A 144,179-nucleotide genomic window follows, 5' to 3' on the forward strand; every position below is an offset into this window, starting at 1 on the left:
GGTGAAGTTCTTGGACCATAGTCACAGTTGTAGTAAGTGATGAATTGAGGTCTTTTCTCATTGTAGTGCCAAGTTCTTTTTCAGTTATATTATGATACCTTTCCTACCATATGGATATTTTCTATAATCCTAGCTAATAAAGAGTTAACATGCAAGTTGACCATCACTCCAACACACAAGATGGCCACCCCCATGTGGACACATGATGGCTGCCACAAGATGGCCGGCAGGGGAGGGCAGTTGAAGAGAATGAGGCCTTCAGGGGAGGGCAGTTGGGGGGAACCAGGTCTGCAGGGAGGGCAGTTGAAGGAGTCCAGGCCTGCAGGGGAGGGTAGTTGGGGGCGACCAGGCCTGCAGGGGAAGGCAGTTGGGGGCAGCCAGGCCTGTAGGGGAGGGCAGTTAGGGGCAACCAGGCCAGCAGGGGACCAGTTAGGCATTGATCAGGCTGGAAGGGGAGTGGTTAGGGAGTGATTAGTCTGGCAGGCAGAAGTGGTTAGGGGCAATCAGGCAGGCAGGCAAGAGGTTGGGTGCCAGCAGTCCTGGATTGTGAGAGGGATCCCAGATTGGAGAGGGTGCAGGCTGGGCTGAGGGACACCCCCCCCCCACCCCGACCCCCCCGCACAAATTTCATGCATCGGGCCTCTAGTGTAAAGTAAATGTTTATAAGCTAGGGAAGCACTTTGTACACCCCACTTCAAATGCAAGTGAACAAATATGTCTACACAAAAATATATTCATACCTATTAAGTTATTCTTCTATGAATAATACATAAAGGAATGCTTGTTAATTATATTTGGAGGTGTATTTTTTCTACTTTAGTAAAATTACATTAAAACCCAATTAATTTGGGGTACAATTTAAGAGGGAAAAGTAAAAATAATCAATTTAATAAATTTAAATTGGTCTGTAATTTTTCTAATAATTCTATAGAAATTTCTTTTTCCAAATAAATACCCTAATTTTATAGGTTTTTAAAAATTATTACTGAAATATAGTACAAAGTTTAAGGCATATATGAGTTAAGTATGATAGAGTTTTCCTAAATGTTACATTTTATGGAATCTTGACAGTGTATACTGCCTGAAGCAAGTATTACATGCTGAGACCAAATCTTTTATTTACTTTTGGAAGAAAAGGCATGACAGGCTGGGGTTACTATAATGTTTTTGTCTTCCATCAGACTTTTCCATCTTACTTCTTTTAGTCAAAGTACCCTCTTTAGGAATCTTTTCCCACATTACATGTAGCCTAGTGGGATTCTCAATCATTCCCTCTAGGTCCTAGCACAAGGATGTCATGTCTTTTAGGAGGGACCAAACATAATACCCCATCCTGACACAATAATTGGTTCAAGGGGTAGGCTTGCAACCTAAGCAAGTCAATTCTTTTGTAGGATTGTTAAATGACTGTGAGGATAATTTTCCTTTTGCTAATATTGCTAGCTTGCAGGTTGTGAAGTTGGGCACTGGTTACCATTCTCAATGATATTCAAATAAAACCAAGCAGAGGCAATCAGAGAGTTTAGATAAATCAGTGGTTCTCAACCTGTGGGTTGTAACCCCTTTGGCAGTCGAACCACCCTTTCACAGGGGTCGCTTAAGACCATCCTCCATATCAGATATTTACATTACGATTCATAACAGTAGCAACATTACAGTTATGAAGTAGCAATGAAAATAATTTTATGGTTGGGTCACAACATGAGGAACTGTATTTAAAGGGCCAGAAGGTTGAGAACCACTGAAAATGGAATGAGAGCGAGACAGCCCTGATGAGCTAGCCAAATCTCTTAAAATCATATCCCGTTCATTGTATCTCTTTGATTCTCTGTGCTACTCTAGTATTCTATATGAACCCGTAAACCATGTTGTTAAATTTGAACTTGTTTGAATTGCATCTCTGACAATTAAATATTAGTATCTTACACATGAGATGAAATTATTGTAAGAGGTGTGTTGGTAGTGGTAAGGCTCTCTTTCAGTAAACTCAATCTAAGGCAGGGGTTTTCAGTATTTTCTGTTGAGATACAAATAACAGATGGTGTCCTTCGGAAAGACACAGTTTGCTGTGCAGGTTCAAAGTTAACTAGTAGCTGCCCATCCATACTATTTTTCTCCCATTGTTGAAAGCATATTAAAATGATAGTGTTCTGGGTATCTGATGTTAGATAACAAACCACACCAAAGCCAAGTACCATAAAACAACATTCTATTAGTGCATGATCTCACATGAGCACACATGGGCTTGTGTGTGCTCCATAATGTCTAGGGCCTCAGATTTAAGGACTCAAATGGTTGGGAGTGACTTGAATGGCTGAAGCCTGATATCATATGCTGACTTTTGCACTAATTTTCTTAACAGGTATGACAGAATGGTAAAATGTTTTAATTTAACTATGCTTCTGTAATGGACTCAGCTCAAACTTTTGAATGAAATGTATACACATAGTTTCTTCATCATGGGGGCTTCAAGGTAGTCAACCCTCTTACATGACAGTCAGGGCTCCCACAGAAAGTGTTCCAGTGAGGAAGGAGGAAGTTGCATGATCTTTTAAGACCTAGCATCGGAAGGCACATAACATTTCTGCCATATTCTGTTGTTGGAGGTAGTCACAAGCCCACCCAGATGCAAGGAGAAGAGACATAAACTTTGCTTCTCTCTCTCTCTCTCTCTCTCTCGACTTTACTTTGCAATAGGAGAATTTCAAAGATTTGCAGTCATTTAAAAACTAATATAACAGTGGAAATTATATTATTATACCCATGGCTTTGAAGCCGTCCAATACACTCACACACACACACACGCACACACATATACACTAGAGGCCCAAGGCTTGCCTCAGCCCTTGTAAGCCCTGGCTTCCTCTGGAAGGTCATCTGGAAGGATGTCTGGAAGGTCATTTGGCTGTCTGGTCTAATTAGCATATTACACTTTTATTATATATATATAATATATATATCATATATATGTAAAATCACAAGATAGCATTATTAGCAAGGTAAACATTTTATTTTTTTTAACATATTACAACACTTGGATTGCAGAACTCTTGGACAACAGGTAGAATTCAAGCTACTATCTATACAGATAGAATATGAATGAAAGCAAAAGGCTGAAGTAGAAAAAATTAAAAGAGATTAGTTGAATGAGAGGTTAGCAGATGTAGAGCCAAAGCTAGCAGACATTCTACTTTTTTCAGCTGGAAGGCCCCAATCAGCCCTGATTGCAGGCCAGGCCTAGGGACCCTACCTGTGCACAAATTATGTGCACCAGGTCTCAAGTATACTAAATAACAACCCCAGCTTCCTATAGACTATTTGGAGAAGAGAGTTTCTGAGTCAGATTCATGCTATAACCAGCTTCTTTACTCTTACCTGGTTGCTACTTATCACTAACCACTCAATCTCAGGCATTGGTATACATTGTGGAAAAATCTACTTGTTCTTTGATATGCTACTTTACCAATATGGTGTCCTATGACAAGGGCAAGTGTGAGGATGGCTGTATCACCACCATCATTGAAAGTGGTTGGGGAAAATGCCTATTGACCTCATTAGGTAGAGAAGGTAGTCATGCCTCCCAACTCCATATTAGGTTTCCTTAACCCAAAGGCTCACTGATGCATTTTCCCACAAGTTTACTACCTGCCGTTAATGCTGTCGCTACCCTTCATCATAGAAACAATGGCAGTTTTTAAAAAAATAACTCTCTTTGATCTTTTAGCTCCATAGAAATTGGAAAACATAAGAAAGAGGAAAAAAGAAGTCATTTATTATTAAAATCATCCTTCAAAAGCATAGAGAAGAAACTACTCTCATCTTTGTGGCCATGAAAGATGATCATAAACTGAAGTTTTAAGAGGCCAGGCAGAATTTGAATAACTGACTCAGTTATTTATGAGTCATGAGTTTTGGGGCAAATCCTTTCCTCTTGCCTTGCCTCAGTTTCCACTTTTGGGGATAATAATTCTGACTTCAATGGTTTGGTTTGATAATTAAACAATATAATATGCATATGTAACTGAAACATAGTAGACACTCATGTTAGTCTTCCTTTCCCCCTTAAAGCAGAGAATTGGCTTTATTTTCTGCCCCTTAAATCCACATGTTAGTGGCATCATATGTGGACGTGTCTCACATTTAAATTACAGTTAGACTTTATGGGATAGTGACTAATTGACAAACTGATTGTTCATTCTATTAAGGACATAGTAAGAAGAAAAACACTTTAGAGGATCGGAACTAAGCTGCATTCAAATAAGACTTCTGAATATTTGATATGGGTTTCAAGATTAAAATATTAATGATATTCAAGAATATTCTTACACTATTCAAAAAAAACTCTTTAGGGATGGGTTGCTATTCTTTGACCTTAATAAAGTTTAAAATAAATGTCTCTTATTGCCCTGGCCGGTTTGGCTCAGTGGATAGAGCATCGGTCTGTGGACTGAAGGGTTCCAGGTTCGATTGTGATCAAGAGCATGTATCTTGGTTGCGGGCACATCCCCAGTGGGGGGTGTGCAGGAGGCAGCTGATCGATGTTTCTCTCTCATCGATGTTTCTAGCTCTCTATCTCTCTCCCTTCCTCTCTGTAAAAAATCAATAAAATATATTAAAAAAAATAAATGTCTCTTATTGTAGATAATGATCATTAAATGGAGTATTCAGCAGAAATTTCATCTGTATGCCTTTAATTTACCTCTCTCAGTGTCTAACAGTATGTTTTCATTCTAGTTATGTGGAATTTAGCAAAAGTCCTGGAGATAAAAAATAGTTATTGAATGAGTTCATTTTATTTGTTTAGACACTTCCACATAGCCCCTTCAGTATTAGTATATAGAGAATGGAGCTCTTGGAACAAAGAGAATTGAGTTGGCATCCCACCTCTACTCACTGTCCATATGACAATGAGCTATTTATGTAGCCTTTCCAAGCTTTAGTTTTTGTGTCTGTCGGCTGGAAAGAGTATTGGTGCCTGTGTTTGGGTTATTAAGATTATGTGAGATCATGCACTAAGCACAGTGTTTGGGGATAGTAAGTGCATCTCCTTCTCCTTCTTCTCTTCCTTCTTCTTCAATCATTCTCCCAAATGGCAAGGACCTCATTATTTATGTTGACCTCATACAATGGGCTCTTTATGTTTTTGTTCATTTAATTTCTGGTTATTTTTTTCTTAAGGAAGTAGATCTGGCCTACATGTGGTAATACAGGAAGGATGAATAGAGTGGCAGAATATTCTATTAAGAGTAGATAATTTCTTATGCTCTATTATGGTCAGTTTCTCTGTTAAAATGTATAATTCTGCCATTGCTTTAAGGAGGGTGATAATGTCATGTTGCTTTGATTTTAATGAGATCTGTCCTGAAGGTAGAACCCTTTGAGGGCTCCTTTATGAAACACCAACCCCAGCTGTTTTATGTTCTGCAGGTGCTATGTAAATGTCAAATATTAATGTTTTACTATCTAGTAAAAGAGATGAAATAAGATTTTTGTTGCTGCGTGTTTCATAGGCTGCATATAAGATTGGGTCATTGTCCTTTTGATTATTCAGCTGCAAAGTTTCTTTGCTTTTTAAAAAAAAGCACAGTGAAAATAACTGCCAGGAATGCTGTCATATTAATAATGAGTTAGCATAGTTAATATTTAGAAAGTGCTTATTAGATACCAGGAGCTGTACTAAGCCCTCTTCATGTATTGTCCCCTGTAATCCTCAAAAAACCCTATGAAATAAGTTAAAAGGCTTAGCCTCACATTGCAGTTAAAGATATTTTAAAACATGAAAGGACTTACTTGGTAGAGCCAGTGAGTGGCTCCGTAGAGAACTGAATCCAAGTTGGGTTGATACCAAAGTCTTAGCTCTTAGTCTTCGGTACAACTCAAGAAGGATTTTTTTTTTTAAATTGTCTAATTAACCGTATTTCAAGATAGGCCAAAAGAATTCCATAAACTATATTATAAGATATTATGAAGATGGAAAAAAGGGATAAGGCATGTCTGGTAGATTGCATAAGAAAGTAAAAATAAAGGCCCTTGCTGTTGATGGAAGATAGGACATGGCAGGGAATTTAGAAGGGATAATTCAAACAATTGAGTGGGGCCAAGAGAGTTAGAGTAACAGAAAATCACCCGCATGGATAGAGTGAGGGCCTCAAATGCACATGTCTGAGGTGGTCTGACAGGGTATGAAAATGAAGAAGGCCAGAGCATGTATGTGTGAGTCCTAAGGAATGATGGAGTCTGCCAAGAACTGGACTATCCAAAGGGGACAGCTGATACTTAGCGATACTTATGAATATTATCCCATAAGAATGAAGACCCAGTGTTGCCAGAGATTCTGAATTTTTTTTAAGAAGAATAGAAATCCAGATTTTCATGTGATCTGATGTTTTAATGCTGACAACTCATACATTTTCAACCGTATTAACAAAATAAAAATATTTTAGAAACAACCCAATCTAGGGACTGTCATTTTGCTTTTCTGAACTTGAGTATGAGAAATTAAAAAATCTTTAGGTCCAGAAAGTAGAAGGCAATGAATGCTAAGCTAAAGACTGTCATTAAACTATTAGCAAAGAGAGGCAGCAATTGAAGGCTTTTCAAGGAGAAGAGTGGTGTGGGGGGTACCGTGCTAGAGAATGATTCACTTGGCAATCATCCACACATGGCCCTGGGTGAGAGGAAGGACAGGCAAGATGGCCAAATTGGCGGCAATTACATTCATTAGGTAGCTGAATGGGATTGAATCATAAGTAACAAATAAGTGCTACCTATCACTATTATTGACTGTTTAATTATACTTTTCATAATACATTAACAACAACACTGCCCCCCCCCCCCCGAAAAAAAAAAAAAACCCAAACTCAAAAAACTTAGATCAGGGGCATCCATTTGGAGGGAATCCTTCCTAAACTTAATCAAACAATGGCATATCAAAGAATATTGGTGACCTTGATCTACAAAGGTCCTGTGATGCTTTCCCTGCCTCCTCATCTCCCCTGTGCTTATGTACCTTCACAGCTAGACCCTGCCCTCAAACCATATCTTGCCATTGTTAACCCTGCCTTTCTCTCTACTTAGAACTCTCTATGAAAATCTGAGATACAAGAAGGAACAAAAAATTTGCCTGCACCAAAATATCCCATCCTCAGGGGATGGGATGAGATTTTAAGGCCAGACACAGAAAATTTAAACATTTTTTTAAATCTTCAACCACGGATATTTTTTATTGATTTTTTTAGAGAGAGGGGAAGGAATAGAGAGAGATATAAAGGACAAAAACATTGATGTGAGAGAGAAATATTGATAGGTTTCTTCCCGTACATGCCTCGACCAGGGATCGAACCTCGGTATGTGCCCTGACTGGGGATCGAACCCACAACCTTTTGGTGCATAGGATGACACTCCAACCAACTGAGCCATCTGTCCAGAGCTAAGCATTTCTTTAAAATGGAACATGTCAGATTTATTTATACAATTATATATTCCACCAAGTGTCTATAATATGCCAGGCACTATGAAAATATGAATAATACAAAATCCATGCCTCAACAGACAAGAAGTGTATGGTTTAATTCAGGGGTCCTCAAACTACGGCCCACGGGCCACATGCAAATAAAAATATTGTATTTGTTCCTGTTTTGTTTTTTTACTTCAAAATAAGATATGTGCAGTGTGCATAGGAATTTGTTCATAGTTTTTTTTAAACTATAGTCTGGCCCTCCAATGGTCTGAGGGACAGTGAACTGGCCCCCTGTTTAAAAAGTTTGAGGACCCCTGGTTTAATTATTTGATGTTTATTGATGATGTTATGATATGAGACTAAGGCAGAACAATGCAATGTAAGAAGTGATACATTTTAAAATGGAAACTAGATAATATTCTGGTCCTGTGTCTTTTACTGGAAGGACAGATTAAATCTATTTAGAATTGGGTAAAGTTTTATCTAAGTATATTTAAGGTAAGCTTTGAAAGATAAGTAGTATTTAAACATTATGAGTAGGTGAGGAAGACAGCATTCCCCATAGAAGGAGTAGCATAAGTATGAGGTCAGAGGAGGGAATGTTTAAGGAATGTTCAGTATTTAAGGACATAGGGTAAGTGATGAATGATATCCTATATAATAAAAGGCTAATATACAAATTGACCAGTGGAACAACCAGTTGCTATGACGTTCACTGACCACCAGGGGGCAGATGCTCAATGCAGGAGCTGCCCCCTGGTGGTCAGTGAGCTCCCACAGGGGGAGCACTGCTAGCTAGAAGCCCTGAGCTGGGCTCACGATTGGCCAATGCAGCGGCAGCGGCAGGAGCCTCTCCTGCCTTCGGGGCAGTTGGACATCCCCCAAGGGCTCCTGGACTGCGAGAGGGCACAGCCAGGCTGAGAAACCCCCACCCCCACCCCGAGTGCACGAATTTCATGCACCCGGCCTCTAGTTGTGAAATAAGATTGGAAAGATGGGTTGGGGCCTACAGTATGTCTAGTCAAGTTTTGTTTTGTTTTGTTTTTATTTTGTTGGCATGGAGGAATGTTTAAATTACTCTGTTTAGAAAGGTGATATGATAGAATCTGGGCTTTGGGAATTTTAACTCCATGTTACTCTAGCATAGTTTCCCAAAGTGTGGTGTAAATTTTGGTGGTACACAAGATCATCTCAGGTAGTTAATGAATGAAAATTTACTCAATAGATTCATATCTATTTGAATGTGTTAAATTCAAAGAGTTACAAGTGTATTTATAATTAAAAATAAGAATTGAGACAGAAAGAAACCCCAACAATTGGGATGGCTAGATCATTGAGGTTTGGGAATGTGGAGAACCCTGAAATTCAAACTCCCCACCCCAGAATCACTCCTTATTTGTGTCCCTTACCTGAAGAAATATATTCTTGGAGGGGAAAAACTGCCTATCTCTTTCTAGAAGAATATAAGACTTGCCCTCATGTCCCACTTATTGTTGCTTGGTCTGTGATTAGAAATCTCTACTATTTTTTAGGTATCAAGCGAGATGCTGGGGTGAATGAAACCTGGCATGCTTTTATGGGTCTTCCAATCTATCAGGGAAGACACGCATTCAACAAAGAAGTGCAAAATTACCACTGAGTGAGGCCTATAAAGGAATGATACACAGTGATTTCAGGTACAGGAGACATTGTCTTAGTCACAGAGCTAGGGAAATGATTATTATATGAGATACTGGGCTTTGGGAAGACAATAATAATCCAATTATAAACAGCTTGTGTGTGTCATAGCTGAAAATCAAATACTTGCTCTCTGATTTCAGGATTTTTTGGACTTAATTACTATATTGTATCTTTCCCCCAAGTCTGTGGGCTGTACCTTCCTAAGAAATAAACCCAGAGCTAAAGAACGGAGGCATCAAATTCTGTGTAGTGGGTTAAATTTTCCACTTATATGTGGAATCTAAAGAACAAAATACACAATATCAAAATATTTATAGATACAGAGAACAGACTGGTGGTTGCAGAGAGAAGGGGGTTAGGAGGTTAGGTGAAAGAGGAGACAAGATTAAGAAGTACAAATTGGTAGTTACAAAATAGTCATGGAGATGTAAAGTACAGCATAGGAAATATGAGATAACTGTATGGTGTCAGGTGGCTATGGAAATATCAGGGGGAGCACTTGGTAAAGTATGTAATTGTCTAATCACTATGCTGTGCATATTAAAACAAAACTAAATAATATTGAAAGTAAACTGTAATTTAAAAATGTAAAAATAGCAGATGAATTTTTAGTAGCAATAATTTTTTATGGAATGGTTTATTTCTACATATGGTTTTCTCTATGATAGTGAAAATGTTTTTTAAAGTAAATTAATGTCATTAAAATGATGAATCTATTTAAATAAAAATGTGGCTTTAGGAAATTTCTGTGGGTGGCATATGAATGACTGGTTTTTAGGAAACATGAGGCTGTGACTTAACGACTTGTCAAATAGTGACACATCACAACTGTAGTATCTGAAGTCTGGAGAATATATCTCTCAGGCCAGTCCTAATATTGGAGACTGTTTATTCTTAGCCAAACTCTGTTACAGTCCCTTTCAAACAATGTTATCTGCCTTTTGACAAATTGTTCCAAGTACAATGGTCCATCTTATTTTGTTTCAAACACAATGGCCAAACTTCACCATGGGTGGTCGTCAATATCTCAGCTTTTCCGAAGAATGAACTTCAGCCATTGCTGCACATGGAGCAAAATACAAGATCAGGCACCAGAACAACAGCGATCCAGACATTATCATAATGGTAGCAATTATACCCCATTCTAAGGAAGTCTAATGTTTACATTGGAACCCCAGGAACTTCCTCTGAAGACATGACTTTACCATGAGGAAGAATTCTGTAAAAACTATTTCTCTTTGGTGTATGGAGTATTAGAGCCTGAGAAAAGTGAGGTTTCTCAAAGCTCAGCTCATCCTGTTTTACAAATGAAACACCTGAGACTCAGGGAAATGACTTTAGCAAGTGGCTTACCCAAAGTCACATAGATGCTGCATGTTGTGAATCAGCCTTCCATTTCACACCATGTCAGGCAAGAAGAGGTCTAACAGAACCTAGAAAGGAAGGTTAGGACGTGTATTATGGTAAGATTTGTATGAAACCATCATCATCAGCGTTTCCCTGCTCACTGGATTCTGCACTCCATTGTACTTCTACAACCAATGTGTTTGGTCCATGCCTGGTACTGTTAAAACACTGGGACAACTTCCGGGCTCCAAAAGAAGTGAACAAAAACAAAAGCTCAGAAGCGAAAGGTTTACTTCTCTTCTGTTCTTGAACCACATGCATGTTTGACCATCTCCACCATCCACCTGCTGCCATTCAAGCCAAATTTCATCTTGAAAAAAAAAAGTGGCCTATAGAAAAGACATCTGGCTCTGCTCCTTAACTATGGAGCAGTCCTTTCAAAAATCATATTCAGCTTTGGGGAAAAACTTCATTTGCTTCCCAATATGCAAATGATGTGGTCATTTAGACTAAAAAGCAAACTGTTTCCTTTTTTAAAAAGCAGAGCAGAAGAGAAGGTCCTTTGAGACTTTCTTCTCTCTGAAGAATTTAGACTACTTATCACTGGAATTATGATGCAGACACAACCAGACTCCTGCAGCAGGAAGGGACTAGCAATTGTTTTTTCCTAGGAGCAGTCTTTTGTCTTGGAGCAGAGAAAGGGAGCTAGCTTTATCACACTGTCAATTATTTAATTCTCCTATTTTAGGCTCCTTTTTCTTAATTAGGAAATTTCTAGGTCATAAATGCATTCCAATATAGTATGTAACCAGGAAAAGTCACACTAGTAATGTGTGATCATAGAAAACAAACATTTCTTTGTAACAACTTGAAATATGAATAAAAAAGCAGATGACGAGTCATATTAAAGGATTCTTTGTCTAACTGAAGAAATCACTGCATTTCCCTTTAATTCATAAGCTCTCCTAGTGCATTAAAAAGAGACTCTAATATTCTGAGTCTCTGTTTACAGACAATCATGCAGTGAATAAGTCATGCATCTGAAGAATGGGGAGATGCCTATGTTTTTCCTTTTGGATAAAAGCATGCTCTATTTTCTCCAGGCCCCTTTGCTTCGCCATGTCTGAGGGCCAGGCTGTAAAAATCCTCTGACTGTTGGGCAGACTCAACCAAGGAGGAGACTGGCTACCCTACCTGCTGCACCCTCCTCTTCTTCCTGACTCCCCTTGCAGGAGTCAATACACATTTCATTGTATCATTTTGTCTGTGTTCTGACAGCTGCTCAAAGACAGAAGGCATTAAGGTAAGATGGGCAGCTGACATTTTGGAAGATCATTTCCTTGAGATGTTCTAAATCCAGAATAAGGTTAGTGCCATTTTCAAGGGTTATGGCGATAAACATGGATTTTGGCACCAGGCACCCCAGGATCAGTAGATCCAAATCCTACTTTTCCTACATATTAGCTGTGTGAGCCTGGGTGACATACTTAACATCCGTGAGCCTCTATGTTTTTCATTCATAAAAATAGAGATAATTGCTCCCTTACAACTTTTTCCCCCCTGAAATTTAAATGGAACCAAACAATGAATGCAACTAGTAAAATTTTGGAACATAATAGTTGTGGAACAATGAGTAATTACTGTTTCAATTTTAAAATGTTTCCTAAATTCCAAGTTTTTTTTTATTATTGCTGATAACAATATTTAGCTCTATAATCTCAATAGCACCTAACAAAGTGCTTTTGCACAAAATTGTGGCTCAATAAGCATTTGTTGCCTTCAATTCAATTCCCAAGTCTGAATGAGCAATAAAACTGACACATGCTGTGTCTGCCAGGAAATACACTGGCAAGCCTCAGATTGTTCACATGTGTTAGCTGAAAATGGTCTAAGAGGAGAGAGAAGCCAGGCCTTTAAAAACAGCACTTTGGAAGCTATCCAGGTCTCAGCTTCACTTATCTTGCAGAAAAGCACAGGCAGGGCAGGAGACTCTGTTTCTGAGCCATTCAGTAGCCTTCATTAAAACCAACGTCCAGAGAGGCTGGTCAAGGGTCTGTTCTGTAGAGTGACTGGATCTTGTAAGTTTATTTCATTTCTTATTAGGAATAAAAAAGGCAGAGTCAAAAAAAGCTACTCTCTTTCAGTGAAATAATAATTGATACAAAGTGTTATTATAAATAACTGAAAAGTGATTTTTACACATTAAAAAATGAACAGAACATACATATCTACACGTGCAGGTAAGACTGGCCTGCTACAGAGGAGGTACTTGAATCCTTCAGAGGCTGGTAGGACACAAAACATGTTCTCAAAATGGATTATTTGAAAAAGGTTGAGCAGAATACAGGGAACCCAAGCTGATAGTATAATGACTCCAGGATAGTGACATCAAAGTGCTATTATCACCTTAAACCAGCGGGGAATGGGAACCTGGAATGAGCCATATGGAGGGACAACCTTGGCTGGAGCTGTGACTTTGACTTGACAAATACAGTCAACCCCTCAGTAACCATTTAAGAAAATTGTTCATTCAGTGGGGGAAATACCTTGACCTCCCTTCCTTCCTTCATTCTCTTCCACTGTTTCCATCAGGAGCCAGATGTCAAAGACATCCAATGATGTAATTTGTGCAAGGGCACAGAGTAAGAAGGAGAAAATGGGGTATAGGTTTGGAAGGATAAATATATTGCTCCTACTATAATTAAATAGGGAGTGGAGTGAAGGTGGAGTGGCTTGAGGAGATGCTATAGACTGAATGTATGTGTCTCCCCCAAATTACGTTGAAACCTAATCCCCAATGTGATGGTGTTCAGAGGTGGGGACTTTGGGAGGCAATTAGTTCACGAGGGTGGAACCATCACAACAGGGATTGGTGCCCTTAAAAAAGAGACCCCTGAGATCTCCTCTGCCCTTTTTACCATGTTACATTACAATGAAAAGATGACTATCAACCAGGATGTGGATTCTCACCAACACTGAATCTGATGGAACCTTGATCTTGGACTTCCCAGCCTCCAGAACTGTGAGAAATAAATAAATGTTCATTGTTTATAAGCCATTCATTCTATGGTATTCTATTTTGTAATAGCAGTGCAAATGGACTAAGACGTGGGAGTTAACAGCTCCCTTTTAAAGTGGCAATGCACTTATTAGGAGATCTAGTGTATTTTCTTTTTTCTGCCTTCTAGTACAGAGATTCAGATATTGACACGTTTCTTTTTCTACTACCCCAACTAACTCCTCTCCATCATCGATACTGTGCGTACCACCTACACTGCTAAGTGTGCATTTCCAGTAATTACTACCTATGCTTAGTGGTCCAAGTTGGAATTTCTCCCTGGTATAAGTTAGCATCATATTCATATTTGTGAGTCTAGGGTAGATACCACCTGCCCTCCCTTCTTTTGTACATAGGTGTGAGTTGAGGTCAAGGGAAATTATCATTAAATAAAAAATTACTTTGGTAAATAGATAAAATGTGACTTTGACTTGACAAATACAGTCAACCCCTCAGTAACCATTTAAGAAAATTGTTCATTCAGTGGGGGAAATACCTTGACCTCCCTTCCTTCCTTCATTCTCTTCCACTGTTTCCATCAGGAAGAGAGGGTACTTCTTATAGAGTACCCTTCAGCATTTCATATAATCCTGATTTGGTGGTGATGAACTCCTTTATTCACCAGCTCTATTATATTCACCAGTTTATTCTGTTCATCAGATTTTTTATTATTAATAAAATGTGGTCAGTATTTATGAATGAGAATATATTATGGTAACAATAATACTATTTTATAGCTTTGTAGAGTTTGCAAAATGCTTTTCATATTGTCTTGCTCCATTCCTAAAACACGAGGACCCAAAGTCAAAAAGGTTAGGTGTTAGCCCCAAGGTTACAGAACTACTGTGTAGAAGAGTAAGGACTTGAAGCTATATCAGCTATATGCAAATCTAGAACTGTGTCAACTACATCGGTGTACATCATATGGACTGAGGATGGCTGAGCATCTTCTTACATTCTTCAAAATCTCTCACTTTCATGTTTTCACTTCCATATGTCTTTGAGAAAAGGCCTTGCAGACTCCTGTTAAATTGACAATCAGACCAGAGAATGAATATCTTGTCTAGATTATTATTAGTTTATCAGCTTTGTTTTTTAGTAAGCTTTTACAGGAGGAAGTGAGACCCAGGAATGTTGAATAGGCATGGGAGCAGATGAAGAAAAGGGATTATGCAGGAGATACTGAGCAACCATGGGCAAATCTTGTACTCGGGCACCTAAGGGAGCTTTATCAATAAAAATAAAGTGACCAACTCATCCTGGTTTGTCTGGGACTTTCTTGGTTTTAGCCTTAAGAGTCAGTCCCACATCCCAAGAAAATAATCAGACCTGGGTAAACAGGGATGGTTGGTCACCTTATAGGTTAGTCCTACATTAATCACTTTTTGGAGAGCATTACTTTCTTTTTTTATTATTAATAAATCTTTATTGTTCAGATTATTACAGTTGTTCCTCTTTTTTCCCCCCATATCTCCCTTGCACCTGGTTCCCATCCCACCCCATGCCCATATCCCCCAACTATCCTCATCCACAGGTGTATGATTTTTGTCCAGTCTCTTCCCTCACCCCCCATACTCCCTTCCCCCTGAGAATTGTCAGTCTACTCCCTTTCTATGCCCGTGATTCTATTATATACACCAGTTTATTCTGTTCATCAGATTTTTTATTCACTTGATTTTTAGATTCACTTGTTGATAGATATGTATTTATTGTCACTTTGTTGTTCATAATTTTTATCTTTACCTTTTTCTTCTTCTTCTTCCTCTTCTTATAGAGTACCCTTCAGCATTTCATATAATCCTGGTTTGGTGGTGATGAACTCCTTTAGCTTTTTCTTATCTGTAAAGCTCTTTATCTGACCTTCAATTGTACATGATAGCTTTGCTGGGTAGCGTAATCTTGGTTGTAGGTTCTTGCTATTCATCACTTTGAATATTTCTTGCCACTCCCTTCTGGCCTGCATGGTTTCTGTTGAGAAATCAGCTGACAGTTGTATGGGTACTCCGTTGTAGGTAACTAACTGTTTTTCTCTTGCTGCTTTTAATAGTCTCTCTTTGTCTTTTGCCCTTGGCATTTTAATTATGATGTGTCTTGGTGTAGTCCTTTTTGGATTCCTCTTGTTTGGGATTCTCTGCACTTCCTGGACTTGTACGTCTATTTCTTTCACCAGGTAGGGGAAGTTTTCTGCCATTATTTCTTCAAATAGGTTTTCAATATCTTGCTCTCTCTCTTCTTCTGGCACCCCGCATAATCCGGATGTTGGTATGCTTGAAGTTGTCCCAGAGGCTCCTTACACTATTTTCATATTTTTGTATTATTTTTTCCTTTTGCTTTTCCAGTTGGATATTTTTTGCTTCTTCGTATTTCAAATCTTTGACTTGATTTTTGGGGTCTTCTACTATGCTGTTGGATCTCTGTATATTCTTTATTTCAGTCAGTGTATGCTTAATTTATAATTGGTCCTTTTTCATATCCTTGAGGGTCTCCCTAAATTTCTAGAAGATTCTTGAGTAACCTTATAACTGTGGTTTTGAACTCTATATCCAGTAGTTTGCTTTCCTCCATTTCTTTCGTTTGTGACATATTTCTTTGTCTCCACATTTTGGCTGCTTTCTTGTGTTAATAGAGTGGCTTTGTGTGCTAGGTGTCCTATAAGGCCCAGTGGCTCAGCCTCCCTAATTACCTGAGGTTGACACTCTTGGTGCATCTCTTTGTGGGCTGTGTGCACAGTCTTGTTGTAGTTAAGTCTTGATTGCTGTTGGTATCGCTGGGAGGAATTGTCCACCAGGCCAATTGGCTGTTAGGACCAGCTGTGTCTTCAGTGGGAGAACTGCTGTGCTGGAGACACCCTTATGCAGCAGGACTTATTTCAGTGGGGCTTTGGTACTCACTGAGTCTGCCCCTTGAGTGTGTCACTTATGGATGTGAAGAGTTGTACTCTGGTATGGTCTCACTCTGACCACTGGGTACACTGGCTTTTGGGTCTCCAAGGAGGTGGAAAGTCAGCCATTGCCTGAGGCTACCCAGCAGGAGATACAGAGAGACCTGCAGATTCCTCCTCTTTGGGGTTTGGAAGTGCCCAGATGAGGCCCAGCTGTGAAGCAATGCAGACTGCTGTCTAGGCCAGTGATGGCGAACCTATGACACGCGTGTCAGAGGTGACACATAAACTCATTTTTTTTGGTTGATTTTTCTTTGTTAAATGGCATTTAAATATATAAAATAAATATCAAAAATGTAAATATTTGTTTTACTATGGTTACAAATATCAAAAAATTTCTATATGTGCCACGGCACCAGAGTTAAGTTAGGGTTTTTCAAAATGCTGACACACTGAGCTCAAAAGGTTTGCCATCCCTGGTCTAGGCCTTCTTTTGGAAGATTTGGTGCTCTTTGACCTAGCTGCAGTTTGTTAGGTTTTAGATTGCAAAAGAACAAGCCATTCATACACAAAAGCCTCTGCTCACAGCTTGGGTGGGGTTGTAAATTGGGTGCTCTGCCTTGGAGAAGTCCCAGGGTCTCTGTGTCCCACAGCCCCATGCAGAAACAATGATCACTGCAAGCACCTCTGGGAGAAAGCCGCCCTTGCATTCTGGCCTGATACCATACAGTCCAGTTTCTCCCCGTATGAGTCTGGGTCCCTAGAGTCTCTCCCGGAACTAGAGTGCAGAGCAATTGGGAGCTTGTATCTCCCTCCTGATTGAAAAAGACAACAGCATACTCAGTTGCCAGCCTGTTTCCACGCACGTCTCCGTACCTCCACACTTCCAAACCTCTGCACCTCCTTCCAGTTTCGATGTGCTTTTCTCTTTCCTTCTAGTTGTAGAATTTCCACTCAGCCAGCCTTCCTGTGGTTCTGGATGATATCTGTTTTGTCTTTTAGTTGTAGTTTTGATGTGGTTGTGTGAGACAGCAAGTACAAGTGTGTACCTATGCCGCCATCTTGGTTCCCCCTGGAGAACATTACTTTCATGAAGGAATTATAGCCATTTCCACCTACGTTTATGTACATCACATGGACACTTCTGGGTTTAATTAGGTAGAGAGAACATAAACATTCTACTGGGAGCAGCCAAACTGGAACATTCAGCCAAGGATAATACAATACATGATGATTGATAATTGCTACAACTAATTACCCAACCTAGTGGGAGTGTGGAGGAAGCATGGGAAAGCCTTCAGATTTCTACCTTCTGCTTATCATGGAGGCCTGGGTTATTAGTCACTTGCATTTTTTTTTTTTATCACCTGCATCTTTTAACTTTTCACCAGAATTTAGACTTAGATTTTAGAATTGAAAGGGATCTCAGAAAACATCTGGTTCAGCCCTCTAGTTTTAGACTGGTATGATGTGATGACCATCATTCTCTTAAAAAGTGAGCCATCTGATGTCCAGGTAGATAGATCTCTAACTTGTCCCAGATAGGAAGTGGTAGAAGAAAGGCTATGGCCAAATCCTTCTGTTTTAGAGTCCTTCTTCTTACTTCTGTCTTTACTGCACCATGAATTGGACTTTGGCTGAAGGTCCTTTTATTACATTTCCAACTGTTATTTAATAGTCTTCACTTTTAAAATAAGGCCAGTAACATCAAATCTCATAAAAGTAAATACCCTAAATTATAGCATTCCAAGCAAAGTTCTGTTTTCTTGGCTTCTCTTAATTATCCTAGTAATTTTACATGTGCAAACATGATTATATCATTGGGTTCATTACCCAGTTAGTGTAGAAAATAGATCGGGCATAAAATTGATGATTGGATATTGCATACATATTTTGTTTAGGTGTCTCCACCTTCTCCTTAAAAAAATATCTAGTCTTGAACTAGATCCAGAGGAGTAGTGAGAAACTCACAGGTGGCCAGGCCATATGGTACAGAAAGCTGTTGTGAGTTCTTGAATTTAAGAGTTGAGGCCAAGGAAGAAAGGCCACTCTTCCATTTTCTTGGCAAGGTCTTCAAGCCAAGTAACATGACATGATTACATATTTGATCTTTGGTGTCATCCAAAGAAATTTTCAAAGAGAATAGTTAAGGACCCTGCCATCCTTTTTTTTTTTTTTTAAATCAATTTGGAAGCCAGAGTGAGTTGGTAGGAATAAATGGCAAGCCACGTACTAATAACACCCTCCAAACTCTTCTGCCTGCTTATGTATTACTAATTCCTATACCCTTCTACGTGCTCTAATTCCAGTTCAATCTTTATATTGATCTTCATAAAAAGCATTCTCTTGCCAAATCAATCAATCAATCAATCAATCAATAAATAAATAGCTCTCTATTTCATGGAACAATAAAAATATCTAATTCTGTGTGGGTTTTGAAATTCTCATAGCCTTATCCCACTCTTCCTATTTATCCTTTCTCTTGTTGTAGGTGTGTGCGTGTGTGTGTGTGCACGCATGCCCGCATGTGCATGGGTGTACACTTATTCACATGGTTCTTATGTTTCGATAGATAGGGATCTATTAGAGAATTAATGCTCCAGTTATTCTGTGTACCACACCCCTTCCCATATTTGCCACTCATCCACATTGAATAGTTCATGAAATGATGTAGGATCTGTCACTTATTGAACACTTGTTCCAGGAGCTGGATCATTGAACTGAAACATAATAGTGTAAGTCTTCCTTTTCTTTTATTACCTTCTCCTTCTCAAGCATACTGCCCTACTCTATTCCATTTCTATCCTGTTGAGTTAGTCCAGTGGGTTAGGGAATTACGTTTTTTAGAGAAGTTTTATCATTTTAAAGTGACTACATGTGTAAATTTAACTTGATGTGGGATGCAGGAGACTTACACATGTTCTCAAATCTAGCCATTGCCAGAGACCCTATACAATGATGATTCTATGGATAACATTTGGGATAGTTCTGGAGAAATAAAGGAGGGACCTAAAATCCAAAGTTACAACTTATTCTTGGAAATAGGAGGCATGGCTTAGGCCAAGCAATCTTTTATCAGTTTGAGAAATATCACTAAAACATTGTAAATGAAGAAAGAAAAGTCAGAGCCAGTGTTGGATTTTGTGCAGTTCTTGGGACACATGGAGAACCATGAGTTGTTTGTGCTGTTGGAGGGCTTTGCACATATGATTCTGACAAATTGCTCTCCTGCGGGTATATTGGTCAATGGTGAAAAACCAGCATATTATCTGTACATTTTTTTTCTTCCGTAATAACTGACAGAGCTAGGAAAAACATCTAAGATGAAAAACAAAAGAAATAAAATACCAGTTGAGTGTTTGTCTGCATGACCTTCAAGCATTCCATTATTTTCTCTCATTTTCCTTTTTTTAAACATATAAAGTGAAATCAGTGGGTTTTAAATTGTACTCAAATGAGTTTAGAGGTTCTATTATACTCCTCAGGGTTAACAGTGGGATATGATAGACAGGGGTGTAGAGTGGATTTGTATATAGACTTATGCCTTCCAAGCAGAACAAAATTAAAATTTGAAAACAAATAAATCAGATAATTTTTAAGTCTCCTCTACCTTTATAATTATGTAACTGCATCACATTATCATTATCTTTTAATTTTATAACCTGTCATAGAAAGATGTTTTGAACTATATATCAGACCTAGTTTTCCCCAATCATCAGAAATAAGCAAAACACTCTATACCCCTAGATGAGATTATACTAACTAGCTGGGTGATTTTGTCTTACTCATTAAATATATGTCTTAGATTTTATTTCTATGCATAATTGAAATGCAAATATTAGTCAGATTGATGGTGTTACCGTGTCTACCCACCCACTCTTCTACCTCAAGCCTATTATTTCATAGGCTTCAAGTAAGCAACCATTAATTTAAAAGAGATGATCTGTTGAGTGAGGAAGTTAAAAAAAGGAGTCTCAGGGCATATCTTTAAAAAATCCCAGGACATGGTCACTGGCCTTTGGAACTGACCAAAACATAGGCCTGGCCTCAAAAAACCTCTGATTATAATAATAGTATATATTTTTAAAAGCCTTGAGCCTCTAAGTAAGCCTACAGAAGTCAAAGCATGCTATAAAAGTTGTGTATTTCCCAAGGCTTGCTTACATTCAGCATTTCCTTCAAATGTGGCCCCATCAGTTAACCTCCTGTTGAGTGGAACCAAGACCATGGAGAGCAGTGGTCCCGAGATGTCCCAACAAAGAAGAGAATCTGGGTCTAATCAAAGCACTTTTCTTACTCTTGGAATAGGCTGCTTCGTAATGCCTGCCCAGCAGGATTGCATCATTGGATATCTGAGTATCTCTCATATGTTCATTTTCTAAAAAGACATTTTTATTATAGTTATCTTGTCTTGATTTTACCATTGTTTATTGGATGTGTGTGTTTGTGATGGTGCAGATAACATTTGTCTTTTTAGTTCGTAGTTTACTGGGCCACGATAAAGCACATCCATTCCTGATAGAAAGGCTTTTTCACTGCTCAGACATCCCAGCCTTTGAGATGGATATACCAGTTTGTTGGGATGTTGAATCATGTTCTTGGCATGGAAGGGGTGGGTGCATTCTGTGTGAATGAAATAGGATACTCATGGACAAATGATACTGGAGGTGCACCATGCAGAGGTGACTCTAAGCTTATCATAGAAATGCATGTTTTCCTCTTTTTCCTGGGCGCTCGGTTAGACTTCATTTTTCACAATCTTTGTGGCTCCAGGTGACCCTGAGGCTGAGTTCCAGCCAATGAAATGAGTAGAAGTGCAAAGTGTCCTTTCTGAGCCTGTATCTCAGCAGTACATTCCTCCATGATCTCCTTCCCTTCTGGTTGGCTAGAATGGATAAAACCTTCAAGGTGACCTCGGAAGGCATTTGTTGAAGATGTCAGATCACATCAGCCTGTATCACAGTGTAGAGAAGAGAAATGCTTCTGATCTTGCCACCAGCCTAGAATAGTTTCATGAGCAACACACATACACACACACACACACAACCTTTATTGTTTTTTGAGCCATTATATATTTTGTTAGCCCACTTAAACTAATGCACTTGGCACTATTGCGTGCTTAGCATCTACACAGATGCTCTGTCCTTCATCCTGGGGGCCAATCTAAAACTGCCTGGATTTGTGAAAAGTATACATAAGCAATGCTTTCTGATGCTAGAACCCTGCTCATGTTACAGCACCCATGGAAGGCATGATTTGATTTTATTTCACAGCCAAATCTATGGAACAATGAAAGGCTCTACAACATATTTTTGTTGCATTTTCCCCATAATATGCCCCCTGATATTTGAATCAAGTAAAATACAATACGCCAGAGCATTGAATCAGATTTGTGTTCTATTTTTCTTATAACTTTAATTCTGATAGCTTAATACTTCCTGAATGTCTAAAGAAGTAGAAATTCCCCTTTCTAAAAATAAAGAATTTAAAAATACACCAGCTCAAGCCTATCATTAATATGCTTCACATCCTACTGGATGTATAGAGAAATCAACTCTGAACATACAAACACGTTGCTTTCATTTGTGATTACACACACTTCATTACCCCCAAAGATATGGAAAATAGTTTAGGAATTTTTTTTCACAAAAAAATAAATTTTCTTAGTAGTTTAGTTGCCATCTGTAGTCACACATGGATAAGCAAATCTTTTACAAGTCATGGTGGTGAGTTATATGTGGTTCTTGGCCTTACCCTGTCAGTAATCACAGACATCTATAAATAACCTCACCAATTTTGCATGCCCTATGTAAATGTTTGCAGTATTTATTTTGTCTGTGTTACTCTTCAGATGGATAATTTATTTTCACTCATTCTTTTATTTGCTTAGTTATTTAACCACTCTGAGTTGTAACCACTCTTACTCTGTTGGTAAAATGGAGATATTAAACGTATCTCTACAATTGAGAACTGATGTGCATAACATTTCCAATCCTGTTTCCTGCCTAGTAATATGTGCTCAGGAAATAGTAGGTAGTACATTTATTTCAAAGACTCAATACATGACATGTAGGACCATTCAAGAGCAGAAATGATGGAAGCTAAAAGACTTGTTTCAAATTTTGGCTTTGCCACTTATTAGCCAAAGGTCTTACACAAATTACTTATTTTCCTATGACTCAGTTTTCTTGTCTATAAATGGGGCACAATAAAGAGACCCACATATGGGTTGTCTTGAAACTAAATAATATTTTCTTAAGAAAATCAAGTGCTTTAACACAGTGTCTGACACACAGTGTCTGTTTCAATTTGTGGTAGGAGAACACAGGGGTAGGCAAAAGTAGGTTTATAGTTGTCGGTATAGAAAATAACACAATAATTAATACATAATAATACAAGAATAAACTTGTTTTGTGTACTCATAACTGTAAGCCTACTTTTGCCCACCCCTGTATCTGTATATTCTACAAACATACATTCACACACATATAATCGATAGATCTCTACACATAATCACTCAACTTTCCACAGTTTTATGCTTACTTATTTTGTCAATAACTCTTTCTGGATACAATGCCTTCTTCTACTAATGCCTGCTAGCATGTTAATTTTTCTTTATTCATATAATTGAACCACATCTACCTGATTAATGTTCGCATTTTGACTAGGTCATTTAGTGAGATATTGTTTATATATTTATATGCTGAATAACATTTGTGGAACCTTCATTAAAAATATAATTTGCTTTCTTCATATGTATGTCAAATTATTTAGTGCTGGTCTCTTTTAAAAATATGTATTTATATTGATTTCCGAGAGGAAAGGAGAGGGAGAGAGAGATATGATGTTTCTGAGAGAGAAACATGCCCTCTGTTGGGGATCCACCTGCAATCTGGGCATGTGCCATTGACCAGAATTGAACCCAGGACCTTTCAGTCCACAGGCTGATGCTCTATCCGCTGAGCCAAACTGGGTAGGGCATTGCAGAGTTCTTTTATTCTCTCTCTTGTGTGTGTGGTGATATCCAATTGATCCACAAATGGCCATCTCTTCAAGGAGAGAGGCTTTCATGATCGAAGGTAATATGACCAAAACCCACTTATTCAACCAGCCAGAAAATAGTTTCTGATTCAGAAAATAGAAAATTAGTCATAATTGTGAGAAAATAGTCAAATGGTGGCTTAACAGTAACATCAGGAATCAAGCCACATCCTCAGTGGAGTATTGCCAGTAGCAGCATCATACCGGTAAGAATGCTTCTAAACCTCTGCATTTTGTGCCTGATGCTACACAAAATGTGTTGTTCATTTGCAACAGGCACCTGCTCCACTTCCAATCCTTCCAGCTTCACTGACCTGCAGGGCCTTTGGCCACTTGTTCCAACCTCAGCTACCTCTGGAACAACTAACCTGGTATTGACATGGGACAAACTCTGTGGCCACAACTCAATAGTACATTGGCTCTGGTCTATAATGCATACCTCAGCTTTCTTTCCTGTGGTGTGAGATGCTGTTAGGCCTGCTTGTGCTCAGACAGGCAACCTGGACATGCAGGGGAATTCGCTCCCTGATTAGTAATGAGGAGGAAAGGGGCTTTCTGTCAGTTCTGTAACCCTGGGATCATAAACAAAGCAACAGAAGCAGTAGTGATGATAGGATTGTCAACTCGCATCTAAGTGAATACTTTGTGTCAGGTTGCATGCCACGCACTCCTCATATGCAATTGCTTATATCCTCTCAGACTCAGCTTCCTCATCCATAAAATGGGGATGTTAGAATTACTTATCTCAAACGGTGAATGAGGCATACAGTCCAATACCTGGCACATAATAAGCACTCAAGTAATATTGCTTTTATTATTACTGTTATAACTCTTTCCAATTTCTGAAGAGGTGCTACATGGAAGAGGAAAATCCTTATTCTAAGGTTTTTTTTAAAAGAGATTAAAGATTGCAACTCTATAGATATCAAAATCCTTTCAACAAAAAGAGCTGTTTTATGGAATAGGCTGTCCACATAATTACTGAGCTACTCACTAACAGAAGTTAAGGATAAATGAATTTCTTCCTGAGGTAATCTAAAAAAAGCACTGTCTATTACACATGTATGAGCCAATATAAAATGTTAAATCTAGTAGCTGCATTTTAAAAAAGTAAAAAGAAACAGGTGAAATTAATTTTAATATATTATTTAACCAAATATCTCAATATCAATATTTTAATAATATTTATTTTTTCCTTTTTTGTAGTACATCTTAAAAATCTAATATGTAGTTTTTTACATAAGGCACTCAATTAGAAAGCTAAATTTTCATTTTAAATACTTGATCTATATTTAGGTGTTATAACATTCATAGTTGAAAAAATACATTCTCATACTCATGTTATTCCAAACATGCTTAACCTTTGGCAATAATAGAAGCATTAGCTCTTGCATTTAAATGAAAAGTAATTAAAATTTAATAACATTTAATCTTATTTCTTAAATCCCGTTAGCCACGTTTTAAGTGCTCTGTAGCTACATGTAGCCACTGGCTTTCATATTGGATGATAGCACTCTAAAACCATGAGGTGTAGGTCAAAGATGTATAATTCTCAGGCCTAAAAATTTGATGCAAACAAAATTAAGTTGATTTAGAATTTTTCATCCCATACTTCATTTTTCCCCTCTCCCATAAACTTGAACAGTGAGTCAGCTGCTCTCAAAGGAGAAGACTTGCTCATATAAGGAAAGGGACTAACATTGTCTTTTAAGAGCTTTAAGTACATTGGCCCTTTGCATGTGATTTGCCAGTTAACCTTCATAGCAACATTCTGAAAATGTCATTCATTCCCCCTATAGAATGTAGACATTAAGTAATTTGCTCATTTAAAAGTGGCATAGCTGGCTTGAATACCAAACCTGGAATTCTAGATTTCATGCTCATCCCATTACATTCTCCGTCTAATATCATGAAGTTCTTTAACGATAATTAGGCTGGGTGGTACATATGCTCCTTTTCAGGGTGATGGAATCACCAAACAATTGCTGTAATGTCCATTTCATACATCCTACCATGTTTCCATTGGCTTAGAAATGTTCTAAGGAAGTTTTCAGGGGTCATAATGAAGTTCTCATGTAGTCTAATTAGTGTTACTTAGTTTTAGGTTCACTTATTGTGTGCTTCAGCCCAGCTAAACATGTGTCCCTGGTCACTGGAGAGAGTGGTTTAGAAAGTGCGGATAAATTACTGAATTCTTTCTCATTAGTGGGTCAGGATCATTAATCTTTGTAGGACATTGCACAGGTTAAAGATTTTGCCACTGGTTTGACTTATTTAAACAGTTTTTTCAAAATAAATTGGCAAGGGCATGGTTTTCAATTCTAGATATGAGGAAAACAGAGACACAGAGAAGCAAAGTGACTCGTTCAGATCCCCTGTCCTAGGACTAGAGCCAGATATTTCACTTTAATTCGGATCTATTTTCACACCAGCATGCCGCCTCTTAAAAAACCAAAATAAAGGTACAAGGGAGTCAGGATTATTTTGTACATAAAACTAAATGATTTGTAGGTCTAGAGGAAAAGCTTTATCAACTGGACCAGCTGATTTAATATAACATACAATGAACTTACTCTATGCCAGGCATTGGGCTGAATGCTTACATCATCTTTTATAGCTGAGGCCTAGAGAATTTAGCTGTTTTTCTCCAGGTAACTCAGCTGATAAGGCTGGCCCTAAGAATTCATGTTCTGTGCATGGGTAGGAAATGCTTGGATCTTGTTGGATGGACCTGCGTTTTAGAAATTCACCACCAGATTCGGCCTGAAGGTATTAGGAAATGCTGCAATAAGGAGGCAATGAGTCCAAGCCACAGGAATTTCTCTCTTCGTTCAATTCAATTCAACTATTTGTCATAGCCCAAACAGAGGGTACATTGTTGAAAAACTCTTAAAAAGATAAAATGATGGGCAAGTATATTCAAACAATCTGAAAGAAAATCTGTAAGGGCTATCAGGGCTTAATTTCATGACCATTGAACCAGTTGCCTCTTTTGTATTTTTTGGTGAAAGCACAATTCTATATATAATACTCTACACCCATTTCATGAAAACAGCTGCAATGCGTGTTCAGTTTATTCTCCAAGGCATAGACAGGGCCTGACATTGTAATTTGTGTCCTTCCATGGATAGACATTGTCATTTTAATAGATTGAGACTTAGTCTATATAACAGTGGCCCTGATCCAATCTCTGGCTCTAGGTACATTTCCTTAGCAGAGGATTCTGTTAATTTTTCTTCTATACTTTCACTTTCCAAGAATATTCTATAGAAAGCAGTTCCATCTTGGCCAAGTATAAGGTGACCTAACCAAACTAGTCTTTTTCTCCTATCCTTGATACTCTGGAATAAGTTAGAGACTTTGTAAATAGAACAGGAACACTGTCACTTCTGTGCAGCCAGAGTCTGTTATTATTATTGTCATTCTTACTACTTATGGACAGGTAAACCCTGCATTTTTTTGAGATATGTTAATTCTTTTGAAGGAGTACCAGACTTATTGGGGGACTAAGTTTGAAGGCTGACTCTTCCTTGCCTTTAAGATGATCTATTGCAATAGAGTGATCCTAAAGTTTCCTACAGAAGTCAATTCTTATTTTTATGAAAAAGTTTATATTGACTATAATATCCACTTAGAAGGGATATTAATGAAAATTGCTGCATAGGTAAGCTCACTCAGAGATGTGGCATTCTTTCTGTTCCCTTATCTATAATTATCTTAAAGTTATAGGTGGTATATCTTACTGGTTAAGGCAGCTGCCCTGGAGCCAAAATGCCTAATCCAAATTTTGGCTCCATCATTTATGAAATATAATAAAGAGGCCAATAACATAACCTTCCTGGACCATACACTTTCCTGCATAAACAGATAATATTACAATCACAAGTTGTTGTACAGATTAAATGCATTAACATAAATGTGGTACCTAATAAATTAGGAAATAATTTTTGATATCACTCATTATTGTCATCTATTTGAAATAAAAGCTTTCTGGCTTGATAAATTTCTTTAAACCCAAGTCAAATGTATCTGAGAATATATCTTTTGTGTTTGATTGGGCTGATTCTGTTCAGGAGTCATTTATTTGAATATTTATTCACAAAACAGATGGCGAATTATGCTCGTGTCCACTTCTTGTTTCTCCTATTCTCAGCATTCTCTCAATGTCTCTCCATTGGGAAATGAGAGCTTGAGTTTTTTTCTACTAAATAGTAATTCTTCCAGGAATAACAATGTATGAGTTGGAGAGAAAGGAAGGTTAGTCTGTTTCTTGGATGAGGAACTACCCCATCACCTGGTTGATCCAAATAAGAGCCAAATGTGTTCTCTAAGTAGGTTTTGCTGAGTAAATGAGAATTTCATTGTAAAGTCACATCTCATTAATAAATCCCTAATAATGCTACATATGATTTATTGAGAGTTTATTCTGTGCAAGAAACAGAACACTGCAATTAATTTATATCATCTCATACCACCCTCTCAACAAACTTATAAAGATAGAATTATTAATCCAATTTTGCAGATTTTATAAACAGAAAACAAGATAATTACCCAACATAACAGTGTGAGGTGATGGAAAAACTTAACTGAGAACTCTGGTTCTCAGTCCCTCCCTCCCTCCCCCTCTCTCTGCCTGCCTTCCTTCCTTCCTTCCTTCCTTCCTTCCTTCCTTCCTTCCCTTCCTTCCTTCCTTCTTTCATCTTTAAATCATATCACATATTGGATAAGTCACTGAAAGAGGAGCTGATATATTTTGGGGGGTCAGAAAACATTTCCAGCTTGGTGCCCAGTTTTTTAAGGAAATCTCTCACTTCCAAGTGTTAGCAGGGCTTTCCTGAAGGAACGCAATTTGGGGAGACAGAGGATACATAACACAGATCTGGGAAGTCCTCTCAAAAGCAAGAACAGGAAATACATTTAAAATGACTTTCATCTACCTACCTACTCAGGCTCACTGAAGTCAATTGAAGGGACAATTTGCTTGTAAACCAAATGGTCAGAGAACACAGAAAGGGAGGAAAATTGCCATTGCAAAAATTGGCTCAAAAACTAGCTATTAAACTCCCCCTTGCAGTTAATGCTTAGAGCATGTGTACCATGATCCTTTGTCATCCTACTTTTATTCTTCTAAGGAAGAAAGAAGTATTAGTCCCCGAGTAATACCATCCTGGCTACACTGGAGTTTTAATTCTACTGGAGTTTCTGACTTTGTTGTGACCCTTTCCCTTTAAGACTTGAATTCTCAAGGCAAGATAGGGCAAAAAATACTGAATTGAGATGATTGCATGCAAGACACTTACCAATCTTGATCTTTTTTTAAAGCAATAAGATTAGGAGGAAAGGGGGCAGGCTCTAAAGCCAGCAGACCTATGCTACTGCTGGCCTCAAGACCTGCTCTTCATAGCTGGGATAGGTCATAACTTTGGTGGCATCCACCTTTTTCATCCTTATATGAGAATGAGAGGCTGTTGAAAACAATTCTCCTGTATTCTGCTCCTCTGGAACTCTGCTCTCAGCTCTGCATTCTCAAATTGCCTTTTCATTAAGCATCCCAGAGGATTTTACATCCCTGGGCAGAGCCCCCGAGAAAGACTTCAAATAGAGGGGAGATATTTTGTAAACGAGGCAAAGGCTGATTGTGAAAGAGAAGTGAAAAGGTGAACTCCCAGACCTTCATGTCTCCTTGGGAAAGGCAGGTAAACATTAGGAAACAGTCCAAAGTGATCAACAAATTGGAATGCGGATTCCATTAAAACTAGCCTTTCTGTCGTCTGCCTAGGAAGTCTTTGTGAACCCCCCAGTGAACTCCTCAGTGGCTCCAGGTAGGAGACACTGCCCGGGATGCTCTCTAAGGTGTCTCAGAGCGATGACATTATTTCCTCATAAAAATGGACTTGAAGATAAAGTGCACTGATAAAAAGGGATGAAACACTCTCTCTAGGCTTCTGAGTTTCCCTGGGTGGAAGGAAGGAAGGGAAGAAGAGAGGAAGGGAGGAAGGGAGGGAGGGCGGGAGGGCGGGAGGGCGGGAGGGCTTAGGCTCCAGAGATCCGTGCACTATCACCAAGTACTCTAAGGCTTGCCAATGTAAGTCAGCCCCTTTCTCAGCAAGGCCCAGAAGAGAAGGCAGGCAGGCATCCTAAAATGCTAGAGCGTGAGCAAGAAGCAGAGCAGTGATTCCTTTGCTGCTGCTTCGGGAGCAGGAAACAAATGCCATTTCTCTTGTGGTTTCTACGGATCTAACTAATCATCCCATGGTTACAGCTGCTTGAACGGGATTCAAGGACCTTTGCTTTAGTTACCTCTAAGCAAGGCCAACTTTACCTTTTTTTAAATTTTTTTAAATCTCTGGATAAAGAAAAGCAACATTTGGGAGTTAACCCTGTTAACTATCCAGGTGGTGTATCTGTGGGGTATAGGGTCCTGACTCCTAGAATGTGGATTTCAAAATGCTCAAAAGCATAACATAGATTTGATTTGTTTTAACTGTATTCCAAGATATTTGGAGTGGACTAGGCTTTTAAGGTTTGGATCTTCCAGGGACCTTGGAGTACAAGCTCAAGATTGTCATTTGGTTTCTGTAATTCTCAGTTTCCTCCACAAGGAATTGGAGACAATGATAGCAGCACAGCTTCCATGGGGTTGTTGTGGCTTTTTAAAAAAGATAATGCAAATAAGGGATTAAGTATACCTCCTGACACGTAGCAACAGATCCATACATTGTTGATTTTATCCTAACTCTGAAAGAAGGGAATTAGGCTAACACCCCAGAGTTCCAGGAAAAACATAAAAGAACATTTTGTGAATCAACCTAAAAATTTCTTTGAGGTCCTTCCCCTCCCTCTCCAATCCAATCTCTCCAACACCTATTCCTTTTCAGGTAGCAGCAGTCTAATAGGCAATACATGGCTAACTCTAACCTAATTGAGGCCATTAGGCACACATTAAATATTCTAGGCCTACTGTAAAGTAATTTGCTCCTGAGAATGATCATTAATTCTGGATTGAAAGGATGATATTCACTCCTGGTCCTGCCTAAATCAATGTGCTCATTAAAAATTCTCAAATAAAGAATGTGTGTTTTGGCAGATTTCATGGATTGGAAGAAAATGTTTGTGATTGCAGTGAAATAACCCAAATATCGGGGCCATTGTTTTTAGCTTCATAACTTTATATTTTCAAAACAAAGTGTGTATACACACATATATATATACATATATATATAATATATATGTAACCTTTATATGTTATATAACAATATATAATATTTATATATCTTTTATATATATAAATATGTAATATATATATATATTCAACAACAGAATTCCTCTTACTGTGTACATGCCCTTTTCTTAATCTTGAACTTGGCTGATAAATCTACTCCTTTGGATGAAGCCTATGATGAGACTGTCAAAATATTAGCACCAGTTCAAAATAATTATTCATTAAATAATGATAATAAATATAAATAAATAGCTTAAATGTGATAAAATAATCAAAACAGCACTAACTGCCTTCCTGTACTTTAGCAAAATGGCTCTATAGCAAAGTGTAATTTTAAGGTTGGACACTCAACCTAAATTATACATTAAAAATTCATCAGAACTTGAAAACTTTTACAGTTTGATCCAATCGTTTCCTTGGAATGTGTGAAGTGTTACAAATGCCGCCTAATTCTTTTTGAAGCTCAAGGCAAAGGCACAAAACCTTGTAACATGCTGGAATGATTTGAATGATTGTACCATAAAATGGCTTGGATTTGCTCATCTGGCTTCAAGTTCAGAGGAATGACCAACAAACTAACTTATGTTCTCAGCAGTGTAGACTCTGAAGGGCCTGAGCAGATGTTGAAGGCTTACTCCAGGCCAATGCACGAGTTTTTTTGTGGTTTCTCTTAAGTGTTTGCTAATATCTACCACATTGCAAACTCAATGTCCCTTTTCAACTGGCCTAACTGCTCATAATATAATACAGATGATTTCATCTTTTTCAGAGCCTTTTCGCTACAGTGAAGTAAAGTCTGCAGGGCTCAGACATCTCTAATAACATACATGTTTCTTTAAGAACAGGAAAATCCCTTCCCCTTAAAAGTGTTGTTCCTCCGTCTTGGGCTCTATAATACAATATCACATGTAATTCCTGTTTACATAATGCCCCACTTTTCCTCCAAGTATTCATTTAGGCTTCTGCTACTCTATGTTATTTTAGATAGGCTGTACCTTTGGTAAACACAAAATGCCTTTTAGAAGACAATACCATCACTCTGATGGGTTAGAAATGCTTCATTTCCACGTAAACCAAATAGAAAGGTTCTCCTTCCTTTGTGTTAAATACAAAACAAACAGCCCTTAACACAGGCAATGAAGAAATTGTATGCTTTCGACCCTTAGAGAGAAGAAAGAAAATTCATGGATAATATATGCCTCAGTTCTGAGTTTGCTCTGATCTTCATTGTCTTTCAACTTTTCTCATGTTGGATAGCATCACTTGATTGATTTGTGTGTTTGTACCTGCTCCAAGTTTAAAGACTTAATTACCTTTAATTTTAGGATAGGAAAGAATTTGAGAGAGCGCTGATAATGCTTTGTAAATATTTTCTTTATTCAGAATGATTAGAAGAAAATGGCTTTGATGTGTGTTAATTACACTGAGTATCCTTAAGCTTTATCCTTCCACCTTAATGAGGTCAAGAATATATGTGTAACAAGATGTTAAATTTGTCTTTTTTGTTTTGTTTAGGAGTGCTTATAGAAGCCTTACGGGCTGAAATATACTCTAGATGCCAGATTACCTTTCATCCTAAAGTAAAATACTAGTGTTGTGTAGTAAGACCATGCCATCTATATCAAAGAGTTATTATTGCCTTTCTTTAAAACAAAATCTTCCCATTGTGCTATTGGGCCTTGGTAAACAGGTGATGCTTGACCACGGGACATACCACCAGAAGTGTAGCATCATGGCAAATATTCCACATCAATGTTGGCTAGGGCCAGCAGTGATCCATTATAGGAAGGAAGAGGTACAGCTGGGATCAGACAAGAATAAAGCCGGAAGACACAAGTGGGGTTTACTAGCAGGTGGCCCAGACTTAGACTGTCACATTATCCACCACTATAGTACCAGCCCTTTCCCTCAGCTCACACCTAGGACCTATGGAGAACTCCTTTATGGCCAGCTAACAGAGAAGGGAAACAACTAAACTTAGGCATGAATAGGTCAGCTCAGTATGTATGTACAAACTGACACTGGACTGAGATGCACTGTAGCCCACTCATGATTAGCTCTGAAAGACATTGTAATGGAAAATCATCCCAATGGCCAGAAATTTGGGCTGTATGCCTGGTCATCTAATTTGTATGGAAAGAGAAGTGGCCTGAGGTAATAATGATAATTATACAGAGAGATAGGCAGTGGAAAATGGCTTGGTGGTTTAATCGAGAGCCAGGAAGAAGAACGAGTAGAAGGTTGGGGGACAAGACATTCTGGGGAAGAAGCATTGGAGTAATTTTGGGAGTGGGCATGAAGTGTGATAGATTTTTCTACGGCTAACTGATGCCCAGGAGAGAACATCCACCAAATAAGAGACACTAAAAACCAAGTAGACCAAGTGACTCAGTCAGCTGACGTCAACCACTCTAATACTGGCACGTTTGGGCATATGAACAGGATAAGCTTGGTGTCAGGGATGGAGGCTGTACATCAGCCTAACTGCATGGGTTCCCATTTATGCAGGCTAAGTTAGCTACTACTGCCTTTACCAACTTCCAGCCTGCTAACAACAGAGACCAACTCTGAGATCCTGAATATGTTGTCACCTTATGAGAGAATACCAGCCCATAGTGGCAAAATGACTATAGAGGCCCCGTCCAACCTGGGAAAGGCTATCTTTCATATTAACTGGAATCTACATTCATTGGGGGTATGAGTTTGCCTTTTATACCAATAGGGTTCATGACTGGAGAACTTAGAGTATTCAGTCCATTGATATGTGAGTCCATATAAGGCAACCTCAGACTTTCTTCACAGCTGAGTAGGTCTGGTATTAGCCTATTCTCATGGAGCCCATTGGTCCTATCACATATCACACCTTCTAGGAGCTGTCACTCATTTTAGCTGTGGTACAGCTTGTTGAACAAACATCTGAGGCATCAGCCTAGAGAGAACACTTTAAGAAATGCTGTATATATCCTAAATCAAGAAGCATATGGACGGTGATATGTCCCCAAAAGGTAAAACATGTAGGTCCTAGAACTAAGCAGTGAAAGTAGGCATAACTTTAAAAATTATCACTCTCAATGATGTACTTAGAGAATTTGTGTTTCTTATTCTGACAAGTCTGCGTCTTGGTTCCAAGAATGAGAAAGCTTCTACTAGGAAACACAGCAAGAATCCCACTAAAGCTCAAGCTTCGACAACTCTTCAGTCACTTTCAGCTTCTCATGCTATAAGAATAGCATGCAAGGGTAGGAATTGCCAATGGGTTTGCACTTGTATGGTCAGTAAATAATATAGTTGGCACTCAGGTGATCCATTTAGGTACCTCATGGTATTCCCTTGCCCAATTTTGATAGTAAGTGGACAAGTTCAGCAGCTAAAGCTGGGGAAGTGCATGGTAGTCCTAGGAATAAAAGTCTGGGTCCCTCTACCAGGTAAGCCATCGAGGCTAACAAAGGTGTCAATTGCAGGTGAGCAGAATTTTGATTGGGTGATGAAGAAGCAATATAATGAACATCAGGTTTCAACACTAGCTTCACTTATGGATCTTGTAGTTCATCCCAGGAAACATGTAGGTCCTAGAACTAAGGAACTTACAAGAAGAAAACTTCTTCTTGTAAGTTTCCTTCAAGAACAATGGGTCCGTTCCCAGAACTGATCATAGGTATGCTAAATATGCCTCTGAAAGGCACAAGGCATGGACTGTAGTAGACTCGGTGGTATTCACTCAGATCATACCCAGATCACTGAAGAACTAAATTCTCTAGTTCCTGGGAGTGTTTGCAACTGGTATCTATAAGCTGAGTCCCTCTCTGGGACTTGTTCCCACCTAAAAGAAAGACACCTTGCTCAAGCTTAGTCCCCTTCCCTGGAACAGCCTGGGACAGTTTATACTGAGATACAAAAGGCCTGCTCTCTCAGCCTAATGGGAGACAACTCTGAAGGGCCATGCCAACTCCAGAGCTCCCCATCAGAGCAGCTGAGGCTTTTGCTACAAGTTCATCACAGTTCAACTCCTTCCTCTGCTCAACCCTGATTCCTTCACTTTTCTACATGGCAAGTGAATCTGCCCTTAAGAGTCTACTCCCTTGGGTTCCCAACCTTGCAACAACCTTTTTGTAAGGTTCGGATATCAACTATTTATATTAATGTTTTATTTTTATATATTTAAGTGTCACTGTGTGTGTATTTGCTTGCACACATGTATGTGTGTCTTTAAGTCCAAGGGCATTTCCCCCTTAGTGTCTTTAATTTTGCTTCAGTGTCACTTGGCAAACAAGGTCAATTAAGTAAAAATGAAATTTCCAGCAAAACATCCTTGAAAGCGTGTTGGAACAGGATACCTGGAGTGCCATGATCAGCATTGAATCCAATGGTAACTTTGAAGTCAGGAGTCTATGAAATATGAGCCTTTTTGACAAGGGTAGAAGACTCAGATTTACCTTCCAGCTTCAAAATTTCCAGAACAAACACTTGAATTACTGCAAAGTTATCCTTAAAAGTTGACTGTAGCTCTCTATTAACAGTCACATTTTATAGCAGTGTGGATAGCAAGAAGGGCCCCTTACCTCTCTGATGTGCTTTGTGTCTTATATATAAGATCTCACAACAACCCTGGGACTTGGGTAAGGCAGGCATGATTATTTTCTGTTCCTTATGATAAAACTGGGCTGCAAAGGAGCGAACTATATTTCCGAGGTTTGCACAGCTAATGAAGGGCAGCAAGAGGTCTCAGAAATCTGAAATGATTTGACCTTCTTTTGATGCTTTCCGACACCACCTCATTAAAAAAAAAAAAAGAAAAGAAAAAGCCAAATTAGTGTTAGAAAATTGTGCTACATGTTGAATATTTATACTTAATCAATAAGGCATTTCCCATGCTAAAACAAAAAAAAGAAATGACACCAAATAATATGCAAATTAATTTGGAGATAATAGTCATAACATAACTTTATTTTCAGGTAACATACAAATTATATATTTGCACCACCTTTTACCAAGAGCGGTCTGGTCAAACAGCCTTGCTATGCATCACCTCCTGCCACCATCCCATTAAATTCTCAGCTTTGACCCAAGCCCAGAGCTCTCTCTCTAACATTCCATGGCACTCTTTTCTGAATTAAACTTGGGTTTTCGTTTTGACCTCTAGTTTCCCTTTTTACTTAAGCTTATATTCTTAAAAGAGGATTTATTTATTATTAGGGTCGTGTTTTCTTTCATCCAATGAAATATCTTTTTTTTTTCTCTACCTTGAAAGAAAATGAGTCCTTCACCTTTTTATCTCTCTCACCTCCCCCACTATTTCTACACAAGTACATGCACACACTTTCCTATTTTGGGTAGATTTATTCCTTTGAATGGCTTTGGCTATGATGAACTTAAGATATTAATAATACTTGACAAGGACTTCTTTTGTGTTTTAGCTTTGAAAGGAAAACTTACTATGCATAATTGCCCTATTCTTAACTGTGCTATAGATTGAAAGCAGCAGAAGCTGATAACAAACAGCTTTACTCCAAATATACAAACTTTAGCTCTGTCTGTTCTCCCTGCAGATTTTAGATTTTACCTATACAAGAAGAAATTTTCAGTAAAATTAGGCTTAGGGATGAATAAAAAAAAAAGGGAACAGTGACAATTTGGAGTTGGATTCGAATTCTCAGGAATCAAATACAGCACTCCTTATACTTTAAGAATAAATAAAAATAAAAATATTATATTTTAATACAAAGTAAATTATCAAAAAGAGCAACTTTTTCATCTTGCATTTGTGGGCACAGTAAGAGAGTCAGATGAAGTGAGAGTGAAAATGATTGGCTAATATCTAGCACAAAATTCCTTTCAGGAAGATTTGTTGTCTGTGGTGAGTTAGTTTTCTCTTTTTGCTTTCAAAATTCTCTGTTTGGATTTGCCTTTTACACTGATTACGATGTGTCTAGATTTGGAACTCTTTGAGTTTGTCCTATTTGAAGTTCATTGAGCTCCTGGATGTATAGAGGTTACTTGGATGTATAGAAGTTACTTTTTCCCTCAAGTTTGGGAAGTTTTGACCATTATTTCTCCAAATGTTCTTTCTGCCCATTTTTCTTATCTCCTTTGGGGACTCATATGTAGGTATGCTTGGTGGTGATTCGTAGGTCTGAGGTTCTGTTAACTTCTCTTTATTCTTTTTTCTTTCTGTAACTCAGACTGGATGCTATGAATGGACTAATCTTTCACTTATCTGATTCTTTTTTTTTAATAAAGCTTTCTTGGGAATGAAGTTCTTTTAAAAAAATATATTTCATTGATTCTTTACAGAGAGGAAGGGAGAGGGATAGAGAGTTAGAAACATTGATGAGAGAGAAACATCGACCAGCTGCCTCCTGCACACTCCCTACTGGGGATGTGCCCCCAACCAAGGTACATGCCCTTGACCAGAATCGAACCTGGGACCTTTCAGTCCGCAGGCCGATGCTCTATCCACTGAGCCAAACTGGTCAGGGCAGCTTATCTGATTCTTTATGATGCCAACTCAAATCTGTTGAGCTCCCCTTTTAGTGAATTTTCATTACACTTATTGCAGCTTTCAACTTCATAATTTGTATTTGGTTCTATTCTACAATTATCATTTCCTTATTGATATTATTTATTTGGTGAGACATAATGCTCATTCATTCCTTTATTTCTTTAGACACGCTTTTCTTTAGTTGTTTGAATATATTTGGAATAGCTGATTTTAAAATCTTTGCCTAGGAAGTCCAATGTCTGGGCTTCTTCAGGGACAGTTTGTATATAACCCATACTTTTGGGGGTGGGGGGGTCCTTTTGTATGTCTTATGATTTTTGTTGTTGAAAACTGGACATTTTAAATAATCTAATGTGGCAATTCTGGAAATAAACCCACTCCTCCCCAAAGCTTGTTGGCCGTTGTTGTTGTTGTATTTGTTTAGTGACTTTCCTGAACTAATATTACAAGGTCTTTATTCTTTATCATATGTGGCAAATGAAGTCTCTGCTTTATTAACTTAGTGGTTAGCTAATGACTGGCCAGAGATTTTCTTAAATGCCTAAAATCAATAGGCCTCCTCGCCTTCGCCCAGGCTCTGTATGTGTGTTGGAGCATGTCTTCAATGCTCAGGCAGGAAGTTTATAATTCTTGCTTAGCCTGTAGCTCCTGTGTTCATAAAACTTATCAGACATGAGAGCCATAGCCTTATGTCTACTCTAGACATGAACACAGGGCATGCACACTGCAGTGTTAAATAATTTGACAACTACCTCCAAGGAAACTGCTGCTCACACTGAGTAAGCTCTGAGTGAAGAAGATTAAAGACAAGTTCTGTGTGTGTTGGGATTGTTGGGCGTGGTTCCAGGGAACTGCTAGACAGGTGAAATAATGAATGTTCTCTGAGAATGGTGCTCCTGGGAAGGTTCAAAGCTGTTCCACCCATTCTGATTGGTAAACTGCTGGTGTTCACAGTGACGGTAAGACTGGCTACTGCTTGTTTATTTTTCTTTAATCTTATGGAATTGTGGAATGAGTATTGAAGTAGAACAAGTTGAAATGCCACAGGGCTTGCTATTCTTTCCAAGACTCAGCCATTTTTCTTTTTCTTTTTTTTATTTTATTTTTTTATTTTATTTTTTTTTAATTTATTGCTTAAAGTATTACAAAGGGTATTACATATGTGTCCATTTTATCCCCCCGCCCTAGACAGTCCCCTAGCCTCCCCTATCCCCCAATGTCTTATGTCCACTGGTTATGCTTATATGCATGCATACAAGTCCTTTAGTTGATCTCTTACCCCCCTACCTCCTGCCCCCCAACCCTCCCCGGCCTTCCTGCTGCAGTTTGACAATCTGTTTGACGCAGCTCTGCCCCTGTATCTATTATTGTTCAAAAGTTTATAATGGTCTCTATTATCCATGAATGAGTGAGATCATGTGGTATTTTTCCTTCATTGACTGGCTTATTTCACTTAGCATAATGCTCTCCAGTTCCATCCATGACGTTGCAAATGGTAAGAGTTCCTTCCTTTTTAGAGCAGCATAGTATTCCATCGTGTAGATGTACCACAGTTTTCTAATCCATTCATCTACTGATGGGCACTTAGGCTGTTTCCAGATCTTAGCTATGGTGAATTGTGCTGCTATGAACATAGGGGTGCATATATCCTTTCTGATTGGTGTTTCTGGTTTCCTGGGATATATTCCTAGAAGTGGGATCACAGGGTCAAATGGGAGTTCCATTTTCAGTTTTTTAAGGAAACTCCATACTGTCTTCCATAGTGGCTGCACCAGTCTGCATTCCCACCAGCAGTGCACAAGTGTTCCTTTTTCTCCACATCCTCTCCAGCACTTGTCGTTTGTTTATTTGTTGTTGATAGCCAGTCTGACAGGTGTGAGATGGTACCTCATTGTTGTTTTGATTTGCATCTCTCGGATGATTAGTGACTTTGAGCATGTTTTCATATGTCTCTTGGCTTTCTGAATGTCCTCTTTTGAAAGGTGTCTATTTAGGTCCTTTGCCCATTTTTTGATTGGATTGTTTACCTTCCTTTTGTTAAGTTGTATGAGTTCCCTATAAATTTTGGAGATTAGGCCCTTATCAGAAATGACATTGGCAAATATGTTTTCCCACACAGTGGGTTTTCTCGTTGTTTTGTTGATGGTTTCTTTTGCTGTGCAGAAGCTTTTTATTTTGATGTAGTCCCATTTGTTCAATTTCTCTTTAGTTTCAAGTGCCCTAGGAGCTGTATCAGTGAAGAAATTGCTTCGGCATATGTCTGAGATTTTGTTGCCTTTGGATTCTTCTAGAATTTTTATGGTTTCCTGTCGTACATTTAAGTCCTTTATCCATTTTGAGTTTATTTTTGTGTATGGTGTAAGTTGGTGGTCTAGTTTCATTTTCTTGCATATATCTGTCCAATTTTCCCAACACCATTTATTGAAGAGACTATCTTGGCTCCATTGTATGTTCTTGCCTCCTTTGTCAAATATTAATTGAGCATATTGGTTCGGGCCGATTTCTGGGCTCTCTATTCTATTCCATTGATCTATATACCTATTCTTGTGCCAGTACCAGGCAGTTTTGAGAACAGTGGCTTTGTAATACAACTTGATATCTGGTATTGAGATCCCACCTACTTTGTTCTTTTTCAGGATTGCTGCAGCTATTCGGGGTCTTTTTTTATTCCAGATGAATTTTTGGAGAGTTCGTTCTAGATCTCTGAAGTATGCCGTTGGTATTTTAATGGGAAGTGCGTTGAATTTATAGATTGCTTTGGGTAGTATGGACATTTTAATGATGTTGATTCTACCAATCCATGAACACGGTATGTTCTTCCATCTGTTTATGTCTTCCTCTATATCTTTTTTCAACGTCCTGTAGTTTTCTGAGTACAGGTCTTTTACCTCTTTAGTTAAGTTTATTCCTAGGTAGCTTAATTTTTTTGGTGCGATGGTAAACGGGATTGTTTTTATAATCTCTCTTTCTGAAAGTTCACTATTGGTGTATAGAAATGCCTCGGATTTCTTGGGGTTAATTTTGTATCCTGCTACATTGCCAAATTCATGTATTAAGTCCAGTAGCTTTTTGATGGAGTCTCTAGGGTTTTGTATGTATAATATCATGTCGTCTGCAAATAAGGACAGTTTTACTTCCTCTTTTCCAATTTGGATGCCTTTTATTTCTTCTTCTTGCCGAATTGCAATGGCTAACACTTCCAGTACTATGTTGAACAGGAGTGGTGAGAGGGGGCATCCCTGTCTTGTTCCTGTTCTTAGGGGAAATGGTGTTAGTTTTTTTCCATTGAGTATGATGTTGCCAGCCATTTTTCTTGACTAAATGCTTCTCAAATTGTTGTAAGATTTCGGTTAATTTCCAGAGTTCTGAAAAAATTGATTTTGACAATTTTTACCTGTGTTATTGCTTTTACAAAAGAGTAGATTCTCAGATATCTTTACCCTGCCATTCCTGCTGATGTTCTTTTCATGGTGTCTTGAACAAACTATTTTAATTTTAATGTGTCCCACTTTGTAAGTTTTTCTTTTATGATATTTAGAAATTCTTTTCTACCATGAAATCATATTTTAGAACCTCCTTTTCTTCATACTCTTGGGTTGAAACTCATACTTGTTAAGTTGACATGTAACTGATGAGGTTGTTATAAAATTATCAAATTGTTTCATAATAGGTAGCAAATCATATTACTGTAATTTATATACCAAATCAATCTTTCAAAATGATATATTTTTCTCCTCTTCCAGTTCTAAATTTTGGATTTTTAAAAAAGAGCATTCTTAAAAACTATCTAATAAATAAGTCTCAGTCAGTCAGGGACCTTTGGAATATCTGGCCGGTTGGCCCAGTCCTTTGGTCATTTGTCACAAAACAATCTTTTAAAATTTGTCACTAGAGTCTGGCCAGTGTGGCTCAGTGGTTCCTATGAACCAGGAGGTCACAGTTCGATTCCTGGTCAGGACACATGCCCGAGTTGCTGGTTCCAATTCCATTAAGGGGGCATGCAGGAGACAACCAATCAATGATTCTCATCATTGATGTTTCTATCTGTCTCTATCCTTCTCCTTTCTTCTCTGAAATTAATAAAAATATATCCAAAAAATTGTTGCTAGAGAGCATGGTACATCAAAAATTTGAAACTTTTCCCCAAGATAATTTATATGAAATATAAAAAGAGGAAGGGGAAGAAAAAGGAATGCAATATTCCACAATCTTTATATGTACTGTATGTAATGAGAATTCTGTTGAAACATTTGTGTTTAGAGAGTAGAAGAAGCCAGCCTGTGAAATAAAAATTGTATATTGTATTATCAATAATTTTGGAGTATAAAGAAGAGTACAATCAAATTCCCTATCCCATCTCCCCAGAGAAGAAATGATCATGTTATGTCGACCAAGCTTCACTATGAATGAAACTTTTTTGTTAACCTTCAAAAAAACAAAACAAAACAATACCAAAATAAAAAACCTGGGAATCTTTTTTGGCCTCATCTTAAGAATAATCTAAAATAATAAATCATAACTGTAGAGGGGTGATACCAATGTAGAGTTATTTTTAATATTTTTCAGTAGAAAATAAAGGACAACAGCATAAGTATTTAATTCATTCTCTCTTGGTAGATTGAAAATTGAATCTCATGGTGCTTATTTTCAAAGAGCTAAGTTAGATGGAAGCTTGAGAAAGGTGTCCTCCCTGATTTTGTCAAGCACCTATTTTTTCTAAACCCAACCCCTTTATTTTGCTGATGAGGCAACTGAAGCCCAAGAGTACACCTCTAGGCTTCAGTTGCGAACAGCCCAGAATTCAAACTTATTTCTGACTTCTGATATGGAGTTATTTTTACCTCTTATCTTCATTCTTGACTATATCTTAAATAATCACTTGACAGCTAATGGGAAGCCATTCTTGCTATTGCTGGATTTTAGAGATGACCCCTCAAAGGATTTTACATAATGATTAACTGGAGCATGTATGTGTGGGTTCTTATTCTTACTTCTTTGCTTAAACTTAACGCTTTCTTTTTATTTGTGCATAAACAGTGTTCCCAAATGGTGGGAAATTTGCGTACCATGTTGCACAGTGAAATCCAGACACACTTATCAAAATGGCCATAGCACTCATTAAAAGAGTAAAAGTCTAAGATCTGTAGAGATAGGTTAAATCTGAGTAACTAACCTGTTGTTAATGTTAAGGAACATATAACTAGACATTGTCTTTCTCATCAGGTAGACTGATGATATAATTTTTTTCTGTAAAAGGAGATTATGTGAGTTGACCTATGACTTCTCAATATTATCTTCACATTTCCATAGCAATTGAGGCACTGCACAACACATTTCTGAAAGTTTTACCACATTTAAACTTTACTAAAAAATTTAAGGTAATAAGAGAAAATATTTTAAGGGAGACTCTTCTCTCAACCACATGGGTAAGGAGATATTACATTAGCAGAAAGCTCCTGTGTAAAATTTTACCAGCCACGTATCACAAAAAAACAGACAGTAGTCAAATCCCAGTGGGAATGTGTAAATCCCAGTGGGAATGCCCACCATCCAGTTGACAAAGGCATAAAACCAATCTTTTATTTTAATTTTATTTGAAGAAAAAAAACAAAAAACCTCTCAGCAGTTTGATGGGTTTTCATGAACACAAACCAGCAACACTTCCTGATGGGGCCATTTGTTTGCCCTTCCCAAGAAGGTTTCCTAGGAGGTTCCCCATGTCCATTCTGTTGTTCATTATATGACCTGTGTACTTGGGAATGACAATGGGGATCTTCCGCAGCTGGTACTTTCTCTTTTAACTGTCTGGGTCTTTTCCTTTGCTAGTTTGGAAGAGTTTTATAAGCCTCTCCCAGGGCAGTCAAATGGGCCCTCCCTGACTGGTGCCTATTGCTAACACTGAATAAGAAAAGCATCCATCAGACAGTCAAACCTCAGAGGGAAGTCAGGGGAGGGTGGGGGGAAGGCGGAGAGATAAACCAAAGGACTTGTATGCATGCATATAAGCATAACCAATGGACACAGATATTAGGGGGCTGAGGGCAGGAGCAGGGGAGTAAGGAGGGCAATGGGGGGATAAGGACACATATGTAATACCTTAATCAATAAAAAAAAAATTTAGTATGGGAAAAAGAAAGAACTCTCAAATACGCCATGTATTGATTCTTTTCTTACTTCATACTCCTTGGCTGGAAATACTTTACAATTTCTGTGTCTTGCTCACTCCCTGTTTTTTGTTTTTTAATTTACATTTTACTAACCTAGGAGTTTTTCTTGGTACATTATCAGTGGCTAACTTTTAAAATGTACACTATTCCTAAGGCCCAAATCCAGTATAAGACATAAAAATCTCATGTGATTTCTAAATGATAGCCTGAGCAAAGTGCAATTATTAAGATAAAAACTCATTTGTTGCCTTTTGTCCTGAGAAAACTATATAATAAATCATACTTCTTCTTTTGCTATAATTTCTAAGACGTTTAAGGTTTTTACCCCCCTTCAAATGTCTAATTTCAGGATTGTGGTACAATAATCATTTGGTTTATCTTTTAGTCATGATTCTTAGCATTTTCTGGAGCACATAAATGTTTGAGAATTTAAAGAAAGCTGTGTACTTCCACAAGCATTTACACTTTGCATGTAATTCAGGGACTTCTGACATTCTTCCATGGAACCGTGGAGTTTATGTTTTCTGATTTTTCTGTCTAATTATAATTGTAATTTTTCTATTATATAGGACAATGTTATTATCATTCTGAATTTACTGAAGACAGTATTATAAACTGCTTCATATTTCTTTGTAACATAGCTAGACATTTTGAATAAATAGGAAAATGTGTTTGTTTGAAAGTAAAACAGTCAACGTTTTGAAGAATGCATTTCACACTTAAAGCTGCATACATTTCTATTGGCCTATATACTGATATAACTACTTTAAAAACAAATTTGACATTCTCTTATAAATTATGACATTATCTTTCACATATCTTATGCCTCAACAATTCTACTTTAGGATATAAAACCCAAGAGAAAGAAACTCCTCACATTTGTATATCTGTGTGTATATAAGGGTAATATGCAGGCTGTCCCCTCAGGAGTTTGGCTGGGAGAGAGGGAGCTCTATCACTCACTATGATGTGTGCTGACCACCAGGGGGTGGCACGGAATGAAAGAATGCCCTGATTGGCCCCAATTGCTGACCAGGCCTAGGGAACCTACCTGTGCATGAATTTTGTGCACCGGGCGCCTAGTATATTATAATTAGGTATGTGTTGAGCCTTTAATTACAATATTTTCATCAAACGATTGGTAAATAATCTTGTTTTAAGTGACAAATATTCTTCTGTACCATTTTTTTTAATCAGGTGTGAATTCAGAAATTTGACAGTGGCTAAAGGGGACCATGTTTAGAGAATGGATATGAAACAAAGTTGGACACATCCAGACCCATCTCATCCACCTATTGTTATTCCTTTCAATACAAAGTCTCTAAAATGCCTCTAGTAAGTATGTCTAGAACAGCACCATCCAATTAAAATATACTGTGATCCTATAAACACAATTCATATAAGTAATTTCAGTTTTTCTAGTAACCACAATAAAAATCAAAAGAAACAGGTGAAATTAATTTTAATAATATATTTTATTTAGCCTAATATATCTAAAATCATTTTGGCTTGTATTCTATATGAAAATTTTTAATGATTATTTACATTTTAATCACACTAAGTCTATAGTATCTGGTTTGTATTTTATACTTTGGCACATCTTAATTTGGACTACACATTTTAAGGGCTCAATTGCCATGTGTAGCTAGTGGCTACCATTTGGACAGCATAGGTTTCTAGGCTGATTTCTACAGCTGGTATTTCGTGTGTGTGTGTGTGTGTGTGTGTGTGTTTCTGACATATGTTTTCACATCAGCTTCCCTCTAGGCCTTCATTCTGATTGATGTTAAACTTCCAGAATAGGGACATGGTCTTGGCTACAATATGCATGAATATTCTAATGGCATCACATACAATTTTCTGCCACGAGTAGATTCTCAATAACTGGTACGTTACGGATAATTGGCTGCATGTGACCCTGAAGAAATGAATGGAGTCTTCTGCATTCAAAATCAACTAAAAAATCAACATCTATTTTTTTTTAAAATATATTTTATTGATTTTTTACAGAGAGGAAGGGAGAGAGATAGAGAGTTAGAAACATCGATGAGAGAGAAACATCGATCAGCCGCCTTCTGCACATCTCCTACTGGGGATGTGCCCGCAACCAAGGTACATGCCCTTGACCGGAATCGAACCTGGGACCTTTCAGTCCGCAGGCCGACGCTCTATCCACTGAGCCAAACCGGTTTCGGCCAACATCTATTTTTTAAATACAGGATGATCTTAAAGAAATGGGAATTTTTAAGCCTTCTGGGAAGTTAAATTTTTGTAAAAGTATGTCTTATTCTTTTTGTTGGTTTATTCCAAGTTTTTCCTTGTAAAACCTTTAGAAAAATGATGAGTGCTCAAAGACTTCTTGTTTCTTCCTTAATTTCAGGGCCTAGACTGAGCATGTGAGTTGATGTGGATGGACATTTCTTCCCCTTTTACGATATTGTGGAGTTGTTGTGTACTGGATAAGACAAGGAAACAGATAGGCTAGAGACTCAATCCTGTATCTTCCCCTTACTAGCTGTTTAACTTCTGGCATTTTCTTTTATCTCAGTAAACCTCAGTTACCTCATTTGTAAGGCTGAGTTGATATTCCTCTTGGTTTTTACTCATAAAAGTGTCTTGAACCCCATTTTTCAGACTCTACCACCACCACCTTAGTTAAGTGATGGCCAATTCTTTTGTGAATTATCTAAAACTATAATATTTCCTGTATATACTTATCTCCCACCTACAATATAGTCTTCCACAATAGCCCAAGGTTATTTTTTAACACACATCTGGTTTTCACATCGCTTACTAATGACATTTTGTGGAGATGGTCCACTTGTTTCTGCTGATGGTGGATTTTCATTTTGGCCACCAGGAGGTGCCAGTGATCTACACATCAGTTAAACTCCAATTGGATTCTCTTTATTGACCTTTTTCTTTCTTCTTGATTACCATTATCAGTCTCAAGAGGAACAGGATTGTTTAACTCTCTAAATTTGATTAAAATATATTTTAAAAGAATTTTTTAAATTAGCTAATTTACTTAAATAATCACAGTGTACCTGGCACTATACTATTCCTTCATCAGATATTAGAAAGACTCAAATTAGTACCAAAAAAAGCCATATAAGTTCACTTGTCTGCTGAGAATGCACAATGGTCACTCATACTTGACAAGTTTACCTTATTTGGTCTCATTCGTTGCCTATTCAGTTCATCACCTCCTCTACTGAATTCACATTCTATATCCCTCCAAGCTCATCTCTTGCTCTTCCCCAACCAAGTTTAAATGTTTACCAATGTTTACATTGTGTGCTTTTACTCTGTTTTCTTGTCCTATATAATAAAGAGGTAATATGCAAATTGACCCTTACTCTATCACATGTCACAAGATGGCTGCACCCACAGTGGAAGCAGGGTTCCCGTAACACAAGATGGCTGCACCCACATTAGAGGCGGGGTTCCCATAACGAGCCATAATAAGTGATCAGCAGGGACTTGAGGCTGCGTGGCGCCGGGCCGGGCTGGGGGACCTGAGGCTGCGCCCCACTCCCCCCCATCCAGTGGGGCTTGACAGGGGACCTCAGGCCATGCCCCCCTCCCTGAAGCCAGGCTGGGGGACCTCAGGCCACATCCCCTTCCCTGGTGCCAGGCCAGGGGACCTGAGGGTGCGCCAGGAGCCCTGAGGCTGCACCCTTGCACTTGGCACCGGGCCGGGGGACCTGAGGCTGCACCCCCCCCCCCCACCCAGCAGGGCTTGATGGGACCTGAGGCTACGCCCCCTGCCTGGTGCCAGGCCAGGGGACCTGAGGCTGCATCCCTCACCTGGCAGGGCTTGATGCGGGTGGGACCAGCCAGGTCTGGGTCTTGCACAATTTCAAGGTGCACACGGGTGGGCGGGGGCTTGACTCTGGGTCCCGCGGCGTGCCCCAGACTCTGACAGGAGGCAGATTTTCATATACATTTTACTAATTTTCTTTCGTCTCTGACACTTCTATTATAGAGAAAGGGCAATAGCAATATTAAAATATTTCCTCTAATCAATTCCCTTTTAATGTGCATGAATTTTGTGCACTGGGCCACTAGTATTCAATAATCTTTGTAACTTATTTCATGCTCATTTGCCTCATATAAAACCTAATTTAAATCTTCCATTCAGGCAACTATCACTGAATTAAAGCCCTTAATCTTACTCTACTACCAAGTTCTTGTCACCCATATCCAAATACTCATTTTTAACTATTTTGATACACTGATAATATGTGTTAAACACTTCATATATATAATATAAATTAAATAGATATTTTAAATATACAAATTAAATACATATTTGCTTAATCTTATAATAAACCTACAAGACTTTTAAAGATAAGGATGTTTCTCAGGAGAAAACAACCAACTTCAACTATACCTACCTCGCAGCTGGTTAAGGAGTGCAGCTGGAAGCTAAATCCAGATTTGAATGACAGCATAGCCCATCCACTTTGGGTCTTTCTTTAAGAATTTCAGATTGCTTTTAATGTGGGTTTATCTATCAAATAATGAATAGGATCTTTTTACAGTAGAACAAAGTGTGAAGAACCTAGATCAGTGGTTCTCAACCTGTGGGTCGCGACCCCTTTGGGGGTCAAACGACCCTTTCATAGGGGTCGCCTAAGACCATCGGAAAACACATATATAATTACATATTGTTTTTGTGATTAATCACTATGCTTTAATTATGTTCAATTTGTAACAATGAAATTGGGAGTCACCGCAACATGAGGAACTGTATTAAAGGGTCGCGGCATTAGGAAGGTTGAGAACCACTGGCCTAGATGATGGGGTCAGATATATGTTTGACCCTGGGAGTGTGCATGAATGTACATGTGCATTTATATTTCTGAGCCTTGCATGAGAGTTTTGTAATTGCTTATAACTAAGTTCCCATTGACCTATAATTCCATACAATTACCTTTTCTTTTGCTCATTCCTTTCTTCTTTCTCCCTCATTGCCCCCCTCCTTTCCTCAGCATATGTTCATTGTTGTGACCAACCATATTTTCTTGGTAATAAAAATCATATTGAGAAACATATATAGCTCCTAATTTCTCCTTCTAATTTTCCATTAGCCATATAATCCCTCAGAGGATTAATGACCAATAAGGATGTATAAGGATGTATTGTATTGTATTCTGGATTACTTTGTTAGATAATGCCTTGGAAATATCTGCAAAACTGCAATCTCTAAAGAATAAATGTAATAAGCACCACATAGTACAAAGTAGAATAAAGCCAATGTACTAGTATATGAAGAAAGCTAAGCTGATTTATTCTGGATTAAATGTTCTCCTATATTTCCACTTTTTCAACAGATCTCAGATGTTTTACTTTTGCCTTGCACCATGGGATAGAATGGATCCATTCAAAATATATCTTATTGTATAATCTTGTCTGCTGAAAGTTTACTGATTCTCAGCCCAGCAATCACATGTATCCTTGTGAAATACCAAGGTGCTCAGCTGATTAGATAAATGTGTCTCCTTACAGGCCCATTCTCTCAAACAATATCCTCAACCAGACAACTCACTCTGTCATTTTTCTTTGTGTTGTTATTGCAAATACAAGGATTCTGGACTTATCCTGCCTCTGCCACTCATTGGATGATTACTGACCATTTATTCAACCTCACTAAGCCTCACTTTCCACTCAAGTAACCCAGGAACATTAGCCTTGCTTCTATCAGGCACCCTAAACTTTCAGCAATTAGGAGAAGAATGGAGGAGATGTTTCTGTGTTTGTTAAGTTGTTCTTAGCCATATCTTGTGCAAAACAGGTCACTGAATCATTATCAATGGATATGGCCAGATAAATACTATCCTGCTGCTTTGCCATTTTCAGCCAAACTCTTCTCATGGCTGTGTGTACCTTGATACTTTCTTCTTTCCCTTCCTCCTACTCCGATCTCATAAAAAGGTATGTAAAGACTATAATATAGAGAAAGCACCCTTTTAGCTTATCATCTATGACATTGATGTTTTCATTGCCAGCTATTATTAAATCCACCTTCTCTGTTGTATGACTGCCTTCCATAAAAAGCCAGCTTGGATACTTTTAGGAATCACCATTTGGGACAAACTATATTGTAATTGCACTTGGCCTGCCACACACATTCTTTCACATTTTGGATTTTACATCTCTACCTCTTGGATGTAGCACCTTTCTCTTAAGATGCAAACCCTTGAATAAAAAATGAAACTAATGATGCATGAACAATTGCCCCCCACCCCAAGTCTTGTATTTGATTTGTGGACATCTATATGAATATGTCAATAATTAAAAGCCTCACTTCTTATTAATCATTTCATAGATGTGGGCAGAGGGAACCTTTGAAGGTAATGCAACAGCATACGGAAAACAGATGCTGAATAGTCAGGATTCCTGGGTCCTGATAAAAGCTTGTGAATTACTCACTTCAGTGACCTGTTTGTGAACCTAGCAGGAAGGTAATTAGAGTAACAATAGTTATTGTGAGTTTAGTATGTGCCAGATACTGGGCCACACAACTTAAATGTATTTGATTCCACAGAGTGATTCTGGAAGGTAGGCACACTCATCGTTATATGCCCACTTTGTGGATAGGAAAATTGAGACTCTGTATAGTTGCAAAGGTGGTGTCACTGGGATTCAAATGCTGAAACACTTGAGGATTTTAGCATTTATAAAAGAGAAATAATTTAAAAGGAGAAAGAAAAACAATGAAAGCTAGGAAGTTGAGAGAGTCAGAGAGGATAGAAACCTACAACAGCAACCTTTTAATGTTTCTTCAAAACAGTACCCAGTTTGAGGTGACTGTTTTCTATGACCAACCGAAGTGAAATTATAAGAACAAAGGCAATGTGAAATTAAGAAGAATGATTTAATAGAGGAACTAAGATTTAGCAACATCAAGAAACTGGCCACATCTTATAAGTAACAGTATTTACTAAAACCCTGTGGTCAAACAATAGAAATGACAATAGGAAACTGTGAGCTAGGAATTCGGAAACACCAAGCAGAGCCGGCTCTTAATGGGGCAGGTGACAGTGTGTCTTTGGTGGCTCACCCAGGCCCTATTGTGCTTCCTCTCTTGTATCACTTATTTTCTTTGCTCTTCCTCTAACAAAGGATCTGACCAAAAGAGGAAAAGGCAAGTTGTAAGATAATAGCTGTTTAGAAAGCACATAGAATTGTTAAGTGAACCCAGAACCGATTGCCCATGTACCGATTATGAGTAGGAGATGGGGATGTGAGGTAGAAGACGGAAAAGTAAACACTTAATCCAACTCAGATTTGCAGAATTAATAATATTAATCACAAGACGATGGAGAAAAAGAGAAAGGAAAAAGTCACTTTACACTTCTTTATATTAAAAATAAACTCCTTCCACCTCCCTTTAAAACTTCATTTTAAAACTATTAACAAACTTTAACATACCAGTTCAAAGTAATGATTTCTTCCACTTTCTAACACTTTTATTTTACATAAATATTCTTCCAACTTAAAGTTTAAGTTCCCCAGCAGAGCTGATTTCCCCCCAAAAGTGTCTGTCTACTTCTCCTTTAGATATTGTCTTGTTGCAGTGGATAAATTAATCTTTTTATGCCTCAATGTCTTCATCTGTAAAAGGGAGAAATAGATTACTTACCTCATAGGGTCTCGCAAGATAGTTTCACTTAAATATGCATGAGCGTTTTCAGGAATCAGAAAACTTGTCTGTTTAGTATGTATTTTCCATACATTTTAGAATTTAAGAAAAATTGACAAAAGTATAGTGTAAAACCAACTCAATAGATGCTATTTCCTGTATCTGGAAATAAATCTTTCACCTCTCACCTTGTTTTTGAAGAAGTTGAGGGTGGGGTGAGGTGGTGGTAAATAAGGTAATGTGGACTCAGGTTGAAAATTAAAAATGTAGGATTAAACCCTCCAATGCAACAAACTGGGAATACTTCCACATTGCCAGTCGACCAGTCAGAGCTTCTGAAAGTAAAGTTTTCCAAAAGCTGTGGTTGATGTTTTACTTAGGAATGCCTATTTGAAAGGAGGCGTGTGTAGCTCTCAAGCTTATATCTACAACCGATGGGGCATCTCAGAACTTGGAAATATAATCTGATGATCAGACTGAGCAATTTCAGGCAATGAGGCATATGGAAGTGACGAAGGTCATCAATATTTAGAGAAGAGCCCAGAAGCGCGTTTGTCAAAGTTCTCATTTCAGCAGGAGGAGTACCAAAGAGCTAGCTCTTGTTTAGCCGGGGGCAGTGGTTCTCCCAGGGCTGGGAGACATTTCCGTTTCCTCCGGCTGCTGGGACACTGACAACTCTTCCATGAATCAGCTAGTTAATGCTGCGTAGTAACACGCCACTTCCAAACTTCATGGCTTAAAATGATAATCATTTATTTGGTTTATGATTTGCTTCAGTCATCTGAGCTATGTTCATTGGACTTGGCTGGCTCACTTCTGTGCCTGAAGTCAGTATCTAGGTCATCGGGGAACTGGTTGGTCTAGAAGGACCCCAGCTACGGTGACTTACTTGGTTTCTCAAGGTCTCTCACCTCCAGCAAACTGGCCTGGACATAGTCACATGGTGACAGAAGGGAAAAATTTTTCCCTGGCCAGTGTGGCTCAGTTGGTTGGGCTTCATCCTGTGCAGGGAAAGGTTGCCTGTTGTATTCCCTGTCAGGGTACAAGCCCTGATTGTGGGCTCCATCCACGGTCTGGGCGTGCAGGAGGCAGTCGATCAATGTTCTACTCTCACATAGATGTTTCTCTCTCCCTCTTCCTTCATCTCTCTCTCTCTAAAAAATAATTTTAAAAATATTTTTTAAAAAAGAAAAGCCTTTAGAAGGGTCAGGGACTCTCTTTAAAGAACACAAGAATATCTCATAATCAAATGTCGCTTCTTATCTATTTTGCTTCTGTAAAAATGAAATATTTTCTCTCTGCTCCTAAATTTACAGTTGTTCAGCTATCATAGGTTTGAAAGGTATATGTTACTTAATTCAGTCCCAGGTTTACTCAAATAAAACAATCAAACAAAACCTGTGCGTGGAGCACAGACCCCAGAAGGGTATCCACCTCCTTAGTGCGCCTGGCTAACCACTGTTTGCTCAGAAAATTCTTCTTTATTTCACGGATAAAAGAGCAAGTTTATACTAATTCAGGAGTGTGAGCTACTTAAAAGGTTAAACTCCTTCCTCCGACCCCCAGCAGGGAAAATGTATTATTATTTTATTTCTTTATTTTTTAATTTTTAAAATTTGTAAAAATCTTTATTGTTGAAAGTATTACAGATGCCCTCTTTTTCCCCCATTATCCCCTTCTAGCCCACACCTGCCCCCCCACTCCAGGCCTTCACCACTACTGTTTGTGTTAATGGGCTATGCATATATGCATTCAAGTTCTTTTGATTAATCTCCCCCACCCACCCATCCCCACCTTCCCTCTGAGATTCCATAGTCTGTTTCATGTTTCCATGTCTTGGGTCTATTTAGTTCATCAGTTTATTTTTTTCATTAGATTCCACATATGAGTGAGATTATGCAATACTTTTCTTTCTCTGACTGGCTTATTTCACTTAGCATAATACCCAGCAGGGAAAATTTAAACTTCTTGGAGGAAAGATAACTGTGGTACTGCTTTTACGACAGCCAGGGATGCTAAAAGCTGCCTTGATTGTGGAAGGGCCTGTTCATGGCATAGTAAGGTTTGGGTCATTGGGGTTATAAACTGTAAGGCATAAATTCAAGAAATCCCAGAAGCAGGGGAAGGAGCAAAGAAGATGAAAAATGAGAGGGGGTAAAGTAGTAGAAAGGACAGGGGGACAAAAGATGGTGAGAGAGGGAAACAATAAAAGAAGAGGGAGGGGAAGTGAAGGGGAGAAGAGAAGGGAGGCCCAGCACAGCTGCTGTTATAGAGTAGGAAAAATAATTTAAGCAACACCTGCGCTTTGTCCTCAAATTTTCTTGCACCTACAATGTTTGGAAAGAGGCAAGACAAGATGAGCAGAGTCAGGACTAGGGAGTGATGAGTGTGGCATTCACTTCAGTAAGTTTAAGGGGACATGAAAACATCTCAGTAATTGAGATAAATATTTTAATGATAGATTTTAAAATATTGAACTTTATGCCAAAATATCCATGATAAACAAAATTAAAAAAATCAAAATTTTAGATAAAGAAAGGATCAGTATTACTAGTTTTTTCTTTTACCTCAGATTTCCAGTATGGCTCAGCTCAGAACTATTTTAATATTTATTCATCATAAATGTATTAATTTTTATTTTTAAAAACATCATATTGAAATGTTATTTATCTTGATCACTGAATTTCTTTGCCTCCTTAAATTTTGCTTCTAAGGTAAATGCCTCCCTCACCTCACCGTAGGCCTGGCCCTGGATGTGGGATGAAGTCACCTAATCTAGTGGTGATTACCTATGAGGGCTTTGGATCCAGAATGCCTAGGTTGCATCTCATTTCTCTATGCTGTAGCTCTCTCTGTTCATGCTGTTGAGCTTTGGGCAAATACTTAACCCGAGACTCTCAGTATTCACTTCTGTAAAATGGGGGTAAAAATAGTACTTCCTCAGGGGATTATGGGGATTAAATAGGTGAGTACATGAATATATGTTAAATGAATAAACAGTCCCCAGGACACAGAAGTACTTAAAAAGTGTTAGTGTTGAGGACTAAAAGTATGTCTGCTCTGACTCTGTCTTTGAAATGAATATTGACAAATAAGCAAAAGGACTGATTCCACTTAGGGATCAATGAATAAAACAACAAAATAGAATGATAATCCTTTTCTACTGTTTGAGAAATAGAAGAAAACACTCATTCAATATAGAAAGCAATAAGGTGAAAGCATGGCTCTGTTATTTATTTCTACTAGCCAATTGTGATGTGATGAAAATTACACACTGTGTTACTCTGATGAGAATTACCAGTGAGACTCTGAACACATAGTTAAATTTAACTATAAAATTGAATAAGGCAAATTAATCATAAAGAAGTGGCTATAAAATAAAAAGTAGAGTTTAGAAAATGCTAAGACATCAAATGCCACCATAAATATTCCTACTAAACACAATAGGTAGTTGCCTGTATTTGCCCAAAGAGAATTTTTAAAAATCCTTTCATATATTCTGTTTTTATTTGGAAAAAAAATTGTCATAATTTTTATATTTTAGATGTGGAAGAAGGGGTTATATGAAGAAGCAACATTCTCTGTGGACACAGTTGATAGTAATAACAATAGTTAACATTCATTATATGTTTACTATGTTTAACATACAATGCCAAACACACTTCCATAAATTATGTTATATAATTGGTTTAAAAAGCCAATGAAGTGATAGGTTTTTTACTTAATAGTAAAAATGGAATGAAGAAAATATCTATAATAATAAAAATGTAATATGCTAATTAGACCTGACGTCCTTCCAGATGACCTTCCGGACGAAGCCAGGGCTGCGAGGAAAGCCTGGGTCCTGAGTGCCTGCCGGCAGCCAGAGGGAAGCCCATGTGCCAGGTGCCAGTGGGAAGCCAGTGCCGGAAGCTGGGGGAAGGAAGGCCTACTCTTGCACACATTTTGTGCATCGGGCCTCTAGTATTATATTATTACTAGAGGCCCAGTGCACAAACTTCATGCACTGGGGGGTGGGGGTTCCCTCAGCCCAGCCTGCCCCTCTCACAGTCCGGGAGCCCTCAGTGGATGTCCTACTGATGGCCACAGTCTTGCAGCAGAGGCTCGGAGCAGACGTCCTGTGTGTGTGTGTGTGTGTCTGTGTCTACTGGAGCCTGCCCCCAGCAGCGCCACGTAGGCTCGAAGCAGTTGCCGTGTGTGTGTGTGTGTGTGTGTGTGTGTGTGTGTGTGTGTCTGCGTCTGCTGGGGGCCTGCCCCCAGCCACACCATGGAGGCTTGGAGCAGGAGCTCCTCTGTGTTGATCTCTCAGGCTCCTGGCCTCCACTGCATGTTGTACTCTCCCTTGAGCTATGGCCAGGATGGTGGTGCTGCTTGCAAGCTGGGCTTTCCTGCTCCAGGATCGCCATGGCGATGGGGGAGCAGGCCCAGCTGGGGGCTGCCCACAGGCCGGGCTTTCCCGCTTCCAGGTCTCCATGGCAACCGGGGAGCAGGCCCAGCTTGGAGCTGCCTGCAGGCCGGGCTTGCTCTCCTGCTCCCAGATCCCCATGGCGACCAGGGAGCAGGCCCAGCTGGGGGCTGCCCGCAGGCCGGGCTTTCCTGCTCCCTGATCAGGCACAGCTGGGGGCTGCCTATAGGCCGCACTTTTCTACTTACCGATGGCTGGCTGGATCACCACAGCGACCCAGGGCCCAGCGGCACTTTCCTGCTCTCCAATAGTCATAGGTTCCCGGCTGGGGGCAGGGCTTAGTAGTGTGGGGCTTAGGCGGCACGGGGGTCCCGACTGAGGGCACAGGTGTCACATAGGGGTCCCGGCTGGGGGTGGGGCTTATGCCCCGCTGCCCAGGGCTGCACATGGGGCCCGGATGGCAGCTCGTGCTGTCCCGCCCTGCCTGTAGTATAGGATAGAGGCCTGGTACACGGGTGGGGGCCGACTGGTTTGCCCTGAAGGGTGTCCCTGATCAGGGTGGGGGTCCCGCTTGGGTGCTTGGCCAGCCTGGATGACGGGATGATGGCTGTTTTTAGGCTGCCCACACCCCCTTTAGGGTGGGACTCCTCACTGGGGTGCCTGGTCAGTCTGGATGAAGGGCTGAGGGCCGTTTTCAGGCTGGCATGTGACTGAAGCTCCCAACTCTCCCTTTTTTCTTTTTTTCTTTTTTATTCTGGGATTTATTTACTTTCTGTGGCTGTCACTGGAGCTGAGAGCTGGCTTTAGCTCTGAGGCCAGCTCCAGCTTGAGGCCTCGGCTGCTGAAAGCAGATATCTGGGCTTTGTTTAGCTTCTATAATTGAAACTCTGTTGCCATCACTGCCGCTCTAAGCTCTGGGCCCGCTGCCGGCTGAAAGCAGCTATCTGGAGCTTGTTTAGCTTCTATAATTGCAACATTGTTGCATCGGAGCTTAGAGCTGGGCTGCCGCAGGCCGGGAACCTTGGCTTCCTCCATCACTGGAGCAAGCAAGCCTCCTGTTCTCTTCAGCTGCCTGGCTGCCGGCTGCCATCTTGGTTGGCAGTTAATTTGCATATCCTGCTGATTAGCCAATGGGAAGCGTTCAGGGGTATGGTCAATTTGCATGTTTCTCTTTTATTAGATAGGAAACTATTATACTAATATTTTCTTCATTTTCAGATGTGAGGTAGGCAAGGGGAAATAATATGCATTGACCAAGATCACACAGTAAGTGACTGAGGTGGAATTCCACGCCATGCAGTCTAAATTCAGAGACTGATCCCTAATTCCTATGTCTAAAAGCTGAATTATATAATTTCCTAGAGTCTTGCTATTCTGAGGATGGCCCAGTGTCATCACCATCAATTGAGAGCTTGATAAAATGCAGAATGTTGGGTCCCAACTTAGACCTAGTGTATTGGAATCTACATTTTAATGACATCTCATAGTGATTCATGAACACAATCAAGTTTGAGAAGCCTCTCTATCAGTTTTTTTCTTCACCAGATCGTGAAATGTCTCTACTGAGAGATAATCTTTCTTGAAAAAGCTTTAAAGATGTTTTCAAATCTAATTCTCTCCTCCCAAATTTATTTTGAATGTTGATCATGCCAAGGTGTTATTAAATCCTTTAGAGAACATTAATTCTTCGCTCAGTTTTTAAGTGTTGTTTGAAGGTGGTCCTGTCTCTATTCCTAAATGGGTTCCAGGTAAAGAACCATTCTGGTACATTCTATAAAGCTCAGAGTCCCAGAGAATGAATAGACCCAAAGCAACAAAGCAGAAGTCATGTGGCCAACTTCACTAGCAGTGTGATCCTTTCCTCCTTAAACAACTATACTAATGTTTGCACAGTACTTTACAGTTTATGGTAATTTTACACACAGACTAGACAAATATATATTTGATTAACTTGAAGATGAAATGCTTCAAATTGGAATACTTGCTGAGATTACAGTCTTTTAGGTAGTATTTGTAAAGCCTTAGGTTTGCTCATGAATCATTTCACTGCCCTTACATAAACTGGCTGACAATGAACTCATTGAAGGGAACTTATGTGTCTGTGGTCTTCAGGGGAGTATTTCACCAGGCAAGGGAAAGCATTTTAAAATCAAAGAAAAGAAAGTTGTGTCTGCCAGATAGGGATCTCAAGTGTTATAGTCATTGTTTATTTCTAGCTTTCAGAGTTTAGAATCTTAGGTCAAAATTTAGACAAACTATAGGGCATACAGTGAATGAGCATGTTGCATTAAATAGCATATATTGGTGCACCCCAAAAATAAGTATGTATTTTGGGCTATCTCTGGAGGGGAATTCAGGGAATATGTATTAGACAAAGAAGGCCAGAGGAAATTTTTGTCAGTTAGTGAGGTGAGTTCTTATAGATATTAGTTAGGGACTTCCTTCTGTGGTATAAAGTGAAAAGCTTCTTTTCCAAAGTGAAAGCCACATTTACCAAGCCTATCCTGACCAGAGGTTAATAGAGTGAGACAAGCCTATCCTTGAACCCTCTTATTCACTTCACGGCCTTAGTAGGCTGCTTAATGTTCCTAAGCTTCCATTTCATTCTGTAAAAACAGGGATCCTAAGAGCAAAAAGTCTAGGTTTATTGTGGGCATCCAATGGAATTTAATGCACCCTGCCTGGCATAGAGTAAGGCCCCATTAAATCCATTCAGTATCTATTCTTGAGCGTCTACATGGTGACAGACACTACGTTACAGTAATAAGACAATTCACTAGCAGAGACCTTGGGCATTATGGACATAATCGCACAAGCAAATGTAAGACTGCTCTGAGAGCTTATACCAGGATTTGACCTACTCAAAAAGACTTTGTTGGATTTAGCTAGACAATCTCAGATACTGCAGAATATGCTGCAGATGGAGAAGCTATATAGGTGAAAGGTAGAAAGAGGTATCTGGAACCCAATAGTCACATGTGAGCTCTAGCAATTTCTTTTGTGAAAACTCCTTGTTCGTGAGCTAGGCATCTGAGCTATGATCACATAATAAAGGAAGCCTAGGTTTTTGCCAGAACATTTGTGCAATTTAAAGATGGGGTGTGTCTACTGATGACTGCATGTCAGATGTGTGGGAAGGGGAGAATGACTGAGCTCTTACTGTTCCCTGCCCCACTCAAAGAACAGGATATATTTATTATGTCTGATTTTCTAGGATATAATGTGGTGGCTACCCTTATTTTGTGTGTGTGTGTGCGTGTGAGTGTGATTTTTTTCTAATAGAAATGAGGACAGGAAGACTGCCCTTCTGAACCTCCTCTCTGTCAAAGGACTTCTAGGGATTTTCAGCATGTGGAGGAAGATCAGAAAGTCTCTGTGGAACTTCTGCCAAGCTGCTGAAGTCAGCGACTCTTCCCACACTCCCCTGGGTCTCGTCAATTCTTATCAAAGATTCAGGGGTGGCAGCAGCGGCCTTTCCATTTCACAAAAGGAAGTGACTAGAGCCCAGGAAAAGAAAACTAACATCGGGAAGCACAAGGCTTCTATCAAATGTCAGGGTTTCTGTCTCTGACCATCAAAGGGGCTTAGGCTTGTGTGGAAGTGGCTGTGAAAGCCCGCATCAGTCTGCTCAGTGGGTGCCAGGGACAGGAGCGTTTATTTTTGTGTACACTTTGCAGAAGTTGGTGGTTGGGACCCAGAAGTTAAGGGGAATATGTTGGGTCAAATTTGGAAACCACTTGACCTTCCTCAGTTCTGTCTTTAAAACCTCGTCCCATTCATTCAGCTTGTTAGGTGTCTGCCTGGCTAACAAAGCCCAGCCTCCTATCTCTACACACTGAAGGCTTCTTGGAGGGCTTACAAAGCATTTTGAAGAGTTAAATGTAAATGAATCAGGAACACATGGATTCAATTTCCCTGGAAATTCACATGTGCTTGGAAATGAAGGGGGGCAGTGTCTGGCCAAATGTGCTTTGATTTATCTGACCCCAAAATATACCCCTCCTCTCTGCTTTCTTCCTCTCAAAATCATTCAAAACTTTGCTTAATGTCAAACCATGGCTGGGTTCTTGAGACCCTTGAAACCTAGAGTGGTTTGATTCCTGGAATGCTCCACTGAGTTAAAAAGGGCATTCAAGGGAGCCTTATTCCACCACCACCACCCACACCCCCCCCCACACACACACACCAACCATGGTTTTCTTCACATGGTTTTCTTCTATTTAATGGAGTTAAATTAAGGCTAGGTTGTGATGATGTTAGTGCAATCACAAAGCTAACCACCTACTGCAATCCGTGGGAACGCTTGCTTCCTGCAGTGAACGTTCTCATTCACAGGACGTGGCCCTGCAAATCATTTCTGCCAGTAAAAATCAGGTTTGCTTTTTCTAGGAAACCACCACCACTTGGATGAAGGGGTAGAATTACACAACCATCACCATCCTCATCATCTCCATCATCCTCATCATTATCATCATATGCCCTTCAAAAACTTTCAGTGTTTGGAAGTTTCAGAACACCTTTTAAAATAAGTATCGCATGTAATAGCCAGAAGTGCCCCTTGCATGAGCATTAAGATGGGATGGTTTGGAACCTCTTGAAGGCTGCCAGGAAGAGAGAGCCTGCCATGGAGGAGCTGGGCTGGACAGTAGAAAGAAGCCTTTTGAGTCTCATAAGTTTGACTAAGGATGCTTTAGACTCAACTGTTTGGTTCCCTTCTCTTTTTGGAATTTCGATATGTAAGAGAAAGGGAAGGTCAACTTTTAACATTAAAGTCTCATCACAGACAGGGATCGGACTGTTGTTAGTCAGAGGTTAGTACTGACTGCAGTAATTATTAGGAAAATCAAGAAGCAACTAGGTAAAACATCCATGTTCGGTCCCTTGTCAACATTAATTGGTTTTGCCCTGTCCTTTTGCTTCTCTTAGGCCAATCAGAGACCATTACCTATTTATGCTCATAGTCTTCCTTCCTGGCTCGCTATCTCCCTACTCACCCAGCTAATATTGTTTTCTTGGTATCACTCATAAATATTTCTTCTATCGGTTGCGTTTTTTTCCTATGGGAATGTTTGAAGTGTAGCGACTACCAGAGGGAGCCATTTAATGGCCTTAATGACTAAGGGAGGGTAGAGCAGGAAGGAGGTTTGGGCTACTTCTGGCTAATTCTGCAAGGGTATCATGGACTATCCTGGCTATGCCTCAGCCATGCTCTCTCCTTTCTTTTCCTAACCTTTTTCTCTTCTAAAATTTCTGCTCCCGGCATGTTTAACGACTGGCTTCTCCTAGGCTCCTTAAAGTTCTGGCTTACATGGAATGAAACTCCCGTAACTCCCCTAACTGTTGCCTGTAATATATAATCCTGTTTTCTTCCTTTATAACATATCATGATCTACAGTGGTCTTGTTTGTTTACCTGCTTACAGTCTTTTGCTCCTTAGGACTGAAATCTCTTTTGGTTAGGGATAGCTTCCAACTTGTGCATTACTGGTTTCCCAGTGCTTAGAAAAACCAGGCATATACTAACTGATCAATAAAAAAAAAAATCACTGATCAATGGGTTATTCTAGCTTGCAATGCAAATGTTGAAGGTAGTATCCTTTAAAGGACTATGGGGCCAGAAACTAATAGCCATAGTGAGCAGTGGAGATCATACATTTGATTTTAAAGACAAAGTACTTTAGCAACCATTTTTATGCATATAAAGTGAGTAGGTTTCCATTCTACAAAGGCAGGCAATATTACATGCTGATCGCGCTCTCTTTTTATTTTAATCCTCACCTGAAGATAAGGTTTTATTGTAAAGAGAGAGAGAGAGAGAGAGAGAGAGAGAGAGAGAGAGAGAGAGAGAGAGGGAGAGAGAGAAAGAAACATCGATGTGAGAGAAACATTGGTTGGTTGCCTCCCTTACATGCCTGACCTGGGATCAAACCTGAAAACGAAGTATGTGCCCTGACTGGGAATCGAACCCAAAACCTTTTGGTGTATGGGACAATGTTCCAACCAATTGAGCCACCCAGCCAGGGCACATCAATAACTCTTAATCATGTTTTCTGTGAGATGGTGGGATAAAGCATGGGACATGACAGAGTCCATTCATAGCATCCTCATTGAACATTCTAGACAGTGAAGAAGTTAGATTTCTCACAAGTCTGATGAGTGTGAAAAGATAGAATGTACTTACACAGTACCAACTGCAATGGTGGCAAATTCCTACATGAAGTAAATAACTACAAGTCATATCAAGCAAGCTTTTCTTGAGTTTTATAGGAGTGTGGTACATACAGAATTCCCTTGTTATTTAATTAGTGACTTTCTATCTTAGATAAGTACATAAAAAAGGATTAAAGTTCTCAAAGATAATTAAAAATGAGTTTTTTCTTCTTTGGGTACATAAAAAGGTAAAGGGAAATACTAGTAAAGTCAAGAAAGATAAGAAAAAAGATGGGTGGAAGGTTATTTCTCTACTCAACGTATAAGCCATAAATTATTTGATATCATGCTAAAGTTGGTTGAAGTTTTGTTATGATTTTCCTAGCAGCAGCATAATGAGTAAAATATGATTTAGTATGTGATTTATAGGCAGGGCCAGCTACATAATTTGCTGGCCCCTCTGCAAAATGAAAATGTGGGGGCCCTAATTGAAAAAGCAGGGAAAATGCCATTAAATGTAATAAAACATGAAACTTTTTCCTTTTTTTCACGCTCTCACTCTAGACCTGTTATGGTGGTTTTATTTGTTATTTAATGGCTCTCTCCCTCGGGCCTGGGGACACTGGCTGACAGAGCAGGCTCTCAGCAGGCACCTGGAGCTTGTCTCCTGACTTGGCTCAGGAGACCCACCTGCTGCTGGGCTCTCCTTCCTGCAGCCACCAGACCTACATAATGTGTGCTCTCTGAGAGCCAGGAAGTCAGTCTGCCCTTCCCACGACCCGTTACTCCAACCCAACAAGAACAGGCAACCCCTAAAAGATTGAAAATCCTTTGCCTGGGTGTGATCAGTACATGGATCTGGGGATGGTCAAGACGCTTTCCCCATCAATGACATGGTGCTGCCAGCCCAGGGCTGAGACCCCCATTGCTATGCCCTGTCCTGAAACACCACAGGGTCTGCACCACCTGACCTTGACCCTCCCCACGGCCCAGGCCGGTGCACAAACTCTACTTGGGTGTAGAGTGGTCGCTATCCTGAGACAGAAAAGCCAGGCAGTGCCTGAGGTGCCAAGAGGAATGGGGCATCAGTAGCACCTGAGTGAGGCTGGAGAGGGGGAGGTCAGAGATGGCCCTTAGAAAGCCAAGATCTCATCATCCCAGGGAGGCAGGTAGGTGGTGGGAGGTGGGGCTGCAGGTGAGCTGAAGCTAGAAGCCTAGCACGTGCTCCATTGTCCCAAGGTCCAAAATACAAATTTAAACAAAAGAGTATTAAGAATTTCAGCTACCCAAGAACATTAAACCTCAACAAGGGGCCTTTTTGAATGGAGCCTTGTGGAACTGCGCAAGTCACATGAAGTCAACCCAGCTTTCAGGGTCTGTAAGTTAAAAACAAAACAAAGCGCTTTGGTTGCCAAAGAGAAACACATCTGACCTTGATAGAGAGAACTGAAAACTCAGAGAAATTTTTCCTAGAGGTCTACATAAATAAGACACTGTAATATGTAATTAGTAATGTTCTTAGAATCTTTCATTAAGGCAATCAAATTACCATTTTAAACTACTTGTTATGGATCATTATGGAACTTACTTTCTAGTAGCAAGAGTAGGAAATAAACACATAAATAAACTAAAAATCACCAGATAGTGATTCCACAAGCTGTAGGAAATACGGGACTCCTGGTTTGGACTATGGTCACACCTTTTCTTACCCACACCTATGTAGCCATCATTCACGCAACATCTTCCCATTTTTCATATTTGGGCTCAAAGTCTCCTCGTTTAAGAATGGCTTCCATAATCTCAAGATTAGATGAGGTATCTTTTGCACTTCTTACATTCCTTCCTGCTTTAACTTCATAGAACTCTTCACAGGGTTTGTCATTATGAACTTGTTTATATTTTCATTTAATTATTGTCGGCTCACCCTTGGCTAGACCATAGGCTCCAAGAACAGTGTGCTTTGTCCTGCCTCCCTTATATGTCCCTAGTGGCTAGCATGGTGAGCCTAGCAGACATGGAAGCTGCATCTCCCTGCAGGGGGCAAATGCAATAAAAATGTATTAAATATACACGTACTCTAAGCCAGACAAATTGCTGAATCCTGGGAATAGCACAATGAGCAACACTCACGATCCTTGTCCTCAGAGAGGGTTCTATTTCTTTCCAAACTTGCGTGTCATGAGCCCTGTAATCACAATGAACTGAATTCTACCAAGAACTTAAATTTGCTTGGAAGTGCATTCTCTTCTGAAGCCTCTAGATCAGCGGTTCTCAACCTGTGGGTCGCGACTCCTTTGGCAGTCGAACGACCCTTTCACAGGGGTCGCCTAAGACCATCCTGCATATCAGATATTTACGATTCATAACAGTAGCAACATTATAGTCATGAAGTAGCAACAAAAATAATTTTATGGTTGGATCACAACATGAGGAACTGTATTTAAAGGGCCAGAAGGTTGAGAACCACTGCTCTAGAAAGAAGCACAGGCCTGCCAACACCTCAATTTCAGCCTTGTGAGATTTAGAGCAGAGAAAATAGCTGAGCCTACCTGAACTGATGAGAGGTTTCTAACCTACAGAACTGTGCCATGATACGTTGCTTTTCTTTACACTGCTAATTGTGAGGTCATTTGTTATGATGCTGTATGAGTTTCTTCAGGCTACCTTAAGAAATGACTTGGTGGCTTAAAACAACAGAAATTTAAATTGCCTTTAGGGTCCACCCAAGTAATCCAGGTTAAACTCTTGTTCTCAAAATCCTTAACTTAATCCTTTGCCATATAAACTACTATTCATAGGTTCTGGATATTAGGAAGTGAATATATGTTTGTAGACCAATATTTTTCAGCTTGCCACCAGTAGCAAGGAAAACTAATACACTGATCATTTTACAGACTAAGAAAAAAATGACCAAAAACGTTATATGGCTTATACACTATCACATGGTCTGTTAGGGAAAGAGAAAAACATAAGATGAGTTGGAATACTGGTTTAATCACCTACTCTGTGCAAATATTTAGCCATTTCCTCATCTGTAAAATAGAGGTAATATCTACATTTCAAGAATGTGGGAAGTTAAATGCAATATGATAAAGTGCCTTGGCATGTACTTAGCATAAAATAAAGGCTCAATAGCTGGCTGCTATAATCATAGTGCTAATTTGATATGAAGTGAGATGACAGGCTTTTTTTGGTGTATGTATTTTTTTTTTTTTGAAACTTCTTTTGCTCCAATCATTTGTAGAATTTATTGGCCCTACTCATTAGAACTTACTATTTACTGCCTATAGCATATGTATTAATTTGTTTATATAGCTTTAGATGTAGGCAGAATGTAGGACCCTTAAGCCAGGAACTGGGCCTTATTTTGGTTACAGCTTTCTCTACTTGATAAACATTCAAGCAATGTTTGTGGATCATTTTTATTTAAGACAAATAAATTTAGATTGCATTGAGGGACAATTTCAACATATAACATTCAATAGAAACATATCCAATTGCAAACACATTGAAGGAAAGGGTAGATTTAGAAACAAAACTGGGATGTACAGTAAGACTTCCTCCCAAACATCTTTGCTACATATCTCCTGGAAGTCCTGGTCCTGTTTTTTTCTTTCTCTCTTTTCCAAACTTTAGCCTATCCCATCCTAATCCCTTCTTCTCTGTCTTCTCTTTGACTGACCTCTTCTTCTCTAGAAGCTCCATAGCCTTTATAGCCTGTGGGTCAATTTAGAACCTCCTTGATTTTCCAAATACATATCTCCACCACCGACGATGATCAGCACATCAGTGGGCTGAGCAAAGCAAATGAATAATTCTTTAGAAGAAAGATGAGCCAAAATTACTACTTTTGTTTTATTGTGTTAGTCCCATTATAGTCTCCTGTCTTACAGTAGAAGGTGAGGTGGCTTATGGATACTGCAAACACAGTCTCAATAGACGTACTGGCAAGATGTGGCATTCTGAGGGAAAGCACACTATTTTTTTTTTGTTACTCCTGAAATCCCAGAATGTATGGGATGCCTGATAAATGGAATCATATAGAGCTTGAAGATTGGAATAACCATTTGTAAAATATCCTTCATATCTTGAAAAAAAAATCACATACGCACTCAGAAAGTTAAATAATAATACTTCTCAGGTAACTGTAGGATCTCATGTGTGATTTTATGAACTGTGTGGAAGAAGTGAGGGTATGGTAGACAGAATAACGACTTCTGAAAGGTGGCTGCATCTGAGACCCTGGAACCTGCGAATTAAGGTTGCTTATTGAAGTAAGGCTGCTAATCAGCAGAGAGGGAGATCACCCTGTTAACGTGTGGGCCCAATGTAACAAGAAGGGTCTTTAAAGATAGAAGAAAGAATCAGAAGAGGATCTGAGGGAGATGAGAGCACAAAAGGATGGTCAGAGAGATTCAGTATGTTTGGCTTTAAAGACAGCGGAAAGGGCTTCAAGACAAAGAACGTGGGTGGCCTCTAAAAGCCAGGAAAGTTAAGGAAATAAGTTCACCCCTAGAGCTTCTAGGAAGAAATGCATCCCTGCTAGCACTTTGATTGTAGAGTAGTGAGACCTATGTTCAACTTCTAATACAGAACTCTTAGGATAACAAGCTTACATTGTTTTGCCAACAGTATGTGGTAATTTTTATGATAATCATAGAAACCTAATACAGAGGACTTAGTCTAAATCGTATTATTTAACTTGAGTTTCCTAATGTACTGTTTTATTTATGGAAATCCTATCTTTATGTAATCTTCTCTCTCTCTTGCTAACCGCTCTCCCTAAATTATCCATTTTTCTATGTATGACACATTACACTGTCAGAATATTAATTTTTAATTTTTTGAGAATGGATGATAATTAATCAACTTACAGTTGCAATAAAAATAGGAGCAGTTGAAATTAACCTGGTCATACTGTTTTTCCTCTTTTTTTCCAACTGGAAATGGTACTAAGGAATCAGACACATATCTGAGATATCTCAGGGGAACTTGACCAGTAATGCATGCACCTACTATACCACCCTGAAACAGTATCTTTCATCATTATCGCCTCTCTGAGGATTAGACAGAAAGCTTTATTGGTAAAATGAGGAGCCTTAGGGGCTCTTTTCTCCTCCCAGCCTCCAAAGAAAGATCTGAGTAACTCTGAACACCAGCACAAGCTTTTCTTCCTGTTTCTTCTTCCATTCTTTTTTTTTTTTTTTCGTTTTCAGGACAATAGTTTATTTACAAAACCTCAACTCAGTCTGTTTTGGTATCATTATTGACAAAACACCTACAGTTGAGATACTAGTTGAGGCTATACATTGATTTTTGAGATAGTAATTTCAAATCCTTCACTTTTAGACTTGAATTTCACTTTTTTTCAAAGTAGTAAAATGACGGAGAAAGAGAGGAAAGCATCTTTGATTTTTTTCCCAATTTTTTTTAACCTACCCATCTTATTTTGTAAGAAAGTCATTAACTTTACAATTGCAGAGCAGGATGACCAACAATAAACCCACAGTTGTTTCTATTGAAGGGACAGACTATTTGGAGACAACTGGCTGAGAAATTATCATTTATCAGTGCAACTGGTAATCTAGGAAGTAAAATCATTCTCTGAGTTCTGTGACCTGCTGTAGCAAATTAATCAAACCCGAGGAGGAGTTCGTTGGAGCCTCTCTTTTACAGCAGCTTGGTCAGAAGTACTCCTGGCTTCCTAAGATTTCGACCGCCATCTGAACTGAAGGGAGAGCAGTTTTGTAGAAATGAATCCTTAACCTATGGAATCTGATGCTATTTCTGAGTAGGTAGTGTCAGAATTGAGTTGAATTCTTGGACACCCTATTGGTTTTAGAGAATTGCTTGGTGGTGTGGGAAACAACTTCCACACATTTGGTGACTAGACATGAAGTGTTTTGTGTGAATAGTAAAGGAGACTCAAAAGAAGGAAAGACATAGCGAAGATCTGGGGTTTCCTCTGTACAGGAGGGGGAAGACTGAGGGTTTTCTTTTTTCTGTTACACACCCCCTCTACACTATTTCCTTTTTCTCAACTGGCCTCTGATCCTTTGTTCATCCTCCAAAGAATAATTTATTAGGCCCTTTGTGATCTATCCCTGTCTGTCTTTCTACTCATTCACCATTAGTCACTCTACCAAGAACATCCAGGATTTCTGTCCTGCCTTTTTTCCATGGCAGTTTCTTCAAATGTTCTCTTCCCTCCTCTGGAAGATCCAAAATCATCCCCATTCCCCACCTAGTGCTTTGACCTCAACACTACTTTCTTGAAAATTCTTATTTGTTCTCCAAATCCTGGTTCTTCTAATACTGTCTTGCATCCCCTCCTTACCTCAGATCATTTATGTGTGTTCCTTGACAGTTTTACCTATATGCTCACCTATTATATGAAACTAGAGGCCCAGTGCATGAATTCGTGCATGGGTGGGGTCCCTCAGCCTGGCTGGCGATTGGGGCCGATTGGGGCCAATTGGGGCCATCTCGCCCAGTCCTGATTGGGGCCGATCAGGGCCAGCTGGCCGGGGAGAGGGACTGTGGGAGGTTGGCTGGCTGCGGGAGGTTGATTGTGGAAGCACACTGACCACCAGGGGGCAGCTCCTCCATTGAGTGTTTGCCCTCTGTTGGTTAGTGAGTATCATAGTGACAGGTTGACTGGTCATTTAGTCACTTTGGCTTTTATATATACAGATTAGAATTATTTGTTTATTGCCTGGGGGTTCTTACAGACCCAAGTAACTTGGCAGCTGGGTTGCTGTAAATTCATCTTACAATAGAACCTTTGCATAGAGATGTTCAATAAGTATTGAATTAGCAGATAAACAGGTAAAACAAAACCTGACAATATTTTTACATTTCTCTAATTATAGACTTAAACCAAATTGTTAACAAATGTCAATTTGTTTGGAGGAAAAATCAGGATCAAGCCTATTAAGCCAAGTATTTATCTTCCTCTATAGTTTCAAATTCTTTTAAAGAGGAATTAGCAGTTCTTTAGTCCATAAGCACTATAATGCCCTTTCCAAAAAAGCCAGAGGTCACCTAGGAATTGAATGGCTGAGCAGGGATTAAAACATTAGAAGAACTTTGGTTAAGTTAACTGGATCACTGCTTCAATGTCCTTGTTAAATATGCTTTCTGGACCATAACAAGAAAGCATCGTGGGGGGGGGGGGGGGGTCATAGGTTGAAGAGGTTAAGGGGGAAAGGTTTATTGATTATTAATAACTAATTCATACTGTGATTCTCTTCTTCTGATTGGATTGCTTCTAGTCTTCAATCAGATAGACTTCTTTTGTGATAGACAAGAGTCCCACGTCTCCAGATTTTGTGATGCTTATTTCTGTTATGTAGTTACCTTACTCAGATGTCTGAACTCTGACAATCCCCATGTTAATAAAAAAAATTCCCACAGTGTTTGAAAAGAGGGGAGATAAATTTAATTTTTTTGAAGAATAAAAGATGATATGAAATATCTGATTCTCTTTTGGAATTAACCATTAGCCTCTGCCAAAAGAGATGTTTACCTACAGCCCTGAATTTCCCCTCCAATTATAGACTGAAATCTCCCATAAAAGCCATCAAAATCATTTCTGTAGTTTATTATCTTATCAGAGTGGGCTGGGGAAAGTGAGGAAATATTGTATGGGTAATGACCTAAGCTTATGTCTTGGTGAATCTTAGTAGACTTCAGTCAAAGACCAGAAGGACTATAGGTCTGAGTACTTGATGTAACATGTTCTACTGATAATCTGAGCTGACATTGTGAGATGCAGAGACAGAAAGAGTAGCTGCCTGATGACTTACATTTTATTTATATTTAGTCTGGCCATACTTATTGGGTTCCATGAAATCCTTTGTATCATTAAACAGAGCTTCCTTTTTTTGTTACCTTTTTTTTCTTTTTTGACTGGATGGTTATAAAAAAATAGCAAAATAATTTAGTATGCCAAACAATCTTATTGTATTCTAAAGAGAGAATTAATACTTACTAGGTACTTACTATGTGCTAGGCACTATCCTTGAAATTTTATATTTTATTTTTTCAGTTTTTAAATCATTTTTTATTTTTTAATTACAGTTGACATACAATATTATATTCATTCTAGGTGTATACCTCAGCGATTAGATATGTAACTTACTAAGTGATCATCATAATAAGTCTCCTACCCGTCTGACACCATACATAGTTATTAGAATATTATTGATAAATTCTCTATTATATACATGTAAAATGAATATTAAAATGTGTATCATATATTTGAAAAGCTTATTTATAAGGCAGATATTATTCAATCCATTTAACAGATAAAGGAACTGAAACTAAAAGATATTAAGTCACTTGCTCAAGGTCTTCTTGCTAGTAATTATGGGAGATAAAACTCAAGTATTTTTTAATTTCACAACATTTTGTGAAAGTTTTTACTATTGTCACAGTGGGAAATCTTGCAGGAAATACAAAGACAGTGAAAAATATATAGAGAATGGAATATACTGAAACTTAAAAAAAAAAAAAGATCATTGAGAAAAATTAAGCCATTCTTCTAGACATAGAACAGCACCAAATTGTGTGAATGGGAGTGAGATTGGGGAGCATGTGAAAAAGAGGAAGAGGAAGGAGAGAGATGGAGAAACAGGAATGGTCCCATGATGGAAACTTTTCTGAATCCAAGTACTTAGGGGATTACCAAAGCTGAATTTTTTAAAATGTACTCTTTGACTTTGAGAACAAATAGAAGAAAAATGCTTCTCTTACTTAAAATTAAAGAAAACATAGTAAAACCAAATGATGCTTTCATGTCTACCTTTTCCTAATTAGACTTTATAAGGCAAAACAGAATCCTTATGTGAATTATTTAAATATATCCAATTCTATGGTGGTTATTATGTCTCATTTTCTTCATATCATTTCCTTATTGTTGGGTTCACAGCTTCCAAATCCAGCTTCTTAAGGACTTCCTTGCTTGCCTTGAATTTCCATGCACTTACTCAAGATCAGTGCTTCCAAGATTAATTTCACAGCTATAATTTGGTAGGATATTAACAAATTACGGAAGCTATGATTATTTGTGCTTGGAAAATATGAGGTTTAGCAAAGTTAAACAGTTGTTGTTTTTTTCCCTTTGATTATTAAATGATAGATTCTCAGAGCCCATTCTGAAACTTCATGTGCAGGGCTTAATATTTTTTTTTATCCCAGTTTCTTCTTTTAGAGGAAAAGCTCATGATACCTGTGTTTTGGGGAACACATAATGGGAACTTTGTTGTTGATCAAGATTCCACAATACATAGACCAGGAAATATCAATTGCTCTTCAAACCTTGCTTGAGGGGGCAGGTTTTGAGTTGTAAATTCTTGGAGGGGTAAGGTCTTCCCAGGGAATCTACTAGGCCCGTGGTCGGCAAACCGCGGCTCGCGAGCCACATGCGGCTCTTTGGCCCCTTGAGTGTGGCTCTTCCACAAAATACCACGTGTGGGTGCGCATGTACAGTGCGATTGAAACTTCGTGGCCCATGCGCAGAAGTCGGTATTTTGTGGAAGAGCCGGTATTTTGTGGAAGAGCCACACTCAAGGGGCCAAAGAGCCGCATGTGGCTCGCGAGCCGCCGTTTGCCAAGCCGCAGTTTGCCAACCACTGTCTAGGCTACTGAGTTTGGGGTGGGGACTGACAATGGAGTTTAATCCTACTGTACACTTTCAATAGGCACACTTTGGGTCGAGATTCCTGCTCCTGAAGCACAGTGAACTTCTGGGTGGTCTGGATATGACTTCTAAGCATGAACATTGTCACAGATGACAGTTGGAGAGCAGGAGGTTGTGGGGGTCAGGGCAGAGATATAATAGCTTAGGACACCCCTAAGATTATAACTGTATGCCAGCCCCTCTACCAGGAAAGAAAACAGTGGCCTCAAAGACCCTAACTATTCCTTCCATGCCGGTTGGTTTTCTTCTTTACCTGGTTTCCCAAATGCGGGAGACATAGGCAAGGTCACAGAGAAGAGTTTGGCTCAAGCCAGCAACTTGGTTATTTACCAGATTTAGTTTAACTTTTGGAAACAAAACCAAACCTTGGAAAGCAAAAATTAAAAGACTTAAAACAATAAAGTTTTAGAAGTCTCCTAAAAAATAAGTCATGCTAATTTAATATAATAATATTATGCTTTCAGAGTTTAGAGCCATAACATATGGCGTTGAGTGCTTGGTGCCAAAGGAAACTATGAAAAGCCCTGCCATGCACCATGTCATCACTAGAGGGGGTGATTGCACGCAGATAGGGTTCAGTTCCTGGGCAAGAAGTTCACCCTTCTACAGTGCAGACTCGCCACCTCCACTAGCGGGTCACAGCTTTTTGTTGCCATGGGAATCCCTAAACAAGGGATAAATATGTCGACAATAGCCATAGACAATTTTATTTTTCATCCTTTTTTCATGCACGACAGTCTCACAGCACTCCATCTGCAGCCTGATGTTGCTCACTGGCCTGTTAAGTCTGGGCAGCACAAGCCATCCATTATTGCTAAATGGTATCACAGCACGTAGCTCTATTCGCACACTGTGGAGCATTGTAAAGGTCCCTGCTCTGCGGAAAGAAAAAAAAATACAGCTCTTTTTTTCCCCCTCCCCCTTTCCCTTGCTTGCTCCCTTTTCAAGCACAGCTAAATCCCCCCGTGTGGATAACTCCTGAGCCTGTCTGTATCAGGCTAATAGGCACTCAGAGTGATTAGACTTGGAGTAAGCCCATAGAGTTTGGGGCAAGGAAGAACTGAAAAAGAGACACTCAATTCATTCTTTGGGTCTCAAAGGTAAATGTTTGAAGTGCTGTAATGTAGTTAAAATAATTTGACTTACTAAATCATATTCCTTTGAATGCAATCTGTGATCGAATTAGAGCTAACAAAAATCAATGTCTGTCTTAACTGAGCATGTATCAACACAGTCCACTTTCTAGGGGACAGTGCTAAGCCATTAGGAAGAGCCCTAGACAGGATGTAAATTAAACAGAGAATGGGGCAGTATTCGCCATAGCAAGTTACCTTATTATCTCTGCCTTGATTTCTGTAGTTGTGCACATCATTTCCTGTTCCTACAAGGTATTAGGCACTCTTTTGTGTTAACCAAGTATTAGCAAGATGACCCTGCATTTAAGATGATTACAGTCAAGAGAATTTTACCCCCTGAGAACTGGACCTGACTGGAGGAAAACTAAGCTTGCTATAGCAATTACACAAGTTTCTAACACAATTACTAGTAGATCCCTCTTCTCCACAGGCCGCCTTCCCAGGTGAAATGAAAGAAGAGCTTCCTCATAGAGGGGAGGAGGTGCAGGTTTTAGACCTGGTTCCTTGAGGTCTAGAACCAAGTCAGCTGGTTCACAGATGTATCCTTGTGGATATGCCAACATATAGTACAGAATCGACCTTCAATAAATTTGCGCTCACTAAGTATATATATATATATATATATATATATATATATATATATATATATATATATATAAATGCATGATGCATGGCTGGGTAGAATAATGAAAAGGGGGAAGAACTTTGAGGATTCTTGGGGGATATGTTTAGAAGGGGAAAATCTTACTATTTTCTGTATCATAGAATATCAAATCTGGATTAAAAAATTAAAATGTTTAATATTCAGCCTTTATTTTAGCTTAATCTCCCAAATTTCATCTTTCAATGTGCTTAAATATATTTTATTACTGTAAACAACAGAATATTTAAATCATAACACAAATAAATCCCATTTTACCATTATTAGGAGAATAAAACTTCATGTGTAAATTATAAGGAGGAGGAAAAGAAATTAAATAATTAGCTGTCTAGTTTTGGGAGGGGATGTTTCAAATGCCATATCTGTAGAGACTTGCTGGCTTTTCCTTGACACTTCCATTGACAATTCTGGTTCCTGGCACATGGGAAATTCCCATCTAGGTCTGAGATTTCCCAAAGAATGTGTCTCTGAGAGCTTCAAGGCCATAAAGCTAAGAAGGATGGAGGGATCTCTGGATTGTGGGGCGTTATGCAGCCATTGGTGATACTTCTATGGTGATTGTTGGTCAGTGTTGGCTGCTCCCCAGGAGGGCCTCAGGGTGTCTACTTAACTGGAAACACACTCTGCAGTTACAGCCAAGAGGGGTGACCTTTCTCCAAATGGTCCTTGTTTTGTGATTCAGCATGTGAGTCATTTGGTTAATAACAACTTCCTTTGTGTCCAGACATTCTTTAGAAAATGTTGGATCTCTTGATTTGGGGAGAAATTCTGGGGTCAGTTTGCTAAGGCTGCTGGCTTGAGATCACTTGTCTGTGGGATGGAGACATTGAAGACACTGTCTTATAATGGATTCCACTGACGTAGACTCCAAGACAAAGAGTTTTGTGCAAAAGTTTATTGGGGAGTGGTCTTGGAAGATATATACCTTTGAAGAAGTGAGCAATGAATGTAAGAATAAGTGGGGTGGGGAGAGGGAGGGATTGACTCACAATGCCATTGAAACTGAGACCTCAGCTAAATCTCTGGAGAGCGCTGTAGCTGTGATGATCCTTTTCAAACTGAGGCAAATTGGCAAAGCCTTTGTTTCTTCCCTTCAGAGAATAATTTGTTTCATGCCAACCCCTGGGGAGGGTTATAATCTTGAAAGAGGTAATTCAATGAGGTTGAGAGCAATTTCCAATAAGCATCACTACAATTAATCAATATTACCATCTGGGGGTGAGAGATGATGGATGCATTGGCCTTGAAAAAGGGATTTGGGCACTATAGTGTTGATACTAGAGCAGTATCATCTTTTTCCTATAACCTTATCTTGATTTCCTCCTTATATCTATTCCCATAAGTAAATTACTTTGTTATTGTAAGATGCATCTATGGTATAAGGAACAGTACAAACAGCAAAGGACTAATAGGATTTTGTGACTTTGAATAGTATGTTCAACATGTTTGTGAACATTAGCAGTAGTTCTGAACCTTGAGTTAACAGGTAGAAAATTTCAGGCTATAATGCTTCTTAAGTAAATGCAAATTCTTAGGATCTCCCCCAGATTTACTGAATCAGAAATTCTGGAGGTGGAACTGAGCACTCTTCTATAGCTTAACAAGGTCTCCAGGTGATTCTCACATACATGAGAATTTGGGGACCATCGCATTGATGTGCCTATTATAGGACCCCAACAAGATAGCATCAATAAAAATATTTTGTTATCAGAAAACTTTTGTTGTGGTTAGACCTTTCTTTTGATAATAATGCACTGGATTTTGCATCTGGTTATTTGTGATTTTTTTACAGACTGGAAAATCAGATATGATTTAATGTGTTAGTGGGTTAGGCTACGATGGCTGTCACAATATCCACCTGTCAGGAAAATGTGGACTGCTAATCTCTGTCATGCTATGAGAGCCTAACCAAAGGAAATAGCTAAGAGGAGTGTGTGGAGAAGACAAACAAGAGATGCAGACATCATCTGTGTCCTTTCTTGTATGGAGCTGTGAAAGTTCAACATTGGGGAAACCTCTGACTTGCACTGGGATGAATTTAGATAGAAGAAAACAAATACAGTCTTCCTGTTCTTATAGAAAACTTATACAAACATTGATAGGCCATGAAGATAACGCCAATAGCCAAGTGGGGGCCGGGGGGGGGGGGGGAATACTGCCAAATGGTAAATGACATGGTGTTTACAAAGTGTGGAGTATCTATAGACCATGAAAATCAGAACATATTTTTAAAATGAAGAAAACAGGAAACCAAACATAGAAGTGCTTATCCATTAAATCTTGTTTCTGAGTTTGGTTACAAAGTTCATTGCAAAGCTAGTATCCTTGACTCCAAATATGAATCAGAATGCCCATGTTTTAGAAAGCTCTGACACTTTACGAGTTCCAAGATACCACTTCAGTTTATCCAATCTGGGCGCTGTTTCTAAGAACTATTAGATAACAAAAAAAATAGACTCAAGGGGCAAAGGCTATATTCAGCCTCTCCCATCCAATTTGCCTTTTCCATTCATACCTACCGTTGTTGTTCAGCTGCAAATGTCCAACATGTTACAAAACTAAGGGCTTCATTGTCTCTTCTTTTCTAATAGCGTTTGGACTTAATTTACTTTCCCCAATTATTACTTAGTTATTGGCTGGGCTTTTGCAGCTCCCCAAAACCACTTTTTACTGTTTGAACAGGAGGCTTAGATAGCCGGGAAGTCTTAATTAAATGCAATCTATTTTTCCAATGAGTCTTTCATGGTGCACTCATTTTTAATAGCATCTTAAGCTTCTTTAACTCCAGGACAACTGGTCTTGAATTTACTCACAGGCAGATCCTCATGGAGACACATGAACTCTGGGAAGTCCAAAGATGCTCTTACGCAGCTCTTCACATCTGTTACTGTATTTTGCAGCTTGGGTTCCCCATCATTTGGGGAAATGAAAACATTCTCACTGCACGGGGACTCTGCTGTGATCTTCAGTCGAAAGAGATGCTCAGCTCATTTCACAGAAGTCCCCTTGAAATACTAAATTCCGGAATCCTCCATTACGGAGAAAATTAATATCATTCCCAAGGCAATTCTTCTTCCCGGAGACTATTAAATAAGAAGATTGACCTTTCCGTCCATTTGAAGGACTTCCTCAATGGCCGGATGTTCACACTTATCTCCAAGAGAAGCTGTTTGCGTATCCACTTAGATAGTAGCTCATGTGCAATTGGCTGAAAGGAAACTACCCTTTCACTATCACAGATGCAGGCAGAACAGTGATAAATTCTTTCAGTCTCCGTTAGTTGACATTTGTCCAGTGCCAGCAATGCGCTGGATATTCCGAGAAACACTAAATGATAGCCCCATTAGTTTTTATTTGTTTTTATGAAGTAAAAATAGTCTAAGCTAAATAATAAAAGAATGTATGTGAATCTCATGTTGGTGCCTTAAAAGCTGCTTAGGAAAACATTCAATGCAGCTTACACAAAAAATTTGAAAAAAGAGATACATTAAATGTCCTTAGTAATATAATTTATGAATTTTTTTGTTTGTTGTTTTAAATTTACCTTTATTATTGAAAGTAATCCAGATGTCCCATTTGTTTGTTTGTTTGTTTGTTTTTTCCATTGACCCCCTTCACCCCACACCTGCCCCTCCCAGGCCCTCACCACTCCATTGTGTGCATGTAAGTGATACTGACAGGGAAGCTCTCCTGAGGTTCCTGAAATTCACAAGGCTTTTCAGTAGACTCCTGAGAGCCATACACATGAGTTCACCAGCACCTGAGATCATCACCTTTGTTTTCCTGTAGATCTAGTACGTCTTGATCTGGAACTCATGGCAGCAGCTCCCCCAACCCCACCAGTATTTGTGTGAGCTTTTGATTTCCTGTATTATGTATTGGCACTTAGAATACAATGAATGAGGTTTTGTTGTTGTTTTAAAATAAAACTCCGTCTGACATACTGAGGGATAGAGAACCAACCAACAGAAGAATTAAGTTGCAGATTTTCAATACTATATGCCCCACTTCACCTAAGATTTAAAAAAAAAAGATTCTTGGTTGTTTCTTGCCTTTTAGCTGCAATCACTGAAAACTAATATCTATAAGATTAGGAATGAGCAAAACAGGCCCAAAGCAGTACAGAACTAAATGTAGTGATGTGTGCCTTTCTACCAGCAATTCTCACACAATATAATCTCTAAACCTCCTATTTCAATTCTTCCTGGATTGCTGGTTAACACAGAAAAATCTCACAGAGTAGGGGAAGAAAGGACACTACATCACCTTGCTCGTGGAAGACATCATCGGCATAACCGGGGCGCTCTTGTTAGAAATGCAGAATCTTGGGTATTTTAATGGGTGATCCACATATGCGTTCACGTTAACCACTGCTTGGAAAGACTTGTTAACACAGACTGCTGGTTCCCACTCCCAGCGTTTCGGAGTTCATTTGTCTGGAGTGTGGCCTGGGCATGAGGATATTTAAAAGCTCCTCGGGGAGTCCCCTGAGCAGCCAAGTCTGAGAGCCTGTGCTAGAGCTGTTCTGGTATCGAGACCTGCAGGAGATCTGGCTTGGCTGGTGAGGTCACGGTAATGGCATTTATCTCCAGGTGCATTTTATCCTTAGCTGCACTGAGTCCAAGTCCTGGCTCCTCCACAATGACTGGGATTTTGGACTTTGGCCAGCACTTTATAGGGTTGCCTGGCTAAGGTAGCACCTCATTGTCTATTTCCTTCTGAGCATAATGACTGCAATTTAGTTAATAGCTACAAAGTAAATGGATGCTTTTCGGAGGTGGGGGAGGGGGGATAGCTTTGTGGTCTAAAGAGCTAGTCTTTCTAAAAATGTGGGGTATTCATTTCCCATTACTGCTCTAAGAAATTACTACAAACTTAGTGGCTTGCAACAACACAGATCTATTATCTCCCAGTTTTGGCGGTCAGAAGTCTAAATTGAGGCTTGTAAGGCTAGCATCAAGGTGTTGGAGGATCATGTTCCTTCTTCAGGCTTCAGCAGAGAATCCTTGGCATTTTCAGCTTCTAGGAACTGCCAGCACTTCTTAGCTGATGGTCCTTCCTTCATCTTCAAGGAGCATCACAGCATCCTCTCTCCCATCATCACATCTTTGTCTGATTTTTATTCTCTGTCTCCTTCTTACAAAGAACCCTTGTGATTACATGTGACCCACCCAGATAATCCTGGATAATCTTCCTATTTTAAGATCTTTAACTGAATCTCACCAGCAAAATTCCTTTTTTCATGTAAAGTAACAGCCTCACAGACTTGGGGGACTAGGCCATGTGCATTTTGGGGAGGGGGGAGTAATTTTATCTACCACATATGGTTAAATGTGTCAAAGGAATATTGCACTCAATATTGGTCTTTTTAAAAAATGAATAATTCATTAAAACAGTAATGCCTTTGTAAACCAATCACAGTAGTTTAAAAAAATACAGCAAGATTGACATTAATAGAATCACATTTCCATGCAATTCAGGTTTCTAATACCAGTCTTTGCTGTTGTTTTGTTTTTTGTTTCTACCATTTTGCAGGAACTTCTCTCCCCATCTCCAACCCCTTGCTTTACTGGACATTACTTGCTGCCTAAATCTTTGACCCTTTAACAAGGCTCAAGTTGTCTTCCACCATAGGTGTTCATTTGCTTTCATCTGTATTCCAGATCAGTGATTTTCAATCTAGGCTATGCACCAGAATCAGCTAGGGGCCTCTGAAAAATCTGTGTCCAGGCATATCCAAGACTCATTAAATCCGACTCTCTGGGGAAGAAGCCCAGGCATCCTTGTATTTTTAAAGCTTTCCAAGTTATTTGTTGTTTCAGTGTGCATCTGAGTTTGAGAACTCAACCCTCCTCCTATTTCCTACCTCCCACTGCCTGAAAGAAGAAAGCTGCATCACACCTCAATTTGCAGAACAGTCCTGTGATGATTCTTTTCCAGCAAGGTGGTATCCAAAGCACAACATCACAAGTTCAATCAGGAGTTAGCCATGCAGTACCTGTACCCTCCCAAGAGGGTAAGAGGTTTTATCTACACCATTTCCCAACATTCACAGAGTCCAGGGGGAGCCCTTGCAGTAGGGTTGAGCTTTCATCCCTGGGAATGTTCAGTCTTTCTTCTCTTGTATATACCCAAGAACAACTTTGGAGGTGAAGAGCTCATATTTCTGAATACAGTGGGGCCAGCTTTATGAGCAAAGAGCCTGTGTCCACTCCTAGAAAGAACTTTGAATCAGTCAATCTCTGGTAGCATTACAGCTGATGTTTATACAAGGGACTCCTTCAAATAAAGTGCTACTTCCCTGATTTTTTTTTCTTTTTAACAAAAGTGTTAATGTTAAACTAACACTTGGTGACTAGGAAGAAGCTTGACTTGGATCAGCCAAAGTAATAATTAATAACAATATGCATTAATTTCATCACTCGGAACCAAGCATTGAAATGTTTCTACAAATAAAAATGTGCATACATATTAATGCATAAATAAACAGATTTACAAAAACGGTAAAAGATTATAAAAGAATAAGGATCCTGATTATGGTAACTTATGAAGTTAAATTGGAAATGGAATGGTACTTTTAGTAGTTGTTTGCTTTAAGTATTAGAGAAAAAAATTTCAAGGCAACACAATTGGTGGAACATACTAAAGTTATGTTTAAAACATGTGGCTTTGTTTTCTGTCTTAGAAAGGTTGATTAATGAATCATATGGTTCTTGTCCTTATGTCACTTAGCATGATACCCTTCAGATCCATCCATGTTTAAAGTGACAGTATTTCATTCTTAGCTGAGTAGTATTTCATTATATATGTGTACCACATCTTTTTTTTATCTGATCATCAACTGAAGCACACTGAGGGATATAAAACAGAAAGCAGCAAACAAAGCAAACCAACTCATAGACATAGATAAAGGAATGGTGGCTAGCAGAGGGGATGGGGGTTGGGGAAAGGATGAACATGGTAAAGGGGGTCAAATATGTGGTGATGGGGAGAGACTAGGCTTTGGGTGGTGAGCACACAATGCACTATACAGATGATGTATTATAGAATTGTACACTTGGAATGCATAAAAAATTATTAACCTATTTCACCCCAATACATTTGATTTTTTAAAAGGAAATGTTGATTAGAAGTAGGTGGACTGAGAGTTGAGAACAATGCAAGAGATGGAGTTAGAAATCATTCCTAGAATAACTCCTTCAACAATAATTACTTGAATATATTAGAACTACATATTCCCTTACAGAATCAATTTCTTTAACTCTATTTTGTTATAAGAAACTATTCCAAAATCCATGTCATTTATTCATTCACTCATTCACGTATACAACAAATTTTTATTGATTGCTTGCTTTGTACCAAGAACCATGCTAATGTTGATCAATGTAGCCATAATCCCCACCCTCTGAGACATTGTCTGTTAGGACACTTTGCACAAAGTGCAAAATTAATGAAGAGCAGAAGACTTTCTCCTCCTCTGTGTCTCTTAGAAGAGTAGTCCCCCATACCTCCAGTTTTGAAAGCCCTACAAAAATTTGTTTCTCTACACAAGATTTTGTCTTTTCAAATAATTCTTCTTCCAAGTGGTATTAATGAAAGGATGAATCACCTAGTATTCTATAATATTAGGTGGACATTAAAATATGAATGAATTAGAATATATATCTCAAAAACAAATGGCTCATTGAAGGCTTGTATAACAGGTGCCTTCATTTGTAATTACATAGAAAGAACCCCAACAATAACAACTGAGTCCAAAGGATCCAGAGCAATAAATTAAAGAACAATGTCAGAAGCAGGTGAATGAGTAGTAGAACGCAGAACCTTGAAAGGCAAATAGAGAAGATGAAGGAATGGAGTCTTCTACAATTTATAGTTCTTATCACAGGCACTTCTACACATTACCACTTTCTAAGCCCCCATCACTTGGTGGATCCAACAATGTACACATATGTCAGTGCATAAATAAGCATGTGCATCATGCTCACTCTTCTTTTAAAATCAAAGGACTTCAAGAGCAGGCGAGAATGTAGAGATCTTTCCAATAGCTTTCATAATATCTTTTAAAAAAAATATATAGTCTTATTGATTCAGAGAGGAAGGGAGAAGGACAGAGAGATAGAAACATCAATGATGAAAGAGAATCATTGATTGGCTTCCTCCTGCATGCCCCCTACTGGAGATCGAGCCTGCAACCAGGCATGTGCCCTTGGCCGGAATCAAACCTGGGACCCTTCAGTCCGCAGGCTAACACTCTATCCACTGAGCCAAACCAGCTAGGGCTCCCCAATATCTTTCAATGATAGTTTACTGACCAAATAGGAAATTAAGATACTATAGAGCATAGTGTTTCTTACAATGTAATTATTTCATATTTTTCCTTTTGCATTTAAACTCTATGCACATAAGTGGGTTAAATGTCTATTTTATTTATTTGATGAAAACTTTGGCATTTATAAATTATTATCTAAAAAAGCCCCAGGATGTCTGGTTTCTTTCCTTTAGTAATTTTGCCTGCTTCCGTTTGACAGAGGCATATTTATCTCAGGTTTCTGCTTCTTGCCCTGTACGATGAATGGCATTTCTTTCAGACATTTCCATTTCCAGATGTGATATTGGGTAGCTTCAATAGCATAGAGAAAAATACAAAAGGAAAACCTCACATAGGGGTGTTCTTTTAAACAAGCATCTTTCTTTGTGATAATTTTGGGAAGACTGCTGTTACAGACTTTTTCACATGCTCACACATATACACAGCACAGTTTTAATTTATAGGATGGTTTAAATCACATGTGCAAATAACCTGTAGTGAATCTTTTTGACATAACACATCATGGGCTAAGAGGTAGCTGGAGGGTCTCTGCTTTCAGTGTTATCTAAAATCAAGAGATATAAACATTTCATCACTCAGTAGGTATTACTTTTTAAGAGCATAATTGTCCCTGGGTCTTGGATATATTTTTTTTTCATCAGCCTTAGTCATGCTCAGCAAGTCAGGGGCAAATAAATAAAATAACCCCAACTTTTTTGTATTCCTCATAAGTTATCAATTTCTATTTGGGGGTAATATCATTTGCAAGTCAAATGCATCCTTCTTTCTTCTTTCAACTCTTTCTTCAATGAAAGTACTTTCATTCCACAGGACAGTGGCTAAGAAAACTACACATGTAGTGCAAGGACTGTACATAGAGTGCTGAGTTTCCCTTAAATTATTGAAATATGAGTTACTATAGCTGCTCCTGAAGCAAACTGTATGCAGCGTTCATGTAGATGATTTGTTGGGGGTGGGGGAGAGTCCCATGATCAAACATATTTAGAAAAATGTGTGCATTTTCTTAGAGGAGAGTGCTAAGATTTTTGTGAATAAAAATAGAGGGCACCTAGTTAAGTTTAAACTTCAGATAAACAACAAATATTGTTTTAGCATAAGTATATCCCATGCAATATTTGGGATATGTTTATACTAAAAAGTTGTTTGTTATTTATCTGAAATTCTGGGCATCTTGTAGTTTGTCTGGATAGGATATTAAAAAGTCATATGTTAGCATTTCCATTGTTTGTTTGTTTTGTTCTATTAACCTCAATTTACCATTGAGGAATTGATAGGGTTTCTAAGAAAACATAAAAAAGGAAAAAACAAAAACAAAACATTGGCAGAATACTATGGGAAGCAATGGATGCTTTTGTTTGGCTTGACCCCTGGTAGTAAATATGAGGTAAGGTTGCGGGGAAAAAGGATAGAAATATACGATGCATATCTGTCTCTTTTATCTTACCAAATCTGTCATTTTATAATATCAGCAGTATTTCTTTGGGGAGCCATCTGTCTTTCACTCTCGGCTCTTCTGAAAGGGGTGGAGCTGATCCAATCTTAAGTCTCAAACTGGTTACAGTGATTGACTCAGGAAGAAGCTACCAGCCTTGGTCTTTGTTGGCATGATTTTAAAGACATAATAGTTCCCCTGAAGTTGTTATAGGATGGGCTAGAGGTGTTGGCATCTATTTTTCCCCCTTCTTTTGGAAAGCCTTTCTGAGAACGAAGCCAGCACGGATGAAACCGAGCCCAAGGAAGGAGCAGGGGAAAATCCAGTGACATCACTGAAGCACTTGGATCTGGCCGTAGCTGAGGCCAACACTGAAGTTAATAAACGAATCCCTTCCTCCCCTTTTCTCTTTTCTTTCTTATTTCCTTCCTTCTTTCCTCCTTCCTTCTTTTCTCTCCCTTTCTCCTCCTCTTCCCCTCCTCCTCCTCCTTCTCTATCTTTTCTTTGTCTTAAGCCACTTTGAATTAGGTTATCACTTGCAACCTGAAGGTTCCTAACTTCCACATAAAAATGCAGTTGAGTTATTGACAATATTTAATTTTAGGCTAAGGCTGTAGAATTTTAATCTGGCCTCAGTTATGGAACATTTCTGAGCAAGGGAGAAGGCTAACATGGGGACGAATTAATGAAAAAAAGGACTTAAGAAGGTAGAACATCAGTTAAGAGACTATCAAAATTTTTAGATGATCAGGGATGGGACACTGATATGGAAATTTGGACACATCATGGGTACAAAAGAGACTACAGAAAGAATAAAGATGATTTAGCCAATTAAATGATGGCAAGGGGGAGGGACATTTTTAAATTCAATTCCTAGTTTTTACTGAACTTCTATCAGGATAGACCTTGAATTGGTTCCCCTAGATCAGTGATTGCGAACCTATGACACGCGTGTCAGAGGTGACACGCGAACTCATTTTTTTTTGGTTGATTTTTCTTTGTTAAATGGCATTTAAATATATAAAATAAATATCATAAATATAAATCTTTGTTTTACTATGGTTGCAAGTATCAAAAAATTTCTATATGTGACACGGCACCAGAGTTAAGTTAGGGTTTTTCAAAATGCTGACATGCCGAGCTCAAAAGGTTCACCATCACTGCCCTAGATATAAAGAACATTTTTAAAAACTACAATGTGGAGGAATTAAAGGGGCAGAATAGACCACTTGTAAAAATTCACTGGAACTTTGTGGTTTTCTATTACTTGATTATAATAAGATTAGAGGTCCAGCCCTAACCAGTTTGGCTCAGTGGATAGAGCATTGGCCTGCAGACCGAAGGGTCCCTGGTTTGATTCTGATCAAGGGCGCATGCCTGGGTTGTGGGCTCAATCCCCAGTAGGGGCTGTGCAAGAGGCAGAAAAGACTGGAGGCCCGGTGCACGAAATTCGTGCATGGAGGGGAGTGTTCCCTCAGCCCAGCCTGCACCCACTCCAATCAGGGGCCCCTCGGGGGATGTCCAACCCCCGGTTTATAGTCGGACACCCCTCTTATAATCTGGGAACGCTGGCTTCTAACCACTCACCTGCCTGCCTGCCTGATCGCCCCTAACCTCTCTGCCTGCCTGCCTGCCTGATCGCCCCTAACTGCCCTCCCCTGCCAGCCTGATCTCACTCCCAAATGCCCTCTGCTGCAGGCCTGATCTCACCCGCAACTGCCCTCCTCTGTCGGCAATTTGGTTCTGATTGGTCAATTTCTATGCCAGTCAGTGTCAAAAGCTCTGCCTCCTAGGCAGCCATTGGAGCTTCACAGTTGACCCAGATTTGATTCTGATTGGTCAGTTTCTATGCCAGTCAGCACCTCTGAGCCTATCAACGGGGCCTTATCAGAAAGGCAGGGCTGATCAGCAGCCCTGGTGGAGGCCTGGAGAGAAATGGAGGTGCAGCTATTGGCCAGGCTAGGAGAGAAAGAGAGGCAAGTTCTGATCAATGGCTGCCACAGAGGCTACGGATCAGACCCTGCCTCTCTCTCTCTCTCTCTCTCTCTCTCTCTCTCTCTCTCTCTCCAGGCCTCTATCTGGGTCTGATCCACAGCCCCCTAGGCAGTCAGTGCTGGGTCGGGGATTCTGCAGCAGCCACAGTCAGTGGTGGGTCACCACAGCAACCCAGCACTGAATTCCAGTCTGGTCAAGCCTTCAGTGGTAATTGGTCATTACGACCCTGGCTCTTTATTATATGGACTAGAAGCCCGGTGCACAAAAATTTGTGCACTCGGGGCGGGGGGGGGGGGGGGAGAAAGGGTCCCTCAGCCCATCCTGTGCCCTCTCGCAGTCTGGGACCCCTCGGGAAATAACGACCTGCTGGCTTAGGCCTGTTCCCGGGTGGCAGAGGGCAGGCCCAATCCCTAGGTGCAGCCCCTGGTCAGGCTCAGAGCAGGGCCGATTGAGGAGTTGGGGCGCTGCCCCCTGTCATGCACAGAGCAGGGCGGATCGGGAGGTTGCGATGCCACCCTCAGTCACGCTCAGGGTAGGGCTGATTGGGGGGTTGGGGCACCGCCCCCTGTCACACTCAAGGCAGGGTCGATAGGGAAGTTGCGGCGCCACCCCCTGTCACGCACAGAGCAGGGCCGATCAGGGGGTTGAGGAGCTCCCCCCATCATTCACAGAGTAGGGCCAATAGGGGAGTTGGGGCACCGCCCCCTGTCACAGACAGAGCAGGGCGGATCAGGGGGTTGGGGCGCCGCACCCAGTCACACTAAGGGCAGGGCCGATGGGGAGGTTATGGCTCTACCCCGTCACACACAGAGCAGGGCCGGTGGGGGGTTGGGGCACCGCACCCTGTCACACACAGAGCCACAGGGCGATCAAGGGGTTGGTGAGCTCCCCCCTATCAGGCACAGAGCAGGGCTGATCAGGGGGTTGGGGCACCTTCCCGTCACACACAGAGCAGGGTGGATAGGGAGGTTGTGGCCCCGCCCCCTGTCACACACAGAGCTGCAGGGCGATCAGGGGGTTTGGGCGCTGCCCCCTGTCACGCTGATCCCGGTGCTGGGAGGCATATTACCCTGTTACTATATAGGATAGAGGCTGGTGCATGGGTAGGGGCTGGCTGGTTTGCCCTGAAGGGTGTCCTGGATCAGGGTGGGGGTCCCCACTGGGGTGCCTGGCCAGTCGGGATGAGGGGCTGAGGGCCGTTTTCAGGCTGGCGAGTGACTGAAGCTCCCAACTGCTCCTTTTTTTCTTTTTGTTTTTAATTTGGGCCAGCTTTAGCTCTGAGGATCGGCTCCAGTCTGAGGCCTCGGCTGCTGAAAGCAGGTTTCTGGCCTTTGTTTACCTTCTGTATTTGAAACAATGTTGCGGTCCTGCTGGCTGAAGCCTGGCTGACTAAAGCAGGTTTCTGGGGTTTTGTTTAGCTTCTATATTTGTTACAATGTTTCAAACTGCAAGCTCAGAGGCCGGCAAGGCAGGCGGGGAACGTTGGAGTCCTCCGTCACTGAAGCAAGCAAGCCTCATGTTCGCTTCCAGCTGCCTGGCTGCCGGCCGCCACCTTGGCTGGCAGTTAATTTGCATATCGCCCTGATTAGCCAATGGGATGGGTAGCAGTCGTACGCTACTTACCATGTTTCTCTTTTATTAGATAGGATTATGATAGCTATTGACAAAAGCTGAGAGACTTCCTCTTTGGACTTAGGTCCAATTTATGTTGCTTAATAAACATTCATTTTTAAAAGCACCACCATTAATAATTTGTCCACTTGTACATTTTCCTAAACCACTATGTTTCCCTGTCTATGGGCTAACATGTATGCAATCACTATTAAGCTTTTAATGGCAATTTATTTATTTCTGCAGTATGTTCATTTGAATGTTTCAATTGAACATCCAGACACTTATTAGTCATTTGTTTACCATTGCACAAATTTATGGAATCATTAAATGCACCATCTTGGTGAGCTGTCAGAGAAGAGTTATAGCACAGAAGAGCACATTGTTTAAAATTTGTTAGAAGCTCATTCCAATACTATTAATTCTGTTTATTAGAGAACTGAGGCAATTCAAAGAATCTCACACAGACATAAAAATCTGACTTGAAAAAGATACTTCCCTTCAAATGGAGACGCTATCACTTGGAGAAAATAAGAAGGCCAGGAGGAATCTGTTTGTTGTAGGAACCCTTAGAAAATGAACAACTAGCCAAGTAACAGAGTTTCATAACACACAAGCCTCCAGGTGTAATACTCTCTTCCCGGTCTATGTTTCAGAATGGCCAATGAAAGATCTTTCTGATAATTCAATAATAACCCTTTCTTGGATGGGTTTTGAAACCCCTATTTATACTGAAAATTCTTTGTTAACATTGCAGTACATTTTTGAGCTCTTTCTCTGATATCCCTAACTAATGAAACATGGTCTTCTGGAAGCAAGCAAAAGAAATAAAGTTATAAACTTTGAAAACGAGTCAGCTTTGTATTTGAATCCTATCTCTGACTCTTCCTTGTTATGCAATCTTAGATGAATGCCTTGAACTCTCTGAGCCTAAGTCTCCTCTGTATGATGCAGGTAATATTTACTTCATATTGGAATTAGAAAAACTAATATGATGCATGTAATACATTTAGAATAAGGTCTACCCCCATAGGACATGGGGAAATATTAAGTGTTAGTATCATTATTATTCCCATTTTCCCATTATTTCTCTTTAACTTTATCATATGGAGTGATGCCTTTGGGTAGGTTATCTGTGCACTGCTTTGGTTGATTTAGTGCCTAATACCTACATAGCATCAAAAGACATTTTGCTAGTCCATAGTTAGAGCATGATGACAATTTAACTGAATTTCTGCTTTAACTCAAGAGTTAAGTTAAAGCTTCTGTTCTTAATTTAAATCCTAAAGTGGGCTTTCTCTGTGGAGTCTCTGAATACAGTGTTGAAGGCAGCATACAAGGAAAGTCAGAATATTTAAATGGGGGTATCCCTCCCTGCCCACTCAGGGCCTCTAGGTCAAATCTGGAATGTTAGTAAACTTTCCTTCTTGGTTGAGCTCCAGCCCTCACAGCTGAGCAAGGCCTCAGAATTGCTGGTGCCTGCATATTCTCCCCGCCCACAGCCCTTCCACTCACTGAAGGCAATCTCCCTGCTCTCTCTACTGAAGGGGAAGCTGTTAAATCCTAATTCAAGAATGAGCTATCACTTTTTTTTAATCCTCACCAGAGGACATGCTTTTATTGATTTGAGAGAGAGAGGAAGGGAGAGGGAAGGATGGAGAGAGAGAGAAACATTGATCGGCTGCCTCACATACCCTGACTAGGGATCAAACCCCCAATCAAGGTATGTGTCTGACGAGGAATCGAACCCTCAGCTTTTCAGTGTATGGGACAATGCTCCAACCAACAGCCTCATTGGCCAGGGCAACACCTTTTAAGTATAACAGAACATCAACAGTATTTTAAGATGATGAAGAGGAATGGAAATAAAATAGCGATAGGAACTAAATGGGGTCATCAGTTTATGTTAACATCTGGCAAATTGACCCAAATGTCCTCTAATCAGCATCTCAATTCAATCAACTAAAAATAGCATGGAGGGAAAGATTTTTATTCCAACAAGAAACCATGTGTTACATGAAACATGCATCAGTCCTCGATTTTAACTGTGCACTAGAATGACCTATAATTCTTTTGAAAAAATGTAACTACTGCCTCTAAAATCAATAGGTCTGGTAAGTCTGGGGTGGGGCAAAGCAGCATTCATTTTGCCAATTATTAACCCTAGTGACTTTTTTTTTCCACTTGACCAGAAGCTCTGGACATATTGGAGATATCACTTGTTAATTCCCTTACATTAATGTCCCAATTTTTCATTTTACATATTACAATCTCAGTAGGGATATAAGATAGACATGTTTATGAAGCCTTTCAGCATTTTCCAGTAGAAAAGTCAAAGACAGGTTACTTTCTAGTTACGAAAATAAACCTAAATGAATTTAATAGTTACCCCTGTGTACATTCAGTCATTTTATATGTTTCATTTTCAATAGGGATATAAGTAGGCATGTTTTGAACACTCACCATCACTTTCCAAGGACAACTTACTTCCTAGTTTTGAATGTAAAAATCTAAATGAATTTTGATTACTCATGTGAGCATTTCACATTTAACTTTGTGATGCTATATTTGGGGACAAATACTCATAACCACATTAAGTTGACCTTTTCTCTTTTGTGTTTTATACAATAAAAATGCTACCTACCATAGATTTTGATGACCAACTGTCCCATTTTGCTTGTCACTAAGGAGTTTCCTGAGATGTTGGATTTTTCAGGTTTAAAACTAGGACAATCCTGGGCAAACCATGACACCCTATTTGATTGGTCACCCTGGTTTTATTTTAAGTTCATGCACACTAAAGCCTCTCCCACAGAGTGTAACAGAACAGCCATACCATAATTGGGAACTAACAACAATGTGTAAAACGGCTGTCCACGCTCCATAACCTCACTCCCATCATGAGCCAAGGCTAAGTTAGACCAGGAATGCCATCAAATGAAACAGCTAGGAAGCCTCCATATTGAGTTATCACTGACAATCATTTGTTCTTGAATATTCACAAAAATTATTATACAATGCCTACATATTCAAAGACGCTATTGTGTGTGAAAGTGCTTTGAAAACTATAAGCCCATATAAACATTCTGTATTCTTATCACCACTACAGAATAAAGGAACTTGTCTTCTGTGAGCATTACAGTTTCTTGTTACTTAGTAAGCATCTATAGTGAACTATTTAACATCCAAAGTATAGGGTGATGCAGAAATCATCTGTTTCCAATGTGGCACGGACCAATTGTTTAAGAAAAGTTCCACAGCTGACTTTACTATCAGTGTCTACAAAGAGAAGAGAACATTTCGCAGAGAAAGGATAGGGCTATTGAAATGAATTTCTTTTAAATAGTTGAAGTGAAAGTGAGAAAGACATAACAAAGCCCAGATGTTCCCAGAGCAGCGATGGGAGGGTTAATTTTGTATGGATTTCATAGCACTGGGAAGTGTCAATTGATTAAGAGAGTTTGCAGTTCTGAGTGTTTTAGCCAGCCACCCATCTGTTTCACAGAAGTTTGTTAACACAGCTGGAAAAGAGGGAGTTCCCAAAGCTTTCTTAAGCCTTTCAAGTCTCATCCCCCCCACCCCCAGTAAAAGAGTTAAAACAATTAGAATGTCTTCTCCAAGGAATTAAGTAAGGGGGGAAAAGTCTTTTTTTTTCTCTCTATTCCTTTGCCATGGGTGGATATTATCCATATTTTTGGCACTATTAAAATGTAGATACAATAGTAGTTTCTAGCAGTCTTGAATATGCCTGTCAGTTGTTTTTTTTTTTTTTTTAATGAATTATCTCATGGTGTTCCAGTATACATCATCACAATTTAGCCAGAGGCCAAATACCCAGCCCTGCCTCCCTCCCCCCTCACCCCCTCACTCCCCCACCCTGAAAAAAAAAAAAAAAGATCTCTGTGGTTGAATCTTCCCAGCACCAGTCACAGTTTCCAATTCAGATCTCTTGCACATGGATTGGTCCTAAGCCATGCATAGTCCTAAAATGGCCATGATCAAGAAAATTCATTCTGCTAATTAAAGTTCAGGGCTGTACTCATTATCCTTTTAAATTCCAATTAAGAACTGCCATGCTCCCTAAACATTACTAAGAATGATGACCAGGGGCAGGGGTTGCTGACTGCTTGCCAAAATGTTCCCTGGTGGTTTTTAAAACAATTAGCTTGAACCAGGAATCTGGCGAGAAAGGGCAATCATTCATTGACTGTCCTTTCCCGCCAAGCATAATGTGAGTTCTGTGTTTATATCTTCTTATTTAATAGTGTGCTTAGAATCATATTGTGACATTGCTATTGCCTTATAGATGAAGAAATTGGAATTCGGGATGTTCAAGTAAATGGGCAAAAGCACAGAGCTAGTGAGTACTTATCAAGTCTAGGGGGTTGCAAAAAACTATTTCTTTTCCACTATGTCAACTGCTTGGCCAAAGCCCAGGAGTTCTCACTGGGAAGATTTAAAGCCTTTTACAAGTGATAAAGGGTATCAAACACAACTGTTCTGTTTTCTTTGTTTTGTTTTTTTATCCTCACCTGAGGATATGTTTATTGATTTGAGAGAGAGAGGAAGGGAGAAAGAGAAAGAGAGAAACATCGATTGGTTGCCTCCCATACGTGTCCTGACTGGTGATTGAACCAACAACTTAGGTATGTTCCCTACTGGGAATTGAACCCGCAATCTTTTGGTGTATGGGCCAATGCTCCAACCGAGACACCTGGCCAGGAACAACTGCTTCTATGTTTATGTTTAAATAATTGTGGAATTGAAATATGATTAAACTCTTTTTGTTAAAGATTTTTAAAATATTTTTATTGATTTTAGAAGAGAAGAAGGGAGAGGGAGAGAGAGAGAAAATCATCAATGTTAGAGGGAAACTGATTAACCACCTTCTGCATGCCCCCTACTGAAGATCAAGCCAGCAATCTGGACATGTGCCCTGACTGGAAATCAAACCGTGACCTCCTGGTTCATAAGTCTTTGCTCAACCACTGAGCCATGGCAGCCGGGCTATATGTAAAATCTTTGTCTTTCAGTTTTTCCATAAGAATAGGACTGACTAATAACTGGGCCTGGCATACCCAATTTTTAATTTTCATTTATTTAAAAACTATATTATGTGCCAGGCACTGAGTTTGATGCCGGAATACCAGAGTTCAGTATAACTGACATGACCTCTGCCCTCAGAAAACATAAGCTTTAATGTCAATAAAAAATACCTGGAGCTAACCTCCCTTAGTCATGATTTTGAATTTTTGGGGTAGTGTCCAGGAATCTGCATTTTAATATGTCTTTCAGGTGATCTTTATATGCAGAGGAGTCCTTAGAGAAATGCTGGGAGAGACAGACTTGAAACAAACATTCAGGTTACAAACTGTATTTACAAGTTGTGTTAAGAACATTGTAGGAACAGAACAGAATGCTATGACAGAGAATAAGAGAGACATTGAGCTTAGACTGGGCATAAGAAGAGGGGTCTGATTTTCACCAGAGGTTTTAATTAGCCAGGCAGTGAAAGGATTGGAGAGAAAAATGCAGATAGGACAACAAAAGATGGGAAAATTAGTATAGATATTCTTTGAAAATGAATACATCTCTTTGAAGATATAATTGTCTTTTCTGGTTTGTGCAGAGAAATTAAGCATTGCATAATAAAGAAGCTGACATTTCCACCAGTATCAAAACAACAAGGGAGTAACTTTTTAAATTTAAGTCATAGACTACATATGGGCTTGCTCGCACCCCTGAATAAGGTCACTGCTCCAGAATCTGATTTCAGCTCTTCCCAGTTAATTTTGAACAATCTCAAAAGGAAAGATCACTTACTGTAATCTACCAAGCTCAGCCCATTCTCCTTGTTTTAATGTGTAGAGGAATTTTTCTGATAACCACTTCCTGTGAGAGAAGTCTGGCTGAACCTCAAATTTCTATTATGAAGCATCTAAGGGGCCATAAACCAAATGCTTAAGCATCCAGATGTGGGGTGAACTCTGAGACTTGCAAACAAGTAAAATTGTGTGGACCTCATGAATATGATCATTTTGTGTGGCCTGGTGAAGCAGGGGCAGTTCTATCATCTGTGAAAGACTAGTCTCTACAATATAATCAGTTCCTCTGAGGCTCCAGCCAGGCTGTGTGACCACATAGTGGAGATGTTGTCAGAGTCCTCAGTTGCTCACTATGTCCCTTGGCTTTTCACACCCCTAATATAGACTTCATTGTGTCATGATGGTACTGTCCAGCTGAAAGCATCATTTGTTCAGTATAGAAGCAATGGGCCTTCATAGATAAACTTCCTCAGTAGGTCACTTTGGGAAACTCTGGACAGAATTCTAGACACAGGGTAGATATAGGTAATTAGGTTAACTTTACAGGTCAATAAATTCTTCCCCTCACCAAACACACACACATTCTCTCTCTCTCTCTTTCTCTCATAAAATCTAGTGAATGTAACAGATGGGTAAATAATTCTTTGCATTAAAATATCATTGTAATAATAGAATTGTTATATTTCAAATTTAATAGGTTTTTACTATGTCAAGCATTATTTAAGATGTTTTATAACAATTGACTCATTTAATCCTCATGTAAGACCTAAAAGATAGTCACTATAGATATCCCCATTTTACAGACTAGGGAACTGAGGGGCAACAAGAACAGATAATTGGCTGAGTCTATATTTAACCCAGACAATTTGATTCTATCATTCACTTTGGTGTCGTATTCAAATGTGAACAGGACATAGAGGGCATAGAGGAGGAAATTATTCATACTACTGAGCATCAGTGAAGCCTTCAGAGTAGGTTTGGATCATTTGAGCACTGACTACTAGATTTGAGGTTGTGGTGGGGAAAGGTAGCAGCATCATGCTACTGAGATGAATAAGCGACTCTTCCTGATTTCAAGGAAAGCGTTCCCCTTAGTTTTTATTAACCAATGTTTGGCCACATGGCATTCACCAAATCAACCACAAGTCTAATCAATGTGAATTAACTATTATTGGATTGGAAAGAGTGTGGTCCAATTTAACTCTTGGACAAGGAGGGGTCCCCTCACTGAGTACAAGGGAGAATAGCTCTGTGATCAGGAAGATAGGATGGAAAGCTGTTTGGTAACTCATGGGACTGCCACACCGAAATTCTGATATGAGTAAAACAATTCTCTATATATGAAAAGCTAATATGCAAAGTGTCCCCTCAGGAGTTCGACCAGAAGACCAGGAGTTCGATCACTTGCTATGATGTGTGCTGGCCACCAGGGGATGACGTGGAATGAAGGAAGTCCCCAGCCGGCAGCTGGGGAAGGGAGGCCCTGGCCAGCAGCCGGAAAGCCCTGATCGGTCCTGATCACCGGCCAGGCCTAGGGACCCTACCCGTGCACGAATTTCATGCACTGGGCCTCTAGTCTTATAATAACATTTATGATACAACCTAAAAATGGCTCTTGAGGCTGAAAAATCACTGGGGTACTTCTGGATAGTAGTGAGAGTTGCATTTATTTTATGGTCACAAGATAAAAGGATGAATGAGAGGGCATTGCTAAATAAAGGGGTCATAATTTTTAAAATGGCAATAAAATATATGCTAATGTATAGTACTGATCTTATGTCACACATTGTAAGTTTTATATACATATATGTACACACATATTCTCTCTCTTTACATATACATAAAGTATTTATAATACATGTGCTACTTTAGTTCATCCACACCATTCCTATGACCTAGGTAATATTATTATCCCATTTTATAGAACAGCAAATCTAAGCACAATGAAGTGAAGCAACTTGCCCAAATTCACATAGCACACAGGAGGAAGAACACATATTAGAACTAAGTTAGCCATTACATTATATAATACCATTGAAAAACATGCCAAATATATAAAAAGCCAGACTCTAGTCATTAATAATTAAAGCTAAATTCATCCTATTGGTAACCTTAGTCAGATTTCATTTACATACTCTTGCAAGGATTGCTAAGCATATTTGCTTAAAAATGCTAACATTGTTCTAAAATAAGGTGCCAAGCTAAGGCTGTGACAGTGCATCTCAGAGCTTATTCCTTCCTTGAGATTCTTTATAATTTCACCCACGACCACAATTCAACCCAAGTGAAAGGACTCTTTACTCCTATTTTGACTCTGAGAAGTGAAGAAGGGCAAATGGACAAGGATGGTTTTAGAGTGTGGGGAGATATTCTTAGTCTTAGACACACATCTATAACCTGATGTTCTCCTGAGGAAGTTAAACAAATAAACAACAGCTCTGTCGAGTTCTCTGCCCAGTGTATCTCCTTCTGTGGTCCTTTAGGGTAAATTTTAGACCCTAATTTATGTCATTAAGTGACCCAGTAACCTGTCCCCCACAGTCAATATTTGTGACTTAAAATAGGTAGTAAGAGAATGGGAACATGGCACATTTTTTAGATCATGCAAAAGTGAATGTATATTTTATACAAGAAATAATAAAAGGGAATGTGGACAAATGGTAATCATTTTGAAGTTTCAGATGGTGCAATTGTGAATATTTATTTCTTTTTCAATGGTTTCCATGTTATCTAAGCTGTGCTATGTTGATACTAACAAAAATAAATTCACATTTGTAGAAATAGCTATCAGTTGAAGGAAATTTATAGGTGGCTCTTACCGTGTGCTTACTATTTTCCAGGTGCTGTGCTTTAAATGTCTCATCTCATCTGAAAGAATTGATGTTGACATGACACAGCTACCTAGGGTTTCATCTTTTATTCTTTTATCTTTATTTAAAGCCTCTTTCCCCTATTCTCCCATTCCTATCCAGCCTTATCTGCAGTGCAGGTACTTTCTCCTCCATGTGTATTGGAAGTATATAATTGTAATTGCATAAGAAAGCTGAACTGTGTTACTATTTATTCCTATAATAATACTTTCTGAGGAACCACAGTCTGAATGCCACAGAAGAGAAAAAATTAGTGGTTGAATTTGAGGCAGCCGGCATGAGCTGGTACCACATCTCATATTCAGCAGCCTCAGACATCTTTGATTACTTGGCCATTGGGTATGAAATCTGGGAATGTCAGTCATAAGTGGATAGTTAGAAGGAGAAAGACCACAGATGCCCCTCCCCCTTTTTCTCTCTCTTGAAACTGTTTCATAAACAGGCACAGGCCTCCAGATGAGGGCTAAATAGTAGCAAACTTCTGGGGAAGGTGATAGAAATCGTTTAAGCATTGTAATTAGGGACAATCAGTTATTTAGTGCGGTATGCATATGGGGAAGGGGAAGGTAATATCCAAATTATAAATAATGTAGAGACATTCTTGGTCAAAAACAAGCCCACAGTTCAAAATATTGGCAGAAGTCTGTACCAGTTTGAGAAGAGGGAATGCAGGAAATAGGACTAAAAGTAGTTGTAACATATGAGAAAGTTATAAGATTTATAATCATAAGTACACTTCCAATTCTCAGATCTGCCATTTCTGCACTATGTGATTAAAATCAACTCAGTGACTAAATCAATCCCTGGCATAGATTAAAATTTATAGATAAAAATAATAAAAAGAATAACTTGGGGTGCTATGGAAATGAATAGTTGAAAAGGACTATGAAACTGATTTTAACTATTAAATATATGTATGTATGCAAATATATAGAGTATGCATGCATATGTGCATACATATTTATTATGGTGCTTATATAGTTGTCTAGACACAAAAACAGAGACAAATTGACCACACTCTTCACAGTGAGATTATGGCTTATTTTAATTTTTCTTCTTTATTATTTTCTGTAGTTTCAAAATGTTCTGCTTTGAGCAGAGCTTTAAAAATCAGAAAAAAATAGAAATATATATATATGAACACACACACACACACACACACACACACACACACACACCCATGTCTTACCTTTTGTTATCCACAATTTCTTTACTTCAGCAATTTTGAGAAAATATAAATCCTAGGGTCATTTTGAGATTTAAATACATATATAAATATACAACATACTCCTTAAAATTGCTAATATGAGAATGAGAATTTACTAGGTGTTTGGAAACTAGGATTTGGGATTACACCTCAGAATATTAACCAGCCTTATAATAACTGGATATTCTCTTAGTTTACCAGATTGTTCTTGCTTTTTTAATTTCTATCTTTCTCCCTTGAACCTACTCAAATAATAAAAGTCAGTGAAAACTATGAACTTCTCACTCTCTGGCACAAATTGAAATTCTACTGGGTAGTTAAGAACTCTTTAGTTTTTGTTTAATTTATTTAATTAAAATAAAACTTCTGGGGAAAAATGCTCAAAACCTAAAGGTCATCTTTGAATTCATTGTTGGATCTTTCCTCTCATTGTTACCATATTTGGTAATGATGATCTCCCAGGAAGAAGTAAACTCGCTCATCACTTAGTCTACATTTTTGTGGTTACCATCTGTTTTGGGTTCCTGGACCCAATTCCAATGTGTGTGCATCTGTGTGTGCTTCTTCACACCAACAGGCAATTTTCGGACACTAGCAATAAGTTAAGAATTCAACTTAATTCTGACACTAGTATCTACCTGGAAGGAGCATTGGATTCCACAGTCTCATAAGACTGCCCTCTACTTCAGAGGCCGATCACATGTCCAGGTTGTTACCTGAACTTCTGACTGACTGGCTGTACATCAAAGGTTCCCACAACCCTCTCCTTGGGTTTGATTAATATGCTAGAATGGCTCACATTACTCAGGAAACCATTTACTCACTAAATTTCTATTTCAGTACAAAAGATACAAATCAACAGCCAGATGAAGAAATACTTAGGGTGAGTCCGGAACAAAGGAGCTTTGGGCTGGGTGTGGTGCACAGGTAAGAGTTCTGGTTCCTCAACCCGGAAGCTTTCTGGATCCACCCCCACCCCACCAGGAGTTTTATGGAGGTTTCATTATACAGGCATGATTGATGAACTCATTGGCCATTGACGATTGGTTCACTCTGTAGCCCTTCCCCTTCCATGGAAATCGGTGAATAGGAATGACAGTTCTAACCTTGTATTTATGATTGCTTATCCTGGCAGCCAGCTCCCATCCTTAGCTGGCTTCCCAAAATCACTTCATTAACATAAACCCAGTTGTGGTGAAAGGGGCTTGTTATTCATAACAAAACACCCATTTCACCTTTATGGCTCTGAAGTGTTTTCCAGGAATTAAGGACTGGACACCAAATATTATAACCAAAGACACCCCCATTGCTCTACTGCTCAGGAAATTCCAAGGGATTTGAGCTATGAGCCAGTAACCATGAATGAAGACCAAATATATATGAAATATGTACTTTGGTCATATAAATGATTATATATATATATACAAATTTCTTAGAAGTCCCAATACTATAACTCCATTTCTCTGGTCCTTGAAAATGATTAGTAAGCATTTTAGTTTTTATATTAAAATTATTTTTGGTCTCCCTCTTCTCTCCTCAGAGTTTATCCTATATACCACACTAGCCTTAAAGTTCCTAAAGCATGACCCCTATCATGTTATGTCCATGTTCTGGTGGCTTCCATTGTTATTATAATACTGAGAATGGGATTAAGACATATCCTGTGTATTTTCAGAATCCCAGAAAAAAAACATCCAGAATAAGGGATTTTAATGAAATATTTCCTTTGAAGTATGAGCAAAATTAGGGAAGTAGTGAGGAATGCTGAGGCAACTGGAGTCTAGCATCAAAGGAAGCTGCTTGAGCAAGGAAAGAATTTATGAAATCACAACCCAGGGATATCTGAAGTCATGGAGAAGCTCCTGGCCCATAGGAGCTATTGTCATGGAAGGACACAGCCACTGCCTCAGCAGGAAGAGGGAGGTGGGGGAATACCTTGGTTTATACCTCTTCTTACTTCCCAATCTCCTGTCAGTGCCCTCATTGGCCAAGCCCAACCCAAAGCAAGAAGGTGATGCCGTCCACAGAAGCCAACTTCCAACCAACAGAATGAAGCAGAGGACAGACAGTAGACCTGGAGGGTGGATGGACTATGGAGTGTCCATACCAAACAACCAGTGTATGTAGCATGTAATGGCTAAAAATATTATCTTTTTATCTTCTCTAATTCCATTAGCATGTTTGAAAGTTATTATCTTTATACTACAGTTTGGGAAACTGAGACTCGTATTGGTCAAATAAATTACAAGATCCTGGTCCCTGGAAATTGACAAAGTCAGGATCCAAACTGAAGTATATCTGAAGTCAAAATCAAAATCTGTATTTTTCTGAATAAAACCTGAATATTTTTGGTCTAGTTTTCAAGAATACAAGAGCTTTTCCAATCTCTTGCTTGAATTCCTTTCCTAGCCAGCCTGAATCGGTGTCAATTGAGCAACATATCACTTCTGATAGGAAAGCCTACCTTCTCATTAGCAATGATCAACTATATTTATATCCATTGCTGTCAGCCCAATTCGTATTATTCCCTTTTTGTGAAACCTTCCCAGTGTGCACTAGCTTGAAAGGATTCCATCTTTCCCCTAAAATATTATGCTCTTAGATTGCTCATTTAACACCCACCCTAGCACTGCCTGGTAATGTTATTGAAATGATGGCTGATCAACAAATAAGAATATTAGAACCCAAGTAAGGCAAATAAATTGATCCTGATAAAATACCTAGTAGGCAGTAGAGATGGGTTTCCATTCTTCTTGATTGACCATAATCAGAAATGTTTTCATGATACAATTATGATTGTAGAGTATTCTGGCAACATTTTACCTAGTTATCTGATATGTAAAAGGATCCAAGTCATTTCTTGAATGAGAGTTACAGAAGACTTAGAAAATTAGCACTCAATGGGAGACTTTTAAAGATTGTGACCAATGAAGTAATGTGAAAGGATGTATGACATGATTTATAAAAAATATATCTCAAACCTAGATACTTTTACACTGGCCAATTGAGAGACCCTGTAAGCTGTGTCCCTGTTTGGCTGACACTTTCTAGGTCTTACTGTCTAATAGTTTAGAATCACGGGGTTCATATTGGGGAACATTTGAACTGGTCTCTCCAGTTTTCCACACCTGCAAAAGCATTTCTTGAAACTCCTGTGATGAAGCAGCCATGGATGTTAGTGTGAGCTTTAGAATTTTTGAACAGAGCATCTTCATCACTGCAGTGAACCTTTGAAAATTGAAGATACCAGTTTCTTTCTTCCATATCCTCTTTGGTCAGCTTTAGATATACAAGCAAGTAGACATCTTCTTAGCATTCATCCAATTTAACAGTGGAAAACCAACAGTGTGGCATTTTAGGAGCTGAGACATTGTTATTATCCCACAGAAGATCTGGGCATTAAAAAGTCTCTACGTTCTATTCAAAGGTTCTTAGTCCACATAAAAAAAAATATTCTAAAGCAATAGTGACCTTTAGGAAGTTCATTTGGAAATGCTCATTTAAAAGGTTTCATTTTTCAGGAAAGATTTACTGCACCCTATTGATAGGGAAAAAAGGCTTTGCCCTTTTGAACATTTTCAGTTTGACAGAATTATTTTTAAATTAAAGCCAGACATAAAAAACAAATTTCTCCCCTCCCCCCATTTTTGTTTTTATTCTCATTTCAAAGCAAATTTAAAACCTCATTGGTTTATTTTAAAAAATAAGAGAAGGAATGATATAAATATTGTCTAAGGAAATTTTATATATAATATAAAACAAGTTCAGTGGTTTTCACTAAAGATAGAATTTGTGGTTTCATGGATTAATCTTTGTTTCATGTCAGTTTATCTAGAAATTAAATAACTGGTAAGAATCGTAACAGTGATGATCACAACTACTATTTATGAAGTGTCTACTGGGTTTCAGACATTGTGTTAACTATGCACATGTATCATATACGTTAATCATAACATCTATCCAGTAATGTAAACAATATCATTTCATTGTTCATATGAAGAAATGTGAGGCTCAAAAAGGTTAAGAAGCTTTTCCAAGATCACTTTTTTTTTTAAAAGACAGGATTTAAACCCAGCATTTATTTGATCTTGAAAATACTTGAGGAAGGAGTCAATCAACTTCCATTACATAGTCAAAGCTATGTTTTAGGAAGCCAGCAATGTGTAACATGAGTTAATAAAAGGGAAAGACTAGATAAAAGGAAACCAGTTAGAAGGTTGTTGTGTTTGATCAGTCAAGAAATAAAGTGAAAATTGCAACTAGGCTGCTGCCAGTGGGAATAGAATTCAAAGGTAGGATATGAGAGTCATCCATTAATGAAGCATGTTCAACACTTGTTGACTCATAGATATGTGGAGACAAGTGAAAAAATGAATCAGATATGGAATTCAAACTTTGAACCTAATGAGAAAATAAAACACTTAACATAAATAGTTGATTCAGGAGTTGGAGTTGATTTGTTCATACTATGTGCAAATAGCATTTTTGAGGGACTACTGTGTCCAAGGAATTCTTCTAAGATGTTTGCTAAACATCAGATACAAAACAGAACAAACCCCTGCTCTGTTTGAGCTTATTTCTTATAACAGGTAGGAAGTTCTCAGTGTATATTAGTTGAGTTAAAATTAAGCTGATCAATGCCCGATCTCTGGGGAAGTGTTATTAATGATGAGGCTATGAAACTATCATATAATAGAAGAGACTTGAGTGCTGTTATTTGCCAGCTTTGACTTAGAGGAATTGATCCAGTGTGGAGACCATCTGCTGATTGAGAACTAGAATGACCTTCCCACACAGAGTAGGGTCCCCAGCAGGTCATGAGGTTCAGTTCCCTTCCTCCAGGCACTCCAAATCTGAAACATCAAAGCTTGTGATTATCTAGTCTCTTCCATTAAAGTAGATTCTAAAACATATTGTGCATTCAAGGCAATATTTTATTGAATCAAACCTCTGTTGATGGAATTGAGGTTTATTTTTAATTGCTCTATTGAATGTTTGAGTGAGAATGTAAGAGATTCTAACATTTGGATACTTTTTGACTACCACCCTATCAATTTGTTCTCAAAAGAAACCATCATCTAGGTTCACATCACAGTTAAAGAAATTCTACATTTTCAGAACAGATTAATTTACAATAGACATAAAGTTTAATTTTTTAAATATGCTTTTCAAGAATTATGTAGTTGGATGAATAGAAACTTCAGATTTGGTTCTTAGGCATTCCCCCTCTTGGTTCTTTAGCAGGTGAGCCAATAGAAGCTTGATTCCATATTAAATAAAGAGAGAGGGGAAAAAAACAACTGCTCTTAATTTTTTTTTTTTTAAACTGAGATTTAGAAGGTTTCCCCAAATGTTTTCTCTATTCAGATAAGGGAGCCAAAGGCTATGATAGCAGCTTGTCTGGATTAGAAGGTTGATTGTTTGCACTCTTGTTTAGTTTTGTTCCTTAATGTAGACCAGAATGTCAGGGGTCTTCTGTGAGAGAGGGGGAGGAGAGCAGACTCAGGGTGGGGCCTGGAGAAGCCTGACTGAGGGGTATGTGTGGGGGGAGGGGCGGGCAAGGGGGCAGAGATCAAAGAATCATCCAGAGCTCCTCAGCCTTCCACAGCAGAAAAGCCTTTGGCAACTCTTTGATGTCCAATTTGCCCTCTGCCCCCATCAGAAGTGTGCCTAGGGACTTGAATAGGACAGATTTGGGCAGAGCCATATCATAGGTCTGTGAGGCAGTATCATCTTTGAGTATCTCTCAAAAGAGATGTGCTGAAAAAATTACTCTAATTCCTGACCTACAGGAGCTGGCAGTCTAGTTCAGTGGACAAAACCTGAGTGACTTGACCAGTCATTTTGCCGAGGTTTTCCAACAAACAACAAAAATATTTTCATATGTCATGGTTGTAATTTCTATGCTTAGCACAGTAGATTACTAAATCAACTATTCTTCAGAATAAAAAAGCACCTGAACATAATGTCATCATTTTGCCAGGTAGAGTGGCCACCCTCAGTCATGTTTCTATATTGACTCTCTTTTCCTTCTCGGTGATCCATTTCTAGAGTGGGTTTTTTTGTTTTGCTTATTTTGTTTTTGGGGGGCTTGTTTTTTTGTATTAGAAGCTTGTGTGAATTCTATACATTGTTGTGGATATATATATATATATATATATATATATATATATATATTCTATCAGCAAGTAAAATAATATCTTACCTGCCCTGTGAACAACATGGACTTTGGTAGGACAACTTACTGCCAACTCAACTTAAATTAAGAACTCTTGAAAGGACACCTCTGAGTAAAACCTCTAACACTATGCAACTAATAGCTTCAAATAACTCAGATAGCTGCTGATTTAATGGCAAAAAATTTACATTAGTGTATAGCAAATCTACATTAGAAAATCCCAAGTATATCATTAAAGCAGCTTTGATTTTGAAAGACAACTTGAGCCAATCATTGAATTATACTTTGAAGACAATAAAAAATTGGTGATTCTAGTATCTGTCAGTTTTCAGTCTTCAGAAGAAAATACTAAAATTATGTGTCTGTCTATATGTCTGGAGAGAGATGTAACAAAGACATTGCTTCACATAGACAGTGGTACATGAGTTGAAATGCTAATGAACTTGACATAAAGCAAAAATTACTATATAGGAGAAACCGGCTGTAAACCAAGATATATATATTTTGTATTTCTTTGAGAAAAGCCTTTGAAAAAAATACATGCCTTTTGACACCTGGAAGGTGGTAGTGGTTTGGAAAGGTGTGTGGGTATTTTAATGGGATGCTTTAAAACTTAGGAACATATACTGACCAAAAAAAAAAATGTGTGTGTGTGAGGTAGTGGGAGAGAAGGAAGGAGACCTGGTAGGGCTCAATGTGCATTCAATTTCAAACATAGAATCTAGGCCAAGAGGCCAATATTCTTAGCTATACACTAGGATTAGTATAAGCGTTCACTTATAAGGGCTTTTAAGAAATGTTAACAGTGTGTAAAAAGGAACATTGGGCAATCTATAAAAATAATTAAAGGGATATAGAAAATCTTGCTTTTTATCCCCACACTTTCAACCAATCACCAAGCATCCTTTTTGCCTCAATTGCTGTGGACTGAAGAGAAACGAGTGGGTTGGAGAGAAATGGAATGTTCTGGAAAAATGTGAATTGAATGTGAAGATTAGGAGTTTAAATTAGTCACTTTTTTCTTTAAAAAGGTGATTAAGATAGAGGTCTATCTCAATATTGATCATAGTTTGATATAGCCCTAACTGGTTTGGCTCAGTGGATAGAGCTTCAGCCTGTGAACTCAAGGGTCCTAGGTTCGATTTCAGTCAAGGGCACATACTAGGTAGGGAGTGTGGAGGAGGCAGCTGATTGATGTTTCTCTCTCATCGATGTTTCTAACTCTCTATCCCTCTCCATTCCTCTCTGTAAAAAATCAATAAAATATATTTATAAATAAATAAATAAATAAATAAAATTAATGAGCCTTCATAGTATGCTACTGAATTTACAAAAGAGAAGAGAATTGAGTGATGAAATCTTTTATTGTCAAGGAAGATGCAGTCACAAAGACAATAGTATTACATACAAGCTAATTGAAAAAAAAATCATAGCATAGAATCTTTTTTTTTTTTTTAAATATATTTTATTGATTTTTCACAGACAGGAAGGGAGAGAGATAGAGAGAGTTAGAAACATCGATGAGAGAGAAACATCGATCAGCTGCCTCTTGCACATCCCCCACCGGGGATGTGCCCGCAACCCAGGCACATGCCCTTGACCGGAATCGAACCCGGGACCTCTCAGTCCGCAGGCCGACGCTCTATCCACTGAGCCAAACCGGTTTCGGCGATAGCATAGAATCTTAAAATTGCCCCTTGGATTAACTGTGAAAAATGGCATGTGAGGCCAGACTTCGAAGGCCAACAGAGACCAGATGCATCAAAGTCTGGGTTATATTACACTAATCTCTTAAGGGTCTTTTATCTAATCTCTTTCTGGCCATTTCTAAGTGCTGGGGATATGATTGCCACTATATAAATATCAGAGATTATCTAAACTCCTTAGGAGAAATCCATTTAAGGGACATCAAAACCAGTCTAGGCATTGTGTAGCCTTAGTCTTTCCTTGGCAGAAACAGACACTAAGGTAAATCAAAGCTTTCCTTAACAAAGAACCTGTAATTTACCAACTTCTAAATGTTTTTTGCCATTTCATTTTATCTTCCTGAAGCTATAATAGGATTTTTGAATGTTAGGATTTCTAAAAGCAAGGAACAATAGAGAATATAACTCCTGAGTTATTTAGTCATGCAAATTAACCCTCATCTATAGCCCTGGTCACATGGAAGAAAATAAAAGCCAAGATGTTATGATGTGGAGAAGAGAGCACTACAGTAAAAATCATAGTGATCAATTTTGGGATTCCTTCCTGTCCGCAAAAAGTCATAGTAATCAATATTTCCAAATCCTCTGTCTTGATGTATGGAATAACTATGTGCTTAAGCCCATAATCTTTACAATTAAAAACGCTTGTGTCTGAGGACCATCTCCGCCATGTGATAAGATCCTAACCAAGTTATTAATATTGAACTCCTAGATTTCTCTAATCTATGAAACATAGAAAATACAAACTGCACAGGTTTTCTGTGAAAACTAGGGAAGGGCGCTTTTATAAAATGCTTGGCATAGTCCCTGACACCTACTAAACACTCAATAAAGAGCAGATGTTTTATTCCCATTCCTTGTGAGCAGTAAAATATGTAAAAGATTGAGGGAACGGGTAGAAAATAGGCCTTTTGAAAAAAAAAAAAAAAAGGCGGGAGAGTGGGGTGGGGACACTGTCTTGTTTCTAAGAAAAACGTAGGGGGCAAAAGTGCTGAATCAGACATAATATAGTAAACAGGGGGCAGATTTAGTTTTACACCTTTTTTTTTTATAACTCTGAGTCCCAGCTTCCCGTTTCTCCTTTGTAAGACATGAGCAGATGGAGATCTGTGAATCTGTTTTGATATGATTTTGTCATTATAAAGTGTGTTGATTCACTCCTAATCAAATATGCCATTTCTCTCATCTTTATCTTAATGTCTAACAAAATGTACGAAAAACAGTTGTTATTCAAAAAGTATTTGATCAACTTTATTCACACGCTACAATATGATACATTTAGTGCTATTTCTTTGTTCAATAATCATTAGGCATTTTGATTTCTTGAAGTATGTTTGTACATTTAATTTAACTTTTTCCCTTTAGCTCAGTATCGATTGATTTAATACATGAGAGCCCCAAAAGGTATGCGGTTTACCATTATAACTTTACTTTTCTGGTTGTACATAGTAGGCTAACCATCGGATGGATTTTTGTTGAATATCTCAAAACAGTTTACTGATAATTAAACTGCTTAGGATTTGACCCTGAAATTGGCTTTTATTTGCACTGTGACTGCTTATCCACTAACTTGGTATAATACTTTGTTAGTACTTTCTCTAAGGTCTACACTTGTCTTTCCTTCCCCATTCAGTTGCAAAACAGAGGGGAGGATTGGTTTACTCATTTGTTTTCCCTTCAGTCCTTGGCTCAGTCAATGATCCTTGTTGAATAGTAAAACCTTAGCTTCGTGCCTGACTCCCTCCCAATTCCATTTTTCTTTGCTTAGCAGCATTTCCATTGAGGAAAGAGAGCACAGGCTCTCCTTTATTGGGATTTTCCCCCATGGTTTTCTGGTAGAGAGCAACAGGAGGCTCAAAAAGAATATCAGGAACCTAACTTGGCCCACATGGGCCCCCTAGTTTTCTGGATGGCTGTCTATTTTATTCGGGAGACAATAAACCAAATTACTGTCTGAAAAAAATATCACACACGTGTGACTATTTTCTGAAAAATACGTTTCCAGAAGTGGCATGCTAAGTCAAATGCTATGCACACTTAGTAATTTATGTAATGTCTAATCACTGGGCTGTACACCTGAAATTAATATAATAATGTATGTCAACTGTGATTGGAAAACAAAAGTTGTTTAAAAAATAATAATTTTTTTAGAAATGGACTCAAACTAAAGAAATAAATAGAAGCCCAATCTTAAAATCACTAAAATTTAAAAGATCCTATAGCATCACGTGAAGTGTTAATAACTGGGAAAACTGAATGTACAATATATGAGAACTCTATATTATCTTTGCAACTGTTCCGTAGCTCTAAAACTCTCCTAAAAATAAATAACTCTATCTATTAAATATGAAAAATAAGGTAATATAGCCAGATTTATTTTCCAAGATTTATAGAAATTTCCAGACTCATCATTGCTCTTGAGAAATAATATATGGGAGTGTTGTTTTCCTTGAAATCTCATGAGCACTGGACCTTAACATGGTCTTACATTTTTGCAAATCTATAGGGCCAAAAGTTTTATATTATTGTTGCTTTTTTTCCCCTGAATATCAATTTTTCTTATGCTATACATTTTTCCTAATAATTTGAAGAAGTATTTATATCTTAAGAGTATTAATCCCTGTTTTGTGTATGTAGCAAATATTTTCTCCTTGTCTGCCATTGTTCTTTTAATTTAAATTGCCTTTTCCCATTCAAAGTTTTTTTGTTTTGTTTTGTTTTGTTTTATAATTTTATTTGGTATTTTATTTTTCCGTTAAAGCTTTTTGTTTTCATTTTCTTTATTCAGCTTCTCTTTACTCCAAGGTTCTATGCATTTATAACTTATTTTTTTAATGCTTTCATTTCATTGATATGATTGGAACTTTTGTCTTAAATTTATATTTGCCTATGTGCACACAATTGGGGCTACATTTATTTTCTTCCAATAAATAATGATTACCTCAATAACAACTGCTGGTAAGTTCAAAATTTCTCCACTGATTTATAGACTAGTGTTTCATTTATCAAGTTCTCTATGTGTATAGATTTTTTTCTGTCTTTTAAATTCAGTTCCTTGATTTAACTGTATATGCCTGTGCAATGCATTATTATTTTGAACATAGTAATATTATTATATACTAAGTTTCAATAAATAAATACTTTGATCATATTACTATTACTGTGTTCTTAAACTTTGAGACAATTCTTGCATATTTTTGTCCCATGTGGACTTCAGAATCAGTTTATCAAATTCTTAAAGTAAATGCAGCATTTTTAAATTTTATGAATTTGGGAACAGTATAAATGTCTATGGAATATGGTTAAATAATTAGTTCTTCCAAATTACAGAACAAATTTAGATCATCCAAATTGCAGAATACTATGTAGCTATAAAAAAGAAAAAGGTAGACAGAGGAATATAAAAGTTAATACATATATGTGTAAGAAGGGCGTCAAGCATAATAAATCTAGGACATTGTAATATATTTAATGCAATTTCCTACTTGTAAGAAAAACAAACCAATGATTTCTACACACATGCATATATATTTAAATAAGCAAAGAAAAATCTATGAAGTGATATAAAATTCTTTTAGGCTTATTTCTGTGGGGATTAATAATTTGAATTTAGAAGCGTCCCTCATTCATGTATTACTTTTATAATTAAAAAAATAAAGTGCCTGAAACTAAATAAAGTTAAAAGAAACATGTATTCTTTTTATATTCAAAAAAAGCAAACAACATCAAGAAACAGGAGTTAAATCCTCACTCACTCTTACATTTTTATACTTCATTGAATCTATAGTAGATTCTATAGGTAGAGAACTTCTCATCATGAGTGGTCATGAGATAGTTTACTCTGCTGCGATTGGTTCCAGGGTGTCTGAGATAGAAATTCTAGTACTATCTGGTTCAACACGCCTATTTTTTCTGAAGGTCATAACGCTCTTACTGGTAGACTTGGGACTAAGGTCAAGCCTCTTTGCTCCTTGCACTGTTGTCCTTTTCAGTTCCCAGTCTCTGATTCTATCATACCACTTGGTCTTTTTTCCAGAGATCTAAATATTTTAAATAGCTGAGACAGGTCACTTTGCTTAGCTGTACTTTTTTTTTTTTTTTTTTTTTTTTTTTTTTTTTTAACTAATATGAGGTCTTCTAAAATTCCACACTATAATTTATTTTCAATTTAATGATTTCAAAATAAGTCCTACAAATTCAAACAAAACTCAGCTGTTCAAAATTTTCCCCTACTCAAAAGGTCCCCTGAAGAATTTGATTTAAGACTGTGACCTCAGAAATGCTGCATCTTCCTATCTAAAATCGAAAGGGAAATGACAGAGCAAAGAGGCTTTACAAATATTTTTTGTTTCCTTCTTGTGCTCCTTTGAACTCTTGACTTCAGGCTTCTTGAGAAAGAAGCATATTGCTGGATAGTAAAGTTCTCTAATGGAACCAAAAGGCTTCAGAACAAGCTCTCTGACTTTTCCAGCTCTGTGCTGGAGGAACCACCAAGGTGAGTTGTGATTTTAACCTCTGGGCAAACTATGTATGATCTTGCCCTTTCTGCAGAAACTGTCACCTGTGACTGCCAACTGTTATGAGAGAAACAGGAGTCCATGCAGAATTGAGCTGAGATCATGACTTTATTTCACTTGGAGCATTAAGTCACCTACTGCTGCCAGCAGCTTTCATCTTCTTCCAGCGTAAGCCAGGTTGAACCAAGAATCCACAAGGCAGAATTACTAATCATCACAGACCCATGCCAGGCTGTCTGAGATCACATGGACTGCTTTGCATCTCCTAAGCCAGTGGTCGGCAAACTCATTAGTCAAGAGAGCCAAATATCAACAGTACAATGATTGAAATTTCTTTTGAGAGCCAAATTTTTTAAACTTAAATTATATAGGTAGGTACATTGTTATTAACTTAATTAGGGTACTCCTAAGCTGGCCTTTGCTAAAAACGTCCTCAATTTGATTGAGGTACGTTCGCTGAGGTCGACCCCTTCCAAATCTCCCATCCACACTCATCTTGTATACTTGTTTCATCTATCTCTTTTCCGAAAACCGACTTCTGTGCATGGGCCACGAAGTTTCAATCGCATTGTACATGAGTGCCCGCACGTCATATTTTGTGGAAGAGCCACACTCAAGGGGCCAAAGAGCCGCATGTGGCTCGCGAGCCGAGGTTTGCTGACCACTGTCCTAGGCTATGCACCTCTCACATTGATTCAGTTTTTCCTCCGGCCTGTGAACTTAGCATCACCTTTCATATTTTGTCCATCTTAAGGGTGGGAACTACCACTGGAAACTGTAATGGTTGATCAGATGGCCCACATAGCATATTATAGGAACTTAGAACCTATTATCTTCTTTTCACCCTGTATCTTATACTAAGCTGCTTACAGGAGATAGAGAGGCAGAAAGACAGATTTCATGGAGATGTTTAAAAGACTTTCAGCTTGAATATCAGCTAAAATTCTCTAGGAACTGTCATTTTGGAATGTTCATACTCATAAGGTATCAATAGTATCACCCAGATGGTTAATTCATTAAAAATATATTTGGATGAGTATAACATAAATTTGAGATTTCCTCATCTAGCCTAAATTATTTAGGAACAAAAATAGGTGACTTCTATTTTAATACTGATGAACCTTGGCAGTGATACTAGTATGTGTGGGAATAAATGCAGTGATTTGTAACATTTGCCCATTTCTGTGGTGTAAATAGTCCTACTGAGACAATAGGTGGTCTCCGACACTACGGTAGTCAATTTTAAGCTACCAACATGACATCATAAAAGACAGAGTTGGGAAATGATGTGTGATAGCACACCATTACATAGCATTCCCAGCATATAAATATAATAGACATACTCTCAAGAGCCTAAGTAACAGTAAAACATAATAAAATCATTAGGAGTTGAAAATGTGGTAATATGATATAGTGTAGTATAGCATTTGGTATTACTAGTAGCAATATTATTAAAGGTATTGGTATTATCCATATTACTTATTAATTTTATTATTAATGTCCTTATGGTTAATGCTATTAGCATTACAAATAAAATGGGTTACAAAAAGATTTGCCTTTATTTTTAATATAATTTATTTAATTGGACATTTGTAAAATTTAATGTTTAATAACGACTACACAATGGAATACTATGCAACTGTGAAAAAAGGATCTTTTCTCTTTAAGATAGCATGAAGTGACCTGGAGAGTATTATGCTAAGTAAAATAAGCCAGTCAGAGAAGGACAAATATCACATGATCTCACTCATATGTGGAATCTAATGAACAAACTAAATTGATGAACAAAATAGATCCAGAGACAAAGAAACAAGAAACAGAATGACAAATCTGAGAGAAGAAGAGAGGGGCAGGAAGAGATTAACTCAAGAACTTGTATGCACATATGCATAACCCAACTTCTCTTGTGGCCTTGGACAAGTTGTTTAACCTCTCTGAATTTCAGTTTCCTTTAAGGTAAAAAGGGGATCATATGGGAACCTATCTTACATAGATATTGAGGATTTAAATAAGATAATGTTTGCACAGCAGCTGTGTTTATTAAGAAAACAGTAATACTATTGCTACAAAATTTCAGCTCAGCCAATAAGTGCTAGGTAATTATGGGTGACTTATTTCCTTCACCATTTCTTCATATGTAAAATAAGGAGTTAAATGAATAATGACTTTTAAGATTCCTCCTAGTTCTCAAATGCACAATGATGAACTAGAGCTTTTAACTCAAATGGCCTCAATTCAGAACTGGCCTTCTTCATGTGAGCCTTTCAGCTTTAGACAATTTAATTCATTTTTCTTATCCTTGATTTCTTTACCTGTAAGTCAGGAAGTAACATAAGAATTTGTTGCACAGAATTTTTTAAGGTTAGAACAAGGTACATTCTAACAAGGTCTTAACCTAAATTTTACACACACTATACCCAATAAAGCTAAGCTCTTTTATAGTACAGTGGGGCCTTGACTTACGAGTGTCCCGACTAACGAGTTATTCGAGATATGAGCCATCTCTCGGCCGATTCTTTGCTTTGAGTTGCGAGCTAAAATTCGGGTTACGAGCCAGCTTCAGATACCCCACCGCTATTTTGCGCAGTGAACGTCACAGTGAATGCCACAACATCAGCCCAGCATCACGTGTCTCACTCGTTTACTTTTTGATTTGACATACGAGTAATTTGAGTTACGAGCTTTGTCACAGAACAAATTAAACACATAAGTCAAGGCCCCACTATAGTACTAGAGGCCTGGTGCATGAAATTCATGTACAGGTAGGGTCCCTAGTCCTGGCCAGCAATCAGGGCTCATCGGGGACTTCCGGCAGCTGGCTGAGGCCCCCCTTCCTGGCTGCCAACTGCTGGCCGGGGCCTCCCTTCATTCTGTGCCATCCCCTGGTGGTCAGCACATGCCATAGAGAGTGATCGAACTCCCGGTCTCCCAGTCGAACTGCCGAGGGGACAATTTGTATATTAGGCTTTTATATATAGAAGATTAGTATTATTATGGCATATAGTAATATTAATAGTGGTGGTATTTTTAGTGTAGCATGTAGTATTACTAGGGAATTAATGTACTATATAATATGTTGAATATATTGCATATACATAGTAATAGTGGGGTTATTGCCATTATTTATTACTATTAATTAATATTAATATTAGTATTAAGAAAGTGGAGCATGAAGGTAAAAAAAAATTATTTTTGTGTATGTCATGCCTTCCTAGCCAAATCTCCATCAAATGAATATGTTCTATAACATCAAAATTTATATTAACAATAAAATACATCTATACTAATAAAAGGGTAATATGCTAATTAGAGCAGACATTTTCTGGACGTCTATCCAGCCAAAGCCACAGCGGCTGCGAGGACCTAGGGCCAGCACTGTGAGGGAGAGGCAGGCCACGGCTCAGGCAGTGCAGCAGCTGCGAGGGCTCAGGCTCAGGCAGCCATGGCAGCTGGCAGTGGCAGCAGCAGTGGGGTGATGGGGGCGGCACCTTCCCCTGATTGGCCAGGTCACCTCCCACAGAGGGAGGCCAGACTGTGGCTTAGGCTGGGGGCGAGGCAGAGGCAGTTAGGGGTGATCAGGCTGGCAGGGGGGCAAGGTAGGGGTGATCAGGCCAGCAGGAGGGCAAGGTAGGGGTGATCAGGCTGGCAGGCAGAGGCAGTTAGGGGTGATCAGGCATGCAGGCAGTGGGGTTAGGGATGATCAGGCAGACAAGCACAGGGGTTAGGGGCAATCAGGCAGGTAGGCAGACAAGCGGTTAGGAGCCAGTGGTCCCGGATTGTGAGATGGATGTCCAACTGCCGGTTTAGGCCCAATCCCTGCGGGCCTGCCTGATCAGGCCTAAACTGGCAGTCAGACATCCCCCAAAGTGTCCCAGATTGGAGAGGGTGCAGACCAAGCTGAAGGACCGCCCCCCCAACCCCCCGACCCTGTGCACAAATATTATGCACCAGGCCTCTAATATGCTGATAATAAAATGGTTAATATTATTGGGCATTTTCTATATGTCAACCATTATAGTATGTGCTTCACATATAATTTGATTAACCTTTTTGAATCTGTTTCATTATTTATAAAGTGACTTTAATACCTATCATGTGGAATTGTTGATATTATAAATATTATAAACTTTCAACTCAGAGCCTAGAGCAAAATAAGCATGCAATAAATGGTAGCTAGTTATAATAATTGTAATAGTAATAGAATCTATTATATAGGTGCTGACAGTATTTTAATACTTTTTTGAAAAATGTTTATCATATTGCTTAGTGAGTCATATTTGTTAATTAATGCTAGCTATTATAGTTATAACATGAAAATAAATGATGGGTATTTACCATTTACTACCATTTTACCATTGAGAATGGTTTGGCAAGTCAGGGTGGAGGTCAAAGAACAATTCAGAATTTGGAAAGAGTGCCTGTGTGTTATAGTCTCTTGCTGCTGTGGTGGAGGAGGTGGAATGTGAGAATTTTTTCTTAAATGTGGGCAGGGGTGTCCACCATGGACCTGCAGCAGGAAATGGGTTAGACTTTTGCCTATACTGGGTTATGGTTTAACTATTGTGTAGAAACAGTGTTAGAATGACATTGACATAAGTTGGCAATGTTAATAATGATTCTTTCTTGTCTATTAGTACTGAATTAGGACAATTGGGTCTTTGGGGGATGTGTTGACAGCTGGGTTTTTTGTTGCTGTCCTTTGTTTATTTGCTGATACCATGCCTGCTGCTCTTTTGAAACACTTTTTGCTTCTTCTCTGGTACCTCAATGTATACTCTTAACTGCTGCTCTGTCCAAAACATTACCAAATTATTAGTGATCCCAGTTTTCATGTCTTTGTGTTTATCCATTGTACTCACTATGAATCATCTTAATAATTCCTTAAAATATTATTCCCAAGTCAGCCCATATGTCTTCTGATCTCATACTTAGTGATAAACATGGGGACATACAGTTGTAAAATGAGGTCTTTCAGGATGCTCCAGTCCTTTATTCTGTTGCCTCTCAAAAGAACAGAGTGAGTTGATCCAGGAGGCCAGATAGGAAATGAGAGTGATCTCATTCTCTCTCTTGGCATTGGCTGCCACCTCTTTGGGGAATAATTACTTAACAAAGTCAGGCTCCCCCCTCAATGGCTCTGTAAATCCCAGTGTTGGTTTTTCAGAACACATTCAAAATTAATAATGCTCCCACCTGAGAGCAGAGAAGCCTAAATAGATTTGGTTCTGTGGAGTGGTGTCGGGATTCTTGGGGACGCGTTTTTTCTGGAATATCTGAGCCTGAGTTCAAATGCTGGGTGGAGCTCTCAACCAAATCAAACATTGTGATTACAATCACAGAAATATAAACCTTAGTGGCAGGCCCAGAAAGATAAATAAAATTGCCAGTTAAGGAACACACCCTTGTGCATATGCAAGTTGCTGAACACTGAGAAATATGAATATGCATGTGTGTTACACACATACATAAAATTTTAACAACCCTGGTATTCAAAAATGTCAAATTGAATAATAAGAGCAATCAATTCTGCTCATGAAATTTGAAAGGTAAAACAAATAATACCCGATGCCCTTCAAATTGTAGTGAGAGAAGTTGTTCTTAAATATTGCATATGAGAAATAAACTTTTATAATCTTTTTAAAGGCTATTTAGAAATAGGGGTGAAATGATATTTATGAACTATATTAAAACATGTGAAGAAAATATCCAAGAATAAAGCTAATTCCTAGCTTAATGGGATTGTGAGTCATTTTTATTTGAGTATTTCTTTAATGATCTTCATAGAGCATATAATGAAGAAAAGAAAGTAATTTTTAAAAGGTACTTCATGCTCATCTGGAAAACATCATGAAATCTGTATGTGTAAGAGAGATTCAATAGAGAAAACTGAAAGCTTGAAGGTATACAAAATATTGGAGGAAATTTGGTTGACTTTTCCAGAATTGAAATAACCTTTCATTAATTAATTGCAAAATTGCTTTTTTAACAACAACAACAGCAACAACAACAACTTCCAATTTGAGGTACATTAAGTCAAAGGGAAAGTTTTTAAATAAGAAGAAAGATGTCATTTTTAAGCAGGTTGGTTTCAAATGTGGCTAACTCAACTGAAAATGTGTCTTAGAAATGTGTAGAGTATTTCCAGATAAGGAAGAACTGTTGCCTTGCATTGCTTATGAGTCACTGCACGTCTGGTCTTTCTGCACTGGGACAAGAGGTACAGTGGGAAAAGACAAATTTAAAAAAAATGAGCATTGCTTTCCAATAAAATCTCAGGTATTTTTTTATGCTTACCATGTTTGGGAAAAAAAATGTAAATCATGTTTCTCTATTCATGGGAAGGCAGAATTGCAGCCCAACATGGTGTTACTCTGCACTTCCTATCCAGCCAGTCTTCCTCTGTGGAGGGAACAGTAGTCTTTGGGTAGTATATAAAATTGGTGAAAAGTCAACTTTTTCAATTAACTAGCTTCATCTCAGTTTCTTTGACGGTTCCTCTGCCTTTTCCAAGTGCTAAGGTCTAGAACTGGGCACCTTTCTTGAAGTTGAAATGCCATAACTTACCAGCTCACATTTAAGAATCTATATATATAAAAGCCAAAGTGACCATTACGACCAGTCGCCATGATGCGCACTGACCACCAAGGGGCAGATGCTCGATGCAACAGCTGCCCCCTGGTGGTCAGTGCTCTCCCACATCCAACCTCCCACAGTCTCTCCCCCTGGCCGACCAGCTCTGATCGCCCCTATTGTGACTGGGCAAGATGGCCCCCATCGTCCCTGATCACCAGCCAGGCCGAGGGACCCCACCTGTGCACGAATTCGTGCACCAGGCCTCTAGTGAAGAAATAAATTAAAGGCTCAGATAAGTAATTTTATATCAATAAGAAGCATTGGAATCGTTAAGGTTTGTTTGTTTGTTTTCATTTTCATAATTTTTTAGGAGTAATAGTCACTCTTTTTCCTAGGACAAAGCAACATTTAAATGGTTTCTGTCTGGAAGGAAATGCTCAATACCACTCTTGGTAATGGGATCTGTTGGCACAGGGAAAAGGCAAGTAGGTTAGAATGGAATTCATGAAGGATGGATTTGTTTTCTCTTTCATAACAATCCTACCTTCCTCTCTCTCCCCCTACTTTTGGATGTCTAACACATACCATTTATCTTTGCCTAACTTTATGTTTTCTCATTTCAGAAAAAAATTGTTTTCTTGGGACTTTCAAGATGAAACAATATCGTTTGTCTTTCTAAAAACACGTTTTAAATACTTAATTGTCATTTTTCCTTCTCTTCCTTTCTTCCTTCCTCCCTCCCTATCTTTCAATTTAAAAAAAATACATTTTTATTGATTTCAGAGAGGAAATGAGAGGGAAAGAGAGATAGAAATACCAACGATGAGAGAAAATCACCAATAGGCTGCCTCCTGCATGCAACCCAGGAATCAAACCATGATCCCCTGGTTCATAGGTCAGTGCTCAACCACTGAGCCACACCAGCCGGGTCCTGTCTTTCAATTTTTAATCATATATTAATTAACTCCTATTATATGCCTTGACAAAGAGCAAGATGCTATAAATATCAGAGAGAGGGAAGAAAATGACATAATCATATTATAATTTTAGATTAGTATGAAGAATGAGTTGGAGATAAATAAGATTGGATACAGAAAGTCCAGTTGGGATTTCTTTGTATAATCCAAGCAAGAGATGATTGTGGTCTAAACAACAGAGGTGTTTGAATAGGGTTTAAAAGTAAAAGACATAATCATGAGGGCTCGACAACTGATTGTAAGTATTGGAGAAAGGAGAAAAGGGCAGGAATGAAGACGGTGAGGATTATGCCTTAATCAGCTGAAAGATGGCTGAAAGGTATTCACTAAAATCTAAAGCACAGATGAAAATGCAGTTTGTGGGAGGTAAGAATATGAGTTTAGTTTGGGGAATATTGACTATGAGATTTTTATCATAAGTCCAAATAAAAATATCTTATATGAAATTAAATATAATGGTCTCATGTTTCTTAGGACAGATATCTGAGCTATAAACATATATGTAGAAACATAAACATGATTGGAGTTAAAGGACTATATACTAGTAAAGTCACTTAAGGAGATTATATAAAATGAGAAGAAGGCCTAGGAGAGAACCCTAGGAAACAGAAAGGCAAAAATTTATTTCAAGAAGATTTTTTTTTCTTCCTTTCTTTTCTTTCTTTCATTTATTTTTAGTTAATCCCCACCTGGAGATATTTTTCCATTGATTTTCAGAGAGTGGAAAGGAGGGGGAGAGACAGAGAGAAACATGGATGTGTGAGAGACACATTGATTGGTTGCCTCCTGCACACACTCCAACCAGGGCCGGGGAACCTGCAACCAAGGTATGGGCCCTTGAGTGGAATCGAACCCGGGACCCTTCAGTCAGCAGGCCGATGCTCTATCTACTAAGTTAAACTGGCTAGGGCTTCAAGAAGACATTAGTGCCTAAGAGGCTGTTCATGGTTTTATCCAACTCAATTTCAATGGGACAATGGAAGTAGAACCCAGATGGCAGGATGTTGAGAACCAAGGAGCCCATAAAGCTGTAGACTCTCCATCAGTTGATTCATGTGCATTGTTTTGGAGAAAGTTAATTATAATAAGCTGAATTCTCTAAGTTGTCTTAAGAGAGGTTAGCAAAGACCATTTGTACTTGAGAGCAAACTATCATTCTCTACTTTTAATTTGCAGTTTGTTAAACGTTTGGATATTTCTAATGATATAACCTATCCAGGGGAACAGACTAATTAAGAATTTTGCTGTATTTCTCAGTGTGAGCATTCACTAAATTTTACAATGTATAAAATCATTTGTTTCTGGGTCCCTGAATAGGACAGAAAGAAGTAAATGATGCTTTCTTTCTATTAGTGATGAGATAAATGCTGTTCTCTAAAGGAAATAAGATACTTAATTCGGAAGTGCAATAAACAATGTGGAATTAACTCTAACAGAATAAATCTACTCAGTCACTGGAGATTTATAAAGATTAGTAAACAAAACAAAACACACAAATGCATTCCCACCCATAAATCTTAAGGAAGACAGTGCTTCTCAAAAAAGAAAAACTAAAACTATCCACTGGTTATTTGTTTTTGTACTTTGAATAATAAATATTAATCCAATATGGCTGAAGTAAAGTACAGTATTTAGTTTTCCAAAGATGGCGTGGGAATACACAGTTAAATGGAGAGTACGGCCAGCTGTTTCCTCAGGATAGAAATATTCCAAAAGTAATTTTAAAATGCTTCTACTTTTACACAGGAAGATTTGGGAGGCAAGCTCACTTTATGATTACTTTTGAAATTTCATGGATATTGAAATCCTTCCAAACTTGACTGTAAGATTTCAAAGAGGAACATTAACATTTTTTACGGAATTTAGAGCCTGTCATTCTTCAAAATATTGGTTGATGATCCCAGAAAAAGAAGAGAGTCCCCTTTTCTTTGCTCATATGATGGATTATACCCAAAAAATGTCAACGTACTTTACACAAATTAACTCATAGTTAGGCCCTTTAATACTTTGAATGAGCATTAAGGAGACTCCTATTCCACATATGGTAACATGGAGTTTCTAGAAACCTTGGATGAAGTGAATGAGACATGACATAGCTGCCAGCAAGTTTGCAGATGAGCCAAGAATAGCAAACAAGATTTCTACTTTACTGTTTTAACCACCAGACACACAAAAATTCATAGATACTAAATAATTAAAACAACAGACTCAAAAACATAGTCTAGAAGTTCTTAACCTTAAGTCCGTCTGTGTGTGAACGAATCTCTTTATTTTAACGGTCTTGGTGGTCTCATTTTTTCCATCTGGGGCAACTAGATTGCTAAGATTTCTCCTGGACTTGATACTTTAATTTTCTGTGGACTTTACTCTGGAAAAGGGGTCTTGACTAAAATTAAAAATTGTTTAAAATATTTGTGGAAATAGCATGGCAGGATGTTCTTGTGTATCTCTTTATTTTTCTTAGCAATATTTACTGAATTCTGCCTCTGTCTTTGTAGCCTTCAAAAGTAGCTCTTGTTCTTTTTAAGTGGCTGTTTCTCTAATGTGTTTCAAACAAAATCAGTTACAAATAACGTTAGTTATGATATCCTCTAGATCAGGGGTAGGGAATCTTTTTCTGCCAAGGACCATTTGGATATTTATAACATCATTCACCGGCCATACAAAATTATCAACTTAAAAATTAGCCTGTGATATTTGGGCAAACATTTACTTAACTCACCTCTAATGCTTTGGCAGAGCCAGACCAAATGATTTCACAGGCCTTCGATGGCCCGAGGGTCGGGTGTTCCCCACCCCTGCGCTAGATCATTATATCATTAGCCTCATTCTTCATCCTTTTCTCCTGGGATTAAAATACAGGTAAATAAAAACAGAGTGGTTAAGAATGCAGGTTCTGGAATCCTACTTACTAAGAATAAAAAAATACCTTGCAGTTTATTTGGTGTGTGACTTTGGACCAAAATTAACCCATCTAAGTTCCAGTTTTCTTACCTCTGAAATAGGGAAGGTAATGTACTACTACTAATAAATAGTTATGTGTGAAGTAAATGAGTATAAGGAATTATCACAATACCTGATACATAGTAAATAGCCTTGCTTCTCCTCCCCCGCCCCCTACTTCTCTTTTGATCGATACATACCTAGACTTTATTTCATGCCATCCTTTGTCTCACTGACAGGAAGCCTAGGAACTACATTTCCCAGAATCCATTGCCACTTTTGGTTTAAATTCCTTTAATGAGATATATTTGCATGAGGTTTTGAAGGCAGAAAGGAAATGGAAATTAATATAACTTCTCTCTTATGGGCAGGGAGGTTTATGAGCTTTGGTAGTAGAAAAATAGGAGGTTTTTCAGTGGCTTTAATGAGACCCCTTGAGAATTACCATTTTGGTGCCATAAGTAGCTGAGATCATTGGCAGTGGTTTCCAGCAATTTCTGTAATATCCTAATTTCTTAAAGGAAAACAGTAGTTACTCTTAAATGTCACTTCTTCATATCTTTTGTAAGCACCTAATTCCCTCAATTGAATGTCTTCCTGCTTGAGTGGTTTCTATTTTCTTGTCTAATCCCTGGCTGATATATATTTCTTCTTTACCTCCTGTTTTTTGAGTTCTATCATAAATGACTGAGTAAGAAGGGGAGGAAGGAAAATAATAGAAATAATAATAACTTTCAGGTCTTTCTTCATATGACATCATTTTAGTGAGTGCTTCCTGACTATCTACACTTTCAAACCTGCTTTCATTCTTTGAAAATCTCCTTAGCATTTTTCAGTTTTTAAATATAGTGATCTCACTTGTTTACTTTGTTTATTGTATTATTTTCTTGGAAAATATTAAGCTCATGAGGCTAAATATTTTGACCATTTAGTTCACTGTTGAATCTTCAGCTCTTTAAAAGGTATCTGTCACATATAGGTGCTCAATATATACTTGTTGGGTTAATGAATGAATTGAGTACTTATAATATATTAGACTTTATTCTAAATCCTATATGCCTATTATCTTATTTAATGCTTCTAAAAATCCTATTTGTTGGCTATTACTATTATGTCCAATTTATAAGAGCAAAGACTTAGACACAAAAATGGTGAAGCAAAGCTTTGAACCAAGATTGTGTCCTATACCAATGCTGTTAACCATGATATCATGTTGAATACCTATTCTTTTTTCTGGTATTGAACTAGGTACTTGATATTGTCGTGAAATCTCATAAAGTACCATGTGGCATGTATATTTGTTCCATTTAGAAAATGAGAAAATTGAGCCTTATAGAAGTTAAGCAATTTTTATGAGATGATACAGCCACTTAGTGGCACAATTCAAATTCTCAGCCAGGTCTCTCTGCCACCAAAATCCAAAGACTATGTATTTTACCAAACTAGGGATCATTTTCATAGATCATGAGATGCTTTTCTCTTGAATTCAGATAAAACAAATAAAGAAAAGTTATGTTATATATACTGCCCATGAGTAAAACCAGAAACATAGGTTTGAATCTACATATAATTTTATTAGAACAGGCACATTTTTGTACAAGGGAGGTCTTCTTGTCAGATGTTAATATAATCGTGGTTATAGCATATTATTTTCATTAAGCAGTAACTGTTTCCTGGGTTGAGCCTATTTAGCTTATAATAGGGCACTGTAAATACTGTGCTCCCAATTACAAAGCTCAGCAAAAGCAAAATAGCTGTCTAGTATGAGGCATCTTTATAGGATGAACGAACATCCTAGCTCACATTGTTATGGAAGAGCCAATTTTATGAAACCACACTTTAAAAAGCAAGTTGGGCCTTGCCTATTCTTCCTTTCTTTGTTAGGCAAAAACCAAACAAACAAAAACATAAGATGATGCAGACAGCAATATCTTTAGAACATCTCTAGTTATGGGTGCTTCTTTAGAAGACACCCTGCCCTCCATTCAGCAATCACGTAAACATAGGAGGGAGAGTTTAGCAAAAAGAGGAATAAGATGCTTGAAACAGGCAGTGCAGTTGCCATTGGGGATGGGGGGGCCCTTATGCAAAGCAGAAACTGCTGATGAATGTTCTTCATTGACTACAGTCACCCAGTTGCACCCAAAAATGAGGATGTGATTGGGAAATGAGCTGTCCTTTCTCTGCACTGTGTGATCCCCTCCCAAATTCCCAAGATTTTCACACTCCAGTTATTAGAATATGCTAACTTGGAACTTGTGGGGAAAAAAAAATTCTTCTTTAAATGTACATATACCTCATTTCTCACTTGTGCAGCCCTAATCTAATGAAGTAGGCTTTTCAACCATCTCATGGAATGTTTACTTCTGCCATTCTGCCCGGGTCATGTTTTTAGCTTGACAAGTATTTTATTTGCAGAGATAAAAAAGAATTTCAGTATATAAGAAAACATTTTTCCTCGGTATAATAATACTGTTGTTGAATGTGGTCGTGGATGCAATTTTAAGACATGGTCATGTCTTTGAGAGTTTCATGTAATGGAAATTTGAAGTAATTAAGAAAATAAAGTATAGTTTAGTATCTGAATATGTAGAAAGAATTCTAAATCTTGACCTAAATCTTGACTTTGGTTGTTCCACTAATTAAGGGTGTGACCTCAGATAATTAATTTAACCTTTCAGGTCTTTAGACTCTTCTTCTATTAAAGATAGAGACTGTGAAGTCCCAGAAGTGTATTATTTTGTCTCATCACAAAAGAGAAAAAGAACACATAGCCAAAGAAAAAAAAATCAAGATTAGATAAATTATAAAGTTTATTTAACAATCAGATTTTTTATAAGACACAGAATGGTTTCTTTTTTCATTCATGCCAGGCCAATGATGACCAAAATTAAGATACTTTATCTAATTTAGTAAATATTAATAATAGTAAGCATTATAATATCTGAGTTTAGTTACGAGGACAGTTCAGTAAAATCAGATGAATTTGAGGTTTTGTAGATTGTTGTATGATCATCTTATTTATAACTACAGACAGGTTTCATGAGCATGGCTCATGTATTTACTTATGGGAATTAAGAATTAGGATCGTTATTTGTTCTTGTAAAGGACTAGCCATCATAATGATGCAATAAAATTTAACAGACCAGGGCAAAGTATGTGGTACATACTAGTAGACTGTTCCCCCACTACAATAGAGTGTTAGCTAAAACAGATTTGGGGGGTCCTGGAATTATATTATTTTTTTAAGTTGGTAAAACCATTAAAATCAATTGTATTTATGGAGACAATTGTTTGATAAACCTGATTATATAATGGCTTTGAGATGCTAAAGATACCTGTGTCTCTGACAAGTTGAGCTACAATTTGTCTGTTTCTTAAGTCTTTCTGCTACATCCAGCAGGTATGAGGGTTCAAGTTCAGAGAAATATCTAAAGCAACAGATGGCAATGAAAGCAAGCAGTGTACCAGTATGTACTATGCTTTTTGTAAACTGACCTTTTTGAATTTGTGAAATAGCTTGGGACAAGTAGGTGGCATGTAATGCCGAAATGCCTGCTCATGCTTGGCATTAAGGGTTTTCCAAGGTTCCCAATTGGTGACAACACAGGGTGTGTTTACACAATTTAGACTTTGATAGAATACTTTTTTAGAGGAATACTTTGGGCAGTTTCCCAGGTTCAGAGTTTTTTAATCACTAAAATATGTTTTTGACTTGATTCAAATTCATTTGTTCTATTTTGCTACAATTAAATGTGTACAGCTTGGAAATTACTTTCCTTCTCTTTGAAAAACATTTCTGTTTGTTTATTCCTTCTCTGTAACTCAGAGGAAACCCAATCCATGTTGGAACAAGGCTTTTTAAGACATGGATGTAATTGGGTGGTGAGATGGACTCATCATTATTCCCATGACCTTTTCCACTCTCACCTCCTCCCTCATGCATTCATTTCATCATAGCGGTGGAAGTGTAAAACAATACAGTCAGTTATGTGTGAGTGGTCTCAAAGGTCTACAACACAACCAACACAACTCTTTTAAAATCTAAATTGGCACCATGAAAATGGGCTTAGGGTTCCTAAGATTTATCACCATCACACAATAAAACAAAGATACTTGTAAAGCAGTATAAAGTACAATCCTTTTTAGGCTCACATTTTTTAAATTTGAAAAAGCTGTGATAAACTCAAAAAGGAAACCTAGAAATAAATATATTCTTTGAATCTGAAATAGTTCTATAATTTCACTTGCACTTGGTTTATTTTATATTATCAGAATAGCTTTGCTAACACCAAAATATGGCTGTGAGCTAACTCAAGGAAGTAATAACTGAGATGTAATTGAGTGTGTTCCTTGTCTTTGCAGGTTTTCTGAGGAACAGAGTGGGGAGTGAGAGAAATAAGCTACTAATAGAGACTCTTCAATGGGTTAACCATCATATTTCTTTTACTTTTATTTATTTTTTGGTTCAAGTATTATCTTCACTTTTAATCCATACAGTGAGCTCACTTAACATGACAGTTGAATTCCTCATGGACATGTAACCTCAGGCCACCTTCTCTCTAGATCAAGGTCACTTAAGGGAAAGAGGACTATTTGTGGGTGAACTTTAGAGAGGCCATGATGTATGTGATTAGTTTGTAAAATCTGAGACACGTGAGCATTGTTCTTGGGAGACAGTTCCGGGTTATACTCAAAAACATAACTTAGGAAAAGTTAAGAACTCTTCCTTAGTTAGAAAATTAACCATTTAGTTCAGGGTTCCTAAATTTTATATGTTGAGTTACTTCATTGCTCCTCATCTCATAAATAATTCAGAGAGTAGCTGGTGGAAGTACATGCTGATTGAAAAATGTGAGTGAGCAGGCATATAGTGTGTAGATGTGTACACTGCTACCTGCCCATGTCTGTGGCTTTTGTCATCTCTTTCCTTGTAGGAAACTCCCCAGGACACAAAGAAAGTAGAGATCTGGTCCATGGTTTCTGTGATAGAACTGCCTCCTTTTCACAAGTGTCCATAAAAGCAGACTTTTAAGAGCCCCTGACCAAAGGGAAAAAGGCAGTACCAGGGCATGCATGCTCCCCTAGCCTATCAAGATGTCAGGGCCTCCTGAGCTAACCAGTCAAGCTTGAATTACAGTGGCATCCTGGAGATAATATGGCCTCAAATCTTACTCTTGCCAGATAGTATTCACTTCGCTCTCTTGCAAGATTTTCTATATATGCACCAAAGATTTTGTCAGAGAATTGATTCTTATAAACACATGAGTTGACTTGGGTGATCATCCAGGTCAGTCCCCATGATTGAACTGATGCGGTACTTGTACATAACTTACAGTATGTCAAAACAGCAAGGACACATCACAGCTGGTTCTTCAGAACCACTTGATAACAGACCTTGATCCAGCAAACCATGTATTGTGTTCATCTTTCACATAATCATCTTGCTTTTGCCACGATGTCTTTATGTACTGTTTCTCCTATTGTATATGCCCTTTTGAGCCTGTGTCTCCCACTAAATAATATACCTCAAATTTTATTTCTATACCTTTTGGGTGGCAGGTTTATCATTAAGAAAGAGCAGGACAGGAGTAGTAGAGTAATCATCCTAACATTTTTAAAAGCAATCCTTTCAGATGAAACCTTACATAGAGGCCCAATGAAAAGAGTTAAATAATTTTTTTTTTAATTTTTAAAGTAACTTTGTTTTCAGGATATAGTGGCTCCCTAGTGGGTAAGAGTAGGGTGCTGAAACTAGGGCCTTGGGGAACCCGGTTAGAAAAACATGAGCAGAGATGTTCTCTAACGTTTTGATTATGATATTTTTAAATTATTTTTAAATACTTCAGCAGATGTTATGTGGAAGAACATGTGTATTATTTAGTTTAGCCTGTAACCCAGATGCTTCTGTACTTAATAAAGAATGCACAGGCCAGCCCAGCCGGTGTTGCTCAGTGGTTGAGCATCAACCCATGAACCAAGATGTCACTGGTTAGATTCACAGTCAGGGCACATGCCTGGGTTTTGGGCTCCATCCCAAGTAGGGGGAGTGCAGGAGGCAGCTGATGTTTCTCTGTCATCGATATTTCTATTGCTCGATCCTCTCCCTCTCTCAAATTAATAAAAAAAAAAATTTTTAAATGCACAATCTAGAGATCACCAATATGCTAATCTGAAATGCACCATCCAGATTGGATCCTGGCCTTGGGAAGCCCTCCCTCCAAAGGCAGCTACTTCAGGTGTTATGTTGCCTGCATTTGGATCAATCACTGTTACTTTGATAATTAATATAGTCATGGTCAGAAATGTGTCATTTACTAGTGAAAATAGTGGATTGTTGACAAGGATGATTAGTGTTAAAAAAATATGGGTTCTTGTTAGGGAATTTTAAAATCTTCAATATATATGCATTGGCAAAAATATTTAGAAGAAACTTACCACAGGTGCATGACCACTAAGAATTCAGGGAGGATTTATAGCCTACACCCTTGGAAAGATGTTCTAATCTAAAGCCCCAAAGACCCCTGTGTCCAGCCTTGATGCTGGAGGATTCTGGTGGTTTGATTCGCCATAATGGTGACAGAATTTTGGCCTTGGAAAGTTGCTGTGTCTGCTTCTGGTCTATTGCTCTGTCTGTCTCAAGTGAACTTTTCTTGCAATTTATAAAAACAGTATCTAAAAAGACAGTGAGCTGCCACTTCCTTGTGCCAACAAAACAGGTGGTATGAACAACTTTTGTTTTGCTTTCTAAGCATTCTTTGTGTTTTGTTTGTATGTATAGCGGAATTTAGACTGAGATCTCATTTCATTATAACTGGTAGCAATACTGTAGATGGAGTAGTTAGCTCTAACTCACCTCAAAGTTCATTGTTGGTCACTGGTAGAGACCAGACGTTCATTGCCAAGGTGGCTGAAGTCCATTTTCCATTGTCTCTCACTGCTCCAAACTTATTTGATTTGAAGAATAAAAGCACAGTGGGCGCAATCAATAATAATAAAAGCATAATATGCTAATTAGACCAGATAGCTGAATGACCTTCCAGGTGTCCTTCCAAATGACCTTCCAGATGAAGCCAGAGCTGCAAGGGCCCAGGCAAGCTGCCATGGCTGCAAGAGCCAAGCCCCTTGCATGAATTTCATGCATTGGGCCTCTAGTATTTATATAACTCCAAAATGACATTATTTAAATTTGACTCATTTATTCATTTCTTTCTATGATTTTCCCTAAATAACTTGTTTTGTCACGATGAGAATTTCCAGCCTCAGCTGACAGCTTCTTTAGTAATTTTTTTTCAGTTTTATTAAGAAATAATGGACATATACAACTGTTAAGTTGTACAGCATGATGGTTTGATTTTTTTGATTTATATATATTGTGAAATGATTGCCACTATAGTTTCAGCTAACACCCACCATCTTATCCTATATAATAAAGAGGTAATATGCAAATTGACCATCACTCCAACACAAGATGGCCACTCCATGTGGTCAAATATGGCTGCCCCCATGTGGACACAAGATGGCCACCACAAGATAGCCAGCAGGGGAGGGCAGTTGGGAAGGACCAGGCCTGCCAGGGAGGGCATTTGAGGGCAATCAGGCCTGCAAGGGAGGGCAGTTAGGGGCAATCAGGCTGGCAGGGGAGCAGTTAGGTGTCAATCAGGCTGGCAGGGGAGTGGTTAGGGGGTGATAAGGCTGGCAGACAGAAGCAGTTAGGGGCAATCAGGCAGGCAGACAGGCGAGCGGTTGGGAGCCAGCAGTCCTGGATTGTGAGAGGGATGTCCCAGATTGGAGAGGGTGCAGGCTGGGCTGAGGGATACCACTCCCCACCTCCCACCCCCATGCATGAATTTCGTGTACTGGGCCTATAGTATAAATATAATACAAAGAAAAGAAAGAAGAAAGTAAATTTTTCTCCTTGTGATGAAAACTTTTTAGATTTACTCTCTTAACAACTTTCCTATGTATCATAGAGCAATGTTAACCATCATGTTCTCCATTACATCCCTAGCACTTACTTATCTTATAAGTGGATGTTTGTTCTTTTTGACCACCTTCCTCCAACTCCTTCTCCTACCACCTTCCACTTCTGGTAACCACAAGTCTGAGGTCTGAGGTTGGGGTTTTTTTTTAGATTCCACATATAAGTGAGATCATAGAATATTTGTCTTTCTCTGATAGTTACTTTTGAAGCATTTCTTAGATACTCTTTTCCCCTAGAATAAAAATATATGATCTTTCCTTATTAACTTTAATATTTTATTGGTGAGATTATATATTTATGCAGAAAAATTATAGAATACAAAGAGGTATATAATGAATAAAAAATGATCGATGAAAAAATAAATACAATAATGATTCAAAGAGAGAAAAGTCTGTGACTATTGTGACCAAAGAAGATAAGAGTATTAGAGTAGCTTCCCCATATGCTTGAGATGTAGACAGAGCTGAACACAGGCAGGAAACCACTCTAACCAGCCTTTGGGAACAAGGATGAGTTAGGTGGAGCTTGTGAAATATGCTGAAATGCACGCTAAACTTAGAGCTCAGATTCTAAAGTCTTTTTGATATTTCTCTCTCCCATAAGGCCCTTTCATTCTGGATGAATACAACCTAAAACTTTTTGAAAGGGGAACAACAAACCTCCAGTAAAGAGGAACAGGAAGTATATTATGCTTCTATGAGATTTACTAAATGGGAAAAATGAGCCTTCACACTACAAGAGCTGGCAGGAAGTTAGTTCTCTTCTCCCTCTTTTCAGGTACCTCCTAAAAAATAACTTTTGGTCTTTTTCCCAAAGCAAAGTAAATGATGGGATTTTGAAATTAACCTGGCTAGTGTTTTCCCAAGATAGGAAGCTAGCATTGACGTTAATGAAGGGTCAGAGGCTAGAACTGAAAACCTTCCTCCCTTGAAAGACATGGAGATTTCTAGTGTTTGCAAAGCTTGCCCCTCTCTCCTCCCTGTAACTCATCTCCGTCTTCCACCTCCCCCTAATCTCCATTTTCCTACCTCATTAATCAGAAAAATATGCTTTTTTCCTTAAGTAGATTGGGCAGGGTTGTAAATTCTTAATTATTGCAAACAAACATGCAAAGCAAAGTGACTTCTTTATTTCTCTATAACTACTTTGATCTCCTTCATGAACTCCCATCTTATTCAGTGGATGACTTACACAGTTTATTCCAAGTAGATTTATTCCAGCCAAGTATTCTCAAATTGATTTAAAAACAGAAGTTATTCTTCAGCTACTGTAACTTAGGTGATGCACAATAATCAGAGTTCAGTCACTTCATCTCTTTCTCTCCAAGAAGTCAATTAAGATCATGGGAGGAGGATAGTTAGGTGGCACCCCAGCAACTAACAGTTGTGTTAGTTGGAACCTTTGAGAAGCAGATACTGGAATAGAAAAGGAGTTCAAGGGATTTATTGCAAGGCAATACCTGTGAGAATTAAAAGGGGGAGGAAACAGGACTGAACAGGGACAGCCTTCAGATAGCAGGTGTGGTACCTTTGAAAGGAAGGATGGAAGGAAAGGGGTCGGGGGAAGATTCCAGTGCAGATCTGACAGAGGCCCTGCCAATCCAACAGCAAGCTCTGGAGTAGAAATTGTTAGCGAGGTCTCGTGTTGGACAGAAATAACCAGGCCCTAGGACCCTGGCTATATTTAGTCATTGCAAGGGGCTACCCGGGAAGAGGGTGCTCTTATCTCAAAAGGTGCTTCTGAAGGCATTAAGGAAGCTGTCAGCTAGCTGCACTTCTTGCAATGAAAGAGTCTGTCTTGAGGGGAGATCTGAGCAGTGTGCTGGCATTGCTACCACAGGTTCTTGGGATTCTTTGGGTTTTACTGGTCTCTGTCTCAGCTGCCTTCTCTCTTAACAGATGACACTTCTGAGGGGCAACTGGTGCCATTCCTAGGGAGTCTGTCACTTTCTCTTTAATGAGGCTGGCATAACTTGGGATCTTTTCTTCTCTGTCTTGGTCAGAGCATTTTGAGTGTCCCTGGAAACTTGCCCACCCCTTGACTTTTAGGATGCTGTGACATCCTCTGGCAAGATCCCCAGAGAGCTCTCAAATAAATTTTACATACCCACCTGGGGGCCCCACGGGAATACATCATACATAAAAATTGACAGCAGCGGAATTGCCATTTTAACCAGAGAACGCCATGTCAAGTTTTAATGTGAACACTGCTTAGTGTAAGCCTGCCCCAAATATTGCATGACACATTTATACCAACCAAACAAAAATCCAAAAAATAAAATACAAATTAACAAATAAAAAGCAAATTCATTTATTGATCCAAAACTCAAATTCAACTGGTGACATACTGATGCTCTCTAACCTCAAAATAACTCAAGTAATGAATAGGAGAACCTATAAAAATAACACAAAGTAATAAGAAATATAATGGAGATAAGTGCTTGAGGAAGATCCTAGTAAGGGACCTCCTGCACAGGGTTTCATATGGAACAAGACTGTTTGCTTAGTGAATTCAGAGCAGTCTCCATAGAGGTGATGATGCTTATGTTTTAATGTGAGTTCAAAGTCATTTCCTAGGTGACAAGTCCAGGAGTGAAAGGCATTCTGAACAGAAGGATTAGACTTTCATAGTGTCCTATAATTGCAGGTAGGGTACGATGATGGCTTTGTGCCTGAAAAAGAAGATACAGTACTTAAAGAGTTCAGAATTTTTTGATCAATAATGTATAGCCAAACACAAAATTTGAGCAGGGACACAATACAGATCTGTATTATAGAAAGATCACTCAGACAATCGAGTGCTTCCATGGTTCTCACACTTTAGGGGCGTCTGAATCACCTACAGGGCTGGTTGAAACACAGATGACTGGGCTCACCTTCAGAGACTCTGATCCAGTGGGTTTGGGATGGGACCTGTGACCTGCATTTATAACAAGACCTCAGGTGATGCTGGTGCTGCAGGTCTCAGGACTGTACCTCCAGAACTACTGACATGGATGGAGTCAGGCAAGCCCAAAGGAGGGGTCCTGATTAGATGCAATGTCTCCATTTTATAGATTTGTGTTTAGTCAATCCTCTCAATAACCTTTAAAAAAGTTAATCTCTGTTATTTACTATCAGTGAGAGATATTTAGGTTGTAAATCATTTTCCAAAGAAATGCATTATCTGTTCTCTTAGGAGTCAGGAAAAAGAAGAAATGAAGGAAAAACATTGATGGTTCAAAACAATTTTTTAAAGTAAGGTACCTTCTGTCCTCTGTTTTGTAGTTATGGAGAGATGTCAGGCCTAAACTGTTTCATGAGAGACAGCAGTGTAGTCCAATGGCTTTGGAGCCAGACAAAGCATCTGTTCCATATGAAACCCTGTGCAGGTCCCTTATCTTCCTCAAGCACTTATCATTCCTCATCTGTAAAATGTGATTAGTAACCCTTTCCTCTCAAACTTAGTGGAGCGATAAATGAGATCGTATATATAAAATCCAGATACAAATTGGTCAGGCATATTATATGGATTCCCCTTCTTTTTTGAACCTGAATAAAAGTAAGTGTGTGTGCTCATGTGTGTGCGCAGGCACATAATACAGAGAGAGATTGGAGTTGGCAGAACTAGAGGAAGGGCCATAATTAGATGTAATTTATCCTTTTTATGGATAACTTTTACTCAATCTCCTCAATAATCTTAAAGAAGTTAATTATTGACATCAGTAAAATTTATTTATATGAAATGAATGATTTGAATTGTGAAAGGTCAGGAAAACATAAGGAAAACCATACATATAACACACACACACACGTATATAATACGTAGGTGTGAGTATGTGTGTAAGTGAGTGTGTGTTTGCTTTGTTTTTGTTTTCCTTTTGGTACTATTAGGAGTGTGCACCAGATGTGGGAGAGCAAGAGCCAGGGTTAAAAATTTGTTTTTTTCTCCTGCACTGCCCAGGAGTTCCCTATATGTTTTGACTTATCTCTTAGCTTTCTTGGAGTTAACTGTGTTTAAACTATGAAGTCAGAGAATGATGTCAACTCCCCCACACACACACATACACATACAAACACACAGGAACCCTTTGCACATGCTCACACCATTCCTCTGTTCTCATCTGTATATCCCTGGAACCCAGAGAAGTCTTTGTTCTTCTGGGTGGGTGGGCTCTTTGGAGGTCATTAAACCTTAATGACCTTTGCTTCCAGCGGAGAGTATACCCTGCCTGGCTGTCAGGCTAGGACACTTGCTTCCTCTCTTCCCATCTGCAAAGACAGTCGAGGTTCTGGAGCCCGGAGTTCAAGGCTACTCCTTGCATGACTCGAAAAGGAAAGAATGATGAAAACCACTCGCTCACGATGCAGCTCAGCCCTGAGAGTCTGGTTCTTGCCAAAGACACGTAAAGGCTTACTGGGCTTTTTAATATCCCATTCAGAACCTGACATGTGAGCCACAGTCAGTGTTTTCTTGATTGCTTCTGGATGTCATTAGTTGAGTCATTTTTAATCAGATAATGTCATGCATATTCCTATAAGTAACTCTGCTTTTTGGGAGCTGGTTAAAAACTACAAAGCAAAAGCCAGCCAGTTATCTAAGGCAGCTGGGATGTGGTAAAAAGAATGCTGGGACTGCATTTCTAAAAAGCTGCTTGTGAGTCCTAAATTTGACCAATAATTTAGCTGAGTAAACTTGGTCACATTGATTGAATCACCTCATTTCCTCCTCTGTGGGAAGGGCACAGTAATACATTCATCCCAGGACAGACTCAGTGAGAGGATATATGTGAATGTGTAGTATGTAATATATCATAGAGATGCATTCTCTATTACATACTATGTATTATATATTACTGAGATATTATATCATCCATCCTCTACTCTCAAACTTACTTGACCCAGCCACTAATTCCTCTCTTCTGTCAGAGGCACATTGAAACTTATATCACAGTAAAGACTCAGTAAGAAAGTATATGTAAAATGACTTTTTAAACTATACAGTATGGCATATATTATTATTATTTATTATTTTAATATATTAAAGCATCACATGTATGGTTATAATATCATGTATTATGATATATAATGTATGTACTGTCTTGTGTACTATTATACATTATATAGACTATATTATAATATGTTAAATTACTACATTTATTATCATAATATAGTCTATGATGATATATCTATAATAATAAAGGCACAATATGCAAACGGCCAAACAGCAGAATGACGCAGGCCAGCCAAGGTGGGTGCATTGCGATTGGTCGGAGGGGGGCCCACCATCACCCCACAATCGCCCTGCAGAGGGAGGCCCAGACCACCAGTTGCAATCAATCAGGGAGGCTCCCAATTGCCCCAAAGAGGGAGGCCCAGGCCCCTGGCAGCGCTGCTACAGCAGGTGGGCAGGGCCTCCCTCTGCGGGGCGATTGATAGTGGGGCTCCCAGACTGCAAGAGGACCCAGGCCAGGCTGAGGGACACCCCCCCCCACCCCGTGCAGAATTTCATGCACCAGGCCTCTAGTAATATACATAATATAGAATATGTTATTATATAATATATACTAGGTATATTATTTATGCAAGATTACTTATTATTAACTGATATTATTAAAAGCTAAGTGTTTCAGACAATTTGATCATGGGAGGATACAAAATCATTTTAAAGTAGCTTTTACTATTTTAATAATGATACTGTTGAGGAGAAAAGCATGCTGAGGGTGAATGTAACTACTTTTTTAAAAAATATATATTTTATTGATTTTTTTACAGAGAGGAAGGGAGAGGGATAGAGAGTTAGAAACATTGATGAGAGAGAAACATTGATCAGCTGCCTCCTGCACACCCCTTACTGGGGATGTGCCCACAACCAAGGTGCATGCCCTTGACTGGAATCGAACCTGGGACCCTTCAGTCCTCAAGCCAACGCTCTATCCACCGAGCCAAATTGGTCAGGGCCATAACTACTTTTAGAAGCCGGTTGAGGTCATATTACTCAGACTGGCAGAATCTAATGAGCGAAGAGCTTTACACAATCATTTTGTTGATTCTTGTGAAAACTGTTCTGAAATGTAATACTATTATAAAAACACACCTGCCCTTGACTAATTCCTATCTATAATAATAAAAGCTACTATGCTAATTAGACTGGACAACCAAACAACCTTCCAGACATCCTTCCGGACAACCTTTTGGATGAAGCTGTGGTGGTGGGGGCCAAGGCAGAGACGGTTAGGGTCATTCTGGCAGGCAGGTGAGGGGTTAGGGGCAATGAAGTAGGCAGGCAGGTGAGTGGTTAGGAGCCAGTGGTCCCGGGTTGCAAAAGGGATGTCTAACTGCCTGTTTAGGCCCAATCCTGCAGGGATCCCTGTGGTATTGGGCCTAAACCGACAGCCGGACATCCCCCAAGGGGTCCCGAGCTGAGGGACACATGCACAAATTTCATGCACCAGGCCTCTAGTCACTTATAAAGTCATAAAGATGGTTTAAAATGTTTTCGTTCATATTGATCTGCCTCAACTCATCTTTAGCTTGAGGGAACTTTGAAATTATCCCCTTGCACATTACTTATCATTCATGTGTGATGTATACTGTGGTTTATACACTTGACATTTGAGCATTTCAGCCTCTCCACCTCCTAGGTGGTCACTATGCCATTAAGACACCAGGCCTAGTGCAGCAGGGACTACAGATCCTGTCAGGGAAATAGCCATGCATTTTCTGATGTTATTACAAAAACAAGAATGCCTTTATTAAAACAGCTAACAGAAATGATCAGACAGCAAAACTAAACCTAATATGAGTTTCTACCAACTGTCCATTTATAGGAGTCAGAAAAACAGGCATCATCTTAGATATTTTTCTCTACTTCACTTGAATGTCCAATGTTTTGCCAAGAGCAGTCAACATTTCCATCTAGAAATTTACATACTCCACCCTCTTCTTTCCTCCTCTGATGGGACCACCAATCTCGGCCATTATTGCCTCTCCCTGCTCCTCAGCCATCATCTGCTAGGTGTTCTCTCATCTACCCTGTTCTCCTTATGCAGCAGTCTTTTCACAGCAGAAATGGAACTATGTCTACCCCATTCTTTACTCCTTTCCCTCATGCTTTCCAAGCGCTTTAAAGGCTTATCTTGGTTCTTTGGTTAAAAACCAAAATCTTTCACTCAGTTTGCAGATCTTTGGGTTGTTTTCCCGATCCATCTGTGAGTGTCAGCTGCACTCTGCTCTTCTTTAATCTGTCCTCATTTCCCCAATTGTTCCTATGTAACAAGATCCTGTCCCTGTCTTTGCACACACTTCTCCCCTGCTTGGAATATTCCCACCCCAGTTTCCTTTATATCTGACGCATATCTCTTCATCCTTCACATTTCCACTTATGTCACTTTCACAGGAAACTGTTCCTAAAACACCCAAGGCAATTCAAGTCCCCTTATTAATTCATTCACATAACTAATTTAGTAGATCTAATCACCACTGGATTTCATTTTATAAATTTCTGTTATCTCTAGCAATTAGACAGTTGCTACTTACCATGTGTCTCCAACACAAAACAAAAGGTATAATTGTGACAGTCCTGGGCAACTCAGGATGAGCTGATCATTCATGTTGCACTCAAAATTATATTTAAAAATAAAGTTTAACGGCATAGGGAATATAGTCAATAATATTGCTAACTGTGTTTGGTGCCAGGTGGGTACTAGATGTATTGGGGGGATCATTTTATAAATTGTGTAAATGTCTAACCAGTATGTTGTGCACCTGAAACTAATATAAAATAATATTGGATGTCAAGTATAATTTACAAATAAAAAAAGAAACGTAACTATTTGTAGTGAAGGATGTTAACTGGACTTGTTGTGATCCTCTGGCAATATATGCATGTACCGAATCATTATGTTGTACACCTGAAGCTAATATAATGTTATATGTCAATCATATCTTCATAAAAATTTTTAAAATAAAATAAAATGAAGTTTAAGGATTAAAATCCTTTTCTTCAATATGCTGTGCTTGTTACCGGTCCTTAAATATTAAAATCTTAAACCTCTATTTTTCTTTGAAATTTAACAAAATATTTTACTCGTAAAGTTAATTGCTTTTGTGCCACTTTCATAAATCCCCCTAACTGGAGTTTTAGTTTCCTAGCTGCTAGGATTCATGGCAAGGTAACTTTAAAAAGAAAATCTTGTATTTTTTGAAGGAAGCCATTCACACACCAGTTCTGCCATTTACTATATGGCCTTGAGGAAAAATATGTTCTCCCATCTATGGGTCTAAAAATTCTAAATTCACAGGATTGTGATAGCAATCAGATAGGATTATATATGAAAAACACCTAAAATAGTATTTGCCTAAGGGTAGATACCCGTGCGCCTATTTGTACGTCTTCAATCAGGAAGAGCCGGATTGGAAGAGTGAACACACCCCTTCTTTCGCTGTGTTCATTTATGAGAGCCGTGGCTTCACTGGCGTAGAGCTCAGCGTGTCTCTTTATTGCCCACTACCAACCTGAAACCTTCGTGATTTGCAAAGAAGCCATTGTATGTCACTTCCCAGAGAATGCTTTAAGTCAAGTCCCTTTTTTGTTCTTTCAGACATATATAAAGCGGTCTTGTGCTTGTGGGGGAGTTTATTAGTATATGTTCGGACTTCATCTAAGACATTATAAGCAGTCTGGGGCAGAAGGCCATGTGCCAGCTGCAGAGAGAGCGTGCCCTCCTCTGTTTCAGGTGCAAGCCCCATGCTTTTGTTGCCATGAGACTTCAAGGGAAGGTTCTGCGCCAGTATTTATTTGGTTTATGGTAACCTCTCAGATGTATTGCATCTGCTTTGCAGTAAAGGATGTGGGGCTCCCTTCTGGTAGCTTGCTGCCGGCCGCAGACAACAGGCATGTTTGTCCTCGCCAGCTTTGATCTTTTTTGCCTGGTATCTAAATGAAGCCTTTTTTGTGCCTTCAAAGCTAAGTGACTTGTTTGGCTTCCAGTTACAAAACAGCACTGCTCCTGCCACTGCCAGGTTCTCCTGTCCTCACTTCCCTTCTAGCTACTGCAGTTGGGGGCCTGCAGGGAGTCAAGATGAAATGTAACCAATATGTAAAAATCAAGTACAGCTCGCAAGAGAGGGGATCGGTACTTCCCAGGGTGGCACATGCCCAGAGATTTCGTTTACCTGATGGTGAGACTGGGAGTTGAGGTTTGGGGGTGGATAGGAAAAAAAGACACTGCAGGAAAAATTGGCAGCCTTAAAGGAATGCGTTTTCACTGTGGCTGAGAACAGGGATGCCAGATTCAGGCAGCGTGGATTGTGAACAGTTATTAGCTGTGATAAATCCCGCAAGTTGTAAGCCTCAGTTTTTTGTTTTGTTTTTGTCTATTAATGAAGGGGATGATAGCACTTATCTATCTCATGATGAGTAACAGATGAGCTTAGTATAGCTCTGCACATAGAGCAAGAACTCAGTGAATAGGACTTTTGGTTATTAATAGTAGTGATGTGCATTTTTATCAATATTAGTTAGTGTCCGAATAAAATGGTCTCTTCCATTCTGTATCTGGGGAAATGGCACTGATTCATGAAGGCCAAGTTCAAATGTTTACTTTTGCCATCTAGGATAGCTAGGATGCTCGGTATTAGAGCTACATGCATGAAAAAATAGAATCTGCTTTAAAGGGTATTTACTGTTTTTCTGTCTTCCTAAAGCTCATTATTTATAATTTTATTATAAGACTAATTGAATTGAATTAGTAATTTAGTTAATTAGCTAGTACAGAAGGCTGTAAGCTCCCTGAGGTCAGGGCCCTGGTATCACCCACTACTGCATCCCAGAGCCCTCTACAGATATTTGATCATAAAGAGAAATATTGTATGGTGATTAATAGCTCAAACCACCACTGACTAGCTGTGCAACCTTGAGCATGCTGTAAGACCTCTCTGTTCCTCAGTTTCTTCATCTGTGAAATGGGACTAATTGAACCTGATGCTTAAGTCAGCTGTGAGACTGAAACATGACAACATATATAAAGTGCCTGAAACATATTGATTTCCCAGTGTTAATTGTTATCAATATTATAAGGATGTGGACCAATGATCTGAGTCATAGGATCCTGGTATCTGCTGTGTTCTTTAACACAGATGAGTTCCTGCTTTATTTTATATCTCTACTAGAGGCCCAGAGCACGAATTCGTGCATTGGTGGAGTCCCTCGGTCTGGCCAGTGATTGGGGCCAATTGGGGCCGTCTTGCCCAGTCCTGATCAGGGCTGATGGGGGGAAGGGACCTTGGGAGGTTGGCTGGCTGGCCAGGGGGGAGGAGACCATGGGAGGTTGGCCAGCCACGGAAGGTTGTCTGTGGAAGCACACTGACCACCAGGGAGCAGCTCCTGCATTGAGCGTCTCCCCCCTGGTGGTCAGTGTGCATCATAGCGACTGGTCAGCCAGTCATTCGGTTGACCCGTCTTAACAGTCGCTTAGGCTTTTATATATATAGGTTTTACACTATATTTAATTTATTGATTTTATGATATGTATTTAGAGGGAGAGAGTGAAAATCCATTCTAAATAAATAAGTAAATAAGTAGGGAAGACAGATGACTTTTTGGATGTGTTTGTGTGTATGTGAAACCAGAGTATATTCGTGACTTTTGAATTCCTCATTAGATTTCGCTGAGTTACAGGACAAACAAGACTTCTCAGCAAGTTTCATTGGCTGGTTTTACAGTTCTTTACATTTCCTCTATTGTAATTCCAGTACTTTTACATCTCCCTCCACCAAAGTCCTCTTTTCTGAACTCTATTTCTATGAATTGATGATACTATTTCATTACTTGCTCAGAACATAAAGCAGAAAAACAAATAGTATGTGTCTTAATCTTGTCTCTTCTGTCTTATTTTCCCCTGTACATTGTCCCTTTAAAAATGATGGTGATTCATTTTTTTCTACTCCTCCCCATGTCTTGTAATTTTATCTCAGTAATGTCTCAGTGATATTTTATACCACATAGTGGATTAATAAATATATAGGATCCTGAAATGTCGCTAATTTCCTCTTAAATACAACCAACTGAACTATTGTCATTAAATATGGATTCTTTGTACTGGAGTTTTTTCAGGATTCTTAAAAATATGGAAGATAACAAAGACCTTTTGTTCATGAGTATTATATTTATTAATATTTCCTGTATTCAAAAATATAAAAAACAGACTTTAAAAATATTATTTACCAATTTATTTTAAATAATAAATTTATTATGTATACATAAATAATCTATTTTATCAATAATTAATATATTTTTCAAAATAAAAAAAGTTTTACTGAAAAGAGGAGCATTGTTTTACATTTTTTACAGATCTCAATTTCTAGTTTAAGAGAAGAGAGCTTTATTCTACTATCTGTTTCTATATTCAATCTGTTGCAATGTGTTGTTTTGGTTAAAGTACATGAAAAAATAATCTGGTCCCCCACAGACATATAGTTGGAAAAGGGAAGAATACTTTAATAGCCTATTTAGATAACTGTGGATGGTCTTTGATAGTACATCAAAATTCTACAGGTTTTTTTTTTAATGACTAATTGCAACATGTAATCTAAAACCAGATTAATGAACTTTTTGCATCTGGTATACTCACAGGATAATGACAGTGGAAAGGCAAATCACATCTTAGTTACAGTAGAAAAAATAGTTTTTTCCTTGTTGATTCCATGAAAGTGGCCCAAAGATATATAGCGATGCCCAGACCACACTTTAAATAACATTGCCATATACCGCCATACAGAAAGGTTGTAAGAAAAAAAATAATCTTTCTTGGGATACAGAAAACCAACATTACTGAGAAATTATGCAAGAAACTGTTAGGTAACTTGTCTAACATTTGCCCAGTTAACTCAGGATAGAACTAAGTTGGGATTCAGTGTTCTTCTTTTATCTCTCTTATAGGATATATTCCTTCCCCAAAATGTGGAAGTGAGGAAATACAGAAGCATGAAGTATGATTTTTCTCTAGGAACTTTAATTCTCAAATGATAATGCCGGGGTCCAACCCCAGCAGGTCCAGGGGTCCCCAAAGGTGTGGACGGAGTCGGCGAAGAAGGAATGACATGGAGACAGCGTTCAGTTGATCAGCAGCCTAGCCAGGATCTCCAGCCAGGATCTCCAGCCAAGTTCTGTGTCCATGTTGTCTTGCTAGGTTCTCCAGCCAGGTTCTGTCCAGGTTCTCCAGCCAGGTTCAGTCACCAGGTTCTAGTCAGGTTCTCTTGCCAATTTCTGTAGTCAGGTTCAGTCCAGGATCTTTTGCCATGTTCTCTCGCTAGGTTCTGTCTCTAGGTTCTGAGGCCAGTTTCTGTCCAGGATCTTTTGCCATGTTCTCTCCAGCGAAGTTCTTCTGTCTCTAGAGAACGTTCTGTGTAGGTTCTGTGCCTAGGTTCCGTCTCTCCTAGTTCTGTGTTCTAAGTTCTGTGTTCTAAGTTCTGTGTTCTAAGTTCTGTCTCTTGCTGTCTTATTACATCTGTATTTATACCAGTTGATTCAATCCTATCAATCTCTATTACAAAGGTTAGGGCGTTTCTTATCTTCATTCCAGGGAGTAAAGATTATGTAGCTTAAGCATGATTGTTCGTAGTTAAAGTGATTAATTACCCACCTGGCACTAGTTAAGAGGTTTTATTCCCTCCCTAACTTCAGGGGAAAATCCCTACCTGGGGAAACAACCTTTCTCAGAGACCTTGGTTAAAACACATAGTGCCAAGAAGGTGAGCAAACATATTAAGAACAGTATGCCATATATGCCAGGTCCCTTGAAACAGCAAGCATGGACCGGCTCCTGGAAAATTCCCCCTTTTTTATTTTTTAAAAGCAGGCATTAAAAAGAAAAACCTGGAATGCTCTCTTGTATCCATTTTAAGAGTAGGATTGGCGCTTTCCGCTATTACCTGAGTCCCCAGGGAGAGCTTGCCAATCCTGCACTTTCCTGGGGTGGAAAGGCTGCAGTGGGGTTAAGGATAAGGTTCCTTGGGCCTACCTTCTCCCATGCCTTTACATTTACCTTTCTGGCACCTTTCCTTCCTCAGAGAAGCATGGACGTATTTCTTGTATAAAATGTTCCATCTGACTGGGAGTAACCTTAATTCCTCTGCTAGCAAGCATATGTGTTCAAAGATCAATACAGAGTCTTATTTCTTTAGACTCAGTATGGCACATCTTTTTAATCTAAAGATCAATACAGAGTCTTCTTTCTTTGGACTCAGTATGGCAAATCTTCTCAATCTAAGTTCTGTACTATCCACCTTCTTACCCTACTTATCCTCTATAGGGGGGTCTGTAGCACCCTGGTGGAGTCCTATCCGTCCCGAGTGTGGGGGTTCTCAATGGGGAGGGGGGCTTACCTAGGGGAATCCTGTTTCAGGAGTTCCCAGAGGTGTGGACGGAGTCAGCGAAGACTATCCACCCTCTTCCTATTGTGGAGTCCGATCTGTCCCGATTGTGGGGCAAAGACTATCCACCCTCTTGATACAGTGGAGTCCTATCTGTCCCGAGTGCGGGGCGCTTACCTAGGGGTCCCTGTTCGGGCGCCAGATGCCGGAGTCCAACCCCAGCAGGTCCAGGGGTCCCCAAAGGTGTGGATGGAGTCGGCGAAGAAGGAATGACATGGAGACAGCGTTCAGTTGATCAGCAGCCTAGCCAGGATCTCCAGCCAGGATCTCCAGCCAAGTTCTGTGTCCATGTTGTCTTGCTAGGTTCTCCAGCCAGGTTCTGTCCAGGTTCTCCAGCCAGGTTCAGTCACCAGGTTCTAGTCAGGTTCTCTTGCCAATTTCTGTAGTCAGGTTCAGTCCAGGATCTTTTGCCATGTTCTCTCGCTAGGTTCTGTCTCTAGGTTCTGAGGCCAGTTTCTGTCCAGGATCTTTTGCCATGTTCTCTCCAGCGAAGTTCTTCTGTCTCTAGAGAACGTTCTGTGTAGGTTCTGTGCCTAGGTTCCGTCTCTCCTAGTTCTGTGTTCTAAGTTCTGTGTTCTAAGTTCTGTGTTCTAAGTTCTGTCTCTTGCTGTCTTATTACATCTGTATTTATACCAGTTGATTCAATCCTATCAATCTCTATTACAAAGGTTAGGGCGTTTCTTATCTTCATTCCAGGGAGTAAAGATTATGTAGCTTAAGCATGATTGTTCGTAGTTAAAGTGATTAACTAGTGCCACCTAGCACTAGTTAAGAGGTTTTATTCCCTCCCTAACTTCAGGGGAAAATCCCTACCTGGGGAAACAACCTTTCTCAGAGACCTTGGTTAAAACACATAGTGCCAAGAAGGTGAGCAAACATATTAAGAACAGTATGCCATATATGCCAGGTCCCTTGAAACAGCAAGCATGGACCGGCTCCCGGCATGATAAGTTAGATTTTCTAGTTACTAAGCATCAAGTGTTGGAAAGAATATGAATGGTCTTTTGGCCTTGCTAAAAAAAAAAAAAAAAAAAAAAAAATCACATTGGATAAGATCTTCCAGTTGAATGGAAAACAAATATCCCAGATAAAATTTGGGGAAAAACGGTAAGACCAAAGTAGGAATGTGAAAGAAGAGTTTGGGAGAGGCCAAAGAATAGATGATACAGTCAATAGCTAGTGTACCAAAGTCCTGGGAGAAGAGAGGTGAACTCTCTCCCACGTCAAAGTAGAGCCTCCATGTTCTCTTCCAGTGCTAAGAGTTGATGAATGGGGAGGTGACTGAATACCTTTCACTTTAATGACTTTTCTTTGTCCTCTTCTCCCCTGATGATGCCCCCATTCTGATTTTCTCTTCCAGGTCAATGAAAGAACAGGGTTCCTTGTGCTATTCACCAATGCCTTTGTTACTTTGGCACTATCAACATAAAATAGCTGAAAGACTAGAAGGAGAATAAAGAAAATCAAAGAAATACAAAAGTGTCCATATTAATGTCATGTGTTTCATATGGTATGGTGATACATGCAAGTATAACATCACTAGTTCTGCTTTAACTGGAAGAAGGAGAAGAGAATTAGCATCTACTGCACCTTCCACATGCATAAAACCCTGTTCCATGCTGTGGATAAAGCAATTAAAATATCAATTAACACCAAGGGTGGCCCATACCTCCCCCAAACAGAAAAACTGGATTCAGTGAGAATGTCTAAGAAATTTTACACTAATCCCATTAAATCATTCTGATAACTATAGAGTCTTCCAAAATAAGAAAATGCTTCTAATGTTCAGGAATTAAACATTTTATATCTCATAACCTAAATTTTTTCTATTTGTTTATTTCAAGAAATTATGCAAGGGAAAACAAATAGTTTACAAATCTAGGTATGTTTCCATTTTTGTGTGTGTGATTTTAGCAAATAACATATTTATGTTAGGAATAAAAATGTAATTCTAAAATAACTAGTTGGTATTCAGTTTGGTTCACAAAATTAGATTTGGTTAAAATTTAACTGTACTAAACCAACTTTAAACAGAAACTTTTTATTAGGCATTTTAAGAGCATTTAATGTAAGGTTTTGATATTTTGGGGGAAGGAACAAGTCATATGTTGCTTTGAGAGTCCAAAGACTTGCAAGCGTTTTACAATGTTTTTCTACAATAACTAAAAGACATAAAAGTTGCCATGAACTTTGTACTGTTAAATTTGTCACTTACATAACAGTAATCCTTGCTAAAATATTTTTTAAATTGTTGTTAGTAACCAGATAATGCTAGTGATCAAATACATTAGTTTTTAAATTTCCCACCAACTAGAACAACATCTACCTGCCCTTTATTTTTTCTAGGGCCTTGCACAGTACCTGGGACATAGTAGATGCACAATATTTGTTGAATATTTCTAATGAAAAATGTGTAAAGGGGTATTGTCCGTATTATTAATTTTAAATAAATTTAGAAATACTGAACATATTTTCGTTCTCCTTTTCCCACATTTTTACTGTCTGGGTGCCACCTCTAAGGCAGGGGTATGGATGGAGTTATTACAGGGACATGGAGGAGAGAGGAAGGATCAAACTGATCCAGGAGGAGTCACTGGTAAAAAACACAGAGCCAAGAAAGCAAGCAGAAAGTCTTGTCTAAGAAGTCTGCTGAATCTGGAAGGAAAAGGGCGAAGAGAAAATGGAGAAGTGAGGCAATATCTGGAATGAAATAGCCTGTAAGGTCAGCAGGCAATGGCATAAGAAATTAATTAATTAAGCAGTGAGCAAGATACAAATCTATACATATTGGCCATGCAGTGAGCACTTTTGTTCGCATGGAAGTGTCTACATCTTCCAAGGAATGTAGCAACTCCCAGTCACACCAAAGCTGCCCAGACACCATAGTTACTCTGTTTAATGCTTCAATAGAGGAGAATAGTCCTTTTTTTAAAATTAAATTTATTGGGGTAGCATTGGTGATAACATTATAGAAGTCTTAAGTATACAATTGTATGATACATCATCTGTACATTGCATTGTGTGCTTACCACGTAAAGTTTAGTCTTCTTTTGTCATGTATTTGATCCCCTTTACTCTCTTCATTCTCCCACCACCGCCATTTCTCTCTAGTAACCACCATATGTTAACTGTGTCTATGAGTTTGAGTTTTCTAGTTTTGTTTATTTGTTGTTTTTTGTTTTATATCCCACATATGAGTGAAATTGTGTGATTCTTGTCCTTTTCCATCTGACTTATTTCCCTAAGCATGATGCTCTCAAGATCTATCCATGTTGTTGCAAATGGAAGCATAACATCCTTGGAGGAGAATATTTGTATGAGTAAAGTATTATCCTCCCCATGCCTGTGGGACTAAGGAAAATAAGAATAGTGTCGTTTCTCCAGCCAAAATCATCTTTGCTTCACCCTCAGTGGATCTATGAAAACTGCTTGGGAACACTCATCAGTATTAGAGATAGAAGCCTATTCATTTAAACCAGAATGTTTACACCCTCTTAGACCTACTAATCTAGTTCTCTCCTCTATTTGGAGATTATAATCCACTTAATACCATACTTA

The sequence above is a fragment of the Myotis myotis genome, unplaced genomic scaffold, assembly GCF_014108235.1.
Source record: "Myotis myotis isolate mMyoMyo1 unplaced genomic scaffold, mMyoMyo1.p scaffold_m19_p_16, whole genome shotgun sequence".
Taxonomy (NCBI): domain Eukaryota; kingdom Metazoa; phylum Chordata; class Mammalia; order Chiroptera; family Vespertilionidae; genus Myotis; species Myotis myotis.